Here is a 144,179-nt window from a genome sequence, read left to right as displayed (position 1 = left end):
GATAAATTGTCCTTGAGGGCAGGAACCATGACTGATCTATCTTTATATCATTTTCATCGATAGTGTTTGAAAATACCTACTCAGTGGGTGATTGGAAAATTGGTGTACTTTAAAGCCACATCTGTCTATTAAGCCAGTCTCACTTAGACCTGGAATTGATACTCTTGTGCTTCTTTGTCCTGTCCCAGCTACTATGGACTATTGAATCTTATTGTGCAGTTGTGATGAGCAGATACGCCACTTGCTGTACCATGTATAGATCCTAAGAAAAATATTGCCAGGCCGTTTTAAAGTCAAAAGCCAAATAGTTTAGTATTTGGAAATGCATGATTTTTTGCAAATGCTGAGACTAGAAAAGTAAGCTGGAATGCCAAACACTTGCTTTAAAATTCTTTAAATATTATAACGGATATTTCTTATTCTTCTTGCTTTGGAAACAATTCTCTCCAGATCTTGAAAAGAGCCCCCTCTGATCCTGGCAGCGGACTCAGGCCACTGTGACCTTTGAATGTTGGAAGAGTCATCCTGCCTGGGTCTGGGACCTGTTCTGTTCCTGGTCATCAGTAGCCGGGGGAGGGGAACCAGGGGCCGGAAGTATGGGCCTCCTTTAGAGCGGTTAAAAAAAAATCAATGACTGGCAGAAAAAAAAAAAAATGTGTGGGGAGGGAGGACAGTATAGATCAGAAACGCACGCATCTCTAATTCACTGCTGCTTCCTCCCTCCCGTTCCCAGGCCAGCTCCCACACGGCGTCGTCACCAAGAGCGGGTCTGAATTGCCTTAACCGGTGAGACCCCAGCTCCAGCGTGACCGTAAATCATGGGGTTGGAGGTGCAGCCCTGGGACTTAAAGGGGTTCCCCTGTGTCGCGAGCCTGCCAGGCAAACCAACTGGGCAGCCGTCTCTGCAGCCTCTGCCAGGGACACTGCCGTTGTCCTGCGCTCTGTCAGCTACAAAGGTTTCATGTCACATGATGGCTTTCGTGTTGTCTTAGGGACGCCAGGAATTCCTAACTCAGGGCAGCTGGCTGACCTTCCGGAGGAAAGAGTGGCTTCTCCGGGCTGCCTGCTCCTCCCTGTTCTGGCAAACTTCGCTTCTCCGTGTGGAGTTTAGGCAGCGGATTGAATTGGTGGCTCTGTTTGCTTCCATGTGACCTTTCTGTCGCAGTGCTTCCTTCCTTAGCTCCTCCCTCAGGGCCTCCCAGACCCTCATTTTAAACAACTCTCTGGTCCAAGTGACCCTGGACAGAGCCACATCTCCCAGTGTGGGCTATCGCTGGATTTTCTTCTTCTTGGGGCGGACGTACGCGTAAGCATGTTGTTTAAATTTCTGGACTCCAAAATAGTTAATTAACATGTTCCCCACCCCCCCTCCCTGAAAGGGAAAGAATTTTTTTTTCCTCTTTGAGTTTGCCGGCTCTTGGCCACGCAGCCCATTTTACTAAGTTTAAATGCATCTGTTTTGCGAGGAACAGAGACACGGAGGCATTTTGCTGGTAGTAACTGAAAGGCCCAGCCCCTTTGTGGGCCCCGGCGTCATCCTGGGGTTCATGGCTCCCACTGCAGGGCGTGTGGATTTTTATTTCTCATGCTGGAGTTTTGCAGTAATGCTGCTTTAGGGTCAGGGGGCTGGGTTCCATGGTTGTGTGACAGTGAGAGCCCTCTTGGCGTTTCAGCTGTTTATAGGCTAACGTAGCCCCAGCACCTACTCTGCTCATGTGCTCTGTACTGAGAACAGAAACATGAATGGCATCCTATGTTTGAGAAGCTCTCGGAGCAGAGAGGGAGAGACTTACGTAAACTGCGGATTGTCATGTAAGGTGATAAGTAGGGGCGGGCCTGGGTCTATTTGTAACATGAATGTTTCCAGGCCCTGCCAGCCTGTGGGTACAGATGAGGTCAAATTCACTGAAGGAACTCGAATTTCACTGGCCTTTGCCCCTCCCCCAGAGCGTAGACCCTCACCAGTTACATCTGTGCGTCCCCGGGATCTCTCTCATGCTCTTTGGCTCGGCCCCCGGGCCTGCCTTTGCCTCCACCCCGCTTCTGGACCTGGCCTTTCTGCCGCCAGCATTCTGCCGTAGGTCTGCCTGCCGACCCTGCCCAGTCTCCGGAGGACGGGTGCCTCCTTTCCCGCCGACTTCCTGAGCCAAGCCACTTGGTGTTCTGGGCTCGGGAGCAGAGAACATCACTCTCTATTTTGGGTTACATTTTGTCACCTGGGCACGAAGCAGCGTGGATGTGCTTCTGTGCCTCTCACAGTCCTTTGGCTTCTGCCCGAAGCATCTCTTTCTGCAGAACTTGGGCGTAAATCCGTGGGGCCAGGTCCGCGGACCAAAGTCTCTGATAAATGCAGTAAGTACCTCCTTGCTGCCATCACCTCCGCTGCGTAACTGCAGAAATCAACTCCTCTGTCTTTAAGAATCGCCTCCTTAGACAGACGGCTTCTGCCGACCACTGGCCATCAGTTCCCAGACATGCCCAGACCGAATTCTTCTTGAGTATGTCCTTTCCTCCTTTTTATTTGGGGCCCTCGTGACCTCACCTAGACCTCTGCCAGAGTTTCCTAACTGGCTTCGCCGCCCCTGGTCTCTGCCCCCCCCCTCCATTCTGTACCCAGAGTTACTTCAATAAATGACCCTCCTTGGATGGGGTCCTGGCGGAATTGGCGTTCTACAGGATTCCTCCTGCTGGTTAGGGCAAGGTCCCAGGATATCATTAAAATCACATTGCTAGTTATTGGTCTATTAAATGTTTTTACAAATATGGTTTTTACTTTACCCATTTTCAAACAGAATTTGAAACAGTTTCCATTCATCTTTCTAGTTAGTCCCAACCCATCAGTCTCAAGGGAAATGGCCGTTTAGAATCAACATCTTTATTGGTTCCACCTGGATATCTATGAAATTGGAAAGGATTAGAACTCTTATGGAGATATTGATCCTTACCAAATTTCAAAAAGAAAGATTGGAATTAGGCCAACCATAACTTTATTCACCATGGGCTTTAAGGACTCTATCTGAAATGGATTTTCTGGAGAATGTACCCTGCCCTGGTGTATCATGTGTGGGTATTGATGGAAGCCACTGGACAAACATAGCAGTGAGTACAGGACATCAGGGTGTTAATTAGGCAGAGTATGAATCAGACTGTGATGTAAGAAATCAGGAAACTGAGACTTCCTCAAAGGGTTGGCTTTTAGCATTGACCAGTGCAAAAAACTACAATAAGAACATTGAAAAAATGTTTTGCTAAGACCAGAAAAGAGCCGTAAGGACTTCTTATGCATTAAATTAACACTTAGGAAGATTTTATCATAATGCATACAATCTAGGTTTTTCTCGTTGTTTTCATTCTGAAGGGAAGAATGAACTTCAGGAAGCTCTTTTTCAGTATATGTTCCACAAGATATGGGGACTCAGATATGGGGATTCAGGTGGGAGATACTGGTGGCCTAGGTCTGGAGGGGACTTTGCCTGAGGACCTGGAAGATATTTCTCCTGAGTCAATTACTGTCAAACCAAGAGGACACTGATGTAGGGGAGGAAAATGTTTTCCTCGACCCTCTTAGGGTCCCTGGCTGGGTCTGATATTAAACTGACAAAGAGAAATTAATAAGAGAAAAGCATACACATTTATTTACGTAAGTTTTGTGTGATACAGGAGTCTTTGTAAGGAAATGAAGACTCGAAGAAACAATTAAAACCTTGTGTTCTTATGCCAGGTTTGATGACAAGTGGACAGTCGTGGAGAAGTGTTATAGGACAAAGGGTATGAGTTAAGGGTAGTAAACTGGGGAAATTCAGCCAGGCCTATGTTTTCAGATTCTTCTCGGTGTCCCTCTGTTTTAGAGCTAAGGATGCTCCTCTCCTCCAGGTATGGCGGTGGGGGGGGGGGGCACCTCTCACATGAGGGTTTTATGACCTGCTTCAGGGGAGAAAGGCAGGGGGCATCAGAGTAATCTCCCTGCTTCTGCTGTTTTCTCAAACTCCTTCAGCTTAAGATATTCACTCTGCCGAGGTGCCATATTTTGGGGTAGCGCATTCTGAACCCCGTCACTGACGAGGTTACTCAGAGAGGGAAGCCAGGATCTGGGTAAGGGAGGCAGGCACCTCCATTCTCATTATCAGAAAATGTCATCATTTTATCCCTCCAGCACTTTGTTGTAAGGTCAAGACATTGTAGAAAGAGATCCAGGCAGGCTGGATCAGACAGGGAAATCTCCACAAGGGGAAAAGAAATTGCCCTTGTGTTTGAAGGACGGGCAGGTGTCAGCCAGCCAGGGGCAAGCACATTCTCGGTGGGAATGCGCGAAGTGGGGTGGACATGAAACGGCGGGGTCGGCGCCTTGCTCTCGGAGAAGGCATGTGCTGGGAATAGGAGCCTACGTTTCTAGGAGGGTAGGGCTTTATCACTAGGGCCACGAGAGCCAGGGAAAGAAGCTTAAATTTAACGCTGCAGGAAGCTGGAAGCCATGGAAACAAGAATGAGACAGATTTGAAGAGGAAACCCCGGATTTGGGGGTGTCGTGATTTGAGACGTGAGGGCTAGGCCTAAGCGAATGTGGTCCCGGTGGGAAGGACTACATGCAAAGGACAATTTACAGAGAAAAAGTACTGAGACTTGGAGACTGATTGTTACGGGAAGGGAAAGAAAGTGTTAAACATGACAGCAGGGTTGGGGCCCATAGAGACCCAGGTACCAAAGACGAGAGGAGGAGCTGGATGGGAAAAAGGCTGCTGAGGTTTGCTTTGGCTGTTTGAGTTTAAGAAAATGTTGAGAAGCCCAAGTGGGACTCAACAGCAGGCTGCTTCCCAAAGCCTTGGAGACAGAGATCTACTCCGAGGAGATGACTGAACCTGTGAGCGTGGAAAAATGCTCTCTTAAAGGAGTGTGAGGAAAGGAGAGCAGGGGCCTGGGACTGGATGTTGAAGAAGAACCCAAGAAGCAAACAAATGTTCGCAGCCAACGCTCGTCCTGTGCGATGCCTTGCCACCTGTTGCTTGGGGTGTGGCATCCCCCCTACCAGGACGGTGGCAGCCCCAGTGCCACTGAGACAAGCCATGCAGGAGTGGAAGCCAAAGAGATGAGGGTGATTTGCTGCCTTATTCGACCTACACATTTTGGTGTCTAGTTCAGGGCACAATTTTAAACATGGCGTCCTCCGTCAGGCTTAAGGTCCATATTATCAATTGCCTAAGCCGGTGCTTAGAAAAGGACTCTGTAATTAGGGTTGCCAGATCTAGCAAATAAAAATAGAGGATGCCCAGTTACGTTTGAATTTCAGATAAACAGTAGAAGAAGTTTTAGTATAAGTATGTTCCCGACGTTGTATGGTGTGTACATACGTATAAGAAAATTGTTACTGTTTATCTGAAATTCAGATTTAACTAGGTATCCTGTATTTTATCTGGCAGTTCTGTCCTCTGAGGAATTGTCTGACTTCAGCACTAAGGGGACCATCTTCACTCCTTTTCTTAGCTGAGAGGCTCCGTCCCCAAATCACAGTTCATTCCGTTTCCTCCTTCCCTCCCATTGAATCAGATGATGGATGTAATTCAGAGCCAACCAGGGGTTGTTCCACACTCATCACGTTCCTGACAGGACACAAGGCATTTTCACACATACAGTATTGGCAACTTTTTCAGGGGATACAGCACTTGGAAATCTGGTGTTTTTGGAAAAATATCCTGAACTTGAAATAGTTTTACCAGCAATCTAGATGAGATGATGGTATTTGCAGGTGTGCAGTAAAATATTGCCTTAGAAAAACACACATATCCAAAACAGAGCCATTATATCTTTAGGTTATTCCACTGATAATTGGGAGGGATAATTTATTGAGAGATTAATTTTTGTTCTCCCTGTTGTATTTTCACCTCCCCCATCCTGCAAAACCAAGCCTTTGTGTTATGAGGCCAAAGCACGTTTTATTGGTACCCAGAAGACAATCCTACCCAATGCTTTATTTTAAAGACCCTTTGAGAAGTGCTGAACTGGGTAGTCCAGGAGAAGCAGGGGGTGAAGGAAAATATCTGCAGTTGAGGAGTTGCACTGGCTCAGTGTTGGTGCGTGGGGAGTGGGACATTCCATAAAACTAAGAGGAAAGGCCGACTTTGGGGGTTTCCAAGCATGGAAGGGCCTGGGCCCCTCTCATGCCGAGTGCCTCCTAAGGACTGTGGCTGATTGCTGTAGAGCAATGGTCAGGGGTGGGTGTCACCTAGCCATGGGTAAGTCTGTGGACACAGTGACTCTAAGAGGACATCTCCCAAGTCCTTTCAGAATAGGTTGTCCAGACCTTGTCGGGCAACCAGTGATAGTCTCTCTTCTTGGCTAAACTATAGTCAAGCTCCTTTAAGCCAGCTAGACTTTGACCTTGGGCTTTAGCGTCTATCCTTGTTGGGCCTGCATTGCCCAGTTCTAGCAGGAATCCTGTTAGGACAGTTTAGAGAGAACCCTCGCCCTTAATACCTGATCATCTCCCGTATCTGATCAAATGGCCTCTTCCTCCATCCTTGGTATGTGATCATCCTGGTTTGTCTTCAGCAAGAATCCTATCAAGTGGGTTTAGCCAGAATCCCCTCTTCTACCTGATGTCTCCTCTTAGTAATTTCCCATCTGCCTCCACACCCCTCCTTCTTCTTCGCTATAACCCCCCGCTTTTCCTTATTGAATGCAGTTGTCTCCTGAATAAAGTTTTCCTTGTCGTTTTTAACAAGTGTCAGAATAAGTTTTAACACCAGTTCACGACAGCAGCAGGAAGAGAAGGTCTGTTGGTCGTGATGGCAGCCTCCCCAGCTCAGCCTCCTGGCACCTCCCTCCCTCCCCTTCCTCCCTCCTCCCGGTCCTGGTACCACGCGGAACTCATGATGCCACAGAGGCGGCAAAGAAGCCCCAGTAACAAGTGAGACTGCATTTCCCACCAGCCAGGCAGGTGGGAACCAGAAACAATACATTTGATTCAGAAAGAGAAAAAAAATCCTATTATTCTTGCTTCTTGAAGTGCAGATTAACATTCTGTCCCAGTTTTCCTTCTTGCTTGTTCTTTTAGTCTAAGAGGTCACAAAAACTACAAGTTTAAGTAAAATCTGAAGAAAACCCTGAAGAATATTCTACCCATTACCTTAATGCTGCTCTCCCTACTCCTATATCAGAGTTATGGAAATATCACCATTTAAACAATTTTTAGCAGCTGAACATCTCAGTTCAGGGTCACAGGCATGCAGTTAGAAAAACTGGATGTTATCTCATCATGGAAGGCTGCGCACAGGATGCTGACATTTAAAAACCCCGTGTCCAGTGTAACACAACGACATTATTTATAGACCATCAGGGAGCTCAGACAAAAGTGATACATAGGGAGAAATACAAAGAAGGAAGGGGCAAGCCGTAGAAATCTGAGGCTGAATGGAGAAGGAAAGCCCCAGCCAAATCTGAGACACATCAAGCTTTTGTCAGTTCCTGTGATTAGCAGGAAGTTGAGATGACTCACTGCATCCTGTCACCCTTGCTCCGTGCTCCCATTTATACCCTCCCGGGGTTTTAAAGCCCTGATTTGTGTAGAAAATGACACAATTTGTCAAAGAATGACTGTGGTCTGTTTTTCATATCTGTAGTTTTCAAAAGCGCAAAATGGTTGTACATCTCAACCTCTAAAGCTGACTGAGTCACCCCAGAATGGCCTTGCCTTGGAGGCTGGTGCCGTGTGGCGGGAGGGCACCCAGGGCGACCTTTGAAGGGCTTCTTCATGTCTCCCTGGGGACACCTGGATGGGGAGGGAGTGGGGGGACCTTGGCCTCCAAGTCTTGCCGTGCATCTCTTACTGAAAGGAAGTATCCTCACCTGAATATGCAAGAGCAGGTGAAGTTTGTTTAGCTTTTCCAACAACCAGCCTTGTTAGGTCTTAAGGCTGGGTGGAGAGAGAGAGAGAGAGAGAGAGATCTCCCAACAGAATATGGGTAAGATCAGCAAGGGAAATTCTACTTTGTTTTCTCTTTTGCTCTCCTAATTGCCACTTACTGGGGTTATTCCTTTCTTAGATGGGCCTCTGCTTCACTCTCACCACAAACTATTATGATTTAAAAATTAAAGTGAGATATCCTGGCTCATCCATTTCCTTTTAATAGGATGACCTATGGTAATCAATAGAGGAAGTGCGGGAAAGTTAACGAATGTATGGTCTTGTTTGAGAGTATTGAATTAAGTGATATATGTGCAAGGTAGAAAGATGAGATCATTTAGAAATGAGTTCTTTTTTTTGAAGTCTTTGGTCATTATCACTTGCATTTAGAAAACCAATTTGAAAAAAAATCAATCTGAACTGGATTTTTTTCCCCTTAAATCTTTATCACTCCTTAGGTGACAGGATACTATGGAGATAAAACTCAGAACTGGCTTTTAAAAGGAAAAGAAAAGGAAGGTATAATCTGTTGGCTAAATTTATGGAAACAACCACAAAAAAAACCCCATTATTCACCTGGCATGGCATGTAGCTTTATATATTTTCTCTTTTCTGTCCACCTGACATTTGTCTAATGGTTAGAAACATTTAATGATTACAAGTTCTGGTGAAATACCACAGGTGAATAAAGAGAATTTTGCCTGAGTTTAAGGGGCTTTCCTGGGAGATGATGTATTTTGTGGCCCAACACTTCATTACTTAGCCCACAGATCTGATTTCTTTTGAAAACAAGCCCTAAGTCTGGAACTTTCCATGCTTAGCGTCCACATCACTTTCAAGAAAGCCTAGAGGATGTCGCTGAGTGAAAACAGTACTCATTATGAATGGTTACTGCTGTTCTTTCTCGCTAGGAAGACTGGGGACGTCAAGGATCAAATGACCTTTTTATGCAGTGGTGATGTTTCTCCGTGTCTCAGCCTTTTCATCAGAATGACTGTGGCTGAACCAGGGGGAGAAAAGCTTTTGTGGAAAACATTGGCAGCATCATAATTGGTGTCCAGTCATCTCAGAAGTCTTTACGTAACTTCCTGCAGTCATGTCAGAGGGCATGGGGGTGGACGTGCCTCTTACTCTTCTCTTTGGATTGTGCAAGGAAGCAAGTCAGCTTTAGCAATTTCCAAAGAGTTGGAATTCATATCCCTGAGTATGGTCCCTGAGTCTACTTTCCCCATCCTTGATTGCACCCCTACAAAGAAAGTGCCTTCTGTGCTGTATTAGAACTAACTCTCAGAGATGCACATGAAATGACGCAGAGGTGTCACTGCAAACCTCAGAGATGGATGCTCAAGAGACAAGCGTGTGATTACTTCCTTCAAACGTCTGTTTGTCCCCAAAGTGTTCTAGGCCTTGCTGTACAGACGTCCTTTGGTTTTCTAATTTAAATGTGGTAAATGGTGGCAAAAAGGAAGAGCTTCTCCCCTCTTTCAGTCTCCTAGGTGGTTTTAACTGTGAGACTCCCTGGAGTTTTACATCAGTGCTTGGTTCAATCCTAAAAGAAGTTGCCTCAGGCATGGCAATTTTGCCTGCTTTGTTCCTATTCTCTCTGGTGAGTCAAGTATTAATAAATGACTCCCTGGGGGAAGTTTGGGCAACCCATACTAGAAAACAAATTGAAATGTAAATTTCTTGGAATGGTGTATATACCATACCATATTCATTGATGATTATCTACTTTCCTTCCCAACAATTTCAGAAGAAAAATGTGTGGCTGACATAATTCCCCATTTTTCCTTCATCCATGAACTCTTTGCTTTAAAACAACAGCCTAAACCACAGATACTTTAGTGAGTAGATTATAATCTTTCCAGGGGACACAAAGAAATTAAGAGGATAGTTATCTGTTTGCCATTGAATAAGGGGAGAACAGTTATTACTCTGGTCACTGCCTCTGCTTCCAGGCAGCTGCCTTTCACCCAACACTGGCCTGTCACTGTTGAGCTGGGAATCAAGAGCTGGTGACCTTCCATGAGCACCTCAACTTCAGAACAGACATAGGGCCTTTTGTCTTGCCTAGTTTGGGACGGTAACATTTGCCTAGTTCACCTAACTGGGTTAAAAATGTGTGAGAGACAAAAGTGCAACTTAAAAGTTTAGAAATACCTAAGGGTGTTTGGTACCTGAGGGTACCAAAGTTTGTCTTTGCCTTCATATTTTTCTCCCAAACACGTGCAATCTCTATCTTTCTTCTCTACGTAGCAGGGGATAGCTTGCAGAAGGGAGAAGAAAAACCTCCCAGATCTACTGTATTTTATTGATTTGTACCTGGTCTTGTTCCAGAATTGTTGTTAGATGCACACATGATTAACTATGTCACTGACTGCTGCGTTACTTACTCTAAGTCTTTTTTTACTGCAATTTCATTGACAACCTTGGCATAGCCAAAGATTAATGAAGATGGATCCAAGTCCTTACTACTAAGCAAAGAGCCTCCAAGCACAAGATAATGGACTGGCGAGTTATCTTCATAACCATAGGAAGTCCATTTCAAATAAGAGATGTCAAATGAGGCAGTTGTATGCTAGATAGAACAGATCACTAGTGCTCTCTAAAGGTGCTGGACTTCCTTGCCGTGTTATTTATTGATGAATATTGGGGAACTAGACGTGGTAAGAAGAGAAGAAGGGTGTGAAGCCAATCACATGGCCAGTGCATTTGAGCTGGCCAACTTCAAGCTATCCCAGGCCTTGAGAATGGTATAAAGGGGGTATAAAGGGATGGGCAGTTCCGGGGCTGCACCCACTCATCAGGGGCTCTGCTGGCGGTCCTTTGAGGATGACCCTCACTCCAGATCACACCACGCTATTCTAGTCCTGATGGCCAGTTTTCTAGGTATCCACAAAGATGGCTGCGACCCGTGACTACAAAGGCTCTGTGAATATCAGGGAAGTTTAAGGCTGGGTGGTGCTTTCCTTTTCTTTTTTTTTTTTTTTTCCCATACTGTGACTCAACCTCCCTTTTTCTAAACACTTACTTCATTTTCCTTTCATAATTTATCCAATCTCTTTCACAAAAATTGCTTTGGGTTGCAATAGAGGCGTATTTTGGAATTCTCCTGCTCTGCCTTGTATTTCTCTTTAATCGTTTGTGCCTAAAAGATGGTTTTTGTTTTTGTTTTTTTCTTTGAAGAGTACAGAGTGAAGAAGCAGTAACTGGTCAAGAGGAAATGTCACTGAAACACAAAGATCCCTAATAGTTTGTTTGTTTGTTTTTTTGCCAACACTCTAAGAAGAATTTTCCCACAGAGCTACAGTACCATAAATAGACAGAGAGCAGATAAGGGTCTTCAGCAGTTTCTGTCACTAGACAGCCTTGGTGGTCACTGTATTTCTTTCTCCAGAATGCTTGACTCATTTACCAACCTCATTCCTGGTGACGTGTGTGCTGGAAAAAGCTGCCAAGTGTTAGTACTAGTTGGGGTGATGGGCCAGCTCCCTGTGGGCGGCAGTTATTTACAGTACAGGGGACACCATTGAACTAACATGAACAAGGTCCACAGAAGGATCCCAGGAAGGAGCCAGTCAGCAGATGGCAAAATAGACTCAGGGTCCCACTTTCCATAGGGGCCTCCCAGTAGCCAGAGGAGCTGTGCCCAGGGCATCATACACACACATGCACACACGTCACCTTGTGTTACCTTCACCTCTGTCTGCCCAGCGGTAACTTTTGACTGTGATTTTCTTCCCCCAACCCCCGGCTTCGGCAGGAAGCAGCTTAGTTTTAATTTTTTTTATTTTTATTTTTATTTTTTTTTGTTGAATACAGGTTTTTGTGTGAACCTGAGTTTTCATTTCTCCAAGGTAAATACATACAGGTAAGAGAGTGCTACATTTATATGGCAAGTGTAAGTTTAACTTTACAAGAAACTGACAAACTGTTTTCCAGGGTAGCTGTACCATTTTCATTCCCATCAGTAGTGTATGAGAGTTCCAGATACTCCATATCCTTGTATTGTATTGGACTTGGTATTGTCAGTTTTTGTTTTTGTATTAAACATTTAAAAAGATGTGTAAAGGTATCATATTGTGGTTTTAATTTGCATTTCCCTAATGACTAATAACGTTGAGCATCATATCTTGTGTTTATGTACTATCTATATAACTTCTTTGGTGAAGTGTCTGTTCAAATTTTTGCCCATGTTTTTAGGGGTTTTTTTTTGTTGTTATGAAACTTTTTATATATTATGGATATAATTCCTTTGTCAGAAATATGATTTGCAGATATTTTCTCCCAGTCTGTATCTTGTCTATCACTCTCTTAACAGTGTCTTTCACAGAGCGAAAGTTTCTAATTTTGTGAATTCCAAGTTAGCAAATTTTTCTTTTATGTCTTGGACCTTTAATGTCATATCTAAGAACTTTTTGCCAAACCCAAGGACATAGATATTTTCTTTAAAGTTTTTTCCAAAGTTTTATAATTTTATATTTAATGACATTTATTTTTTGCATGTGTATATTCAATTTTTCTAGTACCATTTGTTGAAAAAACTATGCTTTCTCCAGTGAGTTATCTTGGCACCCTTGTCAAAAAATATATTGGGCATATTTGTATGAATCAATTTATGGACTCTATATTCTGTTCATTCATCTTTGTGTCTATCCTTTTGCAAATACTTCACTGTCTTGATTGCTGTGACTTCATAGTAACTCTTAAGATCAAGCAACATGAATCTTCCCACCTGGTTTTTCATTTTCAAAATCATTTTGTCTATTCTAATTATTTTGGCTTTCCATATAAAGTTTAGAATGATATTGTCAATAGCTATTGATAAAAAGAATCCTGGGGCTTCCCTGGTGGCGCAGTGGTTGAGAGTCTGCCTGCCAATGCAGGGGACACGGGTTCGAGCCCTGTTCTGGGAAGATCCCACATGCCGCGGAGCAACTAGGCCCGTGAGCCACAATAACTGAGCCTGCGCGTCTGGAGCCTGTGCTCCGCAACAAGAGAGGCCGCGATAGTGAGAGGCCTGCGCACCGCGATGAAGAGTGGCCCCCGCTTGCCGCAGCTGGAGAAAGCCCTCGCACAGAAACGAAGACCCAACATAGCAATCACTCACTCAATCAATCAATCAATAAATCTTTAAAAAAAAAAAAAAACACACTTCTGCAATCCAAGAGTAACAGTCATTTCGCAGCTTAGTTTTTAGAAAAACCAGGAAAAGCACCATCACATTGGGCTTCAACTAGCCTCTTGCTTTTTCTTGATTCTCTCTGTTCTTGCCCACAAGCCACACATCTCAGGGCTCAGTCCAGGGTGGTAAATGTATTTTGCAGGAGTTTCTATGTATCTAGGGTACAGCTCTTCTTTTATCATTCTTCACCTTTTCTTTCATCATTATTCGCTTTTTCTTTGGTCTGCTTTCATGTCCATAGTGGTGTCTCAGCTGACAAGGTGGACTCTTCAAGTAAGAAGTTGCATTTCTCCCTTTTCCTCTTAGATGTGTGGAGGTCTGGACTAATTAGACTATTGAGGAAGTCATGGGTAAAATTCTCCCACATCTTTCTTCCTGGAGAGGTAGCTTTAGAGGAGGCAGGTTTGTGGTGTTTTAAACAGTATCTTTATACATGTGTAAGAAAACATATTTTGCTGACTATTTTTCACCATATGAACAGGTGGTCTTGCTGTGCAGGCACTTCCTCAAATCTTTAATTGTTGATTACACATGAAAATGTCTTCGTTTTCATGTGTAATTGATGCAGACACAGTGGCAGCACTTGTAAGGTGGGATGGCAAGAGAAAACTGAGATGTTCTGGGATGAAAAAGTGTGCTGAGAGCTTGGGGGAAGGGAGAAGAGAATGAAGGCTCAGAAGTGGTTTTGAGCCAGATCTGGAAGGGCTTAAAGCCAACAAGGAGTGTGGGCTTTTTCTTGAAGGCTAAAGGAGAGCCCCTGAAAGATTTTAAACAGGGCACAGATTCACATTTAAGAAAGATAGTTATGGCAGTGCTGTGAAGAATGGCTGTGAGGGGCACAGATGGTGGCAAAGAGTCTAATTAGGAGGCTATTGAAGAAATTTACAGGAGAAGTGATGAGGGTCTGAACCAAGTATATTAGGAGATGAATTTGAAAGATGTTTGTTCTTTAATTCTTCTAGGTCTTTGTTAATCATTTCTTGCATCTTCTCAATCTTTGCCTCCATTCTTATTCTGAGGTCCTGGATCATCTTCACTATCATTATTCTGAATTATTTTTCTGGAAGGTTGCCTATCTCCACTTCATTTAGTTGTTTTTCTGGGGTTTTTTCTTGTTCCTTCATCTGGTACATAGCCCTCTGCCTTTTCATCTTCTCTATCTTTCTGTAACTGTGGTTTTTGGTCCACAGGCTGCAGGATTGTAGTTTTTCTTGCTTCTGTTGTCTGCCTGAAAGATGTTAAGAAAGTAGAATAGGTGGCACGGATTTCTGTCTCGCCTTACTAATAGCCATTCTACCCTTCTCTTTATGGCTAATGAGATATGAACTAAATGAAGTGCCTTAATTCTCTTCATTCTTTATCTTTCTGCCTAGAACTTGGGAATAACCACCTTGTAACCACGATGTGCTCTTAAAGATGGGAGCCTTGTGAAAAGTATGGCAGAGAAGAAAGACAGGAGTCCAGGGCCCCGATGACATGGTGGACCCAATGTACCAGCTTTGGATGGTCTGAATCTCATGCTATATGAGAAAAATAAATAAATCTTTTCTTGTTTAAGCCACTGTGATTTCCATCCATTTCCATCCAGTGGCCAAAAGCAATTCCTAACTGAGACAAATGTTGATAAACTGGATGTAGGGGTACTCTAATTTGTTGCTGGCAGATGGGGTAGATGATGGTGCTAGTTGCCAAGGTAAGGAATGGAAGGGGAATTTAGGAATCAGTATGCATTTCTCTTTGTGTGCATTGAGTTTGACGAATCTCTATGATGGCCAATCTATGTCTGGGAAATAATGGGATGTAGACCTTGACTAGTAGAGACATATATCTGGAAGTCATCACTTTACAGATAACAGTTGATGTCATGGAAGTGTTTTAGGTCACCCAGGGAGAGCATAAGAGAAAAGGGCCAAGGACAGGGCCCAAGGAGCCCACCTCTTGAGATTAATATGCCCATGAGCTGGACAGTGAAGAAGCATACAGAAAGTAAGGGAAGGGACCAGGAGAGAGTGGTACGATGGAAATCAAGAACGTTCAGAGGACAGAGTGGTTACTGAAGACACAGTACTTCGAAAAACAGAGGAGAGGGAATTCCCTGGTGGTCCAGTGGTTAGGACTCCGGGCTTTCACTGCCGAGGGCCCAGGTTCAATCCCTGATCGGGGAACTAAGATCCTGCAAGCCACGCAGTGCAGCCAGAAAAGAGAAAAAAGAAAGAAAGAAAACAGACAAGAGGGTTCAGGAAGGAAAATGGCCAGAGGATTCCTTCCTTCTACAAAAAGGCTGTTCTCAGAATGATCTTTCCACAGAAGGTGGTCACAGGGGCCATTTGTGTCATGACACCACAGCACTTGTGATTCTTTTGGCGTCTTGCACTACCTTATTTATTTCATTAAAAAAAAAAAAAACAAAAAACACCATTCCCTCCTCCACCAATTGATCTATCTCCCCAGATATGTCAAATGATGTATTTTATTTAAGATCAAAGTGAATCCCAAATATTCATTTTAAGTTATTTCTTCATAAAGAGTTTGGGGGGATCTCCTGTAGCACACCGAGGTGAAACACAGCTGAGATTGGATTCTGTACTCTGTTAATGAAATATATCACTAGAGAGTCTCTATGAAGGACTCTGCTGTAAGAGGAAAAATCGGTTTTTAAAGAAGGTTAAGAATAAAGAAAGACAAGGCAGAGGGCAAGAATGCTTTGGTTTGCCCTGCGCGTGTGGCAATGGCACCAACAGAACATGCCTACCCTCCACTGGTGGCATCCAGACTCTCATGGATTTGAGCTGAGAGTTTTGCTGGATTCTGAGCTGAGGTGTCGTGGGCTAGATCTGTCTTTTGTCTCTGAAGTCAGTTAGTGTAATGCATAGGGTTGTTTTCCTGAACTTTTAATTTATTTTCTTAAACTGAGAAGCGAGGGGTATGTGTTCTGGGGAATGGCCTCAGATTGCATCAGCCAAGAGCCCTGAGGACCAGCTCTCTCCCTGGCCCAGGTCTCTCCAGATCGCTCAGAGAGCTTGTGCAGCTTCCTGCTCAGAATGACCAAAATAATTGTTTTCACCTTTAAAGGGCAGTTGTGAGGTGCACTCATTGCTTTTAGCTTTTCTAATAGTGCTTTCCCTAAGGAAGGAGTAATAGTGCTCATCTGGAATTTTTTTTTTTTTTTTAATATTTATTTATTTTTGGCTGTGTTGGGTCTTCGTTTCTGTGCCAGGGCTTTCTCTAGTTGCAGCAAGCAGGGGCCACTCTTCATCACGGTGCGTGGGCCTCTCACTATCTTGGCCTCTCCTGTTGCAGAGCACAGGCTCCAGACACGCAGGCTCAGTAGTTGTGGCTCACAGGCCTAGTTGCTCCACGGCATGTGGGATCTTCCCAGACCAGGGCTCGAACCCGTGTCCCCTGCATCAGCAGGTAGACTCTCAACCACTGCGCCACCAGGGAAGCCCTGGAATATTTTAATTGGAAAGATATCTTACTTGATCTCCCCGAGAAGGACCCCAGACACCACTTTGGAAAGGAGTGCCTTGTCACTTAAGAGTTGTGGCTCTTCCTTGGCCCATTAGCCAGCCCCGGGAGAATCAGCAGCAACAGGAGTGTTACAGATCACTCTGAACATTTACTGGGAACTTTTTTTTTTAATTTTTAAAATTAATTAATTAATTATTTTTTGGCTGCGTTGGGTCTTTGTTGCTGCACGCGGGCTTTCTCTAGTTGCGGCGAGCGGGGGCCGCTCTTTGTTGCAGTGCGCGGGCTTCTCATTGCGGTGGCTTCTCTTGTTGCAGAGCACGGGCTCTAGGCGCGCAGGCTTCAGTAGTTGTGGCTCGCAGGCTCCAGAGAGCAGGCTCAGTAGTTGTGGTGCACGGGCTTAGTTGCTCTGCGGCATGTGGGATCCTCCCGGACCAGGGCTCGAACCCGTGTCCCCTGCACTGGCAGGCGGACTCTCAACCACTGCGCCACCAGAGAAGCCCTACTGGGAACTTCTTGAGTGTAAAGCTTCTCTTCAAGATGCCACACAGTGACTCAGTAACGATATGATACCTGCTATCAAACTGCCTAAACAATCAGGGAAGACACTATAGTTTGAACTCATCACTTTTAGGCTAAATAGCTGTAAGCATATGCATATATAAACACATAATCCATCACATGTATAGAGATACTATAAAACTTTGCTTATCTGGTGGCCACTTCTTCAGCCAGCTCAGCTCTCCTGCAAAAAGCTGAGGTTCTCTGAGTAGACACATTGATGCTTAAAAAAAAAAAGTTATGATTCTATAGTTCATGCATGTTACTTGCATTGTTCCAAATTCATTTCTCCTTATTTTGGATATATTCTAGATAGCATTTCCAGAGCATGCAGGATTAGAGTTGTGGAGATGGGCTGTCCCAAGCAATGGCTATAGACCACCTACAAGGAGAAGTGATATTCCAGAACCTGACGTTAAAGCAGTAGTTCTCAAACTTGTCTGACACACATCAGCATCACCTGGGCATCTTTAGTAATTTCTACACCCAGGCCACACCCGAGATGGAAAAATCACAATCTTCAGAGGTGGGTACACGGGCATTGGTAGTTTCGGAAGCTACCTAGGTGATTCCAACATGCAGACAAGGTCGGGAGTCACTGCACTGATGGTTAAGGAAGAACAGTGGGAGTTTAATTGCGTGGCATTCTGGGGCTATTTCATGTAGGAGTAGTTATCCTTCACATTTCTATAAGCAGCCTGTGTCTTCCTTGGGGTGCATGGAAGTAAGACAGTGTCCTGGGCAGGGAGCAGGGATATGCTTTACTTTCCTGGTTAGTGGTAGTCCTGAGAGGAGTCACTGTATTACAAATATAACCCACATGAAAGGTGCCTTTTATGTCTTGCGGGGTTTGTCCCCAAGGGTGGTCTGGAAATGGGGAAGATGGGAACTTGAGGGCCTTCAAGATGGGGCACGTTGTAGTCACCACTTGGATGACAGCCTTCAGAGATGTTCCCTCTCGGCTAGGACAGCCTCGTCTCCAAGAGGCTATCACCACTTTCTGCCAATGATTCTGGAGGACCGTGGACACTCCCACTGGTCAGAGGGTATCCCACACGGATGCCCCCCATCTCTTTGGGGTATCCTTTTTCACTTTCCACAACGTTGCCCTTTTATTTTTTCCTGTCTCCTTGTCTAGGATTTCCTGGTTCCAGACTCTGCTCCCTGGGACTTGGAATCCTTCTCTATGGAAGTGGGGAGGATTCTGTCTCAATTTTTAATTCTTGGGTCCTATGTATTTCACACCTTCAGGCATTTGTTACGTGGACACCACTTATCTGCTCTTTCAAGCTTCTGCTGTCATAGCAGAGGGTGGGGTGAGCCCTTGCTCCCCTGCACAGAGGTGGGAGGGGGCAGAGAAGTGGGGGAAACAGGATCGGGACTTCTCTCCTGGTGGCAGGCCTTTTTTTTTTTTTTTGCATCAAAATATTTAATATTTTTAATATGTGTTAGACACGTTAAGTTACATTTTTATACAAAAATCAGTATAATGAAGGAGAAAACACTGTACGAAAACCTTGTCAGCTCCCCCAACCTTTATACAACAAAGACTGGAGTCACTATCTACAAAACCATAAGGTCTTTCCATTTAAGGTTTCTGTCTGTAAACTCTGTTTCCTTAAACACTTTTTTTTTTATATCACTTTTATTTTATTTTATTTATTTTTTGGCTGTGTTGGGTCTTTGTTGCTGTGCATGGGCTTTCTCTAGTTGCGGCGAGCAGGGGCTACTCTTTGTTGTGATGCGCGGGCTCTCGTCACGGTGGCTTCTCTTGTTGTGGAGCACGGGCTCTAGGCGCGCGGGCTTCAGTAGTTGCAGCACACAGGCTCAGTAGTTGTGGCTTGCGGGCTCTAGAGCGCAGGCTCAGTAGTTGTGGTGCACAGGCTTAGTCGCTCTGCGGCATGTGGGATCTTCCCGGACCAGGGATCAAACCCATGTCCCCTGCATTGGCAGGTGGATTCTTAACCACTGTGCCACTGGGGAAGTCCCCCTCAAATGCTTTTTAAAAGCACTGTGTAGTAGTTCTGATCTAGAACTCCTGTGTTGGGAGAATGAAGAAGGCAAATAGGAGGGGAGGAGTCTTAGTCTACTCTGACACAAGACACTGCTCAACAAAGGATCTTACTAGAAACTGTCTATACTGTAACGCGAACTTGTAAGACAGCAAGCTATGAATTTTATGTTCCATATATTGCATTGTTATTAAGGCGAAACTCCCTACAAATAGATTGGATAACAGCCTGGAAAGAGATACACAAAAGTGTTAGCAACAGTTGCCTTTTGGATGGTTTGACCATGGGTGATTAGAAAAATCATTTTCACTGTTCACAAGGAACGTACTATTTTTCTAATTAAAAAAGAAAAGCTATTCTTTTAAAACAGGATGTCCAATATGATGCCCCCAAAACAACATAAAAATATTTCAGATTTTATTCATTCCTTACTGTTTAAAAAGGCAGGGAAGAGGATCATCTACTTTAGCAAGATCTATCAAACAAGGCAGTGAGGGTAGTTAAGATGTAAATCTTCCACCCCCTAAAAGAAGCCCAGGTTTGTTTCTTGGCCTGTGTAATGAATACTTTCTCCTTGTTTACTTTCCTTTATTTAAAATCTCCGTTGTGGAGCACAGTACTTGGCACATAAAAAATAAGAGCTCAGTAAATATTGGTTCAGTTGAATGAATGGAATAAAATCTTGATACTTACAGGTAGAGTTGTTGTTGTTTTTTTTTTCCTGGCTGCACTGCGCAGCTTGTGGGATCTTAGCTCCCCGACAAGGGATTAAACCCAGGCTCTGGCAGTGAAAGTGTGGAGTCCTAACCACTGGACCACCAGGGAATTCCCCAGGCAGAGCTTTTGGTTAGCTTTGGTTATTTTGGTCCCCCCTAAATAATTATGCCAAATGAAATGATTTCTGTAACAACACCAACAAAATGAACAGACCAATTCTCTAGCCAAAGGACATATGTTGAGTTCATACTCAGAAAATAAAGGGAAGCTTCATGGACTGATTAGGATTGAGCATGGTTTTGAAGAAATCAGTAGAAATTTTATGGAAGGAACAGGGATGTTCCAGGCACGTGGACGAGCTTTTGCCGAGATCTGATGACTGGAGAAACGTGAGGCCAGAGGCTGGCCAGCTTGTTGACTGGAGCAGATGGTGTGGGCAGGAAGGAGCCTGGCAGGGATCACTGTCAGATAGAATGGGCTTAGCTGGTGAGAAACCGTAAACAAGGATATTAGATTTCCTTCTGATGTTTGTAAATGCAGAGCTTTCGCAAGGTTTTGTCGGAAGGTGTTCCTACAGACACGCCGGCTCTCTCGTCCTTCACTCTATGGCAAAGGAGGAGACCCTTCCTGCAGAGAGAGATGTGGGGGGAAGCTGGTCCTCTGCTGAGCAATCGTCCTCATCCTTCTCTCTGTCACCCAGTTTTCCAGGGAGCCTTAGAAGAGTGAATGTTATAGGACAAGCACAGATGAGAAAACTGCTCCCTCTGAAGATGCAGTGTGGCCTTGAGCATCTAGGAGGAGGAAGGATGTGATCCTCTCCGTGATACGCTGAAGGGGGTCTCCCTCCTCCCTATCTCCCAGCCCCCTCACTCCCCACTGAAATGTCCTTCGTTGACCTCTTCTCTGTTCCAGATGCCCGTTGCCTGTCTGGCTCTCCTGCACTGTCCCATTTCTCTCTCATGCCTCACTGATTTCTCACCTGACTGCTCTTACAGTATTCCCACAGCTTCCTCTACAGCTCATGTAGCAATAGACTTGGCAGCCCTGCTTTCTCTCCTGAGCTCAGACTTTTATTTCCAGGCACTTGCTGGATACATCCTACAAGGTATCTTTCAGGCAACTCTAGCATAACGTATCCCAGACTAAACTCATTTCCTTCTCCCCCCAGACCTGTTCCTCTTTTGTTTCCAGTCTCAGTTATGGCCTCACCATTCAAATAGAACACCTATTTGCTCTGGACTCCCTACCGCCCACCTCCTGTGTCTAGTCAATCACCACATCCTGGTCATTCTACCTGTGAAATGTCTGCTGAATCTCTTTACTTTTCTTTATCCCCCATGTGCTAATTTTGTTCTGTTGCCTCTTTCTACTGGACCAGTTGGTTAACTCTTAACTGGCCCTCTCGCCTTCGATCTCTCTCTCCACTGCCCCCCTCACATCTATCCTTCTTATTTTCAGCCAGAGTGATCTTTCTGGAACAAATTGGATCATGGCAGTTTTGCTCAAAAAGCATTAAAGGCTCTCCATGGCCTAAAAATCGAGCATGAGCTCCTGAGTGTGGCTGGCAGAAACTTCTCAATCTAACCCGGGGCACCTTCTCAGCCTCATCTTACAGCACCTGTGACCCTGTCTCCCTCCTTGCCCAGATCTCTAGACACAACAGAAATATTTTCCAGGCCCCAAATACAACCTGATTCCATTCTCTATTTTTGCAACTGTTTTTGTTTTTTTTTGTTTTTTTTTTCTGTTACAGCCTTCCCTTGTGCTGATCTAAAGACACCTTATGCAGAATAACATTCTGTACAAGGCTGATGTGCCCTACTCATCCTTCCTGGCCCAGCTCAAGGTACCTTCCCTGTGAAGGTCCTTTTTCCATGCTTCAATTAGAGTTTGTATAAGGATGATTTATTTATGTGGTTATCTCTCTTGTACAATAGCAACTCTATAGAAGGTAGGATCTGAGTTGTATTTACCTCATCATCCCAGATCCTAGCACAGAGCCTGGCACAAGGTAAATTCTCAATCAATATTTGTTGAATGAAATAATGAATACATTATTCATTCTTCTCACATTAAAAAACTTTTCCCCCCCAGAAAGATTCCATTTTCTTGATAATTTCATCCCTGAAGGTTAAATACAGCTGGTGGAGAATTCTCATCCCCATCTCCTTACATCTGCGTGGGTGTGAGAAGTTCCTTGTCTCAGGAGGAGAGATACAGGGGAGGGACACATGTGTGGCTATGGGTAACATGTGCGGCTGCTCTGGTTGGGTGGCCCATGTGGCCAAGCCTTCTGTAGGCTGCCCTCAGGAAACCCACTCTCCTCCAAGGCCCTGTAATAAGTGTCCATTACTGCCGAAGAGCCTGCCCTCATCCAGGCCTGCCTGTGACTGGGTATGTGGGTTTAATTATGGGTTTTTTTTTGGTTCAGGGAAGGTATTAGAAAACCCATCTGTTTCTGGGACTAAGCTTTAGACTCCAATCAGCTTTATCAGACAAAAAGCAGATATTTTCATCTCCATCTGTCTGACTCCTGTGACTGTCTCTTGATTGGTCCCAACTTGAAGCTGGGGGTTGGGGAGAGAATTGGGGCAGGACTATTTGTTATTTGCTCCTCCAAAACCCCAATAATCATTCTACTATTCTATGTTTAAGATAACAGGAGTTACTCAAATCCCAGCCATCTGGAAGAATCTTAAGCCACATATGATTTTGGAGAGAGATTCTGCTTTATAGGGCAAAGGGATGACTAGGATAGAGCCTTATGTGTGGTAAATGCCTTATACTATTTAAATGAATGAATGGAGGGGTTTGTGGGCAGCAAGTTATAGTTTAAACTCAAGTAACCGGAGGCAAAAGAAGAAATGGATTTTCCATTTTCATCTATCAGATGGGCAAAGACCAGAAAGTTTAATAATCCACTGTGCTGGAGAGGGTAAGGGAAAATAAACAATATCACACATTGCTGGTAGGCATGTACTTTGTTAAAAAAAATCCATGTAGGGCAATTTGGGAGTATCTATTAAAAATACATATGCACATGGCTTTTGACCCAATGATTCTGTTTCTGGGAATTTATACTATGCCTGTACTAACATGCAGAATGACATTATGTATGATACAAGGGTATTCATTGTCACATCATTTACAATAGTACACATTTAGAAATATTCTAATGCCCAACAGTTAGAGAATTGTTAATAAATGATGGTGCATCCTAACATTATTGTTAGCTGTAAAGAAAAATGAGGACACACCTTCTAGACCAATATGGGATTGTCTCCAAGATATATTGATAAATAGAAACAGTCAAAGTGCTCAACATTGAATATGTTGTGGTATCATTTTAAAAAGAGAGAGAAATGAATTTGCTTGTAATGCTTTTACCTGAAAATAAACAATAGAAGCTGACAACATCGTTTGCCTCTGGGAGGGGGAACCAGATGGCTGGGGAACAAGGTTAGAAGGGACACATTGTGTTATCTCATTTATACCTTTTGAATTTTAAACAATGTAAATATTTAATTAAATCAAAGGTACGCGCAGGCAGGCACATACACACAGACTTGGACTTTTGTTTTTAATTGAACAGAAACATTATGTATTGGGAAGGAACCTGGAGTTATTTTTCTTTGACAACAATCTCAGGAGGACAACTGAGGAAGCATGACTTAACGCAGGCTAAAAGGGATAATTGACTAGTTAGTGTAGCACAATGGTCAGTGTGTACGTTCTGAGGTCAAACTATGTAGATTCAAATTCAAGCTCTGGTGCTTTCTGTGTGACTGTGAGTTATCTCTTTACGCTTTGGTTTTCTCTTCCAAGAAAGCATAATAATAGTATCCAACTCACAGGGTTGCTGTGAGGATAAAATGAAAGAGTGTGTGTATAACCTGCATAAAGGTGGCTTCTTTTGTGGTCCTGTCTTTGCATAGAATCACATTAAAAAACAAAACAAGTTAACAGAGAAGCTTAATCAAAAGCAATTCAAGTGCTTACTGCAGTTTCTTAAGAAAATTCCAAGAGGGTAGTATATGCCTAAGAAATAGCTAAACTTAAAAAAAAAATTCTCTGCCTTCAACTTGTCCACCTCTCCCTTTCAACAGAGAGTAGTTGTACTTGAAAATCTCTCTTTATTCCACTCTCAACTGCCAACTAAAATTTCTCCTGCTTTCCCTGCCATACTTTCTGAGAGTTCGTTTTTTTTTTTTTTTGCCAGGGTTTCTCTTCATTTCAAATATAAATCTCCTTGCCCTACAGTATTTCCCCCCAATCTGTGGATTAAAGCCCACAAGCTGAGGATATGGGGAAATGGCAAGTGAACCAAATCAGAATTTTACTAGTGGAAACGGGGGTGGACAGACGTTGGAAGGGATGGAAAAGAGGTTTTACAAATATTCTTATAATAATAATGTTTTAGCCCCTGTTACACATGTGTGGAATTTATAACATTGCCTGGCATATTATAAGCACTCAATAAATTTTAGCTATTAATATTATTCATAACGACCACTTTCCCACAACCTGATAGTTCCCCACAACGAGCGTTTACTGAGAGTCCACTGTGTGTCAGTACGGTTCCAGCATTTTACTTCCATTAACTCCTGTAAGCTTCACAACAACACTACACCAGATGAGGAAACCGATAGGGATTTAGTAACTTGGTTGGAATGACCAAGGTAGAAAGGTGGTGAGTCAGGACACGGAATGAAGCAGTCTGATTCTAGTTCGCATGTTACCCATCATGTTGCATTGCCTCTCCGTCAGATTTTCTGTCTTAATGTCATTGTCAGGGATCCAGCCAATCTGATCCTTCTGTACTGGAAGTTTTCCGAGGCTTTTCTTCTGCCAGTTTCCATAGCCCTTAGTGGTCCCAAACGAGATAAGGGCAAATAGCAAGGAGAGTGGTTACCTTCCTGTTCCTGGGAAGACAATTGCTATAACTGTTGTTGCCTTAGCTCTTTGGGTGCCAAAGGTTTCTATCTATGGACCAGAGAAGCCCCTGCCAATGAATTCTAAATGAACAAATTCGATGGTTCTTTGCATTACTTCCCTAGTTGTCTATCTACTAAGGAAAATGCCAGTGCTCACCAGATCAATAAATGCCCTGAACAAATCAGCTTGTTCTGGAGGATGTACTAGAATATTTGTGTCACAGTCTCTAGTGCAACAGGAACTGTATTCCCGACATATCAATGTATTTTCATTCCTTGCTATGGGGATGTCATGGGATTGAATCTATCAATTCAGGGGAAAGTGGGAGGCAGGCCACCCAGAATAAAGAGTCTTGGCTCAGCTTTGGGTTTCATGTTAGAATTGTTATGTGAAAAGTGAGAGAGTCTTAAATCCATGTTTTGCTGAGAGAGAGAAGTGTTTTCCAAATTCCAAAAAGCTTCCGTCTGTATGTCCAGAGTCAACCTTGGACGCCTGAGATAGAGTGTTATTATTTCGAACCATGATGTTGAGAAGAGAGATTGTGACATAAGTGAAGTTCCCATTCAGCTGGCAATGGAAAGTCCTTCCAGTTTGGGAAAGTAGAGCTGAGGAGAGAGGGAGCAAGAAAGGGAATAACAGGAGATACGTTCTTGTTTCTTCCTTCGAGTTCAAGCCTCTTGGTGAGGGCAGCTGTGTGAGGTAAGGGATGGCAGGTAGAAAACACACCCCAGATAAGCTGAGGGGAAGTCAGTGTGGAGGGCCTGGACTTCCACTCCACGCTCAGAGCTCGAAAGATCCCCTCTTGTGGTGCTGCCGGCCCTACAGAGAAGAAAAAGGGTGTGTGGTGTGTGGGAGCCTTGGGCCCTGGCCTCCTGCTGCTGAAACGGGGCGTTTCAGCGGGAGACGGGGACAGTGGCAGAGGGGCTGGCTCGGTGAGCTTGCTGAGGGTGTCACCATGGGGCAGAAGAGGGCTGGGAAATTGACTGATGGAGCTGAGGATCTAATGGTAGCTGTAGCCAGACCTCGGTGCAGGGAGAGCTGAGGTGGGCCCAGTCAGCAGAACGGCAAGGCCGAGGGCCCCGGGGCAGTGACGGGGTGGCACCCCGCCAGGAGAACAGACATTGGGTCACGCTGGCCTGGGGTACTTCAGCAACAACTGCAGCAATGACAGTGGCCCAACTGGAGGAGAGCATGACCCCAGCCCCTCCTTCCCTCCAGGCCTGGCTCAAGGGAGTGGGTGAGTCCTTAGGGAAGGGGAGACACTCTGGAAAGCTGAGCAGTTACTGGAAGAGACTGGTTTACTCCAACGAGACTGCTTTGAGCCACAAGAAGCTGAGTTCTTCCCTCACCCCTCCCAGCTCCCACCGTACTAGTTGGAGTAGGAATTTCTGAGCAAGATACAGAAAAATATAAAGTGTGTGTGTGTGTGTGTGTGTGTGTGTGTTTGTGTACACACATGTAATTGCTGACCTTGGTGATGCTAGGGGAAAAACAAGTGTTATGGGCTGCACTGTGTCCACCCCCAAGTTTATATGTGGAAGTCCTGCCCCTCCAGTTCCTTAGAGTGTGAGTTTACTTGGAAATAGGGTCTATAAAGAGGTGATTAAGATAAAACGGAGCCATGTGGGTGGACCCTTATCCAATATGACTGGAGTCCTTCTAAGAAGAGATGAGGACACAGATAACACACCCCATGGATGACACAGGGAGAAGACGGCCGTCTGCAAGCCAAGGAGAGAGGTCTCCGAAGAAACCAACTCTGCCGGCATCGTCACTTTGGACTTCCAGCCTCCAGAGCTGGAAATAAACGATGAGACAGTAATTTCTGTTGTGTAAGCCATCCAGTCAGTGGTGTTTGGTTACAGCAGCCCTAGCAAACTAATATAGTAAACAAACCTTGTCTGGATTATTAAGCATTAGGATGAAGCCAACAGTTGCAGAGGTCCAGAAGTGAGTTATTGGTGGGAGGTAGATCAGAAACAAAGGAAGCAACATGGTAGGACAGAGCGGCTGGGTGTGCTGAATAATGGTCCCTGTAGGGCTGTGAGATAGCTCAAATACATGCTACTTGATTAGCTTAGTGAACTTGGACTTTCTTCTCCACGATTTCCCCAAACCAGTACAGTGCCAGGAGGCAGTATAAATCAGTCCTCCCTTCACAACTTTTCCTGCTATCTTTGGAGAGTCATAATTCATGCTAGGCAAAAGCAGAGTGATGTTGATTTTATAAGTGGTGCTATCTGTGTCCCTATCAAGGGAGGATGTGATGAGTGGTGCCGCTGTTTGGTTGGGGAGGGTGGATCTCAAGATGGTGGAGGAAGACCAGTGACAGCCCCCTGCCCACACCCCAGTGGAGAAGGATGTTGAAAGATTTTTGTGGCTAGGACCATTTCCTCCAGCTCCCGGTAAGCCGTTTCCTCCAAAGTATCTTTATAAGCTGTCTTGTTTTTATCTCTTCCAAAGATGCCGGTTGCTCTGGTCTCGTAGCACTGTGGCAGACACCACTAGACTGAAAACACAGTGTGATTTATGATATCCATCAGTCACAGAGCCAAACGTTATGATTATTTCTCGTACTTACAACTAGGAAGTCAAAAGGGGTTGGTAATCATTTTTAACGTAGGGCTGTGATTCCTGTGTTAAACACACGCAATTTTGCCCAGCCTGAGGCCAGTGTGAATGCGTTAGTAAAATTGCTGCATCCACCTATCACCCTGCAAGGCCCCACCTGGGCTCTGTGTCCCTGGGTCTGCAGAGATGGTATGTGATGAAGCTCAGAGAATGTTCCTGTCACCTTAGCAATGTGTTCCACTTTTCCCCTTCAAGTTGGGAACCACCTGGATAAAGCAAGTTATCTAAAGCAGATGTGCAGTGAATGTGGCATTGGATCAGTTACCTGTCGAGGTCATTCTTACTTTGTTCCAGGAGAAGTGACATCTCAAGACACCATTAATGAAAACTTCTTCTCTTTTCTGATAATCCTTCTCTTTTTTCTTCCCAGTCTCTGTCATATCAGCAGTTACTTAAACTACGCCACAACGGTGATGCTGCCACTAATTAACTTTTCCTCACATCTGTGGAGACCTTTGGCCAGTGGGGCATATTCAAAATGAAAAAGACCCCAAACGCAAGCGTTCCATCTGTCCCTGATGCTCTGAGATTTTCTTCAGTCACATTTTCTTTTCACTCTTCATTGGAAGATGGGCTGACAGGCTTGGAAAAATGACATCTTTTCTCTTTGAATAGATACAGCGTGTGATTTTTTTTCTTTAATAATGGAATCTCAGTTTGGTTCCTGAGGGTCGTGCTCTAGTCTGCTCCCATTTCTAATCTGTGTGTCTCTTTGGTTGGGTTTAGTCTGTCAGTTGATGGACAGTGGCCAGCCGGAGCCTAAAGACACTGCATTAGGTGCTTGTGAGGAAGGGACCAGGATCATACCCATAAGTGACTTTTTCCTCTAAAGGGATCGGCTCAAATGGGCAACTCTTTATTAAGCGGTGCTGAGCTATGCTGGTGCTAGGCGAGGTCATAAGAGGGTTACAAGAGAGGAGCTAAGGGGTAGGGGGGAGTCCCTGCTTTCCTAGAACCCTGGAAATCGGTACTTGAAACAGGGTGTTAAGTAATTTTGGGTTGGTTTGTCTGATAGACTGTGTGAACAAAGAAGATTCAGAGAAAGGCAGACGCTCTTGGAGCCCATGTTAGCCACGAAGGCGTATGGAATGGATATCAACAGTGAACTTGGTAACCAAGTCATAAAACCCATGCAGTTGAATTCATTCATGAGAATGAATATTCTGACTTATTTTTTCACCCTAGGTCTGAACTATTTGGTAGGGTTCATATTTCCTTAGGGAATAAGCAACTGAATTAGGCATATCTTTTGGCTAAATGGCAGAGAGATATTATTTAATCGCCTATGTAGAGTGACACAATTGTATTCCTAGTTCTGAGGGAAGCATCGTAATGTGTTGTGTCTTATGAACATATTTTTTTTCCCCGAATGCAAATGTCTTTAGATGAACATTTATACTTCTTGTTTAGCTCTGTTCTGGGTAGAAGACGAGCAAGTAATATTATTCCCATTTTACAGATGGAGCTCAGACTGAAGGAATTTGCTGAACTAGGGAAAAGAAATATTTGTTTTCTGAAGGCAAGAAAATAGAGCATAGCCTGAGTAATACTGAAGCACAAAATTTTTTTCCCCTAGTAATTAATGTGTTCTTTATAGAAAATCTGGAAAATTCAAACATGTTTAAAGAAGAAAATCAGAACCATCTATAATTTCATAACCCAGGTCCCTGTTTTATTATAAGGATTTTCTTCATTTATACATGCAAATATGAAAGTATCATAAATATTTCTCTAAAATGAGATTGTGTTAAATATGCAACTTTGTATTCCATTTTTCTTACTATTATATCATAAGTATAATGGTAGCAACGTTCAGTGCTGCCCCGTATCTGGCTCACTTCTCTTCCTGGGTACATAGTAGGATTACATTTTTTCACCCATTTTGCAGGTAGATGTGCTGCCAGCAAAAAAGTGAGGGTGTCGCTTCTGGACTGAGCATGTACTGCCTGTGTGGGACCATCTGGGGGTCTCCTTCCCTGCTGAGAGGGTGGTCGTATGGTCCTGTGAGCGCTGGGGACCTGGCTGATTGTACTGAGAACAACTCTCCCCCCAGCCTCGCCTGCCTAATCTCGTTTGGACGTGAAACGTGATCAAGAAGAACATTATCTGCTGTGTTTACTTCCTGAGAGTCTGAAGTTGTTACTGCAGCATAACCTAGCCTATTCCAATTAATACAGTGCTTTCTGATGTCAGGAATATGCTTGAGAACTCAGTTTCCAATGACGGCAATAATTTTTCATTATACGTGTGTTCTAAGTTGTATTGAGTCATCTCCTTGTTGTTAGGCATTTATTTGTTTCACACTTTTTTTTCTTTCTTTTTAAAAAAGCACAGCTGTGAAAACTCAAGTGCTTATCTGATGTGTTCTCACGGGAAATTTTTATAAATGGAGTCTGGTCAGAAACTATGAATATTTTCAAAGCTCTGGATACGAATTGACAAAGTTCTCTCTGGAGACGTTTTTCAAGTTTACACTTCCTTTGGCAGCACACGAGAGTGCCCGTTTCAATGCACTCTTGCCAAAGCCGCGTCTTAAACATTTAAATATTTTTTCTGCCATTTTAAAGGAAAAGTAATTGCCATTTATTTGAATAATGAGTTTGAACTTTCTTCAAACGCCCTTTTGCCTCTTTGTACATTTTGTGAATGATATGAAGTATGGCCTGACCTACTGGGAATTTTTCGTCTTTTTCTTATTGACCTGTAACTACTCCAACTTGCCAGCTCTTACGGTTCTTGTTGATTTAAATAGTTTGGTTTTTGATATCATTTCAGAAAGAAAAATGAGACAGATTTGTATGGGACAGATGTTCCCCGATGAGAGTTAAGGATCCTTCAGAACGAGGGGAAGAGGGAAAGGGAGCAGCTCCGTGGTGTGTCCACTTCTCTCAGTGATGCTCTGGAAAGCCATCCTGCTCGGGGACGGGATGGAGACAGAGGGAGGAGGCCCCCGGGGCTCCCAGTGACTCCCCACCACCGAGGGGCACGGCGTCCCATGCACGGACCTCACTCCGGCTTGCCATGAACCCAAGCAGGTGAGGAAGGCGGAGGCTTCAGCAGACAAGGCTCGAACACCTTAGTGGACGAATGTGTGATGCCGGGCACCCTCCTAAGACAGGGCTCTGTCAGTGAAGAGCTTTTGTTTAGTAGAGCAGGTGAGAGTGGGCAGGAGGGTCAGTCCTGTGCTGTGGGGTAGAAAAGTACAGATAAATCCAAGTGCCCAAGTACAGATAAATCTAGCGCGTGTTCAGAGGAGGCAGTGATTGCTTCCACCTGTGGGCGGGGGTGGGCGGGGATGAGCGGGAATGAGGGCATCTGGCTCAATCATGAAAGTTGTAGAAATCTACTCTTCTGAGGCATGCATATACGAAGTGCGGGACGTTATTAAAAATGATTCCCTGTTTATCTGAAATGCAGATTTAACGGGGCATCCTGTGTGTGCTACATCTGGCCACCATGTGGGTGCGGATGCGGGGGGAGGGCTCTGGGTGGCACCTTGCTTTGGCCTCTCACCCCATGGGAAGGGCGTGGCTGGAGGAGAGCAGGAATGGGACCTCCAGGGTGTGGGTCCCCGAACAGGGGCCCCGGCTGCCAGGTCTAAGGACTGTAATCCTTAGAGGTGTTAGGGGGATTAAGTTAGGTAACAAATGTAAAGTGACTTGATGAAGGGTGACTGTTATTATTGTGAATTTCTCCTGGGTGTGGGAAATGGTACATTTACCTTAGAACCTGACAAACAGTCAGTTGGCCCAGAAAGAGATTGTTTTAAATTTGTTTTTTCTTGAATAGACATTTGGATACACAATATATAAATGCCTTTTAGAATTCTTTCCTCTCTTGTTAACTTGATATTTTTGGGGGGTGGGTGGTGGTCACATAGTGCATGGTCTGTTAGCTTACTTGGAACTCTGGGCCTCAGATTCCCTAGTTCCATTGTCTGCATTCAACTGTTTTACAATAGAGGAAGGAACAGGTTTCTGCAGCATCCTACATTCAAATTCTGGGTCCCCTTAAGGGCCTCTGCCAGCTTTTGTTTTATGGTACTCCACACACTTAATCTTTCTCGAATTGTTTCACAGCTGTCTACAGAGTTTACATTATTCACTCCAGAAGGGCAGGAACCTTGTTTTGTTCTGCATTCCCCCAGCATTCAGCTCTGAGGCTGGCGAGTTGCTGGTGTTTGTCATTCAACAAATACTTGATTCATTAAGCAGATCACCAAAGGAGCTGGGTTTTCTCTTTGGGACTTCTGCTTCTATTATCAATGCAGGTACTATATGTGGAATTTGTATAACAGATGTCTGAAATTTTGCACGTTCCAAGGCCTCCCCCTACCATCATGTATTCACTTAGTTAACAGACAATTATTGAGCAGGTCTCAGGTACCAGCCGTTGGGCTAGACCCTGGGATACAAAGGTAGTCCCTGCCTTCAAGGAGCTTGTTGTCAAGTGGGAAGATGGAAGTCAAAATAATTAACTTACGATGAAACCATGCAATGATGGACGAATGGGTAAAGTAAGAGGAAGCCAGAAGCTTGGACTGGCTGAAAACACATGGGTATCCCAGACACACTAATAATTTGACATTCTTCAAACTGATATTCCTTTAATATACATTCAACCTATAATCAGTGTGGATGTGGAGAGGATTCTCTAGTAATAAAAACTGTTTACCTTTTTGTTCTTGTTCAAAGTATGGGATTCAGGACAGACACTGAATGTACCAGGAGAGCTAACCTTTTTGGAACTACAGTTTTTGAAAGCAGGCAACTTTGGGGGAGGCATGTTAGAGTGTTTAAGTTTTATACAGTGATATGACCCACCTATTTCCGGTAAATACTGCCCTACCTTGCACTGTTTTGTTTCAGAGTTTTTGCGAGTTCCAACTATGACTTCAGGCAAGTGTCTCAGAGATGGCCTGTGTTTGTTTAGGGTGACTTCTCCGTCCAGGGCAAACACTCTTAGAGAGGCAGGCCAGTGTAGAGGCAGAGGGATTCCATTTTGGATCACTGTGTGCTTCAACAGTCATTACTAATTTATATTTCACCTGTTCCATAAAGAGTTGCCTGTGGAAACCTGAGTTAACTAGCATCATTTGTCTAATTTATTCCAGTGATGTTTATCTGACCATGTTTGTGAGTGTCCTGGGCAGATGCCCAGCTGCTCTACTCTTTAATCTGACTCTGGGAGTAGAAAGAAACCCCAAAGTCATTCTTCCTTGGAGAGGGAAGCTCCTCAGGGGAGGAAGTACTGGAGCCAACATTTGAAGGCTAAATTAAATTTTTCCTGGAGCACGAGGAGGGATGGAGGGGGAGAACATCGCATTCTGGCTCAAGGAGTCGCATGTGAAAAGATGCCGGGACGGGAAAGGCCGTGGTGTGTGTGCATGACTCCAAGCTGTCCAGTGTTTGCAGGTCATCGGGTGCCGGAGTGGTTAGAGGATGTGATGGGGCCAGACAGGGAGCCCTGAGCCAGAGCACAGCAGGCCAGGGCTAGTCACTTCACCCTTCAGTTTTGGCAACGGAAAGTGATCTAACAATTTTTTAAAGTTTTTTACAGGTACACAAAACTCCCCTCCCCACCCCAGCACCATTTCATTACAAAAATGAAAAAAAGAAAAATTTAAAGGCGGGTACAGTGATTGCCACTACCACCTATGTTTTACAATTCGTCCCTTGCTAAATTTGCTTCAGCAGTTCACGAATGTTGACCACAGGCCAGGAGGGGCCACGTTCAGGGCAACCTGGCAGTCAAAACAAGTTTCATAATAATGCTACAATGTTATTTGTCTTTTCTTTTTTTTTCTTTTTTCTGTGTTGATTTTGCACTGATTGGGCAAAAGTAAGAGTAGGTAAAACTCTCATGCCTTGGCATGAACTAAGGCAGTGACACCCACTATGCCAGCAGCCATGGTATTCTTGACCGCCACACACTTGTAGTATAAAAAATGCCAGCTTCAGTTAAGAGCATCCTTGATGAAGCATTACAAATTGCTAGTTTTGTTAAATCTCAGTTCTTGAGTGCATATCTTTTTAATATCTGGAGTGATAAAATGAGAAGTGTGTGGAATGCACTGAGGTCCGTGTTGAAATATCATGACTGTCTGGAGGAAAAGCACCTGTGTGATTGTTTGAGTTGCCAGCTGAACTAGCATCCTTCTTCACGGAACACCAATTTTTTCTTGCAAGAATGACTGTAATAGTTTGCTAGGGCTGCCTTAACGAATTGCCGTAGCCTTGGTGGCTTAAAACGACAGAAATGTATTCTTTCACAGTTCTGGAGACCAGAAGTCCAAAGGTGTTGGCAGGGCCACATTCCTTCTGGAGGCTCTGGAGGAGAATCTGTCCCCTGCCTCTTCTAGCTTCTGGTGGCATGCCTTGACTGATGCCTTGGAGTTCCTTGGCTTGTGGCAGCATCACTCCAATCTCCCCCTCCATCTTCACACCACTTTCTCCTCTTTGTGTCTCTATGTCTTCTCCTCTCCTGTCTCCAATCTCTCTCCCCCTCTCTCTTATAAGAGACCTGTCCTTGGTGTATGCGCTCCCCGGATAACCCAGGATGGGCCCTGTTTCTCAAGACCCTTAACTTAATCACATCCTTTGCTTGTAGAAGGTAAATAATCACAGGTTCCAGAGATTGGGAAGTGAATATACCTTTGGTGTGGGGAGGGCATTATTTCTGCCTATGGCAATGACTGACAGATAGACTATGGTTATTCAGACTTGGGTATTTGCCCAACATTTTCTTGGAAATGAACAGCATGAACCTATGGCTTTAAAGAAAGCAACTGGCATTTTTGTTACCAATTAGAAAAGTTGAGCTTTCAAGTAAAAAGTAGAATTCTGGAAAACTTGTATTCACCGTCATGAGCTTAACAGTTTCTAAATACTTGAAGCTTTTCTGATGACAGTGGTGGTGAATGCGTGGGATTTTTAAAATATATTCTTTAATGAAATGTGTCAACATTTGGAAGTTCTGCATAAGTTCAAGAACCAATATTTTCCAAGTGGTCAATGCTTGACGCTATTAATAATGAGTAGATAAAAGATCCATTCAAAGTGCAAGATAAACAAATACATTTTAATGTAGCAGAGTAGGAAAAGTTTACTGATAAGGTTTCAGATTCCACACTGCGAGTTAACTTTTAAGAAACTATCACTTTTCCAGTTTTGGTTACTATGAAAAAGGAATGTCCACAGTTATCTGCAAAGGCTATTAAAATTCCCCTCCCTTAACCCAGTGCAATTTCTGTGAGGCTGGATTTTCTTCATGTGCTTCAACCAAAACAACATATCATAAAAGATTGAATGTGGAAGCAGATATGAGAAACCTTCTTTCCAGTAAAGCCAGACATTAAAGAGATTTGCAAACATATAAAGCATCGCCACTATTCTCACTATTTTTTTTTTCACTTGGGAAGATAGTTATTTCATAAAATATATTTTTTATGATAATACGTAATGGTTTTTTAGAAACAATTGCTAAATATTTTTAAACATTCTCAGTTTAATTTATATAATGGTAAATTGATAATCCATAAAGTAAAAACTCTTTGAGGTCCTTCACACTTTTTAAGTATGTAAAAGTGTCCTGAAACCAGAAAGTCTAAGAGCTGCCGTTCTGGGAGTTTGGACAGAGCAGTGGAAGGTTAAGGATATGGGACTTGATGGACTGTGGATACAGGGAGGGAATTCCAAACATACTACATGGCAGGAACAAGAATGATGGATTGGAAGAGCATAGTGTATTTGGGGAAGGTCAAGGCAGACTAGTGTGGCTGGGGCAGAGGATTACGGTTGTGATGCAGTGGGAAACCCAAGTTTCAGGGCTGTGAATCTGGCACATGGGAGTCATCCTGACGTGGTGGGAAAGCACTGATGATTTTGGGAATGGAGTGTCGCACCTTGTGGGGATGCTCAGGATGGGAGAGGTGAGGTGGAGTGCCTGTCCTGAGGCTGTTGCATGACTCAGGCCCGAGGCAGTGAGGATCACGCCCAAGTCATGGGGGAGAACTATGAGAGTACAAAGGATTGAACACGTGGGACAGACATTTTACAGAAAAAAAATCAAACGTACCTGATACATAATGATTATGGGGATGAATGAAAGCAATGAGACGAAGTCATAGTTATGTCCTACATCAAAGCAATAATATGACATTTGAAGCTATCTTTTCAACTCTCAGACCAGAAAAAAAAATTCCATTTATTCCTCACTCTTCCATCTTCTTTAATTCTGCAGACTAATTTTGATAAGTGCACATAGATTTGCAAAATTCTTAGATAGGATGAGAGTCTGACTCTTTGGAATAACCAGCAAAATATTATCATTGATCAATAAGCAGTATTTATACCAGAATTCAAAATTTATGCTCTTGTCCAGAGAGATGGAAAAGTCAGATGTGTTTATTGAGGGAAAGAGTTTCTTAGGAAAGAATGCACACCAAGGGGAGAAAAGAGGGTTCCAATGCTTTCAGAAAAGTGGAGGTCATGGGCTTGGGTGAGGGACATGGTTACATGTCCAAGGGGTCATGACTGAGTACCATAGGGAGTGCACTATCCCATGTTCTCCAGTTCTCCATCAATGATCTGTGCCAAAGACTTCTTTTTTTTTTTTTAATTAATTAATTTATTTATTGGCTGTGTTGGGTCTTTGTTGCTGCACGCAGGCTTTCTTTGGTTCCATCGAGCGGGGGCTACTCTGTTGCAGTGCGCGGGCTTCTCGTTGCAGTGGCTTCTGTTGTTCAGAGCGAGGGCTCTAGGCATGCAGGCTTTAGTAGCTGTGGCTCACGGGCTCTAGAGCGCAGGCTCAGTAGCTGTGGCGCACAGGCTTAGTTGCTGCACGGCATGTGGGATCTTCCCGGATCAGGGCTCGAACCCGCGTCCCCTGCATTGGCAGGCGGATTCTTAACCACTGTGCCACCAGGGAAGCCCCAAAGACTTCTTGGTGACGAGTCACCTCCTAATTATATTTCTTCCTGAAGACTGGACTTTTCTGAAACTCTCTTCTCTTTTGGTTTCTGTGTCATTACTTCTCTTGGTTCTCTTGCGACCTCTCAGAATATTTTTGATCTCCCTACAGGGTTTCTTTTCTCTTTACCCCTTAATCTTTTGATGTTTCTTAGAATTCTGCCCTTAGTTTTCATTATTACTTGCTCTATATTCTCTTCCTAAGTGATTCCACCCACTTAATGTTTTAATTACTATAACATAAAGTCCATATGGGTTGGAATTTATCTCCATCACAGCTTTATTCCCAGCCCCTAGAAGAGTACCTGGTGTACCATGGGTGCTCCATAAATAGTTAATCAGTGAACGAATCAATCAGCAGTCATAGGCAAAATGTAAATGTAACTCTAATAAAACCTGGCTGGGAATCCCCTGGCGGTCCAGTGGGTAGGACTCTGTGCCTTCACTGCCGAGGGCATGGGTTCCATCCCTGGTAGGGGAACTAACATCCCACAAGCCGTGCGGCCAAAAAAAAAAAAAAAAAAGAAAAAAATAGAAAACCTGGCTGCCTTGAGTCCGGTTTAACAGAATGAACAGTCACAAGAAATATAAATTTGACTCTAGAAAAAAATATTTGTACGTGCAGATTGGTGGAGCCATTTTGGGAGGCAATCTGGCAACTTTTAGTTAGAATAGGTATGTATACACAACAAGACTCAGTAATCACTTTTCTGGTTATATATCCCAGAAAAGAAAATCACATCTGGGTCCATAAGACAACACAAATAAGGATGTTTGTCCTAGCATTATTTGTGGTAAATCTAGATGTCCTTCATTGGGGAATGTTAAATAAAATGTGGCAGATGCACAAAGAGGATCCTCTGAAGTATTTGGAAGCAAATATGTAAACACAGGTTGACGCATATATCAACCTTGAAAATGTTGTGCTGTGGAATGAGGTATGAAACACAATGATATCTGTTAGACAATGGCACTTATGTACATTAAAAATATGTGCACAGAGCTGCAGAAAATATTCTATGTCTTGATCTGGGTGCTGGTTACGTAGATTTGTACATGTGTGTAACTTCAGCAAGCTGTATAATTAAGGTTATTTCACTTCACTGTATGCAGTTATACCTCAATTAAAAAATGCACACAAAATGAGATACATTATATAAGAAGACTTGTGAAAATAAAAGGCTACACATCAAACACATTAGAACACTGCTTTGGTGGGGAGGATGAATGAATGAATGAATGAAATAAATAAAAAAATCAAATGAAAATGGGGCCTTTGCATGAGCCAGTGATGATACTGTGCTATGAACTGAGAAGTTTGAGGTCCTCCATGTATTTCATCTATTTATCAGTGTATCTATCTATGGAATTATCATGGCATCAATTGACACGGATGGTTCTCGAAACATCCACAGACCTACTCTCTTCCTAAACTCCAATTCTACATCTCCAGTGGCCTTCAAGGCACTCCTACCTGGATGTTTTAATTTTTTGTATCTTGTATTTTGTATCCTTCAGAGATGGTCTTTTCCAGCATGTTGAAATCCTAGTGACTGAAAGAACCTATGGACCTCTCCAAATGTTTCGGATCGGAGCAGCGTTTTGGACAAGCAGTACTGGCATCACCTAGAAGCTTATTTGAAATGCGGAATCTCAGGTCCCACCCCAGACTTACTGCATCACAACTTTCATTGTAATAAGATTCCAGGTGATCTGTTTGTTCATTACAGCTTGAGAAGCACTGCTCTATTTCTTGTTTACTTTGTTACCCTCACCCAGGTTATTGGGTAGAAATAAGTGGCGACTGCTCTGGGGAGTACCCAAGTGGGGTTAAAAACGTACTCTGTTCAGGTTTGCATGCCAGCATCTTACTCTGTATGAAGAGTAAGGCATCCGGAGTTCTAGCCTCTTCTTCAGTGTGTGACCTTGAAGGGGGCCACTCCTCATTATGCATTTCAATAGCACTCTATATTAACAAAGCACTTCACCATCAATTTATTGGTGATTCTCTCTCAAACTCCCTGCATCATCTTTCTAAGCAATACATTGTGGTGAATTTTCTTTGTAACCTATAAGTGGTTGATCAATTGTAAACAAATGGGTTGAAAAGGTAACGTAGTGGAAAAGTGTTTCTATTTTCCTCCCTCCATCCTCCATGCATCACTTAGGGAGAAAGCAAGTGCTCACAGTGTTCATTGTGTATCGCGAATATCATTATAAACAGAGGGAAAGAGAGAAGGACTTCATATTACATGATATAAACCATTAGTTCAATAACTGGGTAGGTTCGATGAGGTGGTTGGTCTATCCAACGACACTGGCTGAACTGAAGTCCAATGTCAACAAAATTAAGCTAATGTCTTGCATTTTGACTGTGTACATAGTGATATGGAGCTACTGCGTTCTCACAGAGCTTAAGTATATCCTGCATTAGCTGATGGGCTGCCTCCGTTTGAGTTGGACATAAAATAAAACAATGAATATGTGGTCCAGTATTTTCCTGTATGAACTGATTCTTGAAACAAGTTCCTCTTTGCCCAGAGTAAGGGCAAAGAGCAACTATAAAACGCCCTCTCCATCTGCATGCATTTGTCTCCAGGAATCCCTGCCTTTCTCTGTCTTGCCTCTCCTCAGTTCTCTGCCACACACATGTGGCTTGATGTTTTGGACTTGGTTCTAAAGGCTTCCTTTTTCAGAGACACAGGCTTCAGTTCCCTATTGCTTCCTTCCCACAGCCTCATGCCAGCCTCACCCACGCCCATCCACAAGCCAGACTCCCCTCCGCTCCCTGCCCCAGAAGAACAGCCCAGGTAGGCAGCACGCCAGTCCTGGCTCCAACCCCCTCCCAGCAAGGGCTGGACGCTCCCTATTCATGCAGCGCATCCCCAAATTCTTAGATTCACCCAAGATAAGCATCAGAATATGAAGGCCTAGGATTTTGTGGCCAACCCATCAATTTCTGGGATGGTGATGCTCTCAAAAATCAATGTTTGTTTGACTCTCAGAATAAAAAGATTTCCATCAAGACAACATAAAGCAGCAGCAACTGCTGGCCCAATTGAGAAAGCTACCTATTTACCATTTTTTTTTAAAAAAAAAGGAAGGGCCTGTGATACAAGAACAGAAACAAGTTTCAATAGTGAAATAAAACCGGGGTGAGTGTGGATGAGGAAGAAAAGAGAGGGGGTCAGCAAGAGACAGTCTTCTGGTGGGCAACATCAAAGAACCTGCTGACCCTGGCAGAATTTCACTAGCACCGTGCCAGCACTCAGTGGGGGAAAGCAATTATTTTAAGAAAATCTATTTGAGGGTAACATTGTCATTATCCTTTTAATTGTGCTGCTTCAACAATCCAGTGAAAGTAGGCTTTAAAAAATAAGAGATGCTTTTTTGCCAATACAATTAAGGCATTTTGGAAAGGCAGATGTTATTAGTTTAGCTTGTAGAGGCTTTTTCTAGAAAAGAACATTTTTGCAAGTGTAGTACAGTGCAGTAACCAAGCCCAATATAGCTGTGCACAGCCAAATGATTGTAGTGGTCTACTAGGAAAAAAGACACACACACACACACACACACACACACACACACACACACACACACACCCCAGTGTAAAATAGAGCTTCCTCTAAGAGTCAAACAAATCTGTTTTACATCAGTAGAGAATAAGTGGAAAATTATTGTGCTTTCCAAATAACAAGAGAAAAGATAACTTTTGGGAAGCTAACAAGAAGTTTCTCTGCGTGTAATAAATCAGTTGCCCCGAAAGTGGGTTACCTCATACTTCTCTTTCTCTGCACAGGGCAACTACATTTGCCTGACATTAGGTGATTCTAAAGGTCTTAAAGTTGAGCTAATTAAAGGAAGTTGAAGAGGGAGCTGGAGAAGCAGGAGTAGAAAATTGAAAAGGTTAAAAGGTTTGGCCCATATCCATCCATCACTTGAAATCCAAAATGAACCCAGAGAATATTCTTCCTGGACGTATGTGGGGTTCTGAAGGCAAGTGTTCTTTCGGAAGCTCTGCTCTATGTCTGCTACTGACAGGCCAGGAAAATCAGACATTGTCTCCCTGAAGCAACATGAAATACTCCCACGGGCAGATGCGAGCAAAGTAGAGAGGTGATAGGAATTGAAAAATTACATTGCCTGGAAATTTTATACCAACAAATCAATTCCAATCTGGGGGCACAGGTGGAAATTGGCTTTATTGTACCCAGCTAGAGATGACCACATTTCTAGGAGACTCATGAAGGAAATCCACTTGATCAGGGCTATCCCTTTGAGATGGTTCCCAGACTGGAATCTTCATACAACTGTGTCGGACAACAAAACCTTTCTCCTTACTGCAAAACACCATGTGAAGGGCCTGGGTGGTTCCTTACCAACTACCCTGTGCATGACCTTCTGTGACTCACTGTCTTTTGGCCTGAGGGTCTTCAACCATAGATCAGGGGCTGTAGTAAATGATCTCTGGAATGGTCATGCTTTTACGTTCCATTAGACTACAAGTGCAGTACATGGTCCACTTGTTCATGGAAGTTTATGACTGACCAAGCAGGTATTGATAATACATACGCACAATAAAAGTTGTCAACATAAGGCCATGTATTTTAAGCATCAGCTAAATACTACCAGCATTCATTTGTGTGTGGCCAAGGTGCTCTGCGTGTAAGGCTAATCCTCCCATGACCCTCATCCTCTCCTGTAAATGTGTGTGTCTTGCCTCTCTGCTTCCTCTCATGGCCAAATATCTAGAATAATGAGTCTTCGTGTACTATTTCCATGACTTCATCTTCCATTCAATTCTCAACCCACTGAAATTTGGCTTCCATTTCCCCAGCTTCATGAAAACTTTTCTACAAATCGCTATCAACTCCCAAGTTGCTAAATCCCATAGATTCTGCAATGCCCTCATCTTTCTTGATTTTTCAGCATTCTATACCATTGACAAGGTCATCTCCTTGAAACTGTCTTCTTCCCTTATTTTCAAGACCTTATTCTCCCTGGTTCTTCTCTTTCCTCACCAGCTACTTCTCCGTTTCTTTTATGGGCATCCCTCCCCTGCCTGCCCTTTAAATCCACATGCTGCCTTAAGCTCTGTTCTTGGCCCTGGCTGCACAGTCTCCTTTTCACACCACACAAACACTGCTGACTCTCCAATCTGTGTCACTAACTGAGATCTATCCCATTTACTGGCTAATTTATCTGGATGTCTAATAGGTATTTAAAAATTACATCCAGGGAATTCCCTGGTGGTTCAGTGGTTAGGACTCCGTGTTTCCACTGCTGGGGCCAGGTTCCATCCCTGGTTGGGCAACTAAGATCCCACAGACTGTGAGGTGTGGGGGAAAAAAAATTACATCCAAAATTCAACCTACAACTTTTTCCCCCAAATATATTTCAGATGCCTAAAGTCAGTTCCTAATGGTTGCTCACGGTGGAAATTTGGGAGTTACCTTGGATTCCTCCCATTTCCTCATGCTGCCCCCCATGTCTTACCAGTTGTCAAGAGCTGTCAATTCTACTGACTCCTCTCTGCCCCCTCAATCCCTGCCCTGGTCCAGGCCCTCATCATCTCTCTCTGGAAATTTGGGAATGGCCCCCCTGACTATCTCCAGCCTCTGAGCATTTCTCTTGCACGTTATACTTCCCACTGACACCAGTGAGTTTTTCTCATCCCCAAATTTGATCATGTTCAACATTTTTTGTTTTATTGAACTCTAGTTGATGATATACATGCTGATGTGTTTAGGGATAAGTCTGTAACTTACACTGAAATCCAGAAAAAAACCAGTAAGATGGATTGATGGATGGATCAAGAGATTGATAGATGGATAGATGTGTGATAACACTAGAGTACTCATTGTCTTTTTTTTTTTTTTTGGTCTGCATTGTTAATAATCATTAAGCAAATGCATATGTCATCTTAAATGGTATTTAAGCTTCTCAAGGGCTGGACCATCATAATGCACATCTCTATCTCTCATTGCTCCTAACACAGGTATAGGTCAAAGAACTTCTCTGCCAATATTTTGGCAGAAACAAATGGAGGATATCATTTCTAATTGGTCTTTTGTCTAAGCTCAAAATAATGACAAGGAGTACTAGAGAATGAATCAGGATATAGAAACTGAACATATCAATACCTTCAATTACACATGTTTTAAAAAATCATTGATTGAAATATGCTTTTTGAGGCATTAAGAGTTCATCTATATACCAGAAAGTAGGTATCCCCTCTCAGTTGTTTTTCATACGTGAGATTAAAACAGAAGTAACCTTGAGGCAATTTTCATTTGAGTGGAGAGTAAAATGACAGATTATTTTGTCAATAGTAAGCTGTTAACATTGAGTTCAGTAGATATTTAAAAGGAATTCACTAGAGTCTCACTATGAAACACTACCTGGGTTTCATGCTTTGGAATCAACTAAGAGACCATTTCATAATAAGCCCTTTTTGCAGCCTCAGTAAGTAAACACCTTTGGATGATGTCCAAGATACCCTTTTATAGAAAATCCTGCCCTTTAGGGAACAGCAATATAGTGAAGACTGAGCAAAGTTAAGAATTTCTTTTGCAAATTACACAGTGCTAGGGATATTTATAATATCCAAAAATAAGAAAGGATTTATTCCACATTGTACACTTTGGTTGTAATCTGGAACTCTTTTGTCACAAGAAATCGGAAACAAGCATATCCTAGTTCCAAGCATAATTTGGCATTATTTTATTATATGTGGTTCCAATTTCTTGGAGTGAAATAAGCCCAGTTTCTTTCCCATGAATCCATTCAGAGTAATCTTTCCAGAGGAGTTTGGCATCAGGGAGAACGTTGAGGAACACACATGGCTGGAGGTGTTGCAAAGGGGAGCTTGGTCATTAGTACTGACTTCATAATAGTGAATATGCTATAGGAGTTGCAAATCATTTTCATCACGACCTGACTTGCAGGTATTTTTTTAACTTTATGAAAACTCCCTCTTCAGATGTCTCAAAAACATAAATCAAAAAGCAAGACCAAAAATAAGATAACTTCCCCCCCCCCCCATTTTTTGATGTCAGCATAAAGTACGGTAGGAACGTTTGGGAAAAATACTGTTAGGCAAGCCTTCTTATGAGGATGTAGACAAAGATGCACTTTTACCAAATGTCAAAATTATGTTGTCAAATTTGATATGCAGTGCCACAAAAATGAATCTATTGTATAGATTTCCATGGTAGCGGTTCTCTGTGGGAAGGAGTATATTTGGTTAGGGAAATAGTTTGCAATCAAAGTATTATTGCTTTGGGGGCAAGGAGGATGTCATTCAGAATAATACAGTAGCAAAACATGCTGATACATTTTTAGTTACTTACTTCGTTGTTAATAGGAAGTTATGTGTGTTAGAGTATCAACCCTAGTTAGCGTCCTGTTAGAAACTTCAGCATTGGACTCACGGAACTGGAAGAAAATGGGAGTTGGGCAGGACCAAAGCAAAACCAAGGATTCATGGATCTTCTGGAAAATTAGCGCTACCTATAGTGTCTGAATTTTAGTTACCAGAGATGAACCAGCAACAATGAAAACTACTTTTCCACTCTGGTTAAAACTGCTGGTCTTTAACCTTGGGCAGACTACCTGAGCTAGAGTAACTCACCGTGCGCTGGTTAGCACTTCTCTTTGCTTCCATAATTTTGTGGCAAGAGCATGGACTTTGAATTGAACAGAGCTGGGTTTAAATCCCAGCTCTCCCACTTACTACCTGGATCATGTTGGATAAGCTACTTGATCTTTTGAAGTCTCAGTTTTTTCATCTGGAGGAGAGGGATACTCACTCTTATCCTTTACATGTTACTATTGAAGGTTTCATGACACATTGTTCAGCAGGTTCTCAATAAATAGGAGTTGTTGTTATGATGATAGTAAATTTGCTTTTCCTCTTAGGGTGATGGTGGCCATTTCCCCCAAATGGCCTGGGAGTGAGTTGAATTTGGGGAGCTGAATTTTGTCATGAAGACCAGATGTTTTGACATTCCATCCTTCACTGTAGAGCAGCCTCTCCTAGAAACTGCTCCTGGAGCCCATATGGAGCTGCCCCATTTCTTTCTGCTTTCCTCACCAGGAACCCTTGTGAGGCTTGCATGCACAGAACCAGGGGAAAAAGTCATAGCTACAACTACAAAAGGGCGATGAGCTTTTATAGAAACTCCATTTAGGGAGGACACCAGGGCTACTATTTAAAATATTAAAATACTCCTCTATGGGGTAGTGAATAGCAGCTACCTCAAATCCCCTGAGTGACCCCCTTTCCTACTGCCCCCAACCCTGCTGGTTAGTCTCACATGTCACCTTGGCTAGACTCTTGTTAGTATCAGTTATTCAATCAAACATTCCTCTGGGTGTTGCTTTGGGGTGTTTTGTAGATGTGCCTCACATCTACTCTCAGTTGACTTTAGGAAAAGGAGATTTCCCTTGATAACGTGAGTGGGCTCATCTAATCAGTTGACAGCCTTAAGAGTGAAAACAGACTTTCTGGAGAAGAAATTCTGCCTCAAGCCTGCAGCACCAAATCCTGCACAGCCTGCTGGCCTGTCCTACAGATTTTGGACAAGTCAACCCCTATAATTGCATGAGCCAGTTCCTTCAAGTCTCAGTCTCTTTGTCTCTGTCCCACCATCTCTCTCCTTCTTTCTGTCTGTCTCTCTGTGTCTTTCTCTGTCTGTGTCTGTCTGTCTGCGTGTCTGTCTCTCTCTCTATACACAGACACACCTTGGAAATATTGTGGGTTTTGCTCCAGACCACTGCAATAAAGCAAATATTGCAATAAATCAAGTCACACGAATTTTTTGGTATCCCAGTGCATATGAAAGTTATGTTTACACTAAACTATAGTCTATTGTGTGCAATAGCATTATGTCTAAAAAAAAAATGTACAAACCTTAATTAAAAAATACTTTATTGCTAACCATCATCTGACACTGCGGGGTTGCCACAGACCTTCAGTTTGTAAAAAAACACGCTATCCACAAAGCGCAGTAAAGCGAAGCACAATTAAACGAGGTATACCTGTATATATATCAAATATATATATATTATATACATATATTACATATATATATATCTCCTATTGGTTCTGTTTTTCTGGAGAACCGTGCATAATATACCACCTGCTGTGCTGTCCTAGAAATCCCCTCTCCCCCATCCAGAAGTGAAAGGGTTAAAGCCTGCCCGGCAGGAATCCAGCCAGGGACCCTTTTCTCTTCTGATTGGTCAGCCTCCAGGCTGCACTGGTTGTTACACATTTTGAAAGCGTTCTTGGCTAGACTCTGAGAGCGCATTGCCCAGAGAGGCACACAGAGGGCAGAGCTTCTGGAAAGGTGGACTTCCCTTTCCCTTAAGGTTTTTTTGGTGTCTGTCTATCATCCCAGCTCTGGTGTCCTTTTCCTTTCTATGTCAAGGGGGTTTCAATTTCTTGCAAAAGAAATTGCACTGCTGATAAACATTAGTTATGGAAAGGTTTTCTTTCAAACCCAGGGGAAGGAACAAGATAATTTCCTCTGGTTCAGGAAAGTCAGAGAAGAATAAAGCTTTTGAAATATGAACTTGATAAAAATAATATTGTCAGTATGAAATAAAAATGAGGACTTGGAGACAGTTTCATTCAAACTCACTTGATCATATATAATAAGCCAAGAGGAATTGGGTATTGAGTGGGGGAGGGATTTTTAACATGCTGAATTGAATCAAGCCGAGCTCTTAGCTTGTAAGTTTAGCTTTCTCTGGCAGAAAGTTGGAAGAGTCACTTGGGCAAGCCCTGTTTTGTTGATCTCAGGGGTCTGGGTGGACAAAGGAATCTGTTGGGTTCCCCAGTTGGAAATATTTCTCTGAGTTCAGGTTAACTTTGCTTTCTCCCATCCCCCAAACAAAAACATTTCTAATCTGTTTTAGTAGAGTTGGTTCCTGCAACATAGGACATTTATACAGATAAAGCCTGTGGTAGCCAGGATGGCCTACCTCACCAGTTTAGAGAATAAAGTAAGGTCACATTTCTTGTAATGGTCTATCCACAATCACTCTGAGACCCCCATTACATCCAGAGGTAAGAAGTTCAGTGACTCTTTCAGGATTCCGCTTATAGACTGTGGGTATCCCCAGTGACTGCCAGCTTGTTCCACAAATTCTCCTGGTGGGATCCTGTCATTTAAACCTGACACATGAATCAACACTTGTTGGTTTTGCTGCTCTTCTCTGTTGGTCTCTTTTTCTCTCTGTCATGAAATCTTCCATGCTCATGCTCACTTTTCCACGTTCATGTTTTCCTTTCACCCCAGCAGTGGATTCTCTCAGGGTTCAGAGGCCCTGAACCTGGCTTCAGGTCCTTGCTTAGTTTCCAGCAGACTCCCACCTACCTCTTCCCTGCTGCCTCTGCATATCTGTGGAGTCGTCTTGGGGCCCTTTCAGTGGGCCTTCTGCCCTGTGGAGCAGAGCACTTTGACCAAACTCTAGTCAGGCTCCTTTGAACACTCTCCTGGACTAAGCCTCATCATTGGCCTGCTGAGCCCAGTTTAGCGAGAATCCCCCCACCCTTGATATCTAATCAAGTTCCTCTTAGTGATTTTCCAACCACCGACTCCCTCATTCTGCCCACTGGCTATAAATCCCCAGCTGTCTTTGCCATATTTAGAGTCGAGCTCAGTTCTACACTGAAGTCTCTCTCCCCTACTGCAGTAGCTCGAATAAAATCTGCCTTGCTGTTTTAAACAGATGTTGGGTGCAATTTCTCTTTGATACCTTCCCCAAGTCTAAAGTCTCTCATTTTTTCTTTACGGTCCAACATGCTTGATAATGGGGACATTTGCTTGCTTAAGAAGAAGTGCCACTTTTTACCCACAAGGTGAGTCTGGATTCCAAGGCCAACCAACCAACTTAATGATGGCATTTGGATCCCCAGCAACTCAGTCAGGCCCCTCCCCAGAGCCCAAAGGGAGAGACTGTGTGATCCACTGTACTATCCCCTGCAGTGTCTAGTCCAGTGCCACACAACCTTCACTCCCCTCCCCCTCCTCCCTTATACTGCAGGGCCCAGCTCAGGCTCTCATCAGCCCTTGCCTGTCCTATTACAATGGCCTCCAGGCTGGTTGCCCTTGATCTACCCTCTGCAGAATCATCTCTCTGAGCTGAAGGACTCAGGACTCCTTCCCTGATACTCCTTAATGGCTCCCCATTTCTTACAGAGTTAAGACAAAGCCTCTTAAGTGGCCTGTATGGCCCTTCTCCATCCAACTCCTATTTACTTTCAGCTTTACCCTCAGAATAATAGTCCTGAATTGCTTATCTTCCCCGTCCTCATTGTGCCTTGGTCATGTGGCCTGGAATACCTACTATAAGCCTACCCTTTATTAAGAAGCAGGGAAGTTTGCAAAAGACACATGAGACATTCTTTCCTTACCCTGGAGGTTCAAAACGTGTATATTTTTGTGCAGATGGAACAACAATTGAATAAAGAGGAAGATGGCTTTTTGGCCACTGGGTCTGTGCTTGAAATCTCCAAAGCAGTCCTAGAGGAGTCTTCCTAGGAGAAGAAAGGTTGACCAGTATGCAGCTTGGAATTTAGTCCTTTGTATCTATAGTTTTACTTTGAATTCTGATGTCTCTTCAAACAACTCGTTTCCTATTCTCTCGATTGTGGGTATTACCTGAACACTCTTCAAGCTATTTTCTTTAGAGAGGAAAAAGATGAGCTGGTTGATTCATGTCAGTATTTTTCCCCCACTATTTCAGGTTTCTTTACAAGGTGGATTTGATGAGAAATCGACTGGTAAACAGTTAGTTACAATTTTAGACATCTCGGCGCTAGGGCCAAAGCATTTGGGGCTAGATGAGGCTGTGAATGTTTCCTGATTTCTGATTCCTGACAGTCTTATGAGTCTCTGTTTCCTGGTGTTGGGAAACTTTGATCCTATAAGAAGAGATAGGCACTTTGTCTTTTTATTTCCGTTTCATTTCTTTCATTCCCCAGCCCAGTGCTTGCAATTCCAGGCTCCCAGTTCCACTGGAATATTTCTGGAGGTCTTGCCCATTACCATAATGCTCTTTCCTTCTGAGCTTGCAGCTTTAGGATGTGTGCATTTTGTTTTCCCCCGAGTCCTCCCTCTTTTCTGGTTCATCCCCATCTCTGGTTAGTTACCATATTTAGAACCTCACTCTGTCTTTTCATTCCTTTACCTACAGACAGTTTTATTAAGCTTTCATTATTCTGCATGGTGGGAAAGATAAATGAGACAAAGTTCTTATTCCTGAGTCAAGCAATGGCAAAAAAAAAAAAAAAAAATCCATAAAATGAGATGATAGAAATTTGAACAAAATGCACAAAGGAAGAAGCAATTCCCTCCACCTGCACTTTAGGGGCGCCTTCTCAGGGGACGCAACTTTTAGCCTGTTTTATGATCTAGGATCATCCTGATAGAGGCACCAAGAGGCTAGTCCACCCTAACTCCCCCCATCCCAACTTAGATTCTAGCAGCATCCATGCCAAATTGTTGGCACCTCCTGGGTGAGTCCAAGAAGCATCTCTCCTCCCCTGTTCACACTGTTTCTACATCTGAGGGTAGGGTGGGGATAGTAAGATGAAGAAGCTCAGACCCAGCTGGTGTTGGGGTTCTCTTTCTTGCATGTGATCTCAGGGCAGAGCAAGAGGTTCAGCTTCAAGTTTCAAGCATGCTGATCCTTAGGGCCTCATGGCCTCTCCTTCCCCCAGGACCTCTCCTGGACTGACCCTGGCCCGTGCTCATTGGATGGGACCCCTCTCCTTTCCTTGGCTCTTGGCATCCATGTCCCTTTGTGCTTCTTGGCGTGGAGACCCCGTGTCTGTCTATTTGGCCTGAAGGGATTGGTCAGGAAAAGTTTCCAAGGATCCATTCCATTCTGCTCCTGCCACGACCTATAAAATGCAACCAATGCCTCGTTAAGTTTAAATGAAGCTCCCCGTGTAACCACTCATCTCTGACGGCCACAATTAACCTCTCCTCCACACTCCTCTCCCTTTGTATTTGGCTGGCTGGTTCCTTGCCCATTTGCCTTTTCTTAACTTGCACCCCATGAGGTTGCAGGCCGTTCAGTAAAACTCCAGGGGGTACTCTCAAGTTTATGGCCCCTTCTCTTTCCATAGCCCTTCGGACGCCCTCCCCCTTTCATTCTGCTCCTAATCCTTCCAGACCGTCTTAAGAATGCTTTAAACGTGTCAAGTCATCAGACTTCCCCAGGTGGTCACTTTGACCTTGCAATTTCCTCCCCGTACCTTCCTCCTCTGACTCTCAGACTGGCGTCTTCCGCTCTGTGATGTGTGTGGGTCGTGGGTGATGGGATGGGCTTCATCAACGATGTATTCCCACAGCAGGAAGGAGGAAATTCAAGAGTTGGTCTTTTCTTCACAGCTAACAAACCACTGTTTTGCTTGCTGCTGGGGCCCCTGGGTTTCTTTGTTCTGCACTAGTGCTGGGTCCAGCTCCCCAGGACTATGTTTATTGAGTGGGGGAGGTCCGAACGTGTCACAAAGAGTGGGACATTCCCCGTGGCCTAGAGGACCGAAGGCTGAGTTTTTTCAACTCGACTTTGTCTACGGTGTATTCACTTGCACTTTGCCCTTGCAGCGTTCCAAGGCCTTCTCCTGTGTGTCCATTCAGCCCATGACTGTGGACCCTCGATGGAAGGCCTCATTGCTCCGATGTGATTTTCTTCACCTCTCACACCCTCCTCAGCTTAGCCTGAAGGACAGGCCTTGGGGAAAGGGGAATTGCTACTGACAACTTGCAGATGTGGTTTATATCTTGGGTGATGGGAGGACCAGCCTAGGACCCGATGAGGTTTGGGGGGGAGGGGGTGTTACTTATATCCTCAGGTGGGAAGAGACATAGCAATTACGGTAAATGCAATAAGTTGTCTAGAGAAAAGCAATCATTAGAGTGCAGAAAGCCCAGGTTCTCACTGTGGAACGTGAGCTGTGTCCCAGGTCCCTGGGAGGCTTAGTGATGCTGCAATGATGATGAAACCTGTGTCCTTAACTCCCTGCCTGCTGGAAAGGACTAGTGGAAGACAGACTCTCCATTCCTCAGACACTTGATCCTGCCTAGGAATGGGGGGGGGGCGGGGGCGACATCCTGGAGTCAATGTGTGCCAAGTGGATGGTGGGCCGCCTGACTTTCTCTTTTTCTGACTTTCCAAACAATTTTCTGGATCTCTTTCCAAATTGCTTTGGTGGACCAATGCGCTGGGTGCTCAGGGTTGCCGGATTTAGCAAATAAAAATGCAGGGTGCCCAGGAACGTTTGAATGTCAGATAAACAGCAAATAAAATTTTAGCATATGTATATTTGGGATATTCTTATACTAAACAATTATTCCTTGTTTACCTGTAATTCAGAGGTAAGTGGGCTTCCTGTACTTTGGGTGGCAACCCTGTGCGTGGTCAGGGCCCACGGTTGGTGTGCTGATGGGCTGTCAGCGATCTCCCTCTCCCTTTATATAATCTAGTCTTCCTGACAGGGGACGATCTATTTCTTTCCCTTAGATATATATTTTTTTTTTCTTCTCATTCTTAGCCTAAGCACAGTCAGCATAGCCAATGGATACTCAGCCCTATTGACCCCACGTCTGGATTAGGGGGATCAACTCGGGCGATTCAGCACCGGAGGCACCCCCCCATGCATTCAGTCCCAACTCAGTGGCGCCTTGTGCCAGGCACTTGGGATAAAGAGCCTCCTGTCAGATCCACAGCAAGTCCTTGATATAGTTATTCCAACCCCATTTAACAAATAAGACCCAGAGTTTAAGTTAATTGCTTAGAGACAGGCTGCATTTGAACCCTACGTTTCATTTTGTTCTGGATTCCATACCTTTTCACTCTGTGGTTATACACACTCACGTCTGCTCAAGAAACTCTGTGAAGAAAATTGTCATCTACACCCATTTTTCTCTTAATATCCAGCCATGTCCCAGTAGTCCTAAAATGGACTAATTCCCAAAGATGAATCCTATTTGGAGACCATGTCTGTCTTAGGAGGGAAAGGAGTCCTGTGTTCCTGCATCGGGGGCGTCTGTGTTGATTGGAAGAACTAAGGCAAACATGTTAGAAGCTCTCCAGGTTTGGGGAGAAGGCTCAGTGGGCTCCTGCTCCAGTGCGCTCCAGGAATCTGTGACCTGGGGTGGGGACTGTAGGGAAGAAGGGCAGAGTTTCTTCCTAGGCAGTTCCTCGGAAGGTCTGGTCACTAGGCGAGTTTCTCTCTCCTCCAGACTCCTCTTCTGTCCTTCCACCCTTTTGATTTCCCAGATCCTCCCGCAATCTCTTTGAACTAACCTCTCTCTCTCCGGGTGATGTCAGGAAAGCATCCTCTTAGACGCCTGCTTATCTTACGGTGTTGTTTTAGCTGTAATGCTCGACAGCTCCCTCAGATACAAGAATTTAATGCTATTTTACATCATCTATCTCTGGCAACGTTAGGTCATGTCATTCTGTGGCTTAAAATTGTATTAGCATTTTCCTCATTTGTGCAAAGGCTATCTTCCTGTAAGCCGTAAGTGCCGGGCAGGAGATTTCAATGGATATGAAACTACTTAAGAGGAAAAAAAGAAAAAAAAAAAAAAAAAGAAAGTGTTCAGTTTTTGTCCTTATCATGGTGAAAGTTTGTTTTCCTAATGAGAAATTTTCCAAGAGCTCTTAGTGCTGTGACCTTATGGAATAAATGTGGTGGAAAAGGGCACACTTCCCATGCCGAATATCCTTTTTACTCTCTTCTGCTCCTCTAAGCTTTGCTTCTGAATGCACAAAACCTGTATTTGTGGCTGCCAAGAGGCCTTCTACTGTGAGGGAAAATGCATTGTAAATCACTCTTTCACAGCCAGTTAACAGGCAGTGTCTTTCTCACCAATACTTATGGTTTTGCTTTGAGTTGAGAAGGTTGTTTTTGGGGCAATAAATTGTGATGTCAGTTATCCTTCACTCTCTTTGCATGTGATTCCTCAGTCGGAAATTGGTGTTCTTAACAGTTGAACCTCAGGGGTCTCCAAGGCTTTGCAGCTGAAAATCTTGGAGTCCTCTGTTTTGGAAAGAAAAGAGAGAGAGAGAGAGAAAGAGAGAGAGATTGAGTCAGAGAAGGCCTTTTTGTCTTTGATAGGAAATTTGAAATCGGGGAAAGGGGTCTTGGTTTCTTTAATGAAAACTATTTTATGTTCGAGAATTTTAACAAGACTTTAAATTAATAAGAAAAGGGTTTTTTTGTTTTTTTTCTAATTTCAAAACGGAGTGCATCAAGGTCATGACCATCTGATTACTTACAGTGATGTGTTCTTTTGTGTCAGGGCCTTTGTATATACACATTTCTTCTAAGAAGCACCCGCACAAACACACTTGGATCATCACTGGATCACAATGTAAACTTTGATGAGCAAGAAAATTCCAAGTAGAGTAAGAGAGTGAAAACTCTCCAATTCATGGAAATTGTTAGTGGGAACCTTCTTTCCCAGCCTCACTTTTTAACTTACCGAGTGGCAGGTGTTGATAAAATTATTTGAACACTTAGAAACATATGGTTTCGTAAGTCTCCTCTAGGACTGTTTTGTGACGTTGTCATTCTGATCTCTTTAGGTCATCAGTGGTGAGGAATTGTTTGGCCGCCTCCTCGACGGAGAAGAACCATTCACCCCGAGTTTAGGCAATCCTGGGGAATTAGTCACGCCTGCCGTGGCCGGGGCCAAGAGCTTGTCCACATCCAAGAGCGCGGCTTTGAGTCTCGTCTCACAGAAAGGGGAGGGGTTATTTAAGGCACGAGGGCACATTGCTCCTTCAACAGTTTGCTGAACTGATACTGGGCTGGGGCTTGGCCTATTTCTATTTTATGTGTAGATGGAGCAGGGTAGAGTTGGGACGGTTTGACCTGTGAAATTTCTGACTTAGGAAGCTCAGAGATTTTAAAAGTCGGGCAGTAGGGCAGTGAGGTGAAGAGGATGTGCTCTGGAGTCAAACCCTGCGTTGAGTTCTGGCTCTGAGGGTACGAGCTCTGTCGTCTTGGGCAGGTTACTCTACCTTTAGTTTCCTCGTTTGTGAAACAGGCGTAATAATGCTAACAGTAATAGGGCTCTCTCTGCTTCCCAAATATTTCTGGAAGCTTGCTGTTTCTTACCATGTCCTCAGCTGCCACCTTGGTCCAAGTCATCATCATCATATTACCTTAGCCTCCTAACCAGTTCCTCCTCCCCCCACCATATAATAGACAGAGTGAGTCTTTGAAAAGGTGAGCTCAAAACTCTCCTGTGCCTTCCCAACTCATGAAGCCAACGTCCTTGCCATGGATTAGAAGGCCCCACTTGATTTGTCTCCTCGCTACTTCTCAGGCCTCACCTCTAAATATTCTCTTCTTGATCCAGCTGTTCAGACCTCTTTGCTATTCTTAGAGCACAGTAAGTGTGTTCCTAGCTCAGGGAATTGTACTGGCCTGAAATGTTCTTCCCTCATATCCATCTCCAGGGCTAACATCCTCATTTCCTGCTCAAATATCACCTGATCAGGAAGGCTCACATTCTGCTTTATGTTTTCCCATAGTTTGCATTTCTCACCATCCTATACTTATTTATTGTCTCTCTCCAACCCTGGAATGCAAGTTCCATGAGGGCAGTGTCTTTGTCTATGTTGTTTATTTCTGTATCCCCCTGTACCTGGAACAGTACCTGGTTGATTAACCTTTGATACATAAGTGAATAGAATCTGCCTCATAAAGTTGTTTAAAAAAAGAAATGTTATCCTACTTCTGAAGCTTGGCACAGTGCCTTACACGTGGTAAGAACACAATAAATGTTAGCTATTATTATTTTACTCTAGAGTTTAGTAACAAGAAATTCACTTAGGATTACAGAATGGGAATTTAACTGTAGCGCATTGGCACAGCCAGTTGGTGGGGAGAAACTTCTTTGTTGGATCCTGGGTTATCTTCACAATTCTTCCCTTATGTTGTTTCTTATTTGCCATTTTAATGGTAATACACAAGAGATAGAGAATAATAAAAGGACACACTAAAGCAGTTACCTCAAACTGTATGGGTATGCAGGGCTCAGTAAGTGCCTTTAAGCTGGGATAGCTGAGACTGTAGCTTCTCTGATTGAGGTCACAGGCTTGGGGGTTTACTGGAAGGAGGCATTGAGGTGGTGGGTCCTGTGTCCTGTGTTCTAAGCACCATAGGGGATAATGCTCATCTTTTGTATCGATTACTTATTGCTGTGTAACAAAGCATCCCAAAATGCAGTGACTTAAAGCAACAACGACTTATTATTCCTCACAATTCTGTGGGTCAGCGAGGCAGTTCTACTCCTGCTGATGTTAGCTGGGGCCACTTGTGGTGCATTCCTCTGGAGTTGGCTGGGGTTGGGACATCCAGGAGGGCGGTTGTCTGGGGTCTTATTGCTGGTGGTCAGTTGGGAGGCCTTGGTTCTCTTCTACATGACCTCCCTTCAGGAGTCCCTCATCATTCAATAAGTAGTCTAGCCTAAGCTTCTTTACTTGGTGGCTGGCTTCCAAGAGAGCAAACAGAAGCAGCAATGCCTCTTAAGGTCTAGGCCTGTAATTCACCAGATGCTACTCTGGTGCATTCTATTGGTCAAAGCAAGTCACAGGGAGGGGAAAATTGTCTGCCTCTTGCTGTGTGGAGTGGGGCGCACATGTGTGTATGGAGTTGAGAAGGGTGATTGGCTGCCATCTTTGCAGATGACCTACTGTACCTTTCAACTTACACCAAATGATGGCTCTTGTTTTGGACTCCCCGTGAATCGTTACTGCCCGTGTGGGAGCTGGACTTCACAGCTCTAACGTTGCAAGGTAAACAGCCTCAGGATCCAGCCATGTACAGAAGATCCTGACACCTGTTGTGAGGGGCACCGTTTTTCTCTCTGCTTAAAAGAGGAATTGTTAATTATTGATTAAAAGTCAATTTCTTGGGAGCTATTTGCTCTGTGGTTGAATTTTTTTTTTTTAGATTTCATAAGCATTTATCAAACCCCTCCAACACGTCAGACACTTGCCAGGCTCTTTAACGTTTTTATATCATTAAATACAGCAACCCCAGTGGGGATTTTGAATGATTCAAATGGAAATTATTCACCCCGCTTTTTGAATACAGGATGTCATTTATTCAGGGTCACATGGCTGAAAAAGGGCAGAGGTGAGAGCTAACTTCTCATACTGCACATTGCATGCACGTTCTATGATACCACTCAGCTTCTCTTTTATTGGGTGAAGAAAGTCACAAAGGAACAAGGATGGGGAAAGACAGTAATACTATTTTGGCCTATTTTGTTGAAATGAGCCATGGACCCATTTCATATACAAAAAAAAAAAGAAGAAAGGAATTGGTATTGGACTTTGGAAGCAAAGCTGTGTATATGTATATTGGGCAGAATTTTGTTTTGGACTTTCTGGAAATTACAAATTGAGTTATAAGTTTTGATTCTCAGTTTGGTATATCAGTTAGGATTAGGTCTAGTGGAGCATAACGGAAAACCCCAAATAACAGTGACTTAAATAGAAAAGGTATCTGTTTCTCTCTCATGAAATGAACTCTGGAGGTAGGTATTGCAGGGCTAGTGTGTCTGTTCTGTAAAAATCAAGGACCAGGCTCCTTCTTTTGGGTTACTCCCCCATCACCCACACGTGCTTCCCCTCAGCGGCCAATAGGTTTGTAGGGTCCAAGTTATTCATCTGCAGTTAATTATCAGGAAGGAAGAAAAGAGAAAGAAAGGAACAATCCTTCCCTTTACATACTTCGCAGAAGATGCACATGACATTTCTCCTCGATTCTATTGGCCAGACATGGTCATGGCCATATCTAGCTGAAAGGCAGGCTCGGCAATGGCCAGCTAAACGTTGGGGGTTCACCTGTTAAAGAAGGGAATGCACACTGGGGGATAATTAGCTGTTTCTGATACAGCAGATGTGGTTTGTAGAATGATATTTCAATCAGTGTGTGAAATAAGAATAAAAATTTGGATTAAGTTATAAACAAAGATGAATAAAAAAAGATGTTGTTTTCCTAGGTGCTTGTTTTCTCTAATAGTAAGCTACACCAGTGTTGTCTTTTAAACACAGTGTTTGGTGTGATGTTAGTGGGTGTTTACAGTTAGATGCTTTAACAAAGAGCTCTATTTTGTAAAATAGGAAAAGTCTGCTTATCACCATTTCAGATAAACTACATCCATGGCAAAGCCATCCATTTAGGCCACGTAGTCAAGTGTGAAACACTGCCACTAGCTAATGACCACTTACCCTAATCCCAAGAAGTAGGGGGAACAAACTGGTCTATTTAGTACTGAATTTGTCAACCTAAACCTATGAAATGAAAACTGTAATATATAATGATAGACTTTATGATCACTAATGTTTGCAAAGTAAGCAATATTTGAAGAAAAACTATGTCCCACATTTTGCTTGTTGCTGTGATGGTCAAGACAAAAGGATGCATAGATTAAGTATATTTATTAAATGTATAGATTAAGTATATTTATTAAATAAATTGTTTAATACCTTTTTTGCTTGGCTTTGTTTGGCTTCCATATGTCTACCATAGGCTTTGAGGAGATTTACAAGAGTAAATATACCTTCCCGGTTTTCTTTGTGTTAATAGTACAAGTGAGACAAGATGAGAGTTTAGCTAGACTTTGAAATTGGAGTAAAATTTGGATAGAGAGGAGGAATGTAGAAGGGATGTGGTCCAGGTAGAGCCTTGGACTTGATCAAAGCCTGTGGTCCAGGGATGAGGCCAGCAGCCTGGTTGGAGATAAGGTGGGCTGGGTAGGGTCATGTGGAAGACCTCAAAGGCTAGGATAATGAATTGGTACTTTGTCCTGTTAGCAGTGAGGATCAATGGGCTACTTCAGAGAAGGCGAATGATGAGAAAAGTACAAGGATGAGGAATAATACGAGCCTTGGGGATGGCTCATCCTCCTCCCACCTTTGGAGGACGACCCATGAAGGAGACAGAAGGGAAACACCCAGGGGGCTAAACCCAGGAGGGCAGAGTGCCATAGAAATCAAAATGGGGGACACCTGGGGGGTGGGGTGGCTGTTACCAAAGTGTGAAATGTTTCAGAGAGTTAAAGGTGAATGAGAAATGAGAAAAGGTTGTTGTTGGATGTGGTTGGGAAATACTGCTGACATTTGAGAGAGCATGGTTTCAGGGCCGCTCTGTGGTGTAGGCCAGACTGCCTAGGGTAAGGAAGAAATGAGTGCTAAGGAAATGTAAGGTAGGGGAGATGAGAAGTTCATCTGAGGAGGGAGGTGAAGCAGTTCAAAGGGAACTCCCCATGCATATACCCTAGGAGGGGAAGAATGACACGGTTCAGGGCAGAAAGGCAACTGCTGTAGAAAGGGCCAGAATAAAGGTGTGGAGAAAGAATGGTCGTGGATGTGAAGTCCGTTGGGTGTTAGGGGGCTAAAGGAGGGGTGGCTGTCTTAAGAGCGGAGGAAGTCTTCTGTACTTCTTGGGCTGGAGGGACACAAGACAAAATGGGTATGGTCAGCAGAGAGAAGCAGGCTGGAGCTGGAGGCAAGGGTAGAAGGTGTGGAGGGAGCTTTGGAGCCCCCGGGGGATGTGGGGCGGAGGGGAGATGGGCAGGAATCAAAAGGATTGCAAGGCAGCAGGGAGGTGTCTGTTGGATGGGCATCTCGCATTGGGAGCAGAGCTGCGTGTGACTCTTTCTTCCTCAGGGCTCTTGGGCCTCCGTAGGAGCCGAGCAGATAAGCCGTGGTGATGGCCTCCGGTGGTGACTGGATGCTGGACTTGGCAGGAGCCTGAAGCAGGCAAAGAGCTCTCTTGGTGACGTGGAGGTTCTCACCCCCCAGCTTTTCTTTAGAAAGGATCTCATAAAGCATGTTTAGCCATCGTTTCGTAGATGTCTCATTTTATTTCACAAGAACAGATGGTGAAAGAAGGGTTCCCTTTGGCCACTGGACTCTTGGATTCAATGACACGTGTTAAGAACTAAAGAAGTTCTGAAGTACTAAATGTGGAGTAAGGGGGGCCAGTAGATCACTTGCTCCAACTTGAACGGTGTCCCTCACGATCTGTGTTTGTGGGGGTAGCCAGAGCCTCTGTTTGTTCATTCTTCTCATTCCATGTGAGCCCTTGACCTGCAGTACCTCAAGGGCATTTTCACTTGGTCAAGGTGTTTTCGGCTTCAGGCAAAAGCAAAACTCGCAGATACAGGGGACGCCTCTTAAAAGCAGCGCGGTTCTCGGCACTTCCGGGAAGGAGTGCGGGGTGCGCAGGCGCCGGCGGCGTGGGGGGCGGGGCTCCGGGTACCAGGCCTCTGGTTGACCGAGAGCGGGAAGCTCGCCGCGGAGCTGGAGGGGAGAAAACGCTAGAAGGTGGGCTTCCGAGGTGAGTGCAGACACTTGTCCCCACCCAGGGCCCTTCCCGTCCTCTCTCAGCTGCGCTCTTGACAGGAGAGAATCAGACTGTTTGTGGGCCCGCATCAAATAGTTACTGGGCAGCGCCCAAGGCAAACCTGCGGCGGGCAGGTAGGTCGGAGTTCAGGGCTTGCTCACCGGGAACCCTCTGGCCTGGAAACCAGTGTCCGTGCCCAGCCTGGGAAAGTTCCTCCCGCGGCCCCGCCGGGTAGCGGGCTGGCCCGGCCCCGTTTCCCCGCGCCTAGAGCCACACTCTTCGGGGCAGAAGCTTCACTTGGTTTGGGCTTTTTGCAGAGCACCCTCGTCAGAAATGGAGCCGAGCGTGGCGGAGGGCGCTCATTAATCTCCTCGGTGAGCTGCCACGGTTCCCAGGGGCTCTTTGGCGCAAAGCACAGCTGCCCTACGCTGGAGACTTGCTCCCCGAGATCTGGAGTTACCCCAAAGCTGGGGGTTGACGGAGTCTCATACTGCTTAGAAGCGTGTAACTCTCTGGTTTCTATATCGTGTTCAGTTCATCTTGTCTCCAGGAATCCAGAGTTAGTTTATTCCATGCAGCTAGAAGGTGGGGTGTTAGAACCCTAAGCGCTTAGGTTTGGAAAATATGATCTTTCCCCCTTAAACCCTGTGGTAGCTTCTCGGAGACCTCCAGGTTGGTCCCACAGAGGACGACCTTGAACGCTCTTGGAAAAGCGCTCTTTTTAATGCTATTTCCCTGGCTGCAGGTTGAGATAAATAGTGCTGTGACCGATAAGACCCAAGGTTAGGGGTGAGTGTTACCCGAGGCTTGGCCTCCACCTGCTGGGTGACCTTGAATATATTCCTTTTCCCCACTCACTCTGGGGTTGGAACGTGGGCTGATGAGACAGTCTGGCTGCCGGCTGGGGGGGCTTACGGAGGTGTGCGTGAGGCTAATGGAGGTCACTTCTGGAAAGGGCTTTGGGCTCTTTGCACAGGGAGGCATAATAAACGATGTCCAGTGAGGAATACAGGGGCGTGCAATTGTTCTTTCAGTCTCATCTCCAGCAGCACCTGAGCTCCAGTCGCGGTACAGAGCTGCACACCCACAGAAGCTGTATAGTCGCTCCCAGTGTCACACAGGCTCTGGCTTCTGTGTCAGTGGACATTTAATTTGATTTATCTTGATCTGGCTTAGGCCGGATGAAGTCAACTAGCCAACAAATCCACGATTGTTTGTTAGGAGCAGAGGCTCAAAGGCAGCTCTCTAACCACTTAATTACCCTCAGTTGCAGGAAAAGCGAAGCTTGGGTTTGAATAGGGTATTTGCATATCTGCACAGCTTTCCTTCTGTTCGGTTTCTCCCCAAATTCTCCGAAGGCTCCTACTGTACAGCTCATCGGATTTCAGGAGCCTTTTTTGTTTTTTTCCTTTGGCTCAAAAAGAGTGGTTATTAAGAAACCCAAACTTTCTCTATTTTTGTTTTAGTTATGTTCTGTGTTGGGTCTGTCCTGCCATTTTCTTGAATTTTGTTTCTGTCTCTCATATACACATTCTTTTCTTTTAGCATCTGATGCCTCAGACATTAACTGCTATTGAAAGTATTCAATCTTGACCCAGAAAAAGATTAGGTTAAATAACTTTTGTTGCCCTGAGACCATTTCACATCTGTACAAGTAAAGCTGTATTTGGAGCAGGTTTCTGGGAGACTCTGTCTTCCCCATAGACTAGAAGAATTCTTTTTATGGTCCTTTCTATAATCAGTAGTACATGGAGAGTGGAAATCACGGACTGACTCCAAACTCAGCCCATTATCTGTTTTATTCCAAACGATGATAGCTATTTTTCAGAGAAAAAGAATCCCCTGGCATTGACTGTCTCTTCTTCCCTGCAGTTCTGTCTCTAAGCCTGTGCAGATCTTCACCATCTCCCTACACTAGTAAAAACAGTGCTGATAACTCCGTGTCCTGATTTATTGCCCTTTATTCACGATGTGGGGACTACTTCCAACAGTGATTTAGCCTTGTTCCTGACATTACTTTTTGGGTCCCAAGGAGAGGGCCTGTTCTGTTGCTGTGTCCCCTGGACATTCTTCTCCTTCAAGCTACTCCAAGCCTTTTCATTCTTTTGGCCACAGAAACCTCTGGAAAGAGGAGCCTATAACCATGTCTTCCCTCTTCTCATCTCTCATTCGTTTCTCGCTTAATTTTCACTCTGGCTTTTGTCCCTTCCACTTGCCTGAAACTGCTCAGGCAAAGGTCAGCTAGGACCTCATTGCCAATTCGGTGACTTGGTTGGGGTCTGTGAATTTTGGTGGGGAAAGTACTAACTGTTAACTGAAATTTAGCATTTCTTTCAGCTATGAGTATAGGGAATAAACCACAGTAGTATTAATAATATCCCTAGATATTTCAGTTTCACATTACAGTTATGGTAGATATCATGAAGTGTTGTTTCTTTCATTGCTCTTGAGAAATTGCAATGGTTTCTGGACCTACTGCTGGATCTTGTTACTTAATGCATTAATAAAGAAGCACATATATGACCATAATATAATGTTTTAATATTTCAATAACTATTGCAATATAAGTAATTTATCATATATATTGTATTTTATATATTTAACAGTATTATTTTGAGAAGGGACCCATTGGTTTCACCATACTGCCAAAGAAGCCTGTGGCACAAAAAAAGGGCAAAGAACCCAGTTTTAATCATTAGCTACCTGATTTCTCTAGAGTGTTTCTTTTACAATAAGAAGAGACTCCAACTGAAAGTTCTCTTCTCCTTTGTTCCCATGATACCACTCTTTCCCCCCATCTTTCTCATTACTTTTTCCTTGACTCTTAGTTCTTCTTTAGTTTATTTCTTACATTTGAGATTTTTCCAGGATTCTATTCTACTTTCCTCTCACCCTCCCTCCCTCCTTTCTTCCTTCTACAAGTATTTATTGAATGCTTAACCTTAAGTAGCTGGCAGTCCTGTGGGGGGCACAGACATTACAGTACAACAGTCTGATGTGTGCTACAGGATGCTCAGGGATACTTAAGAGAAAAACCTAAACCAGCCTTGGGAGTCAAGAAAGACTTCTTATTGGAGACACCCTTAAGCGAGGTCGTCCTGGAAGAGCAAGTGGAGTTGGCTAGGCTCCGTGGTGGGAACAGAGTGGTGGCACAGAGGACTGGTTGGGTGATTCAGTTGAGGCTGGAGAGGTAAGGAGTGGTCAGATTATGGAGTGCATTTCAAACCATGCTAAGAGTAGCTATCAAGGGGTTTTAAGAGAGTTGCATTTTAGGAAGATGGCTCTGACTTGGAGTGAAGAATGGATTGGAGGGGGAAGTCCAGAGTTGGGAGATAAGAGGCTGAGAAAGGCTAACCTTTGCTTTTACTTGAATGCATCGCATGTGTCTATCCCATGTGCATGCTTCCCTTCTTCCTGAGATGCTCTTCCTTGGTACCCGATGCTCCAGGAGAACCATGCTCCACCTTCCAGGCAACATCTTCTCCTTAGAGCTCCTTGACTCCCTTGCCCTGTTCTTGGAGGACATTTAGAGTTATTTTTTATGCGTTTGTTTCCTTCCTCTTCTTTGAGTTACTTGAGGACAAGGGCTGGGCCTTACTCATCTTTATATCTCTAGCACCTAACATATTTCTCGGCCCATAGTAGATTTCTAAATTGAGCCAAATTAAGGAAGAGAGATTTATAGAATTTGTCCACCATCATGTAGCAAAGAGAGCCTATGAAATCCTTCAGAACTATCTACAGAATCATGAAATTTCAGAGTGAGAAGGTCATCTAGCTTTCCTTTAGCTTTTTAAATGTAAGCACTTTGTTTTTGTAGAGAAGGAATCTGCTGGGTTTATACCTCCCCTGACACACTCTGCCACCACCAGCCCATCAGTGGGTTTTGCCAAAATTCAGAAGTGTTTTAATAGGACTTGAGTTTTTTACTTTTGGTAAAATGGATCTTATGATCTTCTTTTGTTTTCAGTGGAAAAGAGAGATTTTCCCCCAGGATGAAAGAGTAAGAGAGTAACTAAGTAAAGTGGGCTGAATTTCAACCAAGGGAAATTGTAGGTTGAAAGCCAGAATATCCGAAAACCTGACCCCCTGATGAAAGGTTTTGTGTGTTGCCCACTCTCTTGGGTGGGGGGTAGAATGCAACGGCAGCCCTAGTTGTAGGCGTTTCCCCACGAAACTGGACAAAGCCCTTGAGCTGCCTCAGTAGTTGGCAGAGGTGACCCTTCACATGGCTCGAACCTTGGATTTCAGGTTCTTGATGAAGTTTCTAGGGACAAACAGGGCACAGACTATATATATTTTTTCCCGTAGGCACTTGCCCTGTATCCCAGTTTTCCCCCATAGTCAACATAGAAAAAATGTTAATGGTTTAGGTTCATTGCCTTTTATGCAGGCAGCAGCCAGACACCAGGGAAACCCAGGAGTTGGAAAGAACATCATAAAGATTGCAGGTCACTTTTTTAACTTACTGTGTCTGCAGGTCAAGTGGAGAAAGGGCAGCTCGCCGGCAGGGAGGATCATGTAATGGGCTCTTATTCCCTGGCAGGGAGAATGTAGATCAGTATCAGAACCAGGCTTCTCTCCATTCCTTCCAAAAGCAGGAATAAATGCTGGGTTAACTATTGAAGAGACAAACAAAATAAGGGCTTCTCCTAAAGCCTCTAAAAATAAAACAAACAGATGCTCCTGATGACGAGCTAAGGGACCCTAGTTTACATTTGTCAAACACTTCAATAAAGTTTTCTCATAAGCCTTAGGCAAAATCTGCCTTAGCCAGATTTTGGCAGAGAAGGTTCATCTAGTTCTTGTCAGGACTCATTGGTAGTGGGAATTTTGTCAAGTAAGTTGCTGAGCTTTGTGAATCAGAAAAATTGAGAGGCACGGCTTTTGAGGTAGAGAGAAAGAAAGGGATAAAAGAAGTTGTACTTTAAGAAGATCTTGGAATCAGATTGGGCACCTGCAATGGACTGAAGGTTTATGTCCTCTCTCCCCCTCTCTGCCCAATTTTATATGTTGAAACCCTAATCCCCAGTGTGATGGTATTTGGAGGTGGGCCTTTGGGAGATAATTAGGTCATGAAGGTGGGGCCCTCACAAGTGGGATTAGTGCCCCTATAAAAAGAGACTGCAGAGAGCTCTCTCACTCCACCATGTGAAGACAATATGAGAAGTTGGCTGTCCACAACCTGGAAGAGAGCTCTCACCAGAACCCAGCCATGCTAGCACTCTGATTTCAAACTTCCAGCCTCCAAAACTGTGAGAAGTACATTTCTGTTGCTTATCAGTCACCCAGGCTATGGGGACTTTGTTATAGCAGTGCAAGTGAACTAGGGCAGCACTGCATGCCTTGCTTTTTTTCATGCCTTGCTTTTGATCACTGTTGAAAACCCAACTTTGCAAAGATATGACTTCATCGAAAGGAATGTAGCTCTATCTAATGATGAAGCTACAAACTAGTCATTGTGTATGAACTATTGGATAGATGTTGAGCTAGTAGTCATTTGCACTAGTATAGATAGATAAATGTTGAGTATGGCGTGGTTTCTTCAAATTTAAAATATTCTGTAGCATCCCTTGAGTTTGTTGGGGCACCTTGTGGTACCTCCCTGCCCAGTTTGAAATTTAGCATTAGAATGGATATGGCAGACTAGAGACATGGTAGAAAACTAGAGGAGAGAAAGTCAGTTCAGGCCAAAGTAATCAACGAGGGCAAAATCTTCAAAGCTTGTCCGCATCTGCCAACTTCATAAAACAGAAGCTCTTGAAGGCAGTGATCTGTGGAACCGTGAAGTATTAGGGCCTCAGGAAGTGGAGGAAAGGTCTGAAGCTGTGCTTAGCCACTAGCTCTGTGTGCCTATTTCAATTTAAATTAATTGAAATGAAATAAGACTAACAATTCAATTCCCCTGTCACCCTAGCCACATTGCAAGTGTTCAGTAGCCATGGTGCAGGTAGAGAACATCTCCATCATCACAGAAAGTTCTGCTGGGCAGCGCTGATGCGATCTAAAGAAGGGTCAGCAAACTACATACACCCCAATGACCAAATCCAGTCCGCTGCCTGTTTTTGTACAGCCCATGAGCTAAGAATGGTTTTTACATTTTAAAATGGTTGAAAAAAAATTGTGGACGTTAGTTTTCTTTCTTGTTATAACAATTACCTACAAATATCCTTGGTTTTGCCTCTTGACCCGTAAAGGCTAAAATATTTACTATCTGAATCTTTCCAGAAAATGTTTGCCAACCACTGATCTAAAACATCTTCTAATTCCAGTTGAGGAAACTGAAGCCTGGAGACAGAAAGTGACTTGGGGCAGATCACACAGCCTGGAAGGACAGTCTGAACTGTGGCTTTTGTTTAACCTGCTCCTTGACTGTGTCCTGGCCTCTTTCCTTCCTAGGGCCTCTGTTGCTAGTCACCCAGAAGATAGACTAATAGGTTCCTTTAATTGCATTGCGAACTAGAAAGGGAGTGACCGACTCCTTGAAGAGACCTGGATCATATTCACTTATGAGCCCATCACAGGGAGGATCAGGAAAATCATCTGCTGGAGCCACATGTTCTCAAAGGAGTTCAAATATAGACATTGGGATTCTCTCCAAATGAGGTCACAGACACAGAAAGATCCAGATGAAGTAAAAGATGATTGACATATAACTGAAAACTTGTGTTTCTCCTCCAGACCATACTGCCTGTGATGATCTATGAATTAATATTAAAAAATTATCTTATGGTTAGTGCCAGTTGCATTGCATTATATCAGTGTTGCGAGTTAAAGGCATTAATTTGTCAGACATAACCATTTAAAATAGACTGCATTTTAAAAATAACCCTGTCAATCATTTCTTCATTTTAATTTTTGTTATAAGAATGTACTAAAATCTCCTCCCCCAAGTGAAAGTGGCTTGAATGACCTTGAACTTAAATGACGATGTGTTTAAACATCTAGCCAAAATTCCCTGCAGAATAGCTGGGTTACAGGAAAGAGTTACAGTACAACCTACAGTTGATCCTCGTTATTCACAGATCTGTATTTGCGAATTCACCTACTGGCTAAAATTTATTTATAACCCCCAAATCAATAATTATAGTACTTTCACAGTCATTTGTGGACATGCACAGAGTGGTGAAAAATTTGAGTCACCCAACGCACAGATTTCTAGCTGAGGCTGAACAAGGCCGCACTCTGCCTCGTACTGTGAACAAGTTTCCTTCTCGTGGTCTATTTAGTGCCACATTTCCCACATTTTGGTGCTTTTTCTTGGTGATTTTACTATTTAAAATGGTCCCCTAGTGTAGTGTTGAAGTGATGTCTAGTGTTGCTAAGTGCAAGAAGGCTGTGATTGTGACTTAAATACATGTGTTAGAGAATCTTCATTCAGGCATGAGCTATAGAGCTGTTGGCCGTGAGTTCAGTGTTAACAAATCAACAATATATATTGAATGAGGTGTCTTTAAGCAGAAACACACATAAAACAAGGTTCTGTATTGATTAGTTGATGACCGGTTGATGCTGTGATCAGAGGCTCTCAGGAGCCTAACTTTGCATTTCCCCTAGGAGCAATTGTCCAGTAATTTTATAGACTATAACTACCACAAATATGAGTATCAACTAACATTTGTAACACACAAGATCTTGCAAACCCTTCACTGTGCCTCTTTCTGGGCATCTCACCTGGTCTGGCCTTAGGGTCCAGTAATACCTATACAGACTGCCCTCTTCACAGGGATGCCTAGAACTCACTTCTCAAAATGACAAGAATTCCTGGCCATTGTAATTGGAAATTCTTATCTTAAAGCCAATTTGCTGTATCATCTCATGGAAGTTGCTTATTCTCTCTGAGCCCCAGTCAGGTGCTAAAATGAAACTTAATAGGATGGACTTAATTTATAGGCAGATCTGGTGGAAGATCAAGGTGGTCATGAAGATCCCTTTGGCTATGCTACAACCATATAGGTTTGGATCTTTTCCTGGGTTTTATTCTCCGCCTGGAAATTCCAGTGTGCTCCAGATAGGAGTGGATTTGTTGAATCTGTGGTAGGTTAATTGATGTGAAGGTTTAGTAAGACTTGCTTGGTTCTTGGGGAAACCAGGATTATAAGAAAAAATATCGAAAGGGAAGGAGATCATAAGGTAGTCCATCTATTGATTGTTCAGGGTTTCTTTAGAATTCAACAGGTAGATGTCTGGTGGGACCATCACTGTGTGCTTCAGATTGATCGAGCAACTGAGCAGAGACTAAGGCTTTGATGATGTGTGCTAAGAAGATTTCTTTCTTTCTTTTTTAAATCATTATTTCTTTTCTTTTTTAAAGGGAGAAAAGGTTCCTTAAGGTTACTGAGAGCACTGAGGTTTCTTTCTGAGCTCTTTGGAACATATACAAGAAATGGAGCTTGAACATTTCTCCCTATTTGGAAGTCTTGCTGGAGTCTGCTTTGTCATAACTAACTCGTCAGTGTCATAGCCACTTTCTAATTGTGCACTGCTCTCTGTGGTGTCTTCTGAATTAGTATCAGGTTTACCTCAAACATGGAAATATTCTTATCAGGGATGACATCTGGAATTTTTTTGGAGGGTGTGTCTGTGTTTGCATGAGACAGTAGAAGAAAACCCCATGCAAATCCTAGACTAGTAGAGGTCCAGTTCTCCAGGACAGATCCTCTGCCTGAGCTTTGGAACTCTACGACCCACTCTGGATTGCTCCATCTGTCATGGCAAAAGCAACATTCACCATGAGAAATTCATCATTTCCTTGCCCCAGACTTCCTGGGCTCCTTTGTGTCCTGTCATCTTAGTAGAACCACCATCTCCCCAGTCACCCAAACCAGAAGGATGGAAGTTATTTTAAACTCTTGTTTTCTCATCCTTCACCTCTAATAGTCTCCTAAGTTTTGTCTGAGGACAGCCTACCTCCCAAATATCCCCATTAGTCACGGATCCCCTCTAACCCACTGCCAGTGCCTTCGTTCCAACCCCTCACATCTTTCTACTTGTCCATCTCCAAGCTCTTTGAACTTGTCTTTTCCCAGATGTATCTCTTTTCTCATCAAAGTGGTTCAGTCAGGTCTCTCTCTGATCGAAGACTTCCAGTGAAGGCTGCACACCTGCGTGCAGTAGATGAGGCTCTGCAGGATTTGGCTCCTGTGTGTGTCAGCCCAGCCTCCCTCTTCAGAACTCCCCAACTTGTTTGGTACATTTCGGGTTTCCTTGCCTTTGTCCACCTTGCTTCTTCTATCTGGAACGTCCTTCCCAGCTTTTCTGTTTGGGAAACTCCCACTTGGTCTTTGAGACCCAGCTTCAGGGTTTCACCTCTCTCCCTATGGATAATAATCAAAATATTTCACAAGTGGTCTGCTTGGGTTCTGAGCAGTTAGAACCTGGAGAACTCTTGGTGTGGTCTTGCCTCTGTGCACCAGGTAACCGACCTCTGGGTAAACCCCACCCTAGCAGAGTTGATCATCCCTCCTTCATGCCACTGCTGTACACAGGGAGCACCTGTTATTCACCCTGTGTTCATCTGAGAAACATCTGATAATTGCCTCCTCTCTTTGGACCTTGCTTGGATTGTGGGAATACGAGAATAAGTAAGACAGCCTTTCTGTGCTCACCATGCTTATAGTCCGGTCATACAGCATTTCTTTTTTCTTATTTGATTATTTTCTATACGACTATGAGCTCCTTGGACAGTGGGACCAGCTCTTTCATCTCAGCATCCTTGGTACCTGCCTGGTGCTAGGCATATAGCATGCTCCATCAGTCTTTTCTGAATGAGGGTATCTGGCTGGGACCCCCAGTGTCTGGACTCAAGGGTCAAAATGTCAAGGTGTTAAAATGGTTCAAGGGATTGATTGGTCATGGGGTGAAGGGTTTCCAGCAAGAGGTGTTAGGTAACATTGTTTATTTATAACAGAAGAGCCCAGAGAAACAGTTCGTTTGTCTTGTCTGTACCTCCTAATTCAGCTTTTTTTTTCTTCTTATAGTTCTTTTTTGAATGGAATAATGTCACCCACTCATTGGTTTTATATAGCTCCTATTGAAGTAGAACTCAACAGAAATTGTGCCTATTAATTAAAAACACAGAATGTGGGCAGTTTTTGAGCTGCTAATTAAAACTCGTACTTGTCAGGTTGCATTAGCAGTCTTAAACCCCTTTTCCTTCTCCTGAACCTAGAACTTTGCTTACCAGAGAAAATGACTTTAAAAAAGACAGTGGCCAAGAATGATAGCATCTTGTCCCCCAAACTGTTTCCCTGTGCCTCCAGTGAAATCATAAGGTCGGATATCTTCCCAGCTCTTTGAAAGCTGTTAGTGGGTTGAAGTTGTTAGGGGCTGGAGAGGACACAAGTGGCCTCCCAGGGCCACTCCCTGCTGCCCTCCAATGATGGGCCAGCTGTGGGGCTGTAGATAGCACAGCTGGTAGGTAAGGGCCTGAAAATGCTTTCCTCCTCAGGCTGGTCAAGAAGGAAATAACTTACAATTTCTAGAAGCTGCTGGGGCAACTGTGGCCTCTGGGTTTCAGCTCATGCACTGCTGATCACCATAGCTGCCTGTGGTGAACTGAATTAATTCCAGGAGGGCAGAAGGCAGAAGAATCTCAGGACTGAGGATGCACTCCCTGTTCTGCCTCCTTTCGGGGACTGGAATTCTCTGCTGTGCGCACCAGTGCTGGTGCCGGCAGAAGATGTGTCTGTCTGGGCATGGTGCCAGGGAGCTCACATAGGACTCCCTGTTCAGCCCCAAACTGCATCCTGTGCCGGCGTCTGGGGAAGAGGGGGGCGGCCCTGCAGGGCCGCCCTCATGACTGGTGTCTGAGCTCACGCGGGCTCCCTTGAGGTGGGCATGGCGAGGGGCACGAGGCTGCTCCCACAAGTGGCCCCATTGTATCCTGAACTGGGAGGCTGCAGAGAGAGGCTCCGCGATGACTGCTGTGCGATGGGGGACCCCGGGGCGTGTCTGGAGGGTTTGATTCCACTGAATGGGGGCGGGGGGGGGGACACAGCCATGTGGTGAGCATGTGCTCGGGGCCACATTTGGGTCCAAGGGCTGTCAATGTGCTTTGAGTTTGGGCTTCCTTTCTTTTTCAGAAGGTAGTTGATTCATGCAAAATGCTTAACCATGCCTGCAACGCACGGAGCAGGGATCAGATCCCCCTTTGATGTGCAAGGTCTTTTTGGAGGTTCCAAAAAATTGGTTCAAAGGTTTACTTTGGACACCACACCTCCAGCACATGTCAAAGCGGAGGCCTGGCTCCCCAGGCAGCACGCTGGAGAAAACATTTTGTGCTGCCTTCTTCCTCTTTGTCTTGCGCTGAGCACAGACTTCCAGACTTCACACTGTCCTGGTGGCAAAAAGGGGAGATTGAGCAAAGGCAAATAAACGGCTCTGAGCTTTTTGAGGGCCCAGAGGAGCAAGGGTGCACCAAGGTCTTCCAGCCCTGCTGGAATTGGGCAGTGAGAGCGAGGCTGAGGCTTGTCTTCAGCGACAGGCGCTCTCACTGCCTTGGAGCTCGGGGCTCGCTGAGGGAACCGCGTTCCCAGGCAGAAGAAGGGCCATCTGGCTGCCCCACGGGGGTCAGAGCGCCGTTTGCCTGGGTTTGTTTTAGGTTGCTTGCTGCGGTGCTGTCTTCCCTCATCCCTTCTCCTCCACGGGGATGTGGGATTTAAGGACAGGCCTGGGGAGGATGGGGTGCAAGGTGCTGGGTGGGGGCAGGATTGGAGGCACATGGAAGGGAAGGGCGGGTGTGTCCACCTGGAGACCGGCTGGCGGGGAAATCCTGCGTCATGCTTCAGTGCGCTGAGTTGCCTTGCCCTTGTGTCCCCAGAGCATGGGCACTGGGAAGGTGCCCCCAGCTCTGCTTACAAGCTGGACACTGGCGGGGTGGATGGGGTAGGATTTCCACCTGCCTCTTGAGAGAAAGCAAAGTAGAACCACACGTTATGGTGGAAGTGGCCATGACCTTGGACTCAGGGGTTCGGGGAAGGATTTTCTTCCTTCTCTTCCTCTCAAATTATCAGGAACTCTTGAGTCCCTTGGAGGAGACACTTCTCTGTTCTGTGGGCTGTTTACCCACCAGCCCAGAGGTGGACGTTTCCACCATGACCTACCGGCTATGTACGGCTGTCCCAGTTCTTTACTCCGTTAGAAAAGGGGTTTGAAATGTACCAGTCCAGTGACGTCACAGGCTCAGGGTATGCCTGGAGACCAGAATCTGGAGCGTCACTGGAGAAGTGGTGAGACATGGAGGCTCCCACGGCCGCACCCTTGTGCCCTTGGAATCATTGTTCCTTTCTCTCCTCGTACAATGTAGGTTACGGCCCTCAGCAGCCCCCAGTCCCTCGCCAAACCTGGTACCTCTGAAACACCACACATGTTCAGTCAGTGTCCAGAGTGATTTACTACAACATGTGGAAGTCTCCTGGGGTCAACTCTACAACAGTTTGGCAAATTGCAGGGATATAGAATCTTATCTTATTTTTAATGCCATTTAACTCAGGCTTTTATATCTCTCTCCAATTCCCTTTATAGGTTTTCCTTTTGCTTCTTTTCAACTTTGATCACTGGGGAAATTCCACAAGGTCCCTCCCTCATTTGTGGTGGAAAATCACAGTCTCTGTTGGGATTGGACTGCTCTGATGTCCTGCTCATGGAAAACTTTAGTGTATTATTCTTCCTCTTTCCTGGGCTCATGTCCTTGGAGATCCCCTCTGCTTTCAGAGCATTCCTACACATTTCTCTGTCACTTCATGCCGTGTCTTTGCCATTTTTCTCATGTTTTCTGAAATCTTTCCTTTTCAGAGGATATTGGTTTCCTCCCACGAATCAGTTTTTTTAGTTTTTACATTTCATCTCCTGGCAGCCCTTCCTTCTAGGCTCTCACTTTCATCTTAGGACAAATGTTAGCATTCTTTGAATGTCCATTTCTGATTGCGCTAAACCTAGTGACTAGTTGCTCTGGGTCAGGCAGCATGCTAGGCTTTTTCATTTATCAGTGACTTTCAGAGAAACCCTGCATTGCTCTCCCATTTTCACGCATGAAGTATGCTGGATAAGTTAGACTTGTAGTAAGTGGTCAGGCAGCTCTTCTAACACAAAACAAATTCTCTCTTCGCTGTATTTCAAGTGGTTTCCCTTAAAGGTAGATGGAGGTTGCTGTCAGAATCACCTGACATTGAGGAATTGCTCCAGTTCCCCCACGTAACTAGATTGGGGATGTAATTAATCCAGCGTCGTAGGTGAAACTTCATTTCACGTGTGTGTGTGTGTTTTAATGTTGGTCAATATGGTGAGCAGATGTTACCCTTGGCTTTAGTGAACAACAAAAGCATTTGATTAATTTTAAAAAACAGCTCTAGACTCACTTACCAATGGCATATGATGAGAGTCAATCTATATTCCTCTTCATTTCATTAGTCTGTCTCCTGATTTTGTTCAGGCCTGATTGTTTTTTCCTTTTCTAGCTTTGGTGCTCAGGGAATTCAGGCCAATTTGCACAACCACTTTTCTCCGGCTCCTGGAAAGCAGTCATTCAGCAGGTGGGAACTCACGGGCCAATACAGCAGTGCAAGATTTGCTGTTTGGGTGGCAGGGAGAGAGGCGCCGAGTGATTGATTATCTCCAACATTAATAGTGCATGGCCTACAAACAAAATATGCAATCGCCTAGGCCAACTTCCTTGTGCCTTAGGACAGAGAGGAGAACACGTAATGGAGTGGTTGGGAAGCCTCGAGTCTTAAAGGGGTGAGGACGTGGATAGTCACTGGGACCGTTTGGTAACTGGAAAATTTGAGGTGGAGGAAAATTAAGTGATCTGGGAAAGGGAAAAACGGATTCAAACGCCATAGTCTTATTACAGATTGGGAGGCCTCTCAGGCCAGAAGAGAAGAACTTTGCTAGTGCAGGTGGGAGAAGCATGGCTGTACGCTTGCCATTGGTGCCACTTGTGTGGAGATTAACGATGAACAGTGCTGACTTGTGGTATTTTTATGTCTCTCTGGTCTTGGTGGCTAGATGATGAACTTCCTGGGGGCTGGATAATGTCATATCTCTGGTGCCAAGCAGAATGCTTTGAATGGAGCACATACTCAGAAAATATTAACTGATTAGTAAGTTGATTGACATAAAGTTGAACGCTCACTTGAACAAGAGACCCAAGTAATTCACAATTTAGGTGTACGCCCTGCTAGGTACTGTTAGATGCAGGTCCTGAGCCCCTGTAATTAAAAATGTTAGGGCACAGGCTAACTTATTAAAACAGAAAGATCCCAAAATGTAGTGACATAAATAGGATCGAAATTTCTTTTTCTCTTACATAACAGTCCAGTGGTCAGCAGGCTGGGGCTGGAGGCAAGGCAGCGGCTACAGCTGCAGTGAGCAGGAGGGAGGGAAAGATCCAGGAGAGTGGCCTGGAAGTGGCATCTGTCCTTCTGCTCATGTCCCTTTGGCTGCAGCGTGATCACATGGCCACACCGAACTGCAAGGGAGGCTGGGAAATGTAGTCTCCAGTTGAGGGGCTATGCACGGGTACAACCTAGGAATTGCATTATTAAACTGGAGAGAATGAGTATCGGTGGACATGTAGCCTCTGATATAGTACCTAAGCTAAATTTTCCTTAAGAGGCTTCCCTTTCCTTCCCTTTTCCAAGGAGGTTACAGGAAATAGAAGCAGCAATTGCTGAATCCTATTTGCCAACCACCTGTAATCCTACAGATGTTGACAGTATAGAGCTCTACCCAGAATCTGAAGTCTCCTCCTCTGGAGGCATATTAGAGACAGAGATGGAGTGAGATGATGAAACCCCCTACGAGGTGCAGATGCAAACTGTTGGGAGAGCCAAGAGATCTTTGCCCCAGAGAACTAAAGTAGTTTTGGTTGGTTGTTGGGAAAACATTACAAATGGGTATGGCATTGTGCAAAGTGTTAAATCTTAAGGAGAACTGCTGAATACATCATGTTCAGGACTTAATCCTCTTGTTTCTTATGATGGTGTTTTACTCATTTTAAAATTAGTGCATGTACAATTTCAGAAATGTAGAATTACTCTTTATTCAACTTACGATTTCCAAATATATATTGTAAATTGACCTGGCACTGCTGAGATTTGTTTGTGGTAAAATGAAAGGAGTTTTGGTTTTGATTCAGAAGACTTGAGTATGAGTCCCATTTTTGAGCTTTTTTGGCCACAGTGTTAACTTATGAAAGGGAGATAATAGTAACCAATTTAGAGAGGTGGTGGGGATGAAATGTGCTAGGTGTGAAAGCTCTAGATCAATACTCTCAAGCATGGTACAGATGCTAGATGCTGTTATGACTACTACTGTTATGAATTGTCAGTTTACTTTTAAATAACTCTGAGTGGCCTGATATCAATTTGGGCATTTTGAAGCTCAACTACTAATTGTATAAAACTAAAAAATTTATTGTAATGGTTGAATTGGGGCTCGAAAAATCTCTGCCTAGTCTCCTTTTGAGATAGCACAAGTTTTCTAAAGTATTTGAAGTTGTCTTTAGATGTGTCCAGGGTTCATTTTCTTTCTTCGGTTTAAGACTTATGCAATTGATTGGTATTAAAATAAATTTTATAACTGGAATGAAAAAAAATTCTTCCCAGTGATTGTGAAAACACCAGGGAAGATTCGTAGCTAACAGTACCTATGTATGACTTTTTCCTTCTCCCTCCACAAGAAGCCACCTTGAAGTCTTGTATCTGGATGACAGTGTTTCAAATAGGATTATCATGTTCTCTAGGTTTATTTACTATTTACCCAGGATGCTATTATGTTACCTACAGAATAATTCCAAGATGAAAGGAAATCCATGATCAATGCGAAAGACCCTTCCTTTGAACTGTTCTTCTGGCTGTCACCCAGAGCTGGTAATACAGAGCAAGAAGTCTGCAAGCCAAGAGTATGTCTCTGGACACATGTGATCTGGACAAATGGCTCATCTCTTCTCTGTGGTAGGTTCTTTGTTTGTCGAATGGGAAGCCCACTGCTGGACTCCTACCTCACCATGCTGCTCTGTGGGGTGCTGGAGGGCATTTGAGGGCGGAGATTGTTTAAAACCACCTGGTCTTGGTTTAGGACACCGTTGGCTAAACGAGACTTACTCAAACACTGGAATATAGAAAGAAGAGTTCCTTTGCAGCCCACACCTTCTAGGAAGTAATATGGACTGAAAACCTGTATCTTGCCAGGTAGAAGGCTATGCCCTGGGTGCCAGATGAGGACTCTTTATGACACTAAAGTACTATTTATTACCTTATAGAATACCAGGTTTTTTCCAGAGAGCTGACCCATTAAGTAAAATAAAACAAAATCAGCTCTATTATCTTGTAAATGGGTATGTTCTGATGACAACAGACGATGATAGAGAGTAATTTCTACACGCTATTGATGTTCTAGTTATTATAGACGCAGGACTGTGGTTTTCATGGGATTGCTGAATGAAGGCATCGTTCTCATTGTGGAGTCTGGACATCAAGCCAGTCCTACTTCAGTTGAATGCCACAGATTACAGTTTAAACAGTTGGGACCTTGAATACGCCACTGGTAGACTGCCAGTGAAGACCTGCTGTGTTCTAAATTGCAAAATGGGAGAGAAAGAGGAGGATACTTGAGATAGGACCGGGTGTGAGATCCGTTCCTGCTTGTGGCACCAGCCCCGCTGGTGGAAAGCGGGGGTTGTTCGACTCTGGAGAGACACCACGGTCGGCGCAGGGGCAGGCATTTGGCTTCTCACCTGCTTGTTGAAACAAACCATTTGCTCTTAGTTCCAAGAAAACCAACCACTAAACTGAGAACCAACCCCAGGTGAAACCAACTGAAAGTTGCACAGGGGCTAGTGAGACTGACCTGTTTTTCCATCTCTGCTTCCTGACTTGCTGCATTGGCTTCTGCTCTGTCTCTCACTCTGGTACAAGAACAAATAATATCCTCTGGCTTTGAGGTCACCCCACCCATGGTTTGACATAGTCGTATCTAGTACTTGAAAATGCAGAGCACTTGTGATAAAACATGGCAGAGGGGCAGGGGGTACTGTTAACCCAAGGCCCACAAAGCATGGTTCCTAGTGCCTCTTGCCAATAACAGTTCACCTCTGCCACCTCCACCCAGAGGACACATGTAGAAGGTCGACTTTGAAGGGAACTTAGGGTTCCTTTTCTAGTTCACCCTCCTCACTTTTAAAGATGAGAAAAGGCCCAAGAGTTAAAGTGACTTGCCGAGTCACCGGTCAGTGGCTGAGCTGTTACAGGAACTCGTGCCTTCCGTGGGGCACAGTCCCAGGTGCAGTGTGTGTGGTACCCCTGGAGCCGTGTTAGAACTCCCAGTCTACTGCCCTTTCAAGGCCATGCCCCTGGGATTGTGGCCTTTGTCTCCTTTGTTCTTTTTGGGATTGTCACCTAATGTCACTGAGCTTGTTTCCTCAAACCCTCAAAATAAGAATCCCTCGCAAATTTATGAGATTGGCCTGATGTTCATATGAACTAATGGATGGAAAGTGTCATTTGTAATTTTAAAGCAATCTGCTGGCATAAGATGTGATTATATAACTATCCGCTATATAACATCATCAATCCATTTTTTTCTTTTTCTTTCTTTTTTTTTTTGGCCAGGAACACCTTAATCCCTTGGTCGGCCTTAATTAATATTTCAGGTGTATGATTAATATGTTAATGACACCCTCATTCAGCCCTCAGCACTTAATTGTTCTACAATTTCTCTGACTCCAGGTGTACTCTATACTCTCAAGCTCAGCAGGGCTTTTGTAGAGAGGGTATATCTTTTTGACATTTTGAAAATCCCCTTTCCAGCAAAAGATAAGCCAAAGGATTGATCATTATTGTTGCAAGACAATTCCAGAGAACTACTAATAGGGAGCTCTGCTACTGAGACCTGAATAGAGAATGGATCAAATTATAAATATTCAGACAAACATGCAACTTCCCAGCATTCGAACTATTGTTTGAAATTGGGAGAAACATGATTTTAGTCTCGTATCATGGGGAGCCTTAGGAATGAACGAGGCTGAGCAGTGGTCCTCGGCAGGGGTAGGGAAAGCGTTCACAGTGGCCTTAGTTAAGAGCAAGGACCAAGTGTGATGTTTGACAAAAAGGACATTTTCAGTCAGTTCATGTAATTGGGCTTCCGTTGTCTAGTTCAGCCTTTTCCTTTCCTTCACGTCTCTTCTTCCTGTTAACTCCATGGCTGAGTGGAGTGGCTCGCTGTCTCTGCAGCGATCTGCCAGGGCATCTACAGGCAAAAGCAAATAAGGACATAAATAAAAGTTCTTGTTTCAAGAGATTCTTTCAGAATGTAGTCCCAAATGTCTGCTGTTGTCTTTGTTATTTTTCTTGTTATTTTTCTGGGTGGATTTTCTCAGTCTCTGCATGTCTGGCTTGATGGATAATCTTTCCGATGTGGAGGAATAGTTCAGACTGGAAACAACATTAGAAAAGCTTGAAGAATTCATTTTTCATACCTGCTGCAATGTGTTAATGACCAGAGGTTACACAAAACACCAAGTATTTGAATCTCCTGATGCGGAAAGTTAGCAAAAATGCTTCATGCCATTTTCCATTGCTATTCCAAGACCACATCTGTTTGGAACTGAACTGTAGCATGCGTGCTGGGGAACCTGTATGAAATTAACTTTTATAGCTGCCTTTACAAGCAGGATCTTTTATTGTCTACAACTTGGCTGGGATTCAGGAAGTTCCCAAAATGATTTATTGTCATGTGTGCCTATTCTATGGCAGCTGATGAAACTGATATATTATTGAACATATGCAGTCACTCTGGCTAGAGACAACAGATCATCTAAGCCTTTTATCCAAAAGGATTGAAGAATCCACATTGTGGAAGGGAAAAAAAAAGTTGAGTATTTTGTTTTAAGCGAAATAATTACTTGCAGGAGCAAAACATTTGTTACCAATCCTATAGTTCTTTTCTGTTTGCAACATAGTGAAAACATTAGAATCTAGAATATATTAATTAACTAAATACATAAGGTAATATTTCCCCAATAAATGTTGGATCACATTCTTATAATATCTGGGATAGTTAGTTCTGTTTATTAGACCATGATATTAAGAATGAAATATCATGAATTTAAACTTCTTTCATGTTACTTAATGAAAAAAACAACAACACCCAAACCCTCTCTTCTAGTTTAACAGAGGGGTTGTCCAACCAGTCATCTTTCATATGGTTGCGAGAGGAATGGTGGGTAATAACAACAGAATCTCTCTTTACTAGTTGAAAAACTCAAGAGCATGTTTTTCTATTGATGAATCAGAACTTCCGTACGTGAAAGACAGCACCATTAACTAATCAACAACAAGAACAACATTGCATTTGATTAAATTCAAAAACAGGAAAGAAAAAGATTAAATATAATTCTAGGATCTGCATTTATAGCATATAAAATATTTAATCCTGTGGCAAAATCTGGAGTTTCTGGATTCAGTGTGTACTCTCTCAGCCAGCTAGCTAACTGACACATTCATATTTCAATTGGAAATGGATAGTCAAAGATCTGGGAGTTTCAGATGGATTTGGAAATGAAGCCTCAAGACTCCAGATCATATAAGGCTGTGTTAACCAGTTAGCAGATTTAGATCCAGTTTTCTAGTTACAGTGTCAATTGAAAACATTTGATTTATAGTGTCAGTGGAAAACAGACAGATCTCTAGGTATTCTATAAACACGGTCTACAGGGTCATTCATAAGACAAAGGTAGGGTAGTTACTCCAAGTGGGATGAGAGACAGTTTTTTCTCTTGACAGTGTAGATGCCCACTTTTTTGGAACAGAATTTGGATGCTGGTTTTGGGATTCTGTCTGGTCAACACTAACCCTCTTTCTTCCAAAAGCCTTTTTTCCCCTTTAAAATGGAAGTGGTTCATATAGTTACCACCTTACTCATCGTCATAAGAAATGTAGCTATCAACAGATGTCATTAACTTTCTGCAAATAGAAACAATAGAAACTGAATTTCGGGGACCTAGCAGCATTGATTACAAACCTGATCCCTAAAATTCTGACATTATGTTTCTGTGTACGAGCTGACCGTGGAACCAAAATGAGTCCTGGTTGAGTAAGTGCCTTGGTTGTATTCAGTTTGCTTTTCCTCACTTTAATCTGTTAGGCTTGATAGTTTGACAGAGTTACATGTTAAATTTATTTCATAGACAGGTGAGTTAGTTTCACATAGTGAAATAATCTTTCATATCTAAGGACAGTTGCTAAGTGTCAGAGCAGTATGATCCTGTACCAAAATGGGTCACACGCCACATACTCTTGAGACTGGGAGCAAACAATGCAGAGTGCTTATCTTACTATCAGGCACGTCGTCTTGCTTGTGAAGAAGGATTGCACATTTTCAAGGGGTTGGAAACAGTTGAATGTGGGTAATGTTAATTTGGTGTAAAACTTCAAGTGGCATATTACTAATGCCAAAGAACAAAGCAATTGAGGATCTGGTAACTAATTACTAACAGCACTGTCATTATTTTATGTAAGTGTGAACAAGAATCATATGTTTCTTATAGTTCATCCTTGTTGATGTACTTGGCGTTGCTGGTAAAAGTGTGATAATGAGCAGCTAGTTGATTGCTGAGAGTTGCAGTGGCCTCCTCCTGACAGCAGTATTTCGTGCCCAGGCCCAGAGGCCCCAGGGACAGTGGACATTCTTTAAATAAGTGAAACAATTTAGTAGCTGTTGTGATTTAAAGGCACTATCACAGACATGAATTAGGAGACCCTGCCATAATCATCTGTAGCTAATGGCACTGATTTGGTGTTGCAGGAAGCTGCTGAGACTACCAAATGGAGGTGTCTAGACTTCACAATGTGGCTTTGCCTTCCCTGGGAGCTCTAGGTCTTGCAGTAGAAAGAGAATGAATGGATATTGGTGAGTGTGGGGAACTACATTAATACAGGGGTTCCAGGAAGAGAGGGGGATGTTGATATTTATTCTAGGTCCGCCAGCAGCTGTGGATACCTGGTTTGTTTGTTTGTTTAAAGAGCCCTTTATTCGAGAATCTTGAGATGATTTATCTAATGCCCATGATAGGACAAAAAGGACCCACTCCCCAAACTGAATGATTGTGAATTGAAGGACACTCAGACCAAGGGCTAGGGGTTTGTGTATTAATATATAAAAAGGGATGCTGAAAATATAAAGGCAGAGTAATTGAAAGGAAAGAACTTCGACTCACAGAATCTTAAAGTATGGAGCTAGACGGGATGTAAAGGTAATTGTCTAATCTCCTACCATTTATTGAATGATAAAACTGAAGCCCAGTGACATTAAGATCTCGTAGTGGGAGAATTAGAATTAGAATCAGCCTCCTAACTCCCAGTCCAGTATTCTCTCCAGTACATCATTTCCTAAAGAAAATCTAACTCTTCATTCTCTAAGCCTACCCTTATCTAGGAAGCATCCAACTATAATTTACTCATTGGGTAGATCTCTCTCTCTCTAGATAACTGGTCTTGTGCCAGACACATGTCACTCCTCATTGTAAATTAGTAAATTTACTCTCTGGTGTGAATCCATCTCATGTGCCTCTGGGAAGCTTGAGCCACTTCCTAGGGCCACTGGACTGGGGATCAGAAAATCTAGGCTCCTGTCTTATCTCTCTCAAGTCAATTAACCTCTCAGGTCTGTTCTCTTATTTATAAAGTTAGAAGAATGATTGGGGGATCTCTAAAGCCTACTCAGCTCCAAATTGCTAAGACTCTATTTAAACATTGTCTCTATTGAAGAAGAGACAAGGAGAGCTATTTCCTGGACAGGATGATGTCTGTCTTTTTATATGCAAATGTGCATTGTGAGTTCCAAAAAGAGGGGTGGATATGAACTGCTGGTGGAAGAGAATAGACCCAGGTGGCCTGACAACACCAGCAAGCAAAGTTGGGGAAGACCAAAGATGTTTAGATGAAAGGAATGACCAATGAAGCCGGTAAACAGAATCTAGGTTAAGCTTATTGAGAATCCATTGACTGAGGATGTGGTAGAAACCAGCTCTTTGAGCTTCTCTAAGTGTTATTTTCCAATAATGTCATATTGGGACAACAAAATTAAGTTGGTTTCTTTATGAAGACTTCTCAGTGCCTTTAACATGAGAAAATGCTTTGGGAGTGTCCAAGATGCAGAATTTCCCAGATTCTTCTGGCCACAGAACACATTGTTTTCTGATACTTGCCAGGGGAAATGCTGTCCTAGAACAGACCTGGAAAGAGGAGAGGACAGTTCAGGATGTGCTTTAGAACCTCTTAAGGGATGTGGAGGGGCGCTGAAAGGTGAGGACCCAGCACGCAAGCAGCACCAGAGCAGGCTAAGAGCAGGTCTGAGCAGGTCTGAGCCTGGGACTGCAAATGTACCGTAGTGGGAATCTGCTGGTGAAACTGTGACCTTGAAGGCCACAGTTTAAAGGCCCAGGATAAAGTAGCAATACATGCCTTCCAGAAGGAGGGAGTGGGCGCATAAGAACTCCCAGGCTATCTGATGCTTTCAGTTAGACTAAACTAGTTGTATTGCTTACATGGTTTCTAGTTGTATCCAGGCCTGTGAATGGTATACAGGGCAAAATACCCTCATACTGAAACAAAGATTAATTTTTATATGATGTTTTTGGGGGAAAGATTAATATTGCAGAGAACAGTAAGTAAAGGAGCAGGTTAGAGCCCAGAACAGGTCTTGGGAGAAGAATGCGGAATCTCACCACCGTAAAGACCTGGAGTTTTTCACTGGAGGTCCGTGGACGGGCATCGCAGCATCATTGGATGCATGTGTGCAGTTTTGTGGGGATGTGTACCCCTGCTGTTGTGGGAACAGTGTGAATGGCTTTCATCAAATTCTCAAATCAGTCTCTAATCTCAAAAGCAGTTAGCAGTGCCTTCCTGTGGCCCATTTTGCAGGAGAGGAAACTGAGGCTTAGAGAGATGAAATAGTTTGCTGGATATCAGCATATTGTTTTTATCTTTGGTTCTTGCAGTGAGGTTCCCCTGAAAGCTGGTAAGCTGTAGATGCAACAGAAAATCCACTGGGGGAGCCTTGATCACTGGTTTATTTAGGGGTTGCCCTTGCCCCTAGACCAAAGTAGGCTTTGAAATACACATTACATTTCCCATTTTACAGGCAGAAGACAGACAGTACAAATTGTTCAGAGTGACCTACAGCTTGAACATTTGCATTAGAAACCCTGAGTCTTGACTCCCATAAGAAATTACTCATAATTAATTTGTTACATCTAAAAAGAACCCCCAAAACAAAAAAGAAGTTTGGTTTTAAACATGCAATAATCATGAAAGGTTTTCTCTGTATTCAGTATCACACTGTGTTTTTGCCTTGAATATCACAAAGATTTTGAAATCAAAAGGATTTTCATTTTACCTTTTAGAAACATGGTATAATTTATCTGCATGATTGCATTTTAATTAGCACTCCCATTGCCTATTTAAACATGCACAGATATAAAAACAAGTCAACCAAATAGGAAGACATATAGCCAAGGTGTTTGCTACTGTCTGTTATTGAGCACTGCCTTGGGATAAACCTGTACCAGACTCAAGTTTAACAGTGTGAACTGGTTCAGAATAAACCCATTTGTATGCATCGTATTTTACATAAGGGTTAAGCTGTCTTAGCAATTGTTGATAATTATGGATCCTTGCATAGCTCTGAGAATCTCCAAACGTTCTTTAGGAGTAAATCAGCCATTCCCACAATTTCAAAACAAATGTGTAAAGAATTTTATAGGGGGCATTTTTACACAAGTCTTGGGTGGTCAGGTGATGACCCTTGAAAACCTAAAATCACATCAGAGTTCTGCCTGTGTGCACATTGTTGTGGTCAGGGAGGGCAGGGTGAAGGATGTAAACCACAGGAATGGATTTAACTTTGGAGGGAGGTTTTAACTCTCTTTATAGCACGATACGAGGCAGTGGTTCATCGTGGTGCCTGCTGCTGTTCTGGGAGCCTTCACTGTTCAAAATTCTGAACTAGGCTATTAAAATCAGAAATAAAGGTGCAGTAAAGAGAATTTGACCTTCTGGAGTGAACCTTGGAAACCCTAGCTTCTAACACGTAAGACCTTCGTGCATTGAGCAAATTGGTCCTGATTCCTTCACCCTTTTCAGCAGTGGCCATAGGAGACCAGGTGAGCTGTAGCTCAGGCTAGTGGTCAGACCCCCATGATTATCCACCAAATACCAGCTCTCAAAATTGGGTTGCAAATTGGCTTAAATAGTAGTCCATGAATATTTCACAAAATACTGCTCTATGGTGAAATGAAATGTTTATTGTTACATGGCTTACTTAGTTACCAGCTAGTCACCTAAAACTAGGATTCCTTGGAATGAAATACTTAAATCCTCCTCTTAAGTCACATTGTAACCAAAAACCTCTGGAGAAAAATTTCGTATCTGTGCGGCTTTGAAAGAAAATCTAAAGCAAATTTAGAACTCGTAGCTTTAAAGTAACAGCAGTTCTTTAGCAGCCCTGGGATCATTTTCTTGTGACATCTCATTGAACAGAACTACTCATGGGACAGAACTACTGTTTTAGGTGGAATTCAAAATCATGCTTCTTGCGAAGCAAGTTGTTTCCATCTTTGTAATCATAGATCATTATGAGGTCCATTGGAAATAATTTGGTTATGAAATCTCAGTTAATGGTTTTAGATATCCAGAGCATTCTGGGCCAGAGGTGTAATAAACAGTCAAAGAGACTTGACCTCTGAACTCCTAACGCCTAAACAATGTGCCTCCAGCTCAATAACTGACATTGCTGATGGCGAGGGCCCCCACTGATGACTTACTTTTCCTCTCCCATCAAATTCCTCATAAAAAGAATCAGGGTGCATGGACAACAAAACAAGGGTGACAAACCAGAATCTTTATCCATCTAGACTCTTCACCACGATGCTGACAAGTGAGAATGAAAAGCACAGACTTCCTGCTCTTTCTCTCTAAGCCCATTAAGCCTTCGCTGGTCAACAGGCCTGCAATTGCTTTTGTATAGTTCTCCCTCCTTCCCCCATTTGTTTAAAGCATTGCAAGTCCTACAACTGCCATGGCCGTCATTCTCCCTGAAAGCTGCCTGCGCAATGGCAGGGGCACAATGGGAGAGGGAGGCTGGCAGTGATTCCTTTGTGCCTCAGAGGGTTTCAGGGGATGTGGGAGGCCGAAGCAGCCGTCCTCACGTAGGTACTGAAGGCCGACAGGTGGAGCAGCCTCTTGTGAGCGGATCTGCAGGAACACATTTTTATCCTTTCCAAGTGCTGTCGAGTGTGGGTTGTAAGAACCAGATAAGATGTCTCGTATGTGCCTGTGAGCCACTAATCGAGATGGCCTTCGTTCAGAAATCTTTGTAGCTCTACTTCCCATTTACTATATTCTCTTAAGACCTGGATTGGGTCGCCAAAAATGTGTGTGATCTTACGTACGTCACTTGCTGTGAGATAATAGAAAATATATACATTAGTCTCTGCCCCCGGTTCCTGGCACAGAGTTCCTAAATCTCTTGGAATTTCCTGGGTGTTCACAGTACCTTTTGTTCTAATGGGAGGACTCTTGGTGGGCTCCTGGATAGGGGCTGGTCACCAGAAGGACCAAGCCTTGATTAGGAGCTGCACATTTTCAGCCCTACTCCCCCATCCTCCAGAGAGGAGCGAGGAGCTGGAAATGGAGCTCATGATTGATCGTACCTACATGAGGAAGCCGTCATAAAAATCCTCAGAGTGTGGGGTTCAGAGAGCTTCTGGCTTGGTGAGCACGTGGAGGTACGGGGGGGGGGTATGTGATGCCCAGGGAGAGGGATGGAAGCTCTGTGCCCCTTCCCGCATACTTTGCTCTATGCACCTCTTTCATCTGGATGTTCACTCATGTCCTTTATCATATCCTTTCATCATAAACTGGTAAAGTAGACTCTTGAGTTCCGTGAGCTGCTCTAGTCAAGGCATCAAACCTGAAGAGGGGATTGTGGGAGTCTCCGGTTTACAGCCGATGGGTCAGAAGCTCCGGTGACATTGCTGTTGGCATTTGAAGTGGAGTAGGGAGGACCAGTTTTGTGGGACTGAGCCCTTAACCTGTGGGATCTGACGCTAGCAGCTCCAGGTTGAGAGTGTCAGAATTAAGTTGTAGGACACCCAGCTGGTGTTGCAGAGTTGCTTGGTATGGGAAAAACCTCCACACATCTGGTGTCAGAAGTGGTGTGCGTGTGGTAGTCGTGTGAGAGTAAAGGAGAGACACAGGAGGAGAAGTGTAGGTTTTCTTTCCCCTACATTCTCTGAGTTTCAGTTTCTTCATCAGTAAGATTAGAATAGTTCAGTGGTTCTCAAATGCGGTCCCCAGACCAGCAGCATCAGCTTGTCTGGGAACTTGTTAGATATGCAAATTCTCAAACCCCAGCTGAGATCGACTGAATCAGCCCCACTGGGTGGGACCCAGGCACCTGCATTGTTTTGACAAGCCCTGCAGGGGACGCTGATGCACATTCAACCCCTGGAAGATGTTTCTAGCATTGGCATTTGTACGCCTCTTAGTTTTAGCTCATCAAGCCAGTACAAACTCAAAGCCCTACATACACATGGTAACATTTCCAGAGTGAGACTTGTCAAGTGTATCAGCTGTAAGCATCCTTGCTGATATATAAACGAAGAATTATGATCATGTGATGAAAGGAAAACTCTAGAAAGGTGAACTAGCTTGGCAGATTGAAAGCCTTTCTCTTCAGGATTCTGTCTTAAGTCCAGCTGAGATGATTTCACAGGACAGTGGTAAGTGCTTGTCTCCTGCTGGACTGCTCTGGGCAAAGTCGACTTGGGTGTGCACATCTGCTTGGTCTGAGAAGAGAACTGAAGGGTTTTTCTTTCCTTACCCAGGGATCAGTTCTTTGTTTGATAAAGATGCCTCGAGAACACTAAGAAATGCTGTGCAGCTTCATCTGTTAAAGCAACTGCTATGGTGTCCCTTAAGGCTGGGAAGACAGGCCCTTCTGAAATAGGTATCAGTTATTACACCTGTTCTGACCCCAGGCCTCCTTGCATATGTGATTTTTACTGCCTCTTATGCACCCCTCCCTCCCTCCTCCTTGCTTGCATAACTCTTATCTTTTGGGACTCCGTACAGGCATCAGTCTCTTCTGGGATGTCTTCCTGAACTTCCACAATTGGGTTAGGAGCCCCTCTTCACTGACCCCAGGGTCGCCTGTGCTGATCTTTATCGTAGCCATCAACACAGTGTTATCACTGCTACTAACTCATCCATTTCCCTGACTCAGCAGAGCTGCAGGAGGACAGGGCCTGTCTCACTCATCATTCAGTTCATTCCCAGGGTCTAGCATGGTGCCTGGCATGTAGAGAGCATCAATCATCCTTTATTTATGGAGAGTGGCTCCATGTCTCCTGGCCACCCTCCATTAGATTGTTTGTGCCTTTTATTCCCCCATTTGTTTATGCATCTATCAGTCAAATATCTATTGTCCAGCTAGCAGACGTGGCCCAAAGATAAGACATGGGGGCTGGCCGCTGTCGGGGATTCAGAAGGGAGCCCACAGCACGCTCTCTTCGAGGACCAGAGGCCCCGGTGGCATCCCTGCCCCTTTTTGTTTGTTTTTGCACCTCAGCTGCGGAGTCCCGGTCACAGCGCACTGTGGTCCTTGGTCTGTTCAAGAGGGCCCATCTCCTGATGGATGGCATGCTTTCCTTTTTCCCGTTCCCCACCCCCACTTTTGTCCTCTCCAGAGGCCGTCGGTTTAATGTGTTTGTATGTATTTACTTTATTTGCTTGTACTCTTGTAGAACGTGGGTTTCTGTTTTGTGAACACATGTTCTGCGTTTACATAAGTGGCACATAAGAAACCTCACTCTGCTTCTTACTCGTTCTGTCCGGCATGTTAACAGGCGTCCTCACTGCTCTGCGCCTCTTCCCCGTTTCACTCATCTGTTCCCACAGTGACTGCCTCCCCCTCCCGATCACCACAGACGCTGTGGTGAACATCCTCAAACATGTCCCCTTATTGGCTAGCAAGAGTTCGTGGCATATATGCTCTAGGACTCAGAGGCTGGTTTGCTGGGTCACAGAATGTGTATGTCCTTACATTGTCTGAGTACTGCTAGATTCTCTCCAGAATGGCTGCCTGGATTTTGTAGGTTGGCAGGAGTTACTTATATATATTCTATAAATTTATTTATTTATTTATTTTTGGCTGCGTTGGATCTCTGTCGCTGCGTGCGGGCTTTTCTCTAGTTGCGGCGAGCGGGGGCTACTCTTCGTTGTGGTGCGCGGGCTTCTCATTGCGGTGGCTTCTCTTGTTGTGGAGCACGGGCTCCAGGAGCAGGGGCCTCCATAGTTGTGGCTCACGGGCTCTAGCGCGCAGGCTCAGTAGTTGTGGCGCACGGGCCTAGTTGCTCCGGGCATGTGGGATCTTCCTGGACCAGGGCTCGAACCTGTGTCCCCTGCATTGGCAGGCGGATTCTTAACCGCTGCACCACCAGGGAAGTCCCAAGTTACTTATATGTATTCTAGATTGTAGTCCCTTGTTGGTTTTGACATTGCAAATATCTTCTTTCAATTTGTTACTTGTTAGCTTTGTCCATGGTATCCTTTTTTTTTTAAAAAAAATCATTTTTTCTTCTCCAAAATGTATTGCAAAGATTGGTTTTGAATAGCCCTAAATGATCCTTTGATTATGAGCAAAAGTGAGTAGCTTTTCACCCTAACATGAACTTTGCTGTGTTTTCAGGCATAGCCATGGATAGCATCATGCAGGTGTGGGCCTCAGCACCCCTGAATGAGGTACTCAGTTGAGCTTTAATGCAGAAAAACCCCTAAGTGTTAACCATAAAATGACCTAAACGTCAGTCATTTTAGAAGTAGGGCTATAAGTGTTGTGAATAGGAAGCCACGTGCATTTGTAATAACCCCTATAATAACCAAAACAAGAGAGAAAGAAAAATGCATGAGAAAATACTTGTGACCTTGGGGCTTGGGGCCCAGGACTCGGAAAAGCTGAGAGAGCACACTGGCTTTCCTTTGAGCACCGTTTGCATTCCTTATGAGAATTCAGAAACAGCCCTCTTGATGGTTCCAGTTAGCTCCACATATTTCACCTTGGCTGGCAGTTAGCCTATTGAGTGAGCAAAGATTCCAGAGGTGTGTATATTGATAAAAAAATCAGAATTCCCTTGTGTACGTTTAGGGCCTTTGTGATACAGCCCCAATAATCTCAATCTCATCCAGTCCTTCCAGCTTCTCCCCACTTCTATTTGATGGAAAGCCACATCAAATTCATGCTGAAGGTCTCCTTAGCATGCCACCTGTGTGCACAGGCTGGTGTCCTGATGGACTTCTACCTGTACTCAAGACTCAGCCCAACCTATGTCTCATGTATGAAACTCCGTACTTCCCCCATCCCATCCCAGGTGCTTTTATTGTGTCAAGTATGCACGGCAATTATTGCATATATAGCGATGTCTTGTACTTGTTATGTGTCTGCCTGCTCTGGTTTCTTAAGGAAGGAACAGGTCACGTTCATTATGTATCACCAAGAGAATCTCAGACATACGGTGGAGACTCAGTAATTCTCTCTAACATGAGGGAAATCTGCTTTCTCACCCATTAAAGATGACCATCTGATAGCCCAGATCCTCAAGCTTTTAAAAGATCAAGCAACTAATTCAAAGAGTGAATCCATACTACTATGTTACTGGTTTAGTGTGTAAAACCTTCCACATGATATTTACACCTTAAGCGGAAATTTCTGGAAACAGAGGACTGATTGTAATATAGAGGAATGTTGGTAATGGTGGAATTTGCAGGTAGCAGCATGGCAGTTAGAAAGGGTGGGTGTTATTTGGGGGTCAGCCAGTCCTTTCAGTGTCACTCAAATGACCTCACTTCTGTAAATATCAATATTTAGGAATATCTTGGGTATGTTCACAAAAAAGTTGGCCTTTCCTCCTACGCTTTATATTTGTAGGTTTCTCAGTAAAAGCGTTTAAGTATATAGCACATGGAATTTCTGAGTAGTTACTCTGATATGGGTTAAATTTCATCATGACAGCAGTACACTGATACTTTCACCCGGAGTAAGATGTGTTTGATGATATGTTTTGTTGCCAGAAGTTCACTGTTAGAGGAGGTAGGAATAATAGAGGAAGCAAAGGAATGTTTCTCCCGGGAAGATTCCCTTCTTAGGGTCCTCAGTGGGGTTTTCTCTCCTGACCTTTCTTCCCTGGCCCTGAATGTCAGTGAAAGGACTTTAGCTCCACGAGTTCAGAAATCACCTTGACAGGCTGGCCGCAGAGGCAGGATGCTCTGGGCCATTGGGCACCCAGGTAGCAATCTCCCTCCATCTTGCTTTTCCATTTCTTTGTGTACGCTTGTTTTATTTTCCTCCTTCTTTCAGCAGGATGATTTCATCGTCACCTCAGTCCACATGGTGGAAAACACAGACACACCTTGGCGTCCACCCCTTAATTCCTATTCCAGAGTCCCGGGGTCTGTAATTCGAGATTCTCACTTGTCTGGAATGGGTCTGGTTCTTACTCTTGTCCCAGTCAGCTTGGCTGGGGCTAAGGGACCATGTTGAACAGACATGGCAATTGGGAGCTCCCTGGGACCAGGGCAGGAGGGTGGAGGGCCGTTCCAGAAAGGAGGACGGCACATACCATCTAATAGGTGAGGTGTCTGCTATCACAGCCATCTGTGTATGAAGAGAGGTTTCCTAGGCACTAACCTAAGGCCCGCTTTTAAGAAGTAGCCAGTTCTTTTTCATCCCAACACGAAGAAGGAAAGAAAAAAAGAAATGGACAGAAATTGGTATGTGTTATGAGTCCTGGTTCTGTTGTAAAACACACACACACACACACACACACACACACACACACATCTGTCTCTCTCTCGGTATGAATATATGTATGCCCATATACAGAAATGCATATCGTCTGAGATACTATAGTGCAAACATATGCTCTTTTGAGGATCCAGCATATGAGCTTTTCAACTCACACACCCCACACAAGAATTTCCCAAGGAAAGCAAATAATTTCAGGTTTTAGGACAGAGCAGAGATCTGTTACGATAATAGTGTGCAACAAGTGTAGCGTTCTGCCCTCCAAGCAATGCCTTGTGGGAAAAAGAGGTGCTAAAGTGGCTTGATTGGGGTTTTAATGAGAAATTTTTCTCCTCTTCTCCATACCCCCTCCCCGTTATTTGGTTATTTTCTCCAGTAGTTCCATCAGGAGCCCTGTGCTGGGAACGTGGTGGAGAGAATGTTAACAATTCAACTCTCCCAATTAATTGCGGCACTTTCTCCATCCCGCTCAGCAGGGCCTCTCCCTTGCAGGCTGCTGAAGACATAATGCGCCTCTCTGTGTGAATGCGGAATGGTTTGTTCATCAGGGGGCTTAAAAATCCTCGGGGCTACAGTATCGCTCCTTGGGCACACGTTATAGAGGCTGGAGCGTGTTTCCCCCTCACACTTGGGTTGTGAGTAAATCCTTATGTGACAGTAAAATGTGTAACAGGAATCCTCTCTTCAAAGAGAAAAGGTGAAACTCAGGGGATACAGGAAACGTAGGGACGCACTGACTTAAAGTACACATGTAAACATGGCTTCTGTCTCTGGTTCTTCCCTGTCCATTAATGAAATGGCTCGCTCAAAGAAACTGGGTTTAAGTGGAAGGGTTGCATGAAAGTTTTAGAAATTGAGTCATCCTGTTAGTTGGATATGTATTGAGAACTCTTGAGGCTGGACCTCTGTGTGAGTAGAGACCAGAAGAAATCTACCAGGCGTGCATCTCCATGTGGAGCTCACCGTTGGGTTTTGGATGTAAGTGCAGAGGTAAAGTGTGAGCAGGTTTAAGGAAAGCCATGAGGCTGAGGATAATTAAGCACCAAAGTGCTGTGTTCAGCCACAGTTCAGCACAAGAGAGGAAGGAAGGAGAAGAGAATTGGATTCCTTGAGAGCCCTGGCTTTGCCTAATTGGGTATGATGGTGTGTTTGCCCGGGGGTAGTACACAGTGATTTAGGACAGGAAGTGGTGAATTCTCTTGTGAAAACAGGGGCATATAAAGGGCCCTGAAAGGGTTGGCTTTTTAAATCCTGTTGAAATTCACTGTAAACTTTACAGTTTGAAGTTGTGTCTCTAATTCAGTGGTTCTCAAACCAGGGGTGGTTTTGAATGTGGACAGTTGAGAGTCTCTGATTAAAGGAGGGGAAAAGAGGGAGAAAGGTCTGATTGAAGGCACAGGAACACTGAACAGCTGTGGGAAAGAATGGAGCTAATATCTTTAACAAGGGGAATGTTCTTCAGGTTTAGAGCGACCCCAGCTTACATGTAAGTAACGGGGAATTTGGTAAAACTGTAAACAATCAAATTCCCTTGCAACTAAACTTCATTTTGACATCTTGGGCCCTGGAATGTTTTGTATTCTCACCACTGTCCCCTCGAAGCCTGTAGAAATTTATCTATAGGATGTAGTCTTTTCTAGGTTGATCTTGGAATGGCAGAGAGAACGGAAGTTTTGGATCCCATCATTTCCATAGCATTGCTAGGGTCAGGAGACATTCTGGTAGGTTAAACTGTCCCTGCTCCTTAACACTCACCCCACCTAGTAGAGAGCTCTTGGGCATCAAAACAAAACAAACCAGAAAACTTAATCAGAGCTAGTGCTATCCATTGAGGATGATGGGAAGAGAGCCATTTATAGCTGCTGTGATGGCTGTTGCAATATATGTTGGCCCAGGAAAGAAGAAAAGGCTCCATCGTACCATCATGCCAGAGCTCATTATTTTGAAAGGGGCAAGGTCAAAGTCACATTTACTATGGGAATGCCCTTTCTTCACATGAAATAACATTGTGATGTCTCCAAGGCTGACTTGGCAAGGTGTTCTTTGCAATTACTAAGGAAACCAGCTGGTGGTTAGCCAGAGTGCTTCCTGGTGGTGATTAAGGTATTAAACTGGAACTGGACACCCCATTTTGTTCTCCTTCACAGAACTGGAGCTCATCCCCTGCTCCGCTCATGCCCCCAACCTCCACTTGTATCAGCTGAAGTTGAGCATTTGCAAGAAGCAAGAGTGAATCAAGGGGTAGAAGTCCTCTACTGGTTGAGAGGGCTGGACCGTTCAGAGAGAAGAAGTGAATGCTCCACGTTGGGAGACTTGAAGAAGAGGACTATGGAAAACAAGGGGGATTGAAGAGAGAGTGAGAAATGTGAGAGGTGGAGCTTTCAGATGGGGTGTTCTCCTTGCAGGGGCTAGGTTCAGGAAGACCTCCTCCCCTTCTCAGTGGGAAGGAATAATTAAGTTAGAGTTACAATTTCACTTCCTGCTATGGCTACCCTGGTCTTTTCACATTTAACTCATCCAGAAAATATATTACAAAAGTAAGATGCCATTCCAATAGTAACAAAAACAACATAATATTTAGGAATTGATTTAACCAAGATTACATCAGACCTCCATGGGGAAAAGCTTTAAAACTCTAATAAAAGACAAAATAATATCAATAAATATCATGTTCTTGGATGAACAATTTAATATTATAAAGTTTGCAATTCTCAAATTAATATATAATTTCAATGCACTCTCAATCAAAATTCCAGCTGAGTTTTTTTTCAGGATCTCAATAAATTTACGAAAGAAGAAAGATTCACAAATAGATAAGAGAATAATAAAAAAGAAATACAAAAGTGAAAAGGGGGACTTATATATTCAGATATTAAAACATTCAACAAAGCCGTAGTAATACAAATAGTATTTACAAACAGACATATACACCAAATAGAACAGAAGAGAAGACTCAAAGATGGACACAGACTCAAGTGGAAGAAGATATTTGCAATGTCTCAAAATGACAAAGGATGTAGAATATGCAACGAAGGCCTGCAAATCAACTCCAATAGAAAAACAAAAGTTATGAACAGGCATTTTAGGAAGGAGAAAACCTAAAAGGAAATAAACATAAAGAAATGCTCATATATATTAATAAGCAGAGAAATGCAAATAAGGACAATGAGATTTCCCTTTCATGAACTTAAACTGGAAAACATTAGAAAAAAAATGGATGATGTCGGCTGATGGTGGAGAATGGGATTTGGGTTATCTAGGATTTCTCGTGCACCTCCAGTTGAGTCTTGACTGACCTGTAGCCATTTTCATGAGTAATCTGGCACTACTTAGGTAAATAAAACATCTGCATAAACTGTAACCCAGATATTCCATGGCTAGTTATATATTCCAGAGAAATTTTCACATTGCTCTGGACAGGGAAATATGTAAGGATGTTCATATCAATAAGTTACCATACTGTTGTGTTAACTGAGAGTTAGAGACTATCTGTCAATCTCCAGGAGAACTACCAGGTAAAACATGGTAGATCAACGTCATCTAAGTGCCACACAGCGATTAGAAGCAATGGACTCAATGTACAACAGAAACACAAATTCTCTTAAAAACATAATGCTGCTTTGTTGTGCAACAGAAACTATCATGGTATTGTGAAGCAATTATACTCCAATAAAGATCTATTAAAAATAAATGAATACATAAGGAAAAATTAACCCAATAGAAAAATTGACTAAGAATATGTAAAAATCTAAGATCTACATGAAAAGCTGCTCAGCTGAACTCCTAAAGAAACACGTTAAAGAGAAAAATGATATACCATTTTTACCAATTGAAAATTGCAAACATTTTTAAGTTTAAAACAAACAAAGCATAATGTTGGTTGAAAAAAGTAAGAAACGGATAAAAAGTGCAGTACAAACCATTTTTGTAAGTTAAAAGTATACCTATACCAAAGAGCGATAAACACTGCAAGAGAGGATACGGACAAAAAGATGGATGTTAAACACATTAGAATAATCGCCTGTGGGGAGGAGTTAATGGGGGTAATAAATGGTGACAAAGAAGATAGATAAAAACAAAATCAGAAAGACAGTCAGACAAGAGAAGGGCCCCATATGGACCAAGGAGGAAATTGTGCCCAGAGCTATCAAGTGTGACTATATCCCTCAGCATTCCACATCTAAGGTTAAAGAAAGGTTTCCCTGACCTGCCAGTAGGGAATTCCTTAAAGAGCAACCATCAGAGTTGGGTGATGGTTCAGGGTTCACCACCAGGAAGCACTCTGGCTAACCACCAGTAAGTCAGGAAGTATCTGGGGACCGATGACCACCATCACAGTCATCTTTGGAGGCAGAGAGAAATGGGTCTGGAGAGCACTCAAGTTATCTTGCAGGCAGAAACAAGGCCATTCTTGCATACTAAAAAAAATCAGAATATAGAGGAGAGAACAGGGAGATGGGGGGTTGCAGGGCCACAGAGAAGAGAGAATTGAGACCATCCAAGAGCCGAAGGCTTGTGAATGCTGGACACGGTGCTGTAGACACAGGACAAGCAGGGCATGGTCCCTGCCCTGGAGTTCATGCCCTACTTTTACTTTTCTGTCACACAAGATGTTAGTAATTCCCAGTAGATCTGACCCGATAAAACCATCCTGACTGGACGCTCTTAAGGCCCTGACTGTCCCTCTTAAGGACATAGCCTGTGGGGCCTCATGTCCGGACACAGGATCATCTAGAAGATGCAGCAAATGTTCCCATGTCTGTGGAATTACATCTTCTCCCTCACCCGCTCCTGTGTACATTCCAGAAACTTCTGATGGCCCAGTCTGCTTAGGGTTATTTTTAATCTTCCCCCAGTCTCCCCATCAGCCCAGCAAGCCTTCTCCTTTCTGTCCCTGGAGGACTGGGGCCTACGCACACCCCACATTCCTCAGCACTTCCCTCTTGTCCAACATTCTCTTCTCTCAACTTCCTTCTCTAGACCACACCTTCTCCTCCTTATACCTCCATGTTCTCCTGCAGCATGTGGGGGCCATGGTAACTGTGGTTTCATTGTAATAGCATCCGTCATGATGCTTTCGACCTTGGGAAAGCTTGAGAAAACCAAGGCTTAATACCTAGTGTAGTCTAGAGCTACAATCTCCAGGTGTGTGGAAATGGGCCCTATTTAGGGACAAGTAGGGGGAACGTAGTGTGAAAATTACATCTCAACTGGGACTCCATCCTTCTGCTGTCTGCCCTGCCAGCTCTCACCACACTAACTTCATTGAAATGTAACTGCATTGTCAAGTGCAAGAGTTTTGTGTGTCTGGATGTACCCAGACTTTGTATATTTTTTGTGGCTCCATGTTTCAAAAACATCTCACTTCAGTAACAAAGAGGCTTGTTGTGGCTGGGAGGTTTTAAAAGTATATCATTGATGGAGAGAAGCTCAGCCAAATGCCCTCTTGTTTTTGTCGATGTGAATCAGGATGACCTTTTCACCCTCTTCGAGAGGATATTTATAAGAACCAGACACAGCACACATGTTAGAAAGATAACTCAAGAGGAGTCCAAGCACAGTTGGGAAGAGGCCGGGAGTGTACCTCTCTCCGGAATGATGTTCATGGCAACGCGTCTGTGGCTGTTATATTTTTCTAATTGGTCTTTGAAAGAGAGGGTGTTCTCTGCCTAGTGTACACACACACACACACACACACACACACACACACACACACACACACACACACTTTCTGTTTTTGTATTTCCCTCCCAGAAGTCAGAAGCTTAATCCCATGATCTTTAGAAGGAAGGAAGTAAAGATCAGTTGGGCGTGATTAAGGCGGGGATTATTTTTAGAGGTGACTTCCTGGAGAATCTGGCTGACTGTAAGGGGAGGGACAGAGCTAGATGTGTGTTAGTTAGCTTGGGCTGCTGCAACAGTACCACAGACTGGGGGCTTAAACAACAGATGTTTATTTCTCATGGTTCTGGAGGCTGAAAGTCCAGGGTCAAGATGTTGGCAGATCTGGGTTCTGGTGACTTTGTAGACAGGCACCTTCTAACTGTGTCCTCACATGGCATTTTCTTGTTGGCCAAGGGGTGAGGGCAGAGAGAGAGAGAGAGAGAGAGAGAGAGAGAGAGAGAGAGAGGGAGGAAGGGAGGGAGGGAGGGAGGGAGAAGGAATCTGTCTTCCTTTTCTTATAAAACCACTAATCCCATCATGAGGGTCCCACTCTCATGACCTCATCTAAACCTCATTCCCTCCCAAATGCCCCACCTCCAAATACCATCACTCTGGGGGTTAGGGCTTCAACGGATGAGTTTTAGGGACACAAACATTCAGCCCACATCGCCCTGGTAGACCAGGGAGTTCTCAGTGCCCAGCTTGCTCAGGTCCAGCCTCAGGAAACTCAGGGCCTTGTAGAATCCCCTTCCTGGTGGGGCAGCATCCCTGGGAAGGGTGATGGTCATGTGAACCGAATGGAGAGGGAGGCTGAAGTACTTTCTGAGAAATCTAGCTTGAGGGCTCTGCTGTCCTACAAAGATGCAGTGGCCTTTACTTTTGAAGCAGACAGCATATTGGAGCTTTCCAGTTAACCAAACCCCCCAAACAAACAAACAAACAAAATGCACTTAAACATTTTAAAAATGAAGCTTTTTAAATTATATTAACTTAATACTTAGATGTTATATCTATTTATGATGTAATGTGATAAGGATTTAAAATTTTCATATTTCGAGTTTCAGAATTTAACTTTCTAATTTCATCAAGGTATTTTCCTTGACACCATCTGGGAAACTTAACTGTCCATTTAAGCAATCCCTCTGTCTCTTTTGTATCCTCCCCTTCCCCATTAGCAGGTGGTCCAAAGCATTCATTGTATGGGACTGGTGTTTCCTTCACAGGGGCCATTTTGTTGCACATGATTTCATTTTCAGTTTCTCTTTCGCACTGTATTTGGAAACAAAAAACTGGGCTGTGCTTGTAGCAGATGTTGCTTCCCTTACCTTTGAGCTTTGGAGACAAGGAGGAGAGGGAAGGAGGGGAGATCTGCTGCTGGGGATAATCCAGGGAGTACAGGATGTGGTGATGGAGGTTGTATGGCTCCTTTGGTGACTTGAGCTCCATGGCAGCACACCTTCAGCTTGATTACCTCTCCACTCGGGGAGCTCACCCCACTGAGGCTGGCTAATGTGAGGAGAGGAAGGCCAGGAGCAAGGACAGGTCATTTTTTTTAGCAGCTAGAAAAAAAAGCCTCTTTGCTTTTTTCGTCCTTTTTTTGGGGATTCATGTAAAAGTTTTAAGTTGTTTGTGACTGAGTGTCCACCATTGCTTCATTCCATGTCCCAGTAGCTTGAACTTGAAGACCAAACCTGACCATTTCAGAAGATTCCATAGCCACCTGAAGGGGCCATCCGTTCTCCTTCCACTCGGAGACATTCTGTACCACAGGCCCAATGTGGTCTTTGCAGCGTTGAAGCCTCATTTGCTTTAAGCAGAGACAGGGGTTTGCAGCTTTTGAAAACAATCAATTCACACCCTTTTCTTTGGGAGTGGGTGTCCTTTTTTTCCCCATCAAAAGTCTTTCACCCCCTTTTCTGTTTATAGCAGATTCTTACATAGGGGCAGCTGGGGAGTGTTCCCTCCAGCCATGTCCATGCTGAAAGAGGTAGTAAAAATAAGCCCTTTTCTGTCTACGTATTCAAACTTATAGGAGGAAAGTGCCAAATTATTTTTCAGACTGTTGTAAGACCTGATTTGACTGCAAATTGTACTGTGAGAAGAAACAGATGTGGAAATAAAAGGTGTCCTTTTTCAAAGGAATCCTTCCTTCTATCCAAGAGGCTTCTTATAGACTGTCCCCTCGTTCTCAAGAAAGAGGTCCATCTAGGAAAGCCCCACCCAGCTTGTTGGTGTAAGCAGTCTGGTGGAGGAGCAGGGACGCTGCCTCATCCCTGCGCTGTAATTGGTGTTTTTGTTTTTGTTTTTTTTTAGTACATTTATTTATTTTTGGCTGCATCGGGTCTTTGTTGCTGCATGCGGGCTTTTCTCTAGTTGTGGCGAGCGGGGTGCTACTCTTCGTTGTGGTACGCAGGCTTCTCATTGCGGTGGCTTCTCTTGTTGCGGTGCACAGGCTTCAGTAGTTGTGGCACCACGGGGTCAGTAGTTATGGTTCGCGGACTCTAGAGCGCAGGCTCAGTAGTTGTGGCGCACGGGCTTAGTTGTTCCGTGGCATGTGGGATCTTCCTAGACCAGGGCTTGAACCCTTGTCTCCTGCATTGGCAGGCAGATTCTCAACCACTGCGCCACCAGGGAAGCCCTGTAACTGGTTTTGAAACCACATTTGCACAATGGCAGTGAGCCAAACACTCCCTTCCCTGGGTTGCCTTCCAATTCAGAGGGCTGATTACTTATTTAAAGTATTTTTCCTCGCTGTGTCCCCCAGACTTCTTGTGAAGAGACAGAATATCCCAAATCTTTAGAACTGGGCTCTGGCCACCGTCAACCTGCCCGTTATGAAAAGAAGACTTCAAGCTCAGGTCCGCTGATTTTTATAGCAGGATGGAACTCACCAACGATTTATTTGCATTGCCCAGAGCCAGCTCAAATATGAAGCAGATTAGAACTGCTTCAGACTTTCATTGTTGTGGTACTGGATTCAACGTTCCAAAAAAATAGAGGAAAATAAACTTTGAAGGCACAGGAAACCTGTGTGGGCATGAGTATGTGTGTGTGTGTGTGTGTGTGTGTCTCCTGTTATGGTGTCACTGCAACGAGTGAAGCAGTAACTTTGGGGTTTTGCTTTCATTCTGAAGCTTTTTTCTTCCCTCTGAGTATTTGTAATCCAGAAGCCAAGCTTAACGTCTCCATGTGACAAGAGGGAATCCAACGTGGGAGTGAGATTTGCTTTCAGCCTTGGTGGCTGAGGCTGTGTGTTGAGGCGTGGCACCATGTGTGGGCACAGGAGAGTTTAAGTATGGCAGTGGTGTGTGTGTGTGTGTGTGTGTGTGTGTGTGTGTGTGAGAGAGAGAGTGTAAGAAAGAAGGGAAAGCAACGGAATTCAGATTCTCCAGGGTAGAAGTTTTGGCCTTTGTTTTAGATTTTGCATTATGAAGAGTTGCACGCAGCTATAAATGTGAAAGTGATTGGCAAAGTCTGCAGATTAAATAAAATCTGTGAAGGGTGTAGAATGCTTTATACACATCGCACATTGGCAGTGTCTCTTCATAGGATGCACGTTCTAGAATTTGTTCTCTCTCTCTCTTTAAAGCTTACTCATTGTACTTCTATGTGTATTCTTCTCCTCTGTCGTGTTTCAGAAATCTTATTTAGGGCAGCCTAACTGAAGATGTGTAAGCAAGGTAGCTCTCACGATCGTATCTATTTAGATCACAGGGCAGGGCTATTATTCTCCGATGGTGGCAAAGGGATTATTTAACAAGAAATCCTTGTCAGTGTTAACGTGACACATGGGATGACATCACACTTGGGGGAAAGAAAGATTTAAGTCAATATTCTCTCACCAGCTTCAAAGTTGGAAATGCTTTCACGTAAGATGCATCTTATTTCTTGTCTGTTACTCCCTGATGGGAAGTGACACCTGGAAATTTTCTCCTGTTAATTTTTATTGTGATTTTGCAACAAGGCTGCTCATTAGAAAATCTTGGCTGCCTTCTCTAAGCAGCGGAACCATCCACATCTTCCAAAGTGGTACCACCCGAGTCCCCCCCCTTGTCCGCAAGGCGTGGAAGGAGATCTGCTTTGCCACAGAATTTGGCAAGTTCACAATTTAAATCCTGCCTGCTGTTTATACTTTTTTGATTCAGGAGTGGCTGGAAATATTGGAAATCTACATCCCTTTGGATTTTGCAAAACCCAACCTGTTATAGGAATTCTTGAGAGTTTGTCACAGATGACAACTAGCCTGGGGAGAAAGGACCAAGCCACAAGTGCCATGGAATGAACGGTGGAAAAATGAATGTATCTGCTCTTGAGGCGGGTCCCAGGATGGATTTTACCAGTTAAAAGACTGTAGATCTTATTCAGTCTTTAAAATCTCTGACTTGTCTTCCTCCTTGGGCCTGGAAGAAAGTTTGTGACTGAAGGAGGTGTACTTGTGAAGAAACATTTCCAATGTTCTCCACGTCATGGCTTCTCAAACTTGAAAGTCCCCGTGAATCATTTGGGCATCTCATTAAAATGTAGATTCTGGTCCCTTAGGTTTGGGTGGGGCCCAAGATTCTGCAGTTTTACCAGCTTCAGGTGGTGCCCATGAGCCACAGTTGGAGGCCTACGTGATGGGACCTCTGTCCTCACTGGCAGTGGAGAGGGTAGGGGGTGGGCATGGGGTGGGCGAGACGCAGAAGTCCTGGAGAATTCCTTCTGACTGCTCCCAGCCCCGCCAGCTGCTGCCCACGTGCAGGCCTTCCTCAGAAGTATTTAGAAGAAATGAAATAATGCTGTGCTCTTTTGGGAGCCAACGTGTGGAGGACAGAATAGAGACAGGTTACAGAAGAGAATGGGATCAGGCAGATACAGAGAAAGATGGAGACAGATAGGGGCAGACAGAGAGTTCCTCCTGTAATTTCTGTCGCTCTCTATCTCTTCCATCCTTTTCTCTCTGTTTCAATTTCTTTCTTTCTTTTTTTCATCTTGTTTCCCTCATTGCTTTTCTGTCTGTTGTAAGATAACAGAATCGTTTCACTCAAGTTCAGAGGCAAGTGGGGGCTTGGGGGAAAAGTAGACTGGACTTGGAGCCAGGAAAGCAGCATCTGAGCCCCAGCTCTGCCGCTGGGGGCGGCAGGGCCACTAACTTGGGATTTCTGGGACTCAGTTTCCTTTTCCGTAACATAAGCAAGTTGGGTTAGATGATCTCTAGACCCTTCCCAGCTCTGCAGCGCTATGATTTACAATCCACGTTAACATGTTTATCTGTTACTTGGGGCAAATGTGTTCAACTTTTGATGTAAATGAGTCAACTGTATGTCGCCAGGGTTACCAGTGTGCATAATTCCCATTTCCATCAGGCATGTAAACGCGTGCTCAGGAAGCTCTTGTGTGAGAATCACACCCCCCCCCAGCATCATTGGAGCATGCATGTGTGAGGCTGTCTCAACCAACCACCCTCTGAATTTCTCAGAATTAAAAATTTGGTCTTCTCTAGGGCTATAACAGCCTTTGTCATTCGGCAATTTTTAAAAGATTACTGTTTTTATTGTTCATATCGTTTGAGGGGCAGATTCTTATCTTACATCCCCCCCACCACCCCCCAGAGTCAAAAAACTCACTTGAAAGGCTTTAAAGCTTGACACTGTGGAAGCTGTTTTGTAAATAATGCCATTGTTATTTCTTGGGGAAGGAGGAGGGAAGAAGAGAAGGGGATCTGTTGGTAAAGGAGATGGAGCGTGGTGGACGTGGTGGACAGAAGGGCAGTTGACCCATTAACTTGCTTTTGTTTCTCCTTGAAGTTGTTTGATTTACAAGCGTAATAACCAGCAAGTAATCAGATACTGAAAACCAAGCAGAAGGGAAAACAAAGAGAAGCCATTCAGCATTGCAGAGGATAAGGCCTGTCCTCAGCTCAGCGGGGGCCTGTGCTGGATGCACCAGGGTGTAAAAACAAGAGTCTGTCACCTCCCAGAACAGAGTTCACTGGCTTCTGCTCAGTGAAACCAGTAGGGAGAGACGTTGTTTTGGACCATTTGATAATGATGCAGAGAATAGGGTACACCTAAGGCAGGTAACTTGTTTGTTATCTTTTGAGATTGCTTCTTAGGGAAGGGCAGCCAACACTTCATGGACCTGGTATCGTCAGAGTCACAGGTCAGCACCCACCCACGTCCCTTAGCCAGTGAGGGTCCCTTTCCTGGACTGCTCGTAGTAAAGAACGTGTGAGAGTTAGAGCAGCCTAAACCTGAAGAACCTAAAACTCATTGCCTTTTGATGTCCTAACCGTTGCCTGATGAAGATGGCAGCCCTCTGTTAACTTTGCAAAGCATTCCTGTGAGAATGGGCATCAAAATCATCACTTGCTTTGCTGGGCTCTAGCCTTGACCCTTGTACCTCAAATTGCATCTACACATGAGAGGCTAGCCAAAGTAAACATGTCAGTTGGGAAATCAGTTTCCCAGAATTGGTACTTCAGAGAATTTTCAGTACATTCGTGGAGGTGGGAGGGAGATACAATACAAGTGAGGGGAGAAAATTGCTCTGGGAGGGTGGGCGGCTGTTGTTCGGGTGTAGTTTTGTTGTGATTTTCTCATATTTATTTTTCCAGGAGATAAGAGGGTTTTCTGTGAGCTCCTCTAAGCTAGCTGGCCTTGCTGATAATGCTTCTAATGGTCTGCAAATCCTCATCCAGATGTAGTCTATGTTTATTCATCTGATAACACGGTTTCTAATGGGAAGGCTTGGAAATCTATTGGTTAAAGGCACTCTCCTGATTTATTTTCTTGTCCATCTGCCTTTCCTACCACCCATGTAATGCAGTGTTGAGTTGCTGTTTCTTTAATAGTGATGCTTTAAATGTAAAAAGGGACAACAGGTCAGTTTGAGCAAAGGGATGCCACAGTCCCTCTCTGCCGCCATCTCCCTACTCGGAGCCCGGTCTTGCTGTCCCTTTGCAGCGGCTTCTTGCCTGGTCTGCCTGTTTCCACTCTTGCCCTGTTCCCAAGAAGTCTCCTCAGTGCATCCAGAGAGATTGTTTGAATTGCAAATCAGACCGTGTCATCCTCTGTTATAAATTGCTTTAATGGCTTCTCATTGCAATTAAATTTTTAAAAAATATTATAAATACCTATGAATCCATTGCCCACAGACCTGGAACATTAACAAGAATGTTCATCTACTTATGCGTTGAGCTCCATCCCATCATGCTGCCGACTCACTCTTCTGAGCCTTGTATTTAATTATTCTCCTGCTTTATTTAAATATGGTTTTATTACCTAAATGTATTCCTTAAAAGTGCCCTGTTAAACTTTAGTTACTTTAAACATTATGAAAAGTTTATCATTCTATGTGTTATCTTCTGGGACTTGCTTTTTCCATTTAATAATATATTGCTAAGATTCATCAACATTGTTGCATATAGGTGTGGTAGATATAACTCCTTTATAATATTCCATCTTATGAATATGCCATGATTTATCTGTTTTCCAGTGGGTGGGTCTTTTGGTTGCTTGTAGAGTTTCGCTACTGGGGACAGTGCTGCTAAGAATATTCTTGTACAACTTCCCGCTGCTCTTAGGGTGAAGCCAGAGACTCCTTCACACGGCCTCAAAGTCTCTGCATTGCCTGGCCCTCCCTATCTCTGCACCCCCACCCTTCCTCACTCCTTTTGTTTTCTGTGCTTCACCCCAGGCAGAGGTACAGTAAAGGGCTGAGGAAAGTAAGAAGGGTGGTGTGTTCAGGAAATGGAAGGAGACGATTTTTCTCTTCCCCTTCTCCTTGTTACCGTCAACATTTCCTCCAAATCCCAGATCAGTCATTAATCTGTACTTAGCCATGTCTTACTTGCTATCTCAGAACAGGAGGCCAATTCACCTGAACATTTTCAGGCCACTGCATCAACACCTGCCTTTCTACTGGACTCTGAGCTCTGCTGTTGTTCCCAGTTGTACCCCCAGCACATAGTAGGAGCCCAGCATATAGTAGGAGCTCAATATATATTTTCAAATGAATAAAACAGTAATTCACACAGAGTTAGGACACTGGTTGAAAACGCAGGGCGACCACATGCCAGGATCCAGTGGGCTTCTTTCTCAAGCCTCTGGAGCAGGAGTTGGCAAACCTTTTCTATAAAAGGCCAGAGAGTCAACGTTTTCCACTTCAAAGGTTATGTGGCCTCTGACAGAGTTACTCAGCTTTGCTGATGTGTCACAAAAGCAGCCATAGTTAATAAGGAAGCAAAGGAGCATGGCTGTGTTTCAGTAAAACTTTACTGAAACGGACACCGAAACTTGAATTTCATAGAATGTTAATTTTCATGTGTCATGCAATGTGATTCATGTGTTAAAAAGTGATTATTTTGATTTTTGCAACCATTAAAAGTAGGAGGACCATTCTTAGCTCGCAGGCTGTACAGAAGTGGAATTGCCCTGTGGGCCATGGTTGGCTGACCCCTCTTTAGGGTAGTCCTGTACCCTTGCCCGTCCAGTGACGTTGGATCAAGTTTAGCCAATTGATCACTATTGTAAACAGGCAGCCACTGGGAATGGAGAGTGAGAAAAGGCCCAGAGTTAGTGCCTTATTTAAAGAATTAAAAGATACCTTTTTTTTTTTTTTTAACTTTTTGTGATAAGTTGCCAAATGGCCCTCCCAGCCCTCAGCCCTTCCATTGCCATCTTCCTCCTTTGATATTGAAATTAAAATTCAGGCACTTAAAAGTGCATCTTATGACAGGTTAGGTTACCACCCTACAACAGCCAGGTCATTACCCCAAATTGCATAATAAAGAAACTACACACCCTCTCACCCGGCTGTGCTCTCTGGGCTGATTCAGCAGTCAGAGTGAGGCACTGAGTGCTGACACTTGCTGACACTGTCACAGTGACCGTCCGGGTCATCGTCTGATCTCTGCAGGGAGGCCGATGGTCTTCAAGTGTCAGTCTACCTCTTTGGGGGGACTTGCCCTCACCGAGTGGAGGTTCTCCAGATGGGCGGGAGCGCATGTCCTGCTGCCATTCCTCGAGAGGCCATGCCTGGCTAAGTGCTGTAGAGACCTGACCACAGGGATCAGGACACCTCTTCCGAGCCAGCGTCATCTCCGGCCTGAATTTCTACACTAACCGGTGTCCCTTCTTCTCCTCCTGTCCCGAATAAGCTGCCCTCAACATAGAAACCCGAGTGATCTTTTGAAAGCAGAAATCAGATCACATCACTCACTTGCTTAAAATCCCCCAAGGGGTTAGTTACATTTAGAATAAAATCCAGATTCCTTTTCCTGTGTTATGGGTTGAACTGTGTCCTTCCCAAAAGATATCCCAGCCAGGCTGACATAACATGGTCCATCCACCTGTGTATGGATGCAGGTGTGGGTTCACCAGCATTACCGTGAAACCAGGAAAACAAAGCAAAACGAAACAAAGGTTTCTGCTTTGCAATATTTGTTAGCATAAAGCCATGTTGACACACTCTTTAATCTGTCAGCAGAAAAACCCTGGAAGGTGGCCCACACTGTCCATGAGTTAACTTGCTTTTGTTCACTGAGATGGAAATACTAATTCATTGGAAGTGACGTGTATCAGCACAGCTCTGAAAAGACAGTGGCGGTGTGCGACCGCGGCAGGTACCATTGTGGACCCAAGAGAGGAATGGGGTGACAAGGAGGCAGGGGCACCATTGCCTGCTCATGGCCCTGGGTTGTTGAAGGTGGCAGATGTAGTTCCTTGACTTATAATGTAGAAATTGTTAGCACTACATACCCCTACAGTTGGAAGGATGCTTGAAATACCATCGGATTCTGCCCTCGGCACTCAGAAATCAGTCCAAGTCATTTTCTGGTGTCTACACGGAGGTGGATGGTCTTCAGGCTCTAGTTTACCTCTTTGGGTGGACTGTCCCCAGATAGCTTTCCCTCGCCGAGCAGAGGTTCTCCAGGTGGATGAGTCCATTTCCTGGTCAGTTCTTTGGGAGGCCACGCCTGGCTAAATGCTGTAGAGACCTGACCACAGGAATCAGGACACCTCTTCCGAGCCAGCGTCATCTCTGGCCTGGATTTCTGTGCTAACTGGCCTCCCTCTTCCCCTTCTGTCCCGAGTAAGCCACTCTCCACACATAAACCTGAGTGATCTTTTGAAAGCAGAAATCAGATCACATCACTCACTTGCTTAAAATCCTCCAAGGGGTTACATTTAGAATAAAATTCAGATTCCTTACCCTGTGTTATGGGTTGAACTCTGTCATTCCCAAAAGATATTGAAGTCCTGAGTACCTGTGAATGTGAACTTATTGGAAATAAGGTCTTTGCAGATGATCAAGTTAAAATGGGATAATTGAATGGGCCCTAATCCAGTGTGACTGGTGTCCTTATAAAAAGGGGAATTTGGATACAGAAATAGACATGTATAGAGGGAAGATGATGTAAAGACCTAAGGAGAATGCCAGCAGCAAGCTCAGGAGTGCCTGAGGCCACCAGAAGCAGGAGAGAGGCCTGGAACAGATTCTCCCTCATAGCCTCAGAAGGAACCAATTCTGTAGACACTTGGATTTTGGATTTCCAGCCTCCAGAACTTTGAGAGAATACATTTCTGTTCTTTAAGCCACCTGGTTGGTGGTACTTTACGGCAGCCCCAGGAAACTAATACACCTGCTTACAAAGCCTGTATGATCTGCGCCCACCTTCCTCTAGGGCCTCCCTTTGAATTGTACTCATACCCAAATCACTGTGCTTCTTGACGGGGGCAACACTGTGGCTGCCCAGATGGCACCGGGAGAAGTGGGGGTGGGTGGGTGGTAGTTAGAACCAGGGGCTTTATTGACATTTAATGGGAGGGGAAGCCAGGGATGGTAGAAATTTCCAAATGCATGGAAGAGCCCCACACGGTATAGCCACTGATGGCCCCGTTGAGAATTCCTGCACCACACTGGCCTTCATTCAGTTCTGTGAAACTGCCCCCCTTTCCCCTAGCTCGCCTATGGCCTCTGCCCGGAGTGCTCCGCCTCCTCTTCCCATGGGCTGGATCTCAGGTCAGATGTGATCTTCTCAGAGTGGCTTTCCAGACTGTAACGTGTCCACTTGTTCTCTCTCTTTCACATCAGTTTTTAAAAAATACTCCTGCAACGGATAACATCATCACTGTTTGATTTTTAAAAACCTGTTAGTTTATCTGCTTGTCTCCTCCCGCTAGAACATGAGTTTGGTTAGAGCAGGACTGTGTGGTAAGCCCAGGATCTAGAGCAGAGCCCGGCACAGGGGAGGTGCTCGCGGGTACCTGCTGGTAAGATACATGAATGCTGAGCCCAGAGCTGGGAATCCGTGAAAGCCTGGGGTCAGGGAGAGAAGAAGATAGGGCAGGGAGGAAGACGGAGTCGATGAAATGTGGTGGGAGAGGTGACAAGGCACTGGTAGGGCAGCAAATTTAACAGCAGCTGGACTTTCCAGACTGTTTCAGACCAAAAAACAAGAGTGCATGGGATTCCTTGAAGAGCTTTTGGGGGAGCACCCTTTCTTCATACAGTGAGGAGTAGGGTGTGGAAGTCATTAAACCCAGATTGACAGAGACTGGAAAATAGAACTAGCTTCCCCATGGTTTAAGTGGAACTCATGCTTGATGGATGACAGGTTGCCTTTTACTGAGTTATTGGATAATTGGGAGCCAGGAGGGGAAAACCCAACGATAAAGTTGACATTAAGAAGGACAAGCCCACTTTCCATGGAATGATGCCCTTTCGTATCTGTGAGAGGCAGACCTTGGGTTGGATGGGATGTGGACTTCCCTATCCTTGCTTTTTAGGGGCTTATCTCTTCCTTAAAACAATACAGAATGGGACTTCCCTGGTGGTCCAGTGGTAGAGAATCCGCCTTCCAGTGCAGGGGACGCAGGTTCAATCCCTGGTCGGGGAACTAAGATCCCACATGCCACAACTACTGAGCTCGCGCGCCTCAACTAGAGAGCCCACGTGCTGCAAACTACAGAGCCCACGTGCCCTGGAGCCCGCACGCCACAACTAGAGAGAAAACCTGCACGCCGCAACTAGAGAGAAGCCTGCGCGCTGCAACAAGGAGCCCACGTGCTGCAAGGAAAGATCCCACGTGCCGCAGCTGGGACCCGACACAGCCAATGAAGTAAAGAAAATTAAAAAAAAAAAAAAAAGATACCGAGCAAACACTACACAGGCTTCTACGTGGACCCCGAAAAATGAGTCATTTCAAAGGACATGCAGTAATAAATAATAGCGTTAGGTTTTTCAAAACAGTTGCAGCCTTTATTTTTCCTTTAGAAATCCTCTATTTTCCGTAGCTTGCTTTATATAAAATTTCATTTTCCATCTTGCGGCACACTTGGAACTTTGGAGGCAAGAGGCACCGTTCTCAAATGGATGAGAGATGGCCTGTGTTGTAGTTCTACCTCTGCTGCTAATTTGCTGGATGACCTTTAGTGTTTTACTTAACCTTGCAAGGGCTTCAATTATTCTATAGAAAATTCAGCGAGAATACATTACACCACAGGGGACTAGTGATGGTGAAAGAATGAAACGATATATGTGAAAGCACATTGAGGAACCTTCTGTCTGCCTTTCTTTACCTTCCTTTTGTTATTTCAGCTCTTTGCTTGAGGCCCCTCCCCCACAGCGGGCCCTCATCTTTCTTGTCACCTTCCCTCATACAGGTTTCCCAAACTTTAGTCATTCACGTACCAAATTCACAATTTGTGGTATATTTGAGTACCAACTGCATTACTATTTGCTTAATATTTTCTTTAAATCGACTCACTTTTTTTTTTTTTTTATTTATTAATTTATTTATTTTTGGCTGTGTTGGGTCTTCGTTGCTGTGCGCCAGCTTTTCTCTAGTTGCGGTGAGCGGGGGCCACTCCTCGCTGCGGTGTGCAGGCTTCTCATTGCGGTGGCTTCTCTTGTTGTGGAGCACGGGCTCCAGGCGCGCAGGCCTCAGCAGTTGTGGCTCACAGGCTTAATTGCTCTGCGGCATGTGGGATCCTCCCGGACCAGGGCTCGAACCCGTGTCCCCTGCATTGGCAGGCGGATTCCCAGCCACTGCACCACCAGGGAAGCCCTCAACTCACTTTTTAAATTGGTTTACTTGAAAAGGAAAAATATGCATCAGTATATATGACAGATCATAAGTTTGTCAAGTATATTTTCTCTAATATACATTGTATTACTACATGATCATTAAAATTAAAAAAGTAAAAACACAGAGTCCTGACTTAAGCACCCCTTCCTTGATGACACCTTTGCTAACCCCCCAGACTAAGTCTGTCCGCCTGTCATATACCCCAGCGTCCTCATTTGTAACACTCGTAATAATCACACCCCCTTGTAATTATCACCTCATATCTGCCTCTTCCACTAGAATATAATCTCTATATGGGCAGGAGCAGTGCTTGTATATCCAGGGTATAGCATCGTACCTAGAACATAAAAGGTATTCAAAAAATTTTTGTGGAATTAGATAAAAAGTTCATCTGTATACTGACCTCAGACTATCTCGAGACCACCAGTGGAAAATTGCAGTGTATGACACCCTCTCCTTCTTTATCTTCTATCCCAGTGCTTTCCAACGTGGGGACATTCGGGGTCCCGTGAGCAGCCAGGTCACAATTGACTCGTAGGAAGCTGTGGGTTACATAGTTAGGAGTCTAGGTACTTCCTCTGTTGATCCAAATTTTAAGAATTGATATGTGCAGGGAGTAAAGAAATGACGGCTATGGAGTTTTCAAAGCTCTGAGTTCTTGGCATGTGTAAGTAACGGGCAACTCATCCTTCTGTCCCAACAGACTTCTTCTCACATAAAGTCTATTCCCACCGGGAATATTTGGTGGTTGTTGATGATGCCTGGGCAATACTTAACTCTCCATGGGGTCCCCAGAGAAGGCCCTAAACCTTATTTGTACCTGTCGTTTGCTTGACCTCTTACCTCTGGTTCTAACTTTCCACAAGTTTCTGGGCATCTGAGAAAGCGGTCATGCAGACGTTGTAGATGTCTTGGCAGGTGTCTGGTTCTGCATGGGTAGTGAGTCCTTGACAGTGGTTTTCTAGAAAAATGATGTGCCCCTTATCTGTTTGCTAATTCCTTCCACATATCACAAGACTTTTCTGTAAATTCCCATCAGTCTTGACAAAGTTATCTTGTAGACTTATGTAGTGATTTTGATGGCTGCATGGAGCTGTTTGTCTTGTTCAGAACTAAATTAATAACACCACGATGGCACCTACTTTACCACCAAACTTCTTAAACTCTCCTAATATACTAATCAGCATGTCAGTGAAATATTTTTTTTCTGGATAAAGACAAGCCTGGTGAAATGGATTAGACATTCACATGGCATTGCATAATTCAGCATGCCAGTACGGTGCATACGATTTGCATTAATAGCCTGCACTGGAAGCTGCTGCTCATAGGTTTCTCTCATTAGGTCGAATATGGAAGATTCCAGACTGTCAATCAATTACAGTAATTTCCTTTTCCATATTTATTCCATCACTGTCATTGACAGCTACCATTAAGTGACATTAATACAATACAATATCATCTTGCATTTCTACAGAGCATCTCAGGGTGCCTAACACTTCCTCTCCAGCCAAGAAATCACATTACAAAAGAAAAAGTGCCCTCATTCTCTAGGTAGAAGATAGGCTGCCAGTTCTCTGGGATACTGTGGGAGTTGCCCAGAATCTCTGGAGATGCTCCTGACTTCTGGCCATGGGTGTTTTTCTGTTGTCTAAAAATACCTGAGGCTGTGACTCTGGGGAGTGGGGTGACTTAGTGGCCAGTGATGACTTTCCAGGGAGCCCAGTGGATCACCTGGCCGCCTCGACTCCACATTGATTTAGGACCTGTTTATGAGGCAGAGCCGGTGGAAACCCTTGTGGAAGAAATCACTTTCTTCTAGAAGGGCAGCAGTTGCTGTATGTCACTCTTCTGCAGTCATTTCACCATCACGTAAAATGCCATTGACCACCTTGACTCAGTAGAGTGGGACAAAGCGCCCCTTTTCCAGATTATTCATATATGATAATTTACCAGACAACTCTGATATATCCTCCCTTCCCCTTCTGTCTTTCCTGGAGTCAGGGATTATGAGTTTTGCTGCGCAGAAGCCATCTCTGTGGTCCAGATGTCACCGACTTTATATATAGACTACTCCCCTTGCTCAGTTTCGGGTGACACACCAGTAGGGTTTCTAGATAAAATACAGGATGCCCAGTTCAATTTGAATTTCAGATGAGCAGTGAATTTTTTAGTATAAATATGCTCCAAACATTGCAAGGAACATATAAAAATTGCCATGGTGTATCTGAAATTCAAATTGAACTGGGCATCCTGTATTTTTATTTGCCAAATCTGGCAACCGTACCCATCAGGTGCATCAAAAGCCTAAGAACCAAGCCAGTCAAGCTACCTGAGATCCTAGGAGAAATCAAATCAAGACGCTCCGTCTACAGGGAGCCCAAGTATTTGCAAAGCGCTGTGCTCACAGCTGTGAGGGATGCAAAACAGCATTAGACCTGGTGAGAAAACAGAACAGGAAGAGAATGGCCACAGGCCAGAGAGAGGCTGTGGTGCTAAAGCAAAAAGTTTGGCTCATGAACTATAGAAAAGCAGAAGAGTATTAGAAAACTGCTTCTTGTGGTTTTCTTTATCCATAACCTTTTGTGATGGCTTCTTGCAGTTGGGGCTTCTGCTGCACAGCTGGGGAGAAGGCTGGAGGGACTGAAAAAGGAAGCTTTCTGACAGGCACGGAGGCCTGTGGGCACAGCACTTGCGTTGGTCTTTTATTGCTGGGGTAAATCCAGCATCATCTTGACTGACGGTCAAGGAGAGAGAGCCTGGGAGAAACAATCAATAGGTATTTGTGGATTGGATGACTGACAAATTTTTGAGCAGAGAATGCGTGATGAAAGATACTTTATAGAGAGGATTTTGGAGGTGTTGTGTGGGAGAACAAGGAGAATAAGGGCCTTCAATAACGGGAAATTAATCAACTCTCTGCTCTGATGGGGTCACCCCTGCCTCAGTATCCACACTGGGTAACACCTAACACTGCCAGCCCTCCTCACCCAGCAGCCTGGCATCACCTAGCTCAGGGTACCTCTAACGCTCGTAATTATTGTAGCAAATGATTGTAGCTCTGTTTCTTCTGAGAACGGGGAGAATAATTATATCCTGGAGGAGGGGAATAAGGAAAAAACAAGAGGCAGAATTGTGGCAGAGAGAGGACAACATTAAAAAAAAAAAAAGTGACTTAGAGAAATCGTAGATGAGCTGGGGGAGAAGTGTGTCATTAATTTTTTTTCTGATCAATTAATATTTGTGTGGTTGAGGATAAGGAACTATGTGCCTTGCGTTTTTGTTTCAGATTGTAATCAGATGATAACCCATAGGAAGAAGCAGCAACAGAGCAACGAAATATGTGTAATCTCCTTAAAGACACCTGAATTTGTTTCTGAGGAGGATGAGAAGGCTTTTGAGATGCTGGGAGGGGAAAAGGATATTTGAACTGAAAAGGATCTTTGTCATTCTTAATGTTGCTTGAGGGTTTGGAGAGAAGGAATGAGATGATACCCACACAGTAAACCTTAGGCCACCACACCTCTCCCATAGAGCCTGATTCGAAACCAAGAAAGTAAGTACCTCAAGAATTAAAAAGTTTAGTAAAAGAAGGTACTCAACCAACAATCTCTCCTATCTTTTTCCTCCCCCTGTGCTTTGTTTCCTCTGGCTCTTCATACCTTAAATTAAATAATAGTTAATAAATAGGCAACTGCTACAGCCCATGTTTTTGCCCTTGTGCAGAGCTCTGTTCTTCTTCATGTTTCCCTCAATGAAAATCCACTCCTCAAGGCAGAGAATGCAGATTTTACTGAAGATTTCATAAGGAAGACTAAGAGGGGATTTACATCTCACAGTGCTCAGACTTCATGCCCCAAATTGCCATTAGATGTCCCTTCCCAAGTCTATTCTCTGCTGTTGGCCTTTGTGTCTTTTAAACCTTCTACCCAGCGGCTTCTCAAATTCTCCGTTTTAGAGAATTCTTCCCGTCCACCAATCCTTGACTCTTTGCAGAGACATTTAGCCATTCCTCACTTCTCTCAGCCCTTGGCTTCAGCCACCCACAGGCCCTGGGCACCCAGCCTTCGATCAGGTTTATCCAAGCATTCCTCCTAAAAATGCATGTCTCTGCTCCTTGCAAGGAATTCATGTAAAACTGCTAAGAAGAATGAGATTTTTCTCTGTATTGCCACAGGAACGTAATTTATCAGGGAATAATATCTGGCAAAGTTTACCATGTGCTTTGGGTTTTTAATTTTTATGTTATTTGCTGACCTCTTATCTGAGGCTAGAGGTTGGGCTTGGAGGTCGTGGAGAGAAATGGATTCCCTTCCAACCACATTTTCAGGATGACATCAGTTCTTTCCCCACTGTTGAGTGAGTGTGTCCAAAGAATTCTGAGTTGATATTTACCCAGTAGCTGGAAGAGAAACCAGTATTTTGTTTTTTAGCTTCTTCATCCATGGAGAGTGGACAGCCATCTTTCTTCCTTCTCTTTTCTTAGGGGCTTCCTCCTTGGAATTTCCCACCGTCTCTTGCAGCAATCAGAAACTTCACTTTTCCCCATGTGATAAGAATTCCTTTATGACCACACTAAATCTCAAAGATCTTAGAATTACTATATTAATTTCTTGATTTTAATATTATTGCTTGCTTATTCCCTGGGAGACTGAAGTTTAGTGATCCTGGTCCACAGCCCTGGGAGACTCCAAGATGTTTGCCCAAAAGATGGCTTGTAAATTCTTTCCTCCCTTACAAAATTCATCCTCCTGCAGTTTTGTGTTACTTTTACATGAACTGTCCTTTTAAGGTCATATTTTCTGAAATAAAAATCAGGCTGATGTATACTTGCTATGTACTAGGCTGTCAAAGATACTTGTTAAATAAATCTGGAAAATTCAGGGTGTGTTGTTGTTGACTTTTAAACCCATGTAGAAAACGCCTTTCCGGAAGTCATTGTGTTTTGTTGTTCATCATTTGTCTTCCTTGAAGACCTGTTTTCTGTCATTTTTCCAAAACTGAGTGTGCTCTTTTCTCCTTCTGACTCACCTGGCTGTGATATTCTTTGATCACCTCACATTATTTGATCAGTAATTCTGCTCAAGTCCAATGATTTTGCCTCTTCTTTCTCAACTTACTGATTTCTATGGCACATCTTCCTTCCCAAGATTTCTTTCTAGGTCATACCTAGAATGAAAGGATCATCCCCAATCATCCTTCTTTCTCTTGTTTGACGTATGTCATATCTTAAGGAATATCAGCTGCTACATTACCACCCCCCCCGCACCTCCCCCTCTCTTCCCACCGGACCTTCCTGTAGCTCCTGCTGCCACAGTTACTCAGTCTTCTTGCTCACTGTGCTTCATTTCTATCCTTATCATTCAGGGGTAACAGTTCAATGATCTTTCACCTTCTCTGTCCACTGAGTTCATTTACAATTTACAATCCAAACAGTTTCTGGTTGTCAGCTTGCCTGACTGTAACTTCTAATATTTACTCTTACCGTCCCGTCCTCCAGGTCTTCCCTGTCACCTTTCATCTCTGGAGTTGTCAGTGTTCATCCCAAGTTGTTTCTTTTCCTTTCTCTCTTCTACTTCCTCCCTTGTTCCTTTTTTGCTCTCTCTTTACTTTTTTATTTTGAACAATTTTAGATTTATAAAAAGTTGCAATGATAGCAAAGAAATTACAGAGTGTTCCCATATACCCTTTACCCAGTTTCCCCCAAGGTCACCTCTTATGTAATTATAGTACTATATCAAAACTGGGAAACTGACATTGGTTCAGTGTGTGCAGAGAGTTCTGTGCCTTTCTATCACACCCGTGTAGATTCCTGTAACCATCAAGAAACAGAACTACTGCATCACCTTGGAGATCTCCCTCATGCTACCCGTTTGTAATCATACTTACCATCTTTAACCTGTGACAACCACTAATCTGAGAATACTATACAAATGATATTATACAGGATATGACCTACTGAGACTGGCTTTTTTTTTTCATTCCGCATAAGGCCCTTGAAGTCCATCCAAGTTGCTGTGTATATCGATAGTTGATTTCCACTTATTGCCGAGTAGTATTCCAAACATTTACCTATTGAAGGACATTTTGGTTGTTTCCAGTTTTTGGCTTGCAGATAATCTTTGCTCTCTCTTTATATTTTAATTCCAAGTTGCTACTTTGTAGCAGATGTTTGCAGGAAAAGGAAATCTTTTGGAAGAGGAAGACTCACCCATTGGTTCTTTCACCTAACCAAGGCTTAGGTTCATCCCAGACTGGTTGACAAAGTAGATAAGCCTTTCTTTTCAGAAACAGCCTTGGTTTTTTGGCATCTGAACTTAAACCTCCTGTTCCAATTCTTGTTTGTCAGTAAATGCCCTGCCTGGGGTGAATGCACTAGATTTCACCTCCACGGAGGTGTTCCAATATAAATTTTGGTCACAAACAAAAATCAGGTTATTTTAAGTTAGGATGTTAATTTAAAATGACTACATCATTACAAGGGCTTTGGTGCCTGTTCAGAAGTGCCTTCAAGTTATTTCTGGCAAAATGTATTGAAACTAGTGGCCTTGAGAACTCAGTTCTCAAGGGAAACAAGACAAGCTGAGTTTCAGCTTTTTGACTTGAAGGCAGGGTCAGCCAGTGGCATTTGCTAAGAAAAAAATTCACAAGTTCATTTTCCAAATGAGTTTAAGGTTCAGTACTTTGTTAACACTGCACGTGTTTGAGAAGGAACTCCTGAGCACCGGCAGGCTAGTTTTGCCTTGGTTTGAGTAAATTAGTGCATTTGCCTGACATTTTTGGCATGGGGTAATGAAGGTTGACACAGGGTTTCCCTTCAGTGAGTAACTTGGCTTCTTTTTATGTTTGAAAATTTCACATATTTGCCTTGAGTCCAAGTTGATGTGATTATATGGCAAAGAAATAAAAGTGTAGATATTAAAATATTACTGGATACTTTAGTCTTTCAGGGAGAAAGGGAATTGAACATATATGACAGAGGCATTTGGGCTAGCTCATCAAGATTTTTTTTTTCCTTAAAGTTTGCAGGAAATTTAAAATTTTTGATAGTTAAAGCAATAATCAGAATCTTCTCCATTTTATGAAATTTCTAGGTCTTGGTTTTGCAGGGACCTTTGGTTTAGTTACCACCTTTGTGAAAGAAAGATCCTATCCTCTCCCCTCCCCACCCTTCTTCATTAACATCTGGGAGATGATAATGCCTTTTATTTACTTAACTTGTATCTGGAAAACTGAAAGCACTTTGTACCCTTTATCTAATGAATCCCTAATTTCCCTCCAGGGAGTCAGAGGAAGGTGAGCTACAGTGGATCTTGGTGTGACAAGCACTGAGTCACCAGAGTGAGTCACTGGCAAGATGGGGAGGCCACTTTCCACCCAGGCTGGTGTTCCCAGACCAGTATTTTCAGCATTTGTTTCCACAATGCCCCAAGGACTCTTCAAGTGTCTTAGGAGAGTACTGTAAGATTCACATATTGAATTCAAATGAATTTTAACCAAAAAACCAAAAGGACAAAAACAGACCCATTTTTGGAAGGTTTTTTAGGATGTGTTATAGAACAGTCCATTCTAGGGCAGTGTTATAGCTCAGCAAAGTTTGAGACACACCTCTAAATGAAGATTTATACAACTTCTGATGGGCCAAAATCCCAGAACTAAGGCATTCAGCGTAAAGGGAGGGGAAATCCAGAGGTCTCTTTTTCAAAAGAAGTTACTGGCCAGAGTGTCAGCCTTCTCCTTTAGTGATACTGCAAACGTTGTAGTAATCAGAATTCTTTATTAATCAGTCTTTCTGCCTGTCTGCAATGCGAGCACTGATACTGGAAATGATGACTCAGGTGTGAACATCTTGAACTGGCTGTGAATGATCAGAAACCAAGTTTTACTGAGCTTATAATGGTGGTGTTCATGCTATCCCACCATATTTGAATCCCTCGAAGAGTAAGGATCTCTGTGACTAGCCATGGTGGCAGTCGAATCAGGAAGGTGGCTGATTCGCTGCTGTTTCTGGGTCACGGAGTTCCCAGGTGCAATCCTCCCAGGTAGCGAGGCTTCTGACCACTCAACTGTCTGGAGGTCTGCTTGGACCTGGATCCTGGCACACAAAGCATTTCAGAAACAATGGTGGGGATCTGGGCGAGATAGTGCTCAAAGCTGAGAAGCAAGCCAACAGGACACTTACCCAGGGCCTCACGTGTGCTAAGTTCCATGCTGGGGGCTTTAACCCATGTTGTCTCATTTGTCACCAAGAAATGACAAGTGACAGGAGCCTCACCAGAGGGGTCTAGGGTAAGGTGATCAGGAGACACCGGAATGGGTTAGGATGCTTGCATTGGCGGTTAATAGAAGACGTGAAAGTGGGCTAAGTGGCAAGGACATCTGGTGGCCCAGGAAAGGCTGATCCAGTGGTTGAGTGATGAGTGTAAGAACCCAGGCTGTCTTCATCTCTGTGTGTGCCGCGCTGACTTGATCTGAAGGCTGGCTCTCCTTATGGGCGTAGGATGATTGCCACTAGCATTAGTGCTGGGGCTCTCTTACCATGACCAGAGAGTGTGAGTTAGAGGGAGCTGGTTTCCAGTACTTCCTGCAGAAAAACAATGAACCTCCTTTTCCAGAAAGGCTTTAGCCCTTCCATCTTGTTAGCCAGAACTGAGTCACCTGGCCGATCTTCAGCTCTACAAGAAGGATGGAATTACCCTCAGAGGTTTAGACTAAACAGGATGCACTCTGGGATCCAGGAATGGGGTCAGTTGGCTGCGTGGGGGCAAGGTAGATTCAAATGGAAATCTTGCTTTTGGTGAGAAGGAGCAAACCTTGAGCTATATAGAAGGGAAATTCAGTTCTATGTTTGATTTATATATTAACGTATTTAGAAAGAGATACATCCACAAAAAAAGAATTCTTGCTTTTACAGGGGAAAACAGCTATCTGAAGTCTCCTCTTAAACTTTACTCTTAAGTTCAGACATATTTAAAACTGCTTACCAGAAGTCTAAACCTCGTGAGCTCAGGCATCTTACATCCAACACCCTCAAAATGGTGACCATCATGTTTCTGTCCCACTTCATCAAACCTGCCCCTACTCCTGGGTTCTCTGGTTTCTTCAGTGATGCCACCATATTCATAGACACCCAAGCAACAGATTGGAATATTTTTAGCAATCTCTTGTATGCTAGAGTGTCTCAGAAGTTCTTTCCCATAAAGGCATGAAGCTTATTTGGTAAAGTGAAAGGTGATAAACATACTCAGTAACATGTTTTAAAATGGCTGTGATGTCCTGTCTTTAATGCACATTTTATTTCACTTGGGTCATCTGCAGCATCCAGGATGTGTGACGTCAAACAAGCAAGTGCAGTCCTTGTGCTTTTCTTCAGAGGCAAACGTTTTAGCAGCTGAAGTTAAAGGCACATGTTGGGTTGAATGCTGAACAGAGCCGACATTTCATCTGGTGGTTTGGCAAGATTGCTTTGGGCACAGGTGATTATGAGGGCTGGTGAGCTGCAGAAGTTGTCTGTAGATAAGCTGGTTTCACCCAGTTGTGCCGTGAATGTCACACCTGCACATCTGGGGGTGTAAATATGAAATTTTAAAGCTTTGCTACCTGGCCTTAGTCAACTTAAAGCATTTACTTTTGCAGCCAGGCACTACCCCAGTTCACCAAACAGGTTTGACACAGGAAAAAAATAAAGTTGAAATTTGGCCTTGTTCCACATATATTCTTATGCCATCAGAATATGGTTTTCTTTGGTTCATTGCTGTATTTGTCTGAGGGCTGCCGTAACAAATTACCACCAACTGGGTGGCTTAAAAAACAGAAATTTATTCTGTCACAGTTCTGGAGGCTGGACGTCTGAAATCAAGGTGTCTGAAGGCTCCAGAGGAGAATGCTTCCTCGCCTTTTCCAGCCTCTGGGGGCTCCGGGTGTGCCTTGGCTTGTGGCTGTTTAACTCCAATCTCTACCTCTGTGTTCACATGGCCTTCTTCTCTCTGTGTGTCCATGTCTTCTCCTTTGCTGTCTCTCATAAGGACACTTGTTATGGATTTAGGGCCCACCGGACAATTCAGGGTGATGTCATCTTGAAATCCTTAATCATATCTGCAAAGACCGTTTTCCCAAATAAGGTCACGTTCACAGGTTCTGGGATGTGGACATATCTTTTAAGGGCCACCACTTGGCCCACTACAGTCACCACATTTCTTCTCAGGTGGTGGATATCGAGATAGTTGACAAGGATGGAACCACTTAAGGTCTTGGCTTCCAAATCCAAGGCATGGTACCCCCACCAAAATGAATTGCTTGAAGAAAGACAGGTCTCAGACATCAGAAATAATGGGCTGTATCGCCCAGAATTGTCTGGTTTCCTTGTTGTTTTATTTATGGCCTGTTGAGCTGTACATGTCTGAGAAAGAACTTCTGAGACATACCAGCCAGTAACCATCACATTCTTTGGACTGTACCTTCTGAACGTTCTCTGAATCCATTGCACCCCTTCCTTACTGCCACCACTGCCTTGTCAAGTCCCCATCATTTCTCACCTGGATTACGCCTTACTTCTCCCATTTTCTCCTTAGCTCCCTCTCTCCATATTGCTGCCTGAAGAGCTCCGTGAAATTCCCGTCTGGTGCTACTTGCCTGGTGTTAGATAGCTTTCATCTGTCCCTCCAGAGCCGTCCTTCTCACCTTGCCTTCTTCCCCCAAAGCTCTTTTGCCCTCTGGCTTCAGGCTGGGTTTGGCCAATGGAAGGCACTGGTCAGACGGGGAGGTGGGAGCAGTGGGAAGGGTCATTTACTTCCCTGACCCCTTGCCTGGAGGTCCCCACACACCGATTTCGTCCCTCGATGGATGCTGCGTCCTCACCCTTCAGGCCTAAGGACGGCAACAGGACCCCCTGTGGTCTCCCTACACCCCGCCCACACCTTTGAATGCAATCCCTTCGTAAACACTTCTTAAATTACCAAATTCAGTGTGCCATATGTTTCTCGCCTGCACCGTGACTAATGTAACCATGCTTAAAGCTCATCACTGGCTCTGTCCTGCCCAGAGGACAAATGCGGCGTCAGTGGCAGGGGCACACGTCTTCAGCCTTGCCACTTCCTGACACACTCTGCGCTCCCGCACCCGGATGGACTTGCTGTTCTCTGAACGTGCTGTGTCCTTTTACTTCTTAGGGGTCTTTGTGAGTGATGCTTTCTTTCCTGATTTATCTGCCTGGACGTGGTCTTTTTCATCCTTCAGGACTTTGCTCAAGCATCACGTGTTGACTGGTGCTGACCTCCCCCGAGCAGCGTTCGTTACCTCCTCCAGGCTCCACATCATGTCACACACATCCGTTAAGGTCCTTCTCATTGCCACAGGTGCTCTTTTCCAGCCCCTCTCTGAACCCCTTGACGGCATGGACTGGATTCTGTATTTCTTGCTTCTCCAAGTGCCTGCTCTTACCCCTTTTGAATGAATACATCTTCTTTATGGACTATATTATTTCTTGCTCCATTCATATAAATGAGATTACTGCAATAAAATACAGTCAGCCCTCTGTATTCTCAGATGTGGAACCTGCAGGTATGGAGAGTCGACTGCACTACGCCATTTCATATAATGGACTTGAACATCCTCAGAGTTTGGTAACCGAGGGGGGGTCCTGGAACCGACTGTGCCACCTTCATCAAGGCAAGCGTGTGTGCATTGTTTTCTATTTTGATGAGTACTACTTTGTTTTATCCTCATGACACCTCTGAGAGATGGGTAGATGGGAGGCAAATTCCTCTCCGTCACTTGGATTGTTAGTGGCAGAACTTCGCCAAGAATCTAGACCTCTTGATACGAGCTTGGTCCTCTTTCAGTTAGAGCATTCTGCCTCCTGAGATGCCAGGTTAAAAAAACCGCAAAGCCAGGGGCAGCCTGGATGAATGAGTGCTACCGCAAGGGCCACTTCAGATGGAAGGCAACTCAAGTGCCGTAGAGATAACTCCAAGTGATTATAAACACATGTTAGGAAGGCTGTTCAGAGAGAGCTTGTTGTCAGAAGGGTCCTAACAAACGGAACTGGCCACATTACCGGAACCTAAGTTCCCGTTGCCCAAGAATTATGTCTGATCTAAGCTCCAGGGACCATCAACAGAACATGACATATGGATTAAAATTAGGATATGAACATCAAAAAGAAGTATTCCGCAACCCTGGGGAAGGAATGGGGGATAGTTTCTGTAATTCAAACCATATTCCATGAGAAAGTAATTTATAGGCAGCAGCACAAATAAAGATGAATTTGAGGGCATTTGGAAAATTTCTGTTATGTCAATAGAAGGCTTAAAGGTTCTTCCTTCTGTCTGCCTTAGGAGAAGAAGCATCGTGTTGAAAGCACTGCTAATAATGTGGCTCACTTGTAAGGAACATTCGCAGAGATACAGTCAGAGAATTTCAGCGGGAAACGGTCATCCAACGTTGGGCTTTGGACATTTGGATTTTTTCCAACAGGAAGGAAAACATGAAATCTGAATACTCCAATTGGTTGAGGGTCAGGACAGATTTAAGTTTTAGATGTGGTGCAGGCTTTAGCCCACCAGATCTCTGCAACCCCAGTAGTGTCAGAGCATGAATGGTGATCCCGGTGGGTTCGTGTTATAACCTCATAATCATCATGATGAACCTTCCATTAACTGGAACACCCATTAGTTGCTTGGACCTCTCTCCTTGTCCTTCACTGAAGACAAATAAGTGAGTTAACAGAACATAAAGGAAATAAACAATAAATTTCTATGCATCCAGCTTTATCTTTTAAACCTTCTATTGGTGTTCTTAATCTTAAAACGTTCATATCTTTTAACCCAATTATTTCCTTTTTTGGGGAAATTTATCTTAGGGATATAATAAGAGTTGTAGATAAAGATCTGGAAAAAAACCAGACTGTCTAACAATAAGGAAAGCGTTAGTTTAATCCAATTAATAGACTTCTATGCCATTATTTAAATCACATGTTTGGAAAACATTTAATGATGTGAAGGTGCTTATGATATAAATCACAAGAGCATTTACAAAACTGTACCTATGGTATAATCTGACGTTTTGAAAACCTTTTTCTCTTTGCCTAGATACATATATCTATAAATAGTAAAATATCAGAAGGAAAACCATCAAAATGTTAATTATGGTTATCTCTGGGTGGTGGGATTATGGGTGTATTTTATTTTATCATTTGTACTTAACTAATTTTCCAATCTTTATGAGTATAAATCCGAAAACAACTTTGTAAACAGTATTGAAAACGCTTCCCTGGCTTCTCCCTATTTCCAAGGCAAAACCCAGACTCTTTAGTGTGGACAGTGGGTCTCCTTATGATCTGGCTGCCCACGCTTCTGGCTCACCTCTCCCTACTCCTCTCCTCAGGCCCTGCCTCCCAGCCTTCCTCAGGGGTCTGCTGAGTTTACGGTCGTTTTCCACACGTGCAGTGCTTTCTGAAGGTCCCCTGCCTTTGCGCATGGCTGTTCTTTCTGCCTAGGCCACTTTTCTCTTCTCGCCAGTGCTGGCACGCTCCCACACGTAGCTCAGGTCTCTTGTGGAAAGCCTCCTGTAGCGGATGCTGGCCCATCTCCCCTTCAGGCCTGACGTGCTCATTGTCTCAGGTGTTGCCGGCTGCCGCCTCACCGATAAATCCCTCTCCTGTATTTGTCCTTGGCCCAAGGGAGCAGCCTCGCCTAAGGTCACACCTCTCCCCTGGGACGGCCCACATCTGATGAGGGGTCGAAGCCCCGCTTCTAGGCCTGGCCCCTTTGCCTCAGTCAGTGACAGCTCTGAAAGGCCATCCCAGCTTTAGAGCTCCCTGAGGGGTCAGCCAAGGCCTCTTTGGCAGCTGCATCGCAGTGAAACTTCTTCCTCTGCCTGGCCCTGTTTTCCTCCCTTGCTCGCAAGTGAGCAATCTCCAGGAAGCCTTGTACACACGAATCTGTCTCTGGGTCTGTGTTTTGGGGAACCCAACGGAGGACCCCTCCTGTGGTCCCTTACCTCACTCCCTTAGTTAGAGCCCCATCCTCTGGGCTCTTGAATGCCCTTTGTTTGTGTCTACTTCAGCACTTCTCTCACTGTACTGTAACAGAACACCCTTCTCATGTCTCCCCTACCTGACCCAAATCTCCCGGAAGGTAACAGGGAGTCGTCTTTGTCCTCTGTGTCTGTAGCACCTGTCTCAGTGCCTGGCTCCTCGTTTGTGATGAGTGAAAGCATGTGAAAGGGAGGTGGAGAGTAGAGAGAATAACAGGTGGAGAAATAGTATGACAAAATGAAGTAACGCAGGTCCTTCTACACCTTTCCAATTGAGGTTACATTTCCTACTGAGCCTTTCTGTGTATCTATCTACCAATAAACAAAGCTCTGCCTTTGGGGTCTCTATAGCCCCTTTCAGGGGCAACTCGGGAAATTCCAATCAGGAATTGGAAGAATTCTGCACTTTATTTTTCCTCCTGTCTTGTATGTGCAAGACTAACCCTTCTTTCTTCTCTCCTTCTTCAACCCTACTTTCTCCTTTATTTCTCCTTTCCTTTCTCCCCACCATTTCTCAAACTAGGTCTAAGGTCAGTTTGTTGTCAAGGAATTTGCAAAGAAGTCATGACCAAGAGCTAATCCGACCGTAGTGATTCTCCTTCAGGAAACTGCAGGGGAAAAAGTTGGGTGCCCTTTCAAAATCATACCATCCTCTGATGGGTAACTTTTGGAATAGGGGTGTTTTAGTCCCTTGTTCCTAAGGAATGATGCAGATAAAATTTCTCTGAGGGTAAAAGAGAACCTGTCTCAGCTTTCAGAGTTATCTGTGTAATTAATCACAAATATGTTACTAAGTCCCTGGGTATGTATCCAAATTGTGTGGGAAACACCCAGCTCTTAATCTTACAGGTTCAGGGACCCCGACCACTGGTCTCTTCTGTTTCTCTCTTGTGGGGTCCCCCCTTGGATGAATTCGCTGGTGCTGAAAACGTTTGAAGTGGCTGCGGAAGGCTGCTCCACGTTTATTCCGTATTTCAAGAAAAACGTTACTATTTTCTCTGAATGTGGGACAACCTGTGTGCCTCCGGGAAATGGAGCTGAGTTATTTAGCGACCATTTCTCATTTTGTCTCCCACCTTACGCACGTGGCAAGACAAGTGCCATGATTCCCAGTGCATAATCAGGGACAGAGCACGTGGAGGGTAAGTGACCTTGAGTAATTATAGAGCCACTTAATGCCAGGACCAGGACAGGGATTCGGGACACCTGACTTCGGGGTCTGCACTTAACACTGGTCATGCTGAGGGCAGGCCATCACTTGGGAGATTTTCTCCATGAATACATTTGTTCCCCTTAGAGTTAAAAGTTGTCACAAATTCTAGAACTAGAAAACATGACCACAGCATTGGTAGCCGTGTGTGCTCACATGTGAGCATGTACGTGTGTGTGTGTGTGTTAGAGACTTCAACCCTGCAGAGACTTAGCCCTGCCTGTTTTAGGTGTTACATAGGAGTGTTTATTCCCCACTCCTCTTGTTTCCAGGGGAACGTGCTTCCATTGAGTAAATGCCCTGGGCTCGCTCTCTCCGTCATCTCCTTCACTTCATTGGAGGGAGAGGAAAACGGTCAGTCTGGGAGAGTCAGTTGAAGATGCGTGTCTCACTGTCTCCTTTCTCTCTGTATGGGAATTGCCTGGAGAAAGTGAACATTTTCTGCTCGTTCAAGCCTTAAGTTTTAAGGGGCAGCTCCTCATGTGGCAATGTTTCCTGCCTTCCAGCAGTGCCTGGTGCTGGCTAGGGGACTTCAGTTCAGTGGCACAATATTAACAAGTTTGCAGAGCTGAAGTCACACTCTCTAACCAAGACTTTGTCAATTCGAAAAAAAAAAAAAGGTGATTTTTAACCTCTATCTGTCTTATACTTACACCTTTTAATTGACCCAGAACTTGGGCAGGAAAGAGGGGTCCTATTTATTGGGTTCCCTAAAGCCTCATCAGAGAGGGCTCCTCTGCTTGGCCTTCAGCAATTGCCTGGTGGAGATAAACATCTACTCTTGGTGGGCAGCCCCGAATTTGGGGCAGAGGTTTGGAATGGAAACACAGAGGCCACTGGCCGAGCTCGTCCTGTCTACAGTCTGAGTGACTCAGGGAAGGTCCTGACTCAGTTGGCGCCTATGAAGAGAAAGGAGGGGGCTTCCCAAAAAATCACCCTCCTTTAGTGACAAAGTAGTTGTGGAACAAACACGTTTCCTGCCAGGGCTCCTTCCTGTTCCCACAAACTTTCAAGTTTAAGTAATCATGTGAGCAAGGGAACTCACTTACTAGAATAATTCCTTTCTGTGTACTGAAATCCAGTTCACATCCGATCTCCCCAGCCAAAAGTAATCTCTCTCCTTCAGACTTCTACACTCATTGCCTAGAACTTGCACTTGAGAATTATTATTCCTGAATGATTTTATTGCTTGCTTAGTTGTGGTAGTTGTTCTTGTTCTCTGTGCATTTTATCTCAAATCCCAATGTTTTAAAGTCTGGTAAGTATAAGGACCATGTCTTACACCTCCTTGTATTTTTCCCTGCCTGCCAAGAGTCTAGCATAGGATTTATTTGCATTTTTTTTTTTTTTTAATGGGAAGAAAGAGCAAACTTTTTTCTCTAATTTAGTTCTGGCTGATTTCACCCTTTCTTTTATTTTATTTTATTTTTTTTTAATTAATTTATTTATTTATGGCTGTGTTGGGTCTTAGTTTCTGTGCGAGGGCTTTCTCTAGCTGTGGCAAGTGGGGGCCACTCTTCATCGCGGTGCGCGGGCCTCTCACCATCGCGGCCTCTCGTTGCGGAGCACAGGCTCCAGACGCTCAGGCTCAGTAATTGTGGCTCACGGGCCCAGTTGCTCCGCGGCATGTGGGATCTTCCCGGACCAGGGCTCGAACCCGTGTCCCCTGCATTGGCAGGCAGACTCTCAACCACTGCGCCACCAGGGAAGCCCTATTTGCATTTTTTAGTGTGGAAATAAATGAAGAAGAGTGGGAAAGATTTATAGTGGAAAAAAGGGAAGGCTTCGGGTGTGTGTTGATTGGAGACCGTGGGCCTGGGGAAGCTGGAGACAGGTAACTGGAAGCAAGGCATCCCATGGGATCAGTTAGGGGTGTGTATTTGATTTTCTCTAGTTGGTCCTATGTTGGAAGGGGGACAAAAATTACGAGAGCTGTCAGTTACTAAGTTCTGGACCTTTTGGCCCAGTTGTTACAGGGGTTATTATTTGGCTTCCTGGATTGTTGCTGACTTTCTATAACCCTGACACAGTAGGCTGACTTCCTGGACTGGTTACTGTAGAAAATGTGTTGTTTTCCTGGGTTGGTTATTGCAGATTGTAGGTCAGAACTCTATTGTTTATATATGATGTGGCCATTGTTCATTTGTATCAATATATTCAGTCTCTCAGTAGGCATCAATAAATGTTGGTTGATTACTTAACTACAGTTTGAAACATCTCCTTTGAATTGATATCCTTTCTCTTCCCTCTTGCGACTTGCTAAACAGTGTATTCTACAAATATTTTCCATTTAATTTTTGTATCACGACCTTAGAAACAGCACAAGAGAGAAGGAAACTAATCACATTTTTGCTCCCTTTCTCATTTATCATCTTGGAGTGTAAAACACTGATGAAGAAAAAGAAGGGTCATGGTCTTCAGTGTTTCAGACTAGAAATTACTACAGTTCAAGTCCTTCACTTTGTAATGAAGAGACGAAGTCCTACAGACTTGCCCAAGGTCATGATGATCAGTGATAAGCTGAGATTACAGAAGTCATCACTTACAACAGGTAGATAATCTGTCTCCAGCTCTGATCTACTGAGTGTTTGTGCAACATGTTGGCGTAAGAAGGTGGAGGAACAATAAAGTTTTTTTAAAAACTGGAAAAAAGCCAAGTTCCTGAAGGTGGAGGCCTTTGGTAGAGTATTTTTTTAGGAGCAGAAGAACATGTGGGGTGAATTGTGGGGTTCACCACAGTGTGTGATGCGCTGTTTTAGTATCCTTTGGCTGCCATGTAACAAAGTACCACAAAATGGGTGCCTTAAATAACAGAAAATTATTCCCTCACAGTTCCAGAGGCCAGAGGTCTGAAATCAAGGTGTCAGCAGGGCCCCGCTCCTTCTGAGACCTGTAGGAGAGAATCCTCCCTTGCCTCTCCTAGCTTTTGGTATTTGCTGGCAATCCTTGGAATTCCTTGGAATTCCTTGGCTTGCAGATGCCTCCTTCCAACCTCTGTTTCTACCATCACATGACATTCTTCCCGTATATCTCTGTTTCTGTGCCCAAATTTAGCCTCTTCTCATAAGGGTATCAGCCATGTTGGATTAAGGGCCCACCCTGCTGTAGTATGACCTCCTCTTAACTAATGACATCTGCAGTGACCCTCTTTCCAGATAAGGTCCCATTCGGAGGTATTGGGAGTTAGGAGTTGAACATATCTTTTTTGGGAGACACAGATAAACTCATCACTCAGGCCATCACGCAGAGCTACGTCTTCCCCATGAAACTCCGTAGTCGTGAGCTGCTCGCCTTGCCATCACTTCCTGGCCACTGTCAGCACGTGGCTCATGACTCAGCACCGCTGCTCCAGGAACCCTGGTGACGAGCAGTGCCGCAAGAGGCGACGATGAATAAGAAGTTGTCATTTAAATAGAGCCACCCAGTTTCCTTGTAAATACGTGTCACAGGGTATTTAGAGCCTTCCTACCCAACCCACTGCTGCGCGTTGGTGGAACTCTAAAGTAAATTACACATACATCTTTTTTTGGGAGCCTCTTATTCACAATCCACGCCCCCCCCCCAAGCCTCATTTCCCTGAGGCAGTGTGCTCACCCACCTTCGTTTCGTCATTTAACCTTGCCTGTTTCTAAAGTTCATGCCGTCCTGAAGCTCTTTGCCTCAGCCCAGTCACCTCTGTTAGTCATCTCCTGCCACTTTTCTCTCTTTTCACTCTTTCAGGAAGTAATGTTTTCACTTAGGTAAAAGAGTCATAGGAAGAGTGTTCTGCCTGTCTGATGATTCATTCCCCTGCTCTTTGCTGTTTCTAAATGTTACAGGGGAAAAAACCCTTTTGTTCTGGGCTTTGGTGAATGGGCATGGTCAATGAGGGTGAGAAAATGCAGTCATAAAACACTTTCACCTTAGAGTGGAAGTAATCTCATTTATTGGTCTTTCTAATTCTTCTGAGAGGTGGCATCGTGATTCTCACAGCCCCTAGAATCCATGATATGGACTCCCCTGCTTTCAAGTGAAGTGCCCATTCGTTTTACTTCCTCCGTGTTTTGTTGTGAGTGAATCATGGCAAGATGGATGCCATGTGACTACCCCACTCACTTCATTTGTGGGTCCAGGCCATAGGCTCAGAATCTGTCAGAGCTGAGATAGAGCTGAGCTTCTTCAGTTAAATGAGTCCCTCAGAGGGTATTAGGGGCTGAACTGTGTTCCTCCCAAGTTCATATTTTGAAGTCCTAACCCCCAGTACCTCAGAATGTATTTGGAGATTGGGTTTTTAAAGAGGTGATCAGATTAAAATGAAGTCATTAAGGTGGGCCCTAATCCAATATGACTGGTATCCTTATAAGAGGATGAGATTAGGATCAGACACATAGAGAAAGAAGACCATGTGGAGACACAGGGAGATGACGGCCGTCTACAAGCCAAGGAGAGAGGCCTCAGGAGAAATCAACCCTGCCAACACCTTGATCTTGGACTTCTAGCCTCCAGCGCTGTGAGGCAAAACATTTCTGTTGTTTCAGTTGCCCAGTTTGTAGTACTTTGTTACAGCAGCCCTAGCAAACTAACACAAAGGGGGACAGGTTTCAGACATGTTAAGTGAACCCTTAAAGGTACCGTGTCTACCCATGGAGCTCCCAGTCCGGGCCCCAAAGGTCCTCACTGCTGGACCAGTCCTCATCCCACTTCATGGTGAGATACTGTGTTTGTTACGAAAGAGATCACAGTAGGCTACCTCATTTATGAATCCAGTTCAGCTGGCATCTCAGTGGTGGTGTCAGTTCTTTTGCCATCTTCTGCAGTACCGAGGGGAAATTTTTCTAAGCTAATTTCTTTTAGCTGCAAAGATGACAAATGCTGTCAATGATATCCAACCAGAGTGTATTTTCACCCGTTTTCTTCCCGTCAAGATAAAGCCAAAAGCGTTCGTTGCCAGAAATGGAAGACAGCTTGCTCATCAGCCAGATGATCGCAGTGCTCAGAAGTTCCTCTCATTTGCCGTGTGTGTGAAAAGTTAAGGATTGAAAACAGACAGGCTTACTCTGCTTCAACTGTGGGCTGTGAAGCAAGAAAAAGAGATATTTGGGTAATAGAAGAAGAGTTGTGGAGATGGTCTTGATGGCAAAGCGAACAGGGTCTTTTCAGATTGCTCTGAGGTGAGACGCCCTCAGTTGATTTAATAGTGGATATGGCTCTTCATCAATTAGGTGAAAGATGAGCCTAGAGTTACCAACCACTGTAGGCTACCTTCGTGTCCTAGAGCAAATCCCAATGTCCTACACAAACATGGCTCCTGGGACTTCTACTGTGTTACCTGAAACAAAAATTTCTAGGCAATTCAGTTAGCCCTTTTCCCGATTATCTTGATGGAAATATCTCCATGAGTTCTTAGGAGAAGTCAGAAGTATACACTGGGCTCCGGGCTTCATTAGAAACAGTGAACCTTCAGATGATAGGCTTGAATTATTCCACCATGTTTCCACTCATGAGGAGACCGGGGATATTTGTTGAATTTTTGTGAGGTTGAGTTAAATCACCCGGTTATCACCCCATTATTATGTTATAAGGCTGTTTGTTTGCTGAGTGATTTCTGATCATTTTTATTAGTCTCTCTTTGCAAATACTTAAGGAACTTTCTGACAATTGAGAGAGCCGTTTCAAGGTCTAGAAATGCAGGCTTACAGAATTCAAATGATTAACTCAAGATTGACCCCCCCCCCCAAAAAAAAAAAATAAAATCCCGAAGAAAACTCAGGGTTCACACTCAAGGCTGTAATTACCATCGCAAAGGTTTTTGGAAGCTCCCATAATCACATTATACTTTATGTCATTAGATATCATTCACCTGTCAACACTTAGATTTTCTCCTGTACCTGATTCTCAAGGTCTTGGAAGTTAACTGGAATTCAAGGATTTGGCTACCTAAGAGAGGGGGAAAAAAGCCAAAAAAACCACCCCCCACACCTGCCCTGGTTCTTCTTTGTCAAGGCCAGCTCAAAATAGGGCAAAATAAGTAAGTTCTCACGGAAAGACAATGCTGCGTTGAGCCACTTCCTATGGGTGCATTCCTGACTGCCCGTTTGTTTTAAGGGTGGGTGTTTTTAGCAGCAGGGAAATCTGGCGGCTGGAGGCAAGAGAATGAAACGGAGGAGGAGGGGGAGGAGTGGAGAGACACACTTTCAGGTGCACAAAACGCGCTGCTTTCAGTCCGCTTTCTCCCTCCTTGTCTGCGTCAGCCCCATCCCATCCCACCCGCCGCTGGCCTTTCTGTGGGTCCTGGGTCTGGAGCTGGCGGAGGCTCCCACTCTTGCTCAGATGAAAGGACAAATCAGAAGGCACCTATCACAAGTCTGTGAGCGGAGAAACAAAGGCCCTACCGCTGACACCCTCCCACTAACGTGGGTCTTAATGGTAGGTTTAATTTCCTCACGCTTGCTGAAAGGAAGGGAAAAAACTCAGCGGAAAGAGCCAGGGTGTGGGCAGCGGCGGCGGTGGGGAAACGACAGCTGTCGTATTCATGGTTAATCAGGTGTGTCTGTCTTTGTGTCGCATCTGTCTGCTACTGTTGCCAGGCCACACGTGAAAGGGAGCGGACGGGAAGGGGCCATTCGTGTTCAAAGGCGGCAGCACTGACCTCTGCTTCGTTCTCCTCGGGCTAGGAGAGCTTGTCTATTTAACTTTCCCCATTATAGGAAGCTGTAATTCTACTCTATTAGCCCACCCTCACCATTTTGGCCTGACAGACGCAAGCTGCATCCCGAATGCCATAAATCTGCCGGGAGAAGGAGGCCTCTCCCCTCCTCCCATGCTTTTCCTTTGGGATTCCGTTTGATTTGTCGAACAAGACGAAACCAGAAAGAGAGAAGCACGAGAACTGAGGGCATCTTGGTTCCCCTTCCACCTTAGACTGACCTGGACGTTGAATGCACATTTTACCTAATGAGCTTTGGGGGCTGTCGGGCTCCCCTGCCCCGTGACCAGCACACCCGTTTGCTCCGTGTCTGTCTGTCTGTCTCACGAGTCCCACGCGCGCGTAGTGTTTGCATCAGACCGTAGTCATCTCCCTGGCATCAAATCCTCCCCTTGCTTCCTTCCATCGCCTGCCCCCCTCTCCACCCAGGCACAGAGGGACAAGGGCAGAGCATGGGCGAGACGCCTGGCGGGGAGTCTTCTTGTTTGGTGCGACAGCCCAGCCCTGCCAGACGGGACTCTGCCCTCCGGCACCCGGAGAAACAGCCTCACCACCCACCTCCCAGTGCGTGAGGCTTAGCGTCTCGGAGTCCAAAGGTCTCCAGCTGGAGGCTCAAACTGACCCCCTCCTCCCAGTGGTTCTGCGGGCTCCATCTTACCCCTTTGAAGGTCCTTTGCTTCCAGCCTTTCTGCTTTGGGACCAGCCCTTGTGTTTCTTGGAGTAAATGGGAGTCATCAGCATTTTCAAGACCAAGGAACTCTCGCTCAAACTTTGACTTTCCTTGAGAATCAGCCGTCATGGACTCACAGGGTTCAGCTTGTCACTTCTGGTTTAAGCCACTTCTCAGTACAGGCACTAACTTTCACCCCATCGTGTTAATTTTTCTTGTGGGAAGGCTGGAGTTGGGCTCTACTGATACTGTGCTTTTGGGTGTGTGTGTGTGTGTCTGTGTGTGTGTCTGTGTGTGTGTCTGTGTGTGTGTGTGTCTATGTGTATCTTTTTCTTAATCAAAATTGTTACTTTCCCAGGTGTGGCTTCTCATCAGCACAGCTGACTTTCCTCTGTCTCTGAGCCTGTATGGATTGCGGTGGCTGTTTTATTAACCTGTGACTTTGGGGTCAGGAAGCTTTTGTTTCCCTGATGCTGAAGGAGTTTGGAAAACCATCCTACTGCCTTGTGCACTGCCTCTTCCCCCTGATGTCCCCTGGATCTCCAGATTTTGGTGAAGTCAGTAGGCAAATATGAAGCTCTTAATAGAAGCCTAGCACTCTGCTAGGCTCTTGTGAGCCCTTCTCTATTATCTTGTGAGAGACCAAGGATCATATGAATAAAGCAAGCAGTGACAAAGTAGGATGGAAAAAAGTTTTTAATAACTTAAAAGAAATAAAAGTCTAAGTTACACAAAGAAAAATGCACAATTCTAAGTGTACAGCTTGACGAATTATCACAAACTGAACACACTCATGTAACCACCACCCAGATCAAGAAACAGAACATTATTGCAGCTTCTTAAAGTTCTACACATATGGGGACCTCGTTATGTCTAAAACTATTCTTCTGCAACAGAGTTTGGGACTGAGATTTAGTTCTTCATTATCTGGTTACAGAAGTTCAGTGATGGAAAGGCTCCCATTTGCTGGAAGGAATTTGCTCATGGCAGGATTTGAGTGTGACCTGGGTTGGGCTTTAGGGAGCCCAGGTGGGCTGCATGTGTGGTGCTCATGGCTCTGGAGGAGGACATAGAAGATTCTGGCCTCCTTTTTAAAAAAGACTGTGGTAAAATATACACAATATAAAATTTACCATCTTAACCATTTTTAAGTGTACAGCTCAGTAGTGTTAAATACATTCAGATAGTCTCGCAATCAGTCTCCAGAACTCTTTTCATCTTGAAAATTGAAGCTCTGTATTCGTTAAACAATAACCCCCATTCCCCCTTCCCCCAGCCCCTGGCAACCACCATTCTGCTTCCTGTCTCTATGAATTGACTGCTCTAGGTACCTCATACAAGTGGAATCATACAGTATTTGTCATCTTGTGACTGGCTTATTTCACTCAGCATTATGTCCTTAAGGTTCAGCCATGTAGCAGGTGTCAAAATGTCCTACCTTTTTTAGGCTGAATAATATCCATTGTATGTATAGATCACATTTTGATTATCCGCTCATCTGTCAATGGACTCTTGAGTTCTTGTACCTTACGACTGTAGTGAATAATGCTGCTATGAACATGGGTATACAGATATCATTTCAAGACCCTGTTTTCAGTCATTTTGGGTATCTACTCAAAAGTAGAATTGCTGCGTCATCTGGTAGTTTTGTTTTTGTTTTTTGAGGACCCGCCATACTGTTTTTTTGTAGCGGCACCATTCTGGCATCATTTTCACCTGGACCGTTTCCTCCCGAGCAGCCCCCTGGGTGGCATTAGAGGGAGGAGGACGTATGGACTGAGGTGGCGGCTGTTGTTAGGATGGTACTCCGGACTCTACAGGCGCCTGTCCTGGGGGCTTTAGAGCAGATGAGGCAGGAGAAGCTGGAGCCATGGACGTTCATGGTGGACACTGGAGACCCCAGTGAAGAGAGCGGGAGTAATTTATTTTGCACAAAAGTGAATGAGTTTGCCTTAATTTGTGGGAGAACGGAGGGCAAGGGGGTTCTTGATTACTAGGTATTATTCAGAGGCGTAACACCTGTTCAGCGTATCACCGCCAAGTTTTCTATGGGGCTTTAGTTAAAAGTGTTGGAGTATTTATAGAACAGAGGGTGAAGAAGAGGGAGGGAAGTAGCAGACACTGACAGAATCGTGGAGGGCACACACTGCTTTCCAGTAAAGACTGTGCAGACAGAGTCTGAATAAAAAAGTTTCCAGTAAAGACTGTGCAGACAGAGTCTGAATAACAAGGTCGTCCTTGGGAACATGGGTGCTGCTGGCCGCTAATGCCAGAAAAACCCTTGTGTTGAATGTTCAGGGGCTTCTTCAAGCAATTTGAAGTATTTCTGTTTTCTAAGTCTTGTTGCTGTCTTGCGGGGGCCAGCCTAGCATTAACATGCATTTGAAGTGGGCGTTATGTGGGTCACGTGGGTAGGGACCTTCAGGAGTGAAGGTATGGGGACTCACTATTATCACTAAAAGAACAGAAGTAAAAGATTTGCTTCTTCCAAATCCCTCAGCTTGGGCCCCCTCCCATTTCATCATGGAAAAAAAACCTCAGTCATGGTACATATTTTTTCTTAATTTTAAAAGTAGTGTATGGCTACCACCTAAAGTATCCACAGGAAAAAAATAAATGCCCTACTCCAAAGGGGGAACTGTTATTTAACCATTTGTTTCCTTTTCTCCCAGAACGTTTTATATACGTTAAACACCCACATATCTGCGTATACACACATACATGTGCTTGAGGCGACACAGATTAGTTTCTACTACTTAGAGCCCAAACATTACTAACCAATACAGACATACAGATAATATATTTATGCAACTCTTTACCATTATAAACTGCTTTCACATATTGTTGAATATCATCAAAATTATTTAAAGTTGGTATTATTCTCATTTAGCAGAAAAGAGGCTGAAGAGGTTAAGACATTTGTCCAAATTTACACTACGTGTTGGAAATGGAATTAGGACAAGAATCCAGGTCTCTGAAGTAAACTCTAGGTACACCAGTCTTTCTCCTCCACCGCAGGATCTGTAGTGATCATTGGCAGCCAGATAGCATCACCTTGCAGAAAGATTCAAAGAAGCTACCAATTCACCGTCTTCATAAAACTTACTAATCTCTCCATGGTGTCAATTTAGAAATTTCTTTATTTTATACTTGTGGATGCACTGAACTCATTTAAATATAAATAAAATAAAGTTAAGAATTGAGGTTATTACAATAGGCATAACTCCAGTAGAATCTTAGGGAAGACAACTGTCAGTCTGGAAAATATTCTTAGTATTCATGGTGTGTGTGCACCAGCTTATTTATAAAGTTGTTTTGATAATGTACGTGCCTTGAGCTTCTACTGTAGGGATTTATAAGAAGTAAAATGGAGTAATCTTGCTCAACTGAGTTTTAGGTCAGATAGCAAAGATGTCTTGATCTGCCTCTTTGATATAGAATAATAACTATTTTTTCCTGCTGAGTTTATTTTTTAAAGTATATTAGTTAATTAAGAACCATTTACCTAGAGATATATTCTCTTCCTTACCAAGTACACACTGCAAACATGGCCATAGATGTTATGTAGCAACGGGAAGTGCTTCTGCGATTTTGGAGGTGAATTCTTTTAATTTTATCTCACAGTAGTTGTACAGGGAATTGTTGATAGTTCATGTTTTATTTCCTTTTGTTATAAAATCATCACAGTTTGCAAAAATAAAAGTTATGAGCTATGTGTCCTTTATTTCCTACTCCCTGTGAGAAAGGTTAAGATAGAGAAAGAACATTCAGTGATGGCCATTGTTGGTGGAGAAAATGATGCTGGAAACTGGTAGATAGGAATGGGGAGGAAAAAAATTTCTTCAGTACTGTACTAGATTCAGCTTTATGGGAGGCAGAAATATAACAGGGCATAGAAAAGATAAAATTTATTGCTCTCTTACATAAAAGATGTTCAGAGTTGTCAGTCCATGGCTGGTACAGTTCCTGCATGAGGTTTTCAGATATCAGGTTTCTTCTAGTTCATTAGTCTGTCATTCTTAGAATGTAGCTTTTGTCTTTATGATCCAAGATGGCTTCTAGAGCTCCAGCCATCATATCTGTGTTCCTTTTAAAGAGGAGGAACTTGCCAGAAATTCCATATAATACTTCTGCTTATATCTTGTTGTCTAAAGCTTAATTCTATGGCCACACTTAACTGCAGGGTAGGCCGGGGAATATAGTATTTATTGTGGATGGGAATTAACTACAATGAAAATTGAGATTCTGTTATTGAAAAGGGGAGAAATGGATATTGAGAGGAAGAGTGCATTCTTTGACACAGTTCATCCATTTTGCTTCCCAAATACCCATGCATACCTGTCTTCCACCTTCTTGTTACCTGGATTGCGATTATAACATCTGGAGCTTCAGAGCCATCTTGGACCAAGATGTAAACTTGGGAATGAAAGCCACACACAGCAGAGCAATAAATTCAAGGCATATGAGTCCCTGGCACTGTGGAGTTGTAGACAGACCACCTCTAGACTTCTGTGTAAGAGAGAAATACACATTTGTTTTGATTAAGCCATTTTTGTTAGGGTTTTGATAGTTGCATCTGAGCTTAATCTTAACTGGTACAAGTATAATATAGACTTATAAAATAGCTTTCATTTTAATAGACATTTATCCAAAGAAGACATACCGATGACCAAGAGGCACATGAAAAGATGCTCAGCATCGCTAATTATTAGAGATATGCAGATCAAAAGTACAATGAGGTACCATCTCACACCGGTCAGAATGGCCATCATCAAAAAATCTACAAACAATAAACGCTGGAGAGGGTTTGGAGAAAAGGGAACCCTCTTGCACTGTTAGTGGGAATGTAACTTTATACAGCCACTATGGAGAACAGTGTGGAAGTTCCTTAAAAAACTAAACATAGAACTACCATATGACCCAGCAATCCCACTACTGGGCATATACCCTGAGAAAACCATAATTCAAAAAGACACATGGGGGCTTCCCTGGTGGCGCAGTGGTTGAGAATCTGCCTGCTAATGCAGGGGACACGGGTTCGAGCCCTGGTCTGGGAAGATCCCACATGCCACGGAGCAGCTGGGCCCGTGAGCCACAACTACTGAGCCTGCGCGTCTGGAGCCTGTGCCCCACAACGGGAGGGGCCGCGATAGTGAAAGGCCCGCGCACCGCGATGAAGAGCGGTCCCCGCACCGCAATGAAGAGTGGCCCCCACTTGCCTCAACTAGAGAAAGCCCTCGCATGAACCGAAGACCCAACACAGCCAAAAATAAAAAAAATAAAATAAATAAATAAAGTAGCTATAAAAAAAAAAAGAAAAGTGCTTAAAAAAAAAAAAAAAAAAAAAAAAGACACATGAACCCCAATGTTCATTGCAGCACTAGTTACAATAGCCAGGACATGGAAGCAACCTAAATGTCCATCGGCAGATGAATGGATAAAGAAGATGTACATATATACAATGAAATATTACTCAGCCATAAAAAGGAACGAAATTAGGTCATTTGTAGAGATGTGGACGGACCTAGAGTCTGTCATACAGACAGGGAAGCGGGGGTGCGATGAATTGGGAGATTGGGATGGGATGAATTGGGGATTGATGTATATACAATACCGTGTGTAAAACAGATAGCTAGTGGGAACCTGATGTATAGCTCAGGGAGCTCAGCTCGGTGCTCAAGTGGTGACCTAGATGGGTGGGATGGGGGGAGGTGGGAGGGAGGCACAAGAAGGAGGGGATATAGGTATACATATAGCTGATTCACTTCGTTGTACAGCAGAAACTAACACAACATTGTAAAGCAACGATACCCCAATTAAAAAAAAAAAAGATTGTATCTTATTTTGCATGCCAGTGCAGGTGGACTGACCATCTACCCATCCATCCTGGCCCACTCTGTGCTAAGCATCAGGTATACAAAGATGGCTAAGATGTAGATCTTACCCGTAGGAGCTCACATTCCAGTGAGGGGCAAACAAACCAATGCAGTAAAAGCACTCCAGTTGCTTTAGTAGAGAGAAATCTGTATAAAGTAGAGTGGAGCTCAGGGATATTTGTAATATTCTCTGCTGCCATCTTTAGACTGAACAAAACCCCAAACCTGTTATAAGTAAATTTGGGGTGTTGACGATACCATATTTTTCTTTATCTTTAACATTATCATCATGTTAATCACCTATAATTATTTCTTGAACATAGAAAATTTATTTGTTTGTTTTTTGTTTGTTTGTCTTGCTTATATTGGGAGGATGATGTTAGCAGATTAAACAGTAATTTTCCCCTGAGAAGTTTTCAGTATAATTGGAGCAGACTATTTTTACATAAAACCAAAGATAGATTGGCTACTTATAACCTGCTCAAGAGGTAGTGAGCATTGTAAGTGAGAAGAAATGCATTTCCTTTTAGATTTTAGAGTAAGCTGAATCCTTATTCACTTGCTATTATTGGCATTACAATGAATCATCACAGCACCTCTGTGTTCCAAAGAGTTCTTATGTGATTTCTCACTGCAACTTCTATTTTACAGATAAGGAAACTGAAATTCATTAGCGTCTAGGCAACACACCCAGGGTCATGCCACTGGTAAACAGTGGAGATAGGATTTGAATTTAGGCCTGGACTCTTTTTTGTATTCTATTTGTGTGTTGGTAACAACCTCACTGCGGAGACTCAGCCATGAAGGCAGAAGGAGGTGGAAGGTTGCAGGAAGCTGGAGAGGAAAAAAGGTTAAGCTCTTTTGAAGTTTTCCTGCTCAGCCAGGAAAACATTGCTGCAGTTATCAGGTAATTGAAGTGTCAACGTGATGCTGTCGGAAGGGCTGGATGAATTTGTTCCTGTTGGCCTGCATGTGGCTGCTAAGTGAGCTGCACAATCGCAGTTTTCAGGTGAAGAAACTCTCCAGCAGTCGATAGAAGCAACTGTACGAACATGCAAAATCAATGTCACTGAAGTTTTGCTTATGTTACTGCCTCCAACACTGTTTGATCCTTACATAAAAGAGGTGTTTGTCATTTGACAGGACTGAGACTGCGAGATTGTGGAGGTTTCCCCCAGCTTTGTTGCATAAATGTCTGCAAACTTGGTTTCCCTGTGTGTTTTCTCTCACTGCGAAGTCTCTGTCACCCTGGGGCCTCCCCTGTCCTTTGATTTTCGTGACTGTTCCGGCTCCTGATGAGTTTGAAGAACTGACCTAGATCATCTTCCCTCCGTTGGTAAGGAGGAACACTAGACTTCTTGCCTTCATTTTTCTCTCTAGCGGCTTCCATTTTCTTTTCCGTTCTCTTGATTCTTGTTCTTCTTCCTGTAGTGACCACCTGCCTCCATGTATGTGTCCCTCCCCGTTCCTGCTACCCTCCTCCCTTTATCCTGGCCACCACCCAGCCGCAGAGCTCACACCTTCTAGCACGAGAGACGGTGAGTTGTACGGAAAAGCCGTTCAGTGGTCCTCTGGGGTGTCAGCATCTTAATCCCCTGATGGCCACTTGACTGCTGCCCAGACACTTGGGAGGAAATAGCCCGAGCCTTTGTTTTCTCAGTGACCAGATAGGTTTTGGCGTTGGTTAGTCACATAGGTACCTTTGGTCGGCTTTCATTTCCAGTTCTGGGACATGCTTTTTCTAGAAGCTTGTGCCTTTCACTCATAGGAGCTTAGCTGATAGATGACTTGTAAACATGTATTGAAATACTAGATCCTCCAGGTCATGTCTCATATTATAGACACTCAGAAGGAGGTGTCTTTTGTTTGTTGAGAGCATAGGAGTGTTGTTATAGTATCTATCACGCTGGGATGCGGTCAAGGAATCTTTTAGTAAAAAGTGATTGATCTTCCCCTCTCCACACCCCCCCTGCTTTGGAGATATTTTTAAAATTCCCCTTCTTCTCATTGCCCTGTAGAATCTCCTCAAATCACATGATCTTCCACTCCTGCTGTTGAAAATATATCATTTTTTAACATAACATTTTAAACGCTATTCCATTAAAAAAGTAATGGATGTTCATTTTAAGGGGATTAGAAAGTATACAAGACCACAAAAAATAAATAAACATCATCCATAATGATGATAAGGCTGTCATGTTTTATCCTATTTCCTTTGTTTCGAGGGTGATAGAGCCTTTATTGGGTAATCATACACTTGCTATTGTCACTGGAGATTTTGTCTTTTATGTGAACGTGTTCTGAGGAAGGGAGAGGTGACTTGATTCCCTCTAAAGTGCTGGGATCTTCCGTGAGCCAGTTAATAGTAGCATTTGTTCTTTTCGCTCAGCAGTCAGACACCAGCAATTATAGTGGTAGGCTACTTAGGGGTCCAGAAGTCAGCGTCTCAACCCACGGTGTCTACACTGGATGTGGGAAGGAATTTGTTAACTAATAATTGTTGAAATATCAAAGTTTTGAATAATTTATTTTGTTGGTAAATGACAACGCATTCCAGAGTGAGCCCCCTTAGAAATGCTGCTCTTAGATTCTTGCGTTCTAACTTCCTTCCTTGAGTGGGAGGGGAAGGGATGGGTGTACACCTGGCCTGTGGGGCTGTATTGGTGTGAACGTAGTCTGGGTTGTGAGCTGGGTGAGAAGAAATATAGAGGTCTGCCATGAGAGGTCGCACCTCCACAGCTCACTTTGGGAGCATGTGGTGGATTTCCATTGGAGAGTGGCCTACAGGACCGCTCTAGTTAGTGGGGAGTAGGGAAAGAGGGTGGTGGTGCAGAACGGGTCTGTGTACTTTTGTGCCACCATAATAATCTGAGTTTCTGAAGCTGAGACTCAACTGAGATTATTATTATGTAATAAATGCCATGTGACATGAACCTACATAAGCTATATTCACAGACTGGCTATCAACAGAGTCAGAAATTTTTAGCAAGAAGACAGAAAAGAAAGGTCTCCTTCAGAAAAAATAGCTGAAGTCTGTTCTTTTGATGCATTTGTGACAGAAGGCAAAAGGCTGGCACTTATTTGGCATCGGCCCCATTCAGTGGAAAGGGTCACCCAGGTTGTAGGGCTTCCTGATCCTTGCTGCATAGATTTCGTTGATCCATTTTCCCTCTCTCTGAGTTTTGCAGAATCAACTCCTCTGTAGATTTTTTTTTGTGGAGAATGGCTGTGGTAGAACTAGAAAACTCCTAGTTTTTGTACTTGACATGAGGACTTGCAAACTTGCCCATTCTACAGTTCTTCTGAACACAGGAGACCCAAATAGTCCCCCAGCTCTCCAGTTTGCGGCTGCAGTGACGGGATGGCTGCCCAAGTGCATGGGGGAAGGAATCACAGCTTTTGTTTTTACAGCAAGGTCTTTTTCAGCTTTCTTTCCATGGGAACCGGTTGATATTCTAGTTTAAACTACTCCTTGCAGTTTGTCAACCTGGAGGAGGAAAGTTGAAGGTCTTGTATTTGGGCATATATATATATATATATTTTAACATCTTTATTGGAGTATAATTGCTTTACAATGGTGTGTTAGTTTCTGCTTTATAACAAAGTGAATCAGCTATACCTATACAAATAGCCCCATATCTCCTCCCTCTTGCGTCTCCCTCCCACCCTCCCTATCCCACCCCTCTAGGTGGACACAAAGCACCGAGCTGATCTCCCTGTGCTATGCAGCTGCTTCCCACTAGCTATCTATTTTACATTTGGTAGTGTATATAAGTCCAGTATTTGGGCATATATTTTTATGCAGTGTTTATTTTTGCCTCATGACCTGAGGAATGGTAGGAAATTAGGCTCACATCATAGGCATAGTGTAGCAGGCTGGATGGAAGGAAATCAGACTCTGAGAGGCAGCTCTGTACTCGAGGCTGTGAACATGGGGTTGTATCAGATCCTGCTCCTCAGGGTGGGGTGGGGATGGGCACATGGGGAGTGAGTGCTCTGATACAGACGAGCAGAGCTTGTGCAGAGCAGAGGCCCTGGACCCACGGCTTTAGCTTATGAGGAGCAGAGAAGTCCTGCACACACGGGGAAGGAAGCAAGTGGAGGACACGGAGGCAGCGGCAGGGAAAAGGGTGCCTCTTTCATTCCGAAGCTCCTCGCCTGGTCTCCTGGGGCCGTCTCGCCGCTTCCCTGCTTTAGCCTCCGCTCCCTACTGCAGCCTTTCCTGTGTCTCGTTCCACACCTCACGACTTTGCTTCCTCCAGCCTCTCGGCTTCCTTGGCTTCTGCCCGCTGCCTCTTCTGGTGATGCCGCTCGGCTTCCTTGCGGCTCCCCCAAGCTGCTTCAGCTGCTGCCGCCGCAGCTGTGACTGAGCCCGCAACCCAGCTTCCTGCGAGACCTGATGGGCCCAGGTTGCTCACCACAGCGCATCGGTTCCCTCTTGGCAGAGCTTTCCGGCCCCCGGCCAGCTCTCGTTTGACTCGGGCGCTGCTCCTCGCATCAGGTGGAGGTGGAGGCAGGACCCTGTTCGGTGGAGGCGGCCTTTGAATAAGGAATTGCCCCAGGCGAGCCCGTGCCTCGGAGAAAGGCTGCGCCCATTGTGCAGGGGAGACCCTTGTTCTGGGCACTCGTGTCTGCAAGGTTTTCCTGAGCTGCTCTACATAATGGAGGGAAGAAGATTCAAGTTTCTGGGGGAGATCCTGGAGCCAGCTGGCTGCTGGGCCAGAGGGGGGCAGAGGAAAGAGGGTCACCCCGCAATCCTGCCCCCTGCCCCAGACTGTGGGGTTGCCAAGAGGCATCTGAGAATATAGTGTGGAGTCTTCATTTGTGCCTGATGTAGGTCTTCCCTCCGCGCCCCTCTCTTCGGTACTTAGTGATTGTTTTGTAGGAGTGGGATTGAATACAGGGGGTCACTAGGATGCAGCCCAGAAACAGGATGTGCAGGTATGGGAACCAGAAGCAGAGAGACTGTCCCCCAAATTGGCTGAAATTGCAGGGAAGGTTTTGGACATTCAGTGGCCTAGAATTGGGCGGCCTAGAGGTTATAGGGAGGTTTCCTTAACCTCTAGATGTCATGTAAAAGGCAGGGTCTGGGTGTAAAAATGAGGTCAGGCACCAAGGTCCAAATGGCTGGATCTGAGGGAAAACTAGGAGACCAGAGTGGAGAGGCCAAGTCTGTGCCCCCATGTGGCAGACGGGCAGAGCCAAGAGGGCCCCGGAGCTGCTGGAATGTGGGTCAGGACCTCCTGTACAGGGATGGACCTGCCAGTGGGTGGAGGCATCCTTGAAGGACGCTTAGATGATTCGGGAAAGGGAAGGTAGAATTACGGCGCGAGACCCAGACACCCAAACTCAACACAAGAAAAATGGCGTGCAGACGCACTCTGCCCCCTTTCTGTCTCTTGGCTCAGTGTCTCCGCACCCCTCTTGCCCTGGACCATCTGTGAAAGATAGACCCTTCCTTGGAGAAGGCTTTGTCAAAACCCAGCCTTGATAAGGCCATGAAAATGAATGAATGAACACTAAGGAAGTAAACCGTGAGTGGATTTTTGAGACAGCTTCGTTGTTGGTCACCTGCCTCCTTTTGACTGTAACAGAAGTCATGCGGCTTAAAAACTCTGACTGCTGATTTGAAAATTTACCCCATGCAGTGACTGATAATAGAAGCTTTCAGGAATGAATAAAAAAACAGGGGGAAGGGATGGCACACAAGTGCTGGGGAAACATACGCGGATTAAGGTTGTGTGTTGAGAAGGAGGATGATTAAAACTCTTGACAGGTCACCTTCCCATGCGTGGTGCTCAGAGGTCCAGGTTTCCCGGGTCTGTGTTACAGGCAGGCACCCTGAGGCACAGGGCAGGAGAGGAGGTTTGCACCCTCTCCAGTCCCTCTTGGTATCATTATTTATTTAAAGAGGTGCAGTGACCAGGTCACCGCTGGTGGCTTATTCTGAACCAGCCAGGCGCAGAAAAATGAGGCCTGGCCATTCACACAGGTCTGTCTCCACTTGCTGCAGCTCTGTCTCTGCCTGCACTTATGGCGACCGTTTGACCATTGCTAGGACAATGTTGCTGTGGACAAAAAAAAAAAAAAAAAAAGACGTTCTGTCTGACAGGGGCGTTCTCTGAAGAGGGAAGGTACTGCCTCATCTTTCCCTGTTTGCCTTTGAAGCAGCCTTTCCTCTCACTTGGAGTCTTTCATCAGGTTAGAGCCCTTTTCTAGGTCCTTGGCTGTATTACAGATTTTCTTAGAAGCCACCCAGTGGTTCTGATTTTTTTTATTTTTTTAAAGATTTTAATTTATTTATTTTTATTTTTGGCTGTGTTGGGTCTTCGTTTCTGTGCGAGGGCTTTCTCTAGTTGCGGCGAGCGGGGGCCACTCTTCATCACGGTGCGCGGGCCTCTCACTGTCGCGGCCTCTCTTGTTGCGGAGCACGGGCTCCAGACGCGCAGGCTCAGTAGCTGTGGCTCACGGGCCCAGTTGCTCCACGGCATGTGGGATCTTCCCAGACCAGGGCTCGAACCCGTGTCCCCTGCATTGGCAGGCAGACTCTCAACCACTGCGCCACCAGGGAAGCCCCAGTGGTTCTGATTTTAATGGAAGGATGTTAGGTGGCACTTTGTTTATGCTGAGCTTGAGGCTGAGGTGAGGGCTGTGATCTGTCCTGTTCACTGTTGTCAAGGAAGGAAGGAAGGGAGGGAGGGAGGGAGGGATGGAAGGGAGAGAGGGAAGGAAATTATACCAGGTATCACTCATGATGCATTCTTAGTGAAACTATCAGCATTGGTTTTAGCAGACTGGAGGAACTTTATAGTCTAGAAGAGCAAATTCTAAAATGCACCTGCGCGGTCAAAACATTGAAGAACTTTAATACATACTGATGCCTGGGCCCCATTCCCAGAGATTCTGACTCAATTGGTATATTAGTTTCCTGGGGCTGCCATAGCAAAGTTCCTCAGACTGGGTGGCTTAAACAACAGAGGTTTATTGACTCACAGCTCTGGAGGCTAGAGGTCTGAGATCAAGGTGTCGGCAGCCTTAGTTTCTCCTGAGGCCTCTCTCCTGGGCTTGCAGACAGCCGTCTTCTCCCTGTGTCTTCACGTGGTCTTCCCTCTGTCCATGTCTGTGCCCTAATCTCCTCTCCTTATAAGGACACCAGTCATAATGGATTAGGGCCCATCCTAATGACCTCGTTTTACCTTAGTCACCTTTTAAAGACCCTATCTCAAACAGGGTCACATTCTGAGGTACTGGGGCTAGGACTTAAACATACGAATTTTGGGGGGACACAGTGCATCCCATAACAATTGGTCTGGGTAGAGCCTAGGCATCAGCACTTTAA

This window comes from Balaenoptera musculus, chromosome 11 (genome assembly GCF_009873245.2).
Source record: "Balaenoptera musculus isolate JJ_BM4_2016_0621 chromosome 11, mBalMus1.pri.v3, whole genome shotgun sequence".
NCBI classification, from domain to species: domain Eukaryota; kingdom Metazoa; phylum Chordata; class Mammalia; order Artiodactyla; family Balaenopteridae; genus Balaenoptera; species Balaenoptera musculus.
Note: the sequence above shows the minus strand (reverse complement) of the source record.